Genomic DNA, 144,179 nt, shown 5'->3' with positions numbered 1-144,179 from the left:
TCAATTCTGTTACAGGGAGGAATGAACAGTTGACAATAATCATCCATCTCTTTTTATTTTAACTTCCTCTTCATACTTCACTCACATTAGGTTTGGAGTGGCTATAGGCAATTTTTGTATCTAACTAAAGGGAAGGAGAGTTTGGGGTACATTTAGTTTGCATTTAGTAGAAGATACAATTTATATTCATTTCTATGACTAGCTAAGATATTTTCCAGGTGTAGGAGTAGCTTCCAGGAATATTCGTATTGCCCACTGTACTAACTTACCTGGCATTATTACGTGAAAGTACAGGGACAGGGGTGAGTAAAGCTAAATATATAAGAAAAAAAGTGTTATCATGGTGTGTCAGACATACTTGAATTTTTATAATACTTGTGGTATTTGTCAGCTTTCATAAATTTGTAATTTATAGGTATTTGTGATCTCATTGTAAATATAAATTCTGTACTTAATTTCATATTGTAATTTTATATTCTTTTACTTAATGAGCACCTACAAAATTGAATAAGCTTCAGCCCTAAAACTTGCACCCACTCCTAGTAGAGACAGATAATAGGCCATAAGAATATGTTGTCACATTTTTTTTATAAATGAATGACAGTTTTTAAAAAGTATTTATTTATTTATTTGTTGCGCCAGGACTTAGTTGCGGCAGGCAGGCTCCTTAGTTCTGGCTTGCCAGCTCCTTAGTTGTGGCAGTGTGCTCCTTAGTTGTGGCATGTGAACTCTTAGTTGCAGCATGCATGTGGGATCTTGTTCCCTGACCAGGGATCGAACCTGGGCCCCCTGTATTGGGAGCGTGGAGTCTTAACCACTGTGCCACCAGGGAAGTTCCTGTTGTCACATTTTTTAAGAAAAAAATGAATGTGAAAATCTGTTTAGTTACTTCAGTGATTAGTAACATATCCTCCATTCCATTGTCAATTGGCTTTTATCCAAAGGGTTAGTTTTCCAAAGTGACTTATTAAAAGCCAGTCTAGGTATCAACATAGTGTGGTTAGGGAAGGGCAGGCAGGCAAACTTTCAGTTGAATTTGGATTTTAGTTGTGAATTTTTGACCCCGTGCAAACTACTTAACCTTTTGAAGCTTTAGTTGCTTCATTTATAAAAATGTACATAATGGTACTTACTCCAAAGTGTAATAGAGAAATTTTAAATTGGCTCTACATTTAAAACTTAACACAAAACCACCTCGAGGCACTGCTAACTAGGTGGAAAAAAATAGTGATCTGGAAAACATAAGACAAAGAGATTTCCAGTAAGATATTAAAATGGTGTTGTCAATACCCATTTTTGTCTTCTTCAGTGCTGGGAAAATGGACATTCTTGCTCTCTGCTTTCTATTTCTCCCTTATTAAGATGGGAAGATTTTTTTGGCTGCAGTTCCCACACATGCTCAGGAGAGATACTGGGAGGACGAGGGGCAAAGAGAAGCATTTTGCATGAGCAGGAACCAGTAGTCAGGGAGTGCGGCAGGCAAGCCAGCCCCAGATCCAAGATCCCTCCTCTTGCTCGCCTCCTTGGCTGCTTCTGCTTTCAGAAGTCATCACTGGGAAGCAGACACTGGCAGCAGGAGAGTATATCCTGAGGCCTGGCCTGCAGTCTGACAGTATCTTTTTGGCACACTTGTAGTACAAAACATTCCTATTAGTACTCCGCATTCATCCTGGCTGCTGAGCACAGCCAAGGGAAGGAGCCAAGAGGAAACTCCCTGTTGAGGAAATACTGCGGGATACAGAGGAACGGGTGAGCAGATCAAGAATCGGGGCCATTGGTTGACCCCTCGAAGAAGGATAGTTTGCAGAAAACTCTTTATCTACCTTGGCCTCTCCTAAGGGAAAGTAAAGTTTTTTAAATGAGAATTTCCGTAAGAATAAGAGCACAAAATGAGAAGGATCACATGGACACATGTCACAAAAGTTCTCCAGCTAGTAACAAGGAAAAAAAGATAATTCCTAAAATCTTAGCATTTATATAAACCTTACAGTTCTTGATGAAAATTTACTTCCCAAATTGATTTTAGTATAGAAATGATTCTAGCATTTCCCAAGGTATTTTGTTTAGGATGTTATTTGGTTTTGTGGAGGGAAAAAGTCTTGGGAATGCTGAATTAAGCAGAGGCGGACACGTTCCCTTTATTGGTATAAATGTCTTTTTAAAATGTGCTGATGTGGAATAAATATAGTACAGTATTTTACACTTACTTGACCACTTATTTCCTCCAACACACTTTTTAAAAGAAAAGTTTGCAGGACTATAATAATGCAGGCCACACTTAGGAGAAGCATGATCTATTCCAGTAATGGGTCCTGGACAATTTGAGATGAGAAAAAAAGAATTCTAAGTTTATGTAAACTAACTATACTATTTCTTCTATAATATTCTAGAACTCCAATGAGTTACATACCAATTAATATTACCCTCAGTGTAACTCAACTAAGTATCTTGGAATAACTTCAACTTAATGTTCCAGGTTTTCTGTTATTTCTCTCTTCCTATTTTAGTTCACATTTTTATAAATGTTCTCTAGGTCTAAAAGCATTGACTAAACACTTACTATGCCGCTGAGATATCTGTGTAGTGTGTTACATTTATAATCCACATGAACTACACCTCCCAGTATTTGTGCCAGGTAGTAGTTTGCCCATCTTGAATTTCTACTGGCCTCCTGAGATGCTTTTACCAATAAAATGTACAAGAAATGATGCTGGAACTGAGTTCCAGCTCAGTTCCTTCTCAGTTAAGAAGGTCCAGCAGTTCTTGCTTTTTTTATTTTAGAAACTTAGGTTGTAATACCAGGCAACATGCTGTGTAAGAAACTATCGAAACTATCCTAATGGAGGGAGGATGTGTGGACAGTCCCTGATGGATGAAAAAACAGTTGGAAAGAGACCATGTGCAAGAGAATATGCATATTCTCAATTATATATGTGCATATGCCTATATATCTATAACTATATAGGATATGCATATAAAATATACATATAAAACCAACTACAAAGAATATGTATATAAATATATGTATATATGCATTTATACATACCAACTATAGGATATGTATATAGACTTTATGTATACATATATATCTAAAATATATGTAAATGTTATATATACATATTTAAAATACAGTTGTATATATTTGCATTAGAGATATATGATATATGTATCTCTAATGCAAATACGTACAGCTGTATAGGATACACACACACCAGGAAACCTAAATATGTTTCTGGATTTATATCAAGAAATTTCTATAATTTATCTAATTTAGTCTTCACATAATCCTACAAAATAGGCATTATATTTCCCAAATTATAGAAGCGGAAGTTGAAATTCAAAGTGTTTATATACCTTACTCAAACCGTGAAGGATTTAACTCAGAGCTATATAATTCAAGTGCCCACGTTGTCATTATCCCAATCTGCCTCTCTTTTCAGTCAGAATGATTGGAAAAATTATCTAATTGATGTTAATCAGCACAAATTGCAAGCGGCAGCAAATCTGTAAATTCCTGTGTGTGTTGCTCATGGCACTGCTTATGAGCTGTGGCCAAACAACCCATCAAAATCATTTCACTCTACTGGACTTTGCACACCGTGAAAAGTCAAAACTCATTATTCAAATCTTATACAGCTAGGCTAGTTCTAGATCAACTTGACATGTAGATCAGCACTTCTCAGACATTAATGTTCCTATGAATTTGGGAACTTGATAAGTACAGATTAGAATTCAGTAAATCTTATAGGAGGCCTGTGATTCTGCATTCCTAACAAATCCCTAGATGATACTAGCCATGGACCACTCTCTGTGTATCAAGGATCTAGATAAGGTTGTTCTTACAATGCATCTCTCTACATCTTCTTCCCCACCACTGTCTGCCAATAGATTACCACCCTGACAATCATGACAAATACCCTGGCTCAATTGAAATTCAGACATTTTTCCCTGTTGTCTCATCTCTATTAAATTTTACTAGTCCTGTGCTTTAGTGACTCTAATTTTTGTAATTGAAAAATTACCTATTAAAGTAATTCCAATCGATAAAAATACTTTTAAGTTCAACCACTCCAGGAAAAGTAATCTGCTGTAAAACAGACCTTCTATATCTTTATCTAAAAAATATGAATAATTATGAAATATTTGTGCCTGAGATAGCCTGTCAGGAAATAGGGTTTGTTGCTATGTTGTTATTGCTGTTTGGCAGGGGAATATTTTGGTAAATATCCATTTACAGCTTTTAGATGTTAAAGGATTGGCTTCTTTGGTTAAATGTGGAATTAGCCCTGGACCCACTTATAAAATGAGAGGCAGAAGAGATAATGCAGGCTATATTTATTTTTTTCTTCTCAATCCCTTCCTTGGCTCATAGTGTCTTAAGCGTGAGGGTTGTTGTGATATTATAGAAAATATATATTTAGATCTTCCTCAATTTATGATGGGTTACATCCTAATAAACCTATCGTAAGTTGAAGGTATGAACATCATACCTTAGTCTAGCCTATCTTAAATGTACTCAGAATACTAACATTAGCCTACAGTTGGGCAAAATCATCTAACACAAAGCCTATTTTATAATAAAATGTTGAGTATCTCATGTAGGTTATTGAATACTGCACTGGAAATGAAAAACAGAATGGTTGTCTGGGCACAGAATGGTTGCATCAGCTGCTTTTCCTCATGCTCGCGTGGCTCACTGGGAGCTGCCGCTGCCTAGCGTCACAAGAGAGGATCATATCACATATCATTAGCCTGGGGAAAGATCAAAGTTCAAAGTACAGTTTCTACTGGATGTGGATTGCTCTCACAACATCATAAAGTTTAAAATCTTAGTTTGAACCATCGTAAGTCAGAGACCATCTGTATTGGTCTCTGCCCCTGGAACAGGGCTCCTAAATTTCCTAAGACATAAGAGCACTCGGAGCATCTTTGGATCAGATGAGGAGACTCTGGGTGGGACCCTGGGTGGCTCCTGGATGGGGGTTGGTCTTCACAAAGACCAAGCCATGATCAGAAACTTGACATTTTCAGCCTCAGACCCTACTTACCTAGAGAGGGGAGAGAAGCTAGAAATGGAATTAATAATTGATGATACCTACATGAGAAAGCCTCCTTAAAATCCCAATAGTAGCAAGTTTGGATAGCTTCCAGGTTGTAAACATAACCCCATGCTGGGAGGGTGACGCATCCCAACTCCCTGGGGAGAGAAGTTCCTGCATTTAGGACCCTCCTAGACCTTGCCCTGTGTATCTCTTCATCTGCCTGTATCCTTTATCATATCCTTTAATAAACTGGTAAATGTTAAGTGTCTCCCTGAGTTCTGCGAACCTCTCTAGCAAATTAATTGAACCTGAGGAGGGCGTCGTGGAAACCTCCGATCTGTAGCCAAACAGAACAGAAGTTGTGGGTCACCTAGGAACTTACTACTTGCAATTGGCATCTGAAGTGGGGTGAGAGCAGTCTTGTGGGACTATAGATAGTGTCAGAACTGAGATAAATTATAGCTCATCCAGCTGGTGTCACAGAATCTCTTGACGTGGGAGGAAGAAACCCCACACATTGATGACCAGAAGTGTCAGAAGTGAGCTGTGTGGGGGGTAAAAAAGGCACATAGGAAAGAAACACACAGGAAGGAAAGACATAGTGGGAACGAACTGGGTTTTTATAACTCAGTTGTAAAGGGTTTTCTATATATTATTATATCTTTCAATATGTCTTGCATGGTAGGATTAGGAGATTTAAATTGTGATTAGAGTTTTAATGTACTGTAGGTTTTGCTAAACTTAAATTGGTCTCATTCTATGATAAAACAGTTAGAATTCCATAACTCAAAATTGATTCAAAAAGAGATTATACTGAATCCTGTTTCCAAAACAATTTATACCTCTTTTACTTGGTAAACACTGACATACTAAATTGAATTTAGTATCATCTACTCAAAGAATATGCACTGTCTTAATTAGATTGCTTAGCAACAAAAAATGCCTGCAGCTCATGAAAAAAATAGACTGAACTTTTCAAACAGGTTTATTAGGAATGAAACTATGAGTATATAGGATTTTATAGGTTTTGAGAAAGGGATCCACATGTTCAGTTTAGTTCTGTGAAGACCCTAGTAAAACAAAACAAGATCCGTCCTTTGATACAGCTATGTGTGACTTAATTGCTTACTTAACACTTAGTTCCAGTTGCATACTCTTTAGAAGTAACATCTGTTTCAGTTCGTGCCTTGACTAATTGCAAAATGATTAGCAAGCATCTAAGCCCAGGTGTATACCCAACATGGCTGATAAGGCAAGTATCTTTCCTAGTCACTGGCTGAGGAAAAAAAGAGATAGCTGGTTGTCTGAAATTTAAGAAAAAATAAAAAAGAAATAAGATATTGACCACATGCTTACATTTTGGGTGGGGTGATGGGGCATTTAGTAATGAGGATACAAAAGAATTAGATGAGGAGAATTATGCTGGCATTTCTTCAAACATTTATTTCCTTAAATAAACTAATTTCTTACATGAAGTTAAAGCCAAACAGCAATATAATTCTGTTAATTCACTATCTGTTTTCATAGGGATTTTTAGACACCTGTGTATATTTTATGAAGACTATTGGATTGCTGTTAAGAATCATAGCACATCTCTTTTACAAACAGTAACCATACATTCATACCAAAAATTGATACCTATGGTCAATGTTCTAAAAAGCCTTGAATTAACCTCAGAGAATAGATGAAATGGCACTTGGGGGCATCAGTCAGTTCTGTTCACAAACTATTATGAGCATCAGAAACACATGAGCAGATTATAAACAGAAGATACATCTGAACCCATCAGACTTCCTAGGGCTTCCCTTCTTTTGCATGGGGGAAGGGAGATAAAACCAAGGTAGGGGGGTAAAGGTCAGGGGCCATGAGTGTTGAGGAATCCAACTGAACTGAAGGAAGTCTGAAACAAGGAGTTTCAGGATTTTTATGTTTCTGTCCCAGAAAGATTACATCAAAAACCATTTAATGTCAAATGTAATATAGTAATTCAGCTTTTCAGCATTATAAATTAACCCTATCTAAATTTGGGTTCTTTGTCACAAAAATATTCTTGTGTTCCAATTATGCCAGCTCTTACTCTTGCACCTGAGTCACTAGTTTTTGCTTCCTCCTATATCTGCTCATGGAAAATTTTTTTTTGTTTTTCACAAAGGGGCTAATATGAGCAGGCCTGACCATGTTTAACACAGTCTCAACCTGATGGTTAATTTTATATGTCAACTTGGCGTGACCACAGTGCCCAGAAATTTGGTCAAACATTATTCTGAATGTTTCTGTGAAGATGATCTTGGATGAGATTAATGTTGAAACCAGTAGACTTTTAGTAAAGCAGGTTACCCTCCAAAATGTGGGTGAGCCTCTTCCAATCAGTTAAAGGCATTAATAGACCAAAAACTGACCTCCCCTCAGCAAGAAGGAATTCTGCCAGCAGTCTTCCTTAGGACTCAAAATGCAGCTCTTCCTTAGGTGTCCAGCCTGCTCTCCTTCCCTGCAGATTTTGGATTTACCAAGCCTCCACAATTGTGTGACCAAATTTTTAAAAATAAATTTCTCTCTCTTTCTCTCTAAGCACAACCTGTTGGTTTTCTCTCGAGAACCTTGACTAATACAGTCACAACAGGTTTTTCTTTCTCAAATCCATATTTATTAGGCAAAAAAGGCTGCAAAGCTCAAAGAAAAGATCTTATTTAGTCATAATTGGGATCATCCTAGAAAATTGATTAAAATTCCAAGCTGCTCTAGTTTGTAAAAGCAGATGTATTCTTGGTGTGGATAATTCTTTTATTCTTTGATTCTAATTCATAAAGTTATGAAGTTCACCTTTGTTGACTGCTACTCTGACCCCAGCCACTTGCTCTCATGTGGCATGTATGTGTGCATCAAGAGAACTCAGAAAACCCTGCCTCTTTACATCTACTACTTCTCTTGATTGGGACTGACAATTCTACAAACTTCTGTGCAGATATGGATGCATTGTTTTCCAGAATTTTCTGGTGCTCAGATGAGAAACACAATTCCTTCCTTAGAGAAGAAAGAAAGAATGATAAAGCCATACAATGATATTTCATTAGAAATAAGCCTACCTTCTCCCCACTGCCATTCTCTAATATGTGACTCTAGTGCAAAGACATGATCTAAATGGCAACCTTTTTTCTTTGGAATGATTGTGCTTGCTGCAGAGGCATCATTCCGAGGCTTTGGCTATGTTTATTAAATTAGAACTGTCTCTGTAATATAATGGACTCAGTGACAAATGCTTATTCTAATTGTTTGATTTTAATTACCTGTAATTAATTGCTTATGTCTGTTTTTTTTTTGACACCATGTTGAAAGTTTTAATTTGGGCATGAAATGCCTTTCAAGGTGCAAAAAGTATTCCTATCCTATTCATAATTAAAGTTCCAAGCACTTATTCATAAATGTTATTATTTAAAGAATCTTCTGTTACTTCACCATTCCACTACCCCACTATTTAAAAATTAGAAAGTAAACCATTTTAGTTAAAGCAAAAATATTGGAAATATATATATATATATATATATATATATATATATATATATTTGCCCCTGTTAAAGTTACAGTAATAGTCCTAAAACATTCTAGTGGCTATTACTACCCAAATTATAACCTAAGCACTTAGTTGTAATAAATTCCTAATGGCAGCACTATATCTAAGCAAGAAGCTAATAATAACTAGAGACATATTTATACGAAGATATTGTTAATCAGCAATTAAAATTTTGTATATTTGCCTTTTATCATTCATTATGAGTGTTGTGATTCAAGATCAGAATTTGGGAGTCTTTTTATTTTTTATTATGTGGTTTAGCTCAGAAATAGTATACTGTCGCCGTGACCTTATTATCTAGGAAGGAGGGCTCCTGAAATGGTGGGAAATTGGAGACAATTTACTACAGTTTTCCATTCCTGTATTTGAAAATGTACATATAGTGGTATTAAAACACAAATGTTTTTTACTATTATAATTCTTTTACATGATTTCTTAAAAGACAAAATTATAAAATAAATAAAATACTTTGACAAAGCTAAATAGTTTATTCAATAATGTTTAAGTATCAATTCCTACTTATTTAACATGTGGTTTCCCTGTATTTGTCCTTATTTTATCAGACTAAAGAGCATAAGTGTAAAAGATCCCGGGATACCTGTAGTCCCTCATCAAAAATAGTCTTGTTTGCCAATAATCCTTTTAAACTATAACGTCAACAGAGGAACATAATTTCTCAGATGTGAACTTATAAGCACTATGATGAAGTCTCAATTTTCTATTATATTGGCTTACTTAAAATAACAAATAAAAATATATGCTTATTTTTCAAAAATATATACTTATACATCAACCTTGCTGATGACTTCATGATCAAATAAGACCATCCAAAAGCATACATTATAGCACCCTAGTTAAGACTCAGTTTTGAGCCAGACCCTTTGGAAATAAATCCCAGCTTGGTCAGTTCCTAGTTGGTGGCAATATCCAAGTTACTTAGCCTTTCTGAGTCATAACTTCCTTATCTATAAGGTGAGAGTGAAGATGATGATGATAATAATAATAATAATAAATAAATCTTAAGAGGGTTGTTAGGATTAAATTGATTGGTTGATTTATGTAAATTATTCAAGTTAACTCTTGGTACACAGTAAGTGCCTTAAACATGGTAGGGTTATGCAATTGTAAATGGGGTTGTTTTTTAATTTCTCTTTTTGATAGTTTGTTGTTAGTATATGGATATGCAACAGATTTCTCTATATTAGTTTTGTACCCTACAATTTTACTGAATTCATTTATTAGTTCTCATAGTTTTTGGTGGAATCTTTAAGGTTTTCTATATATAGGATCATGTGCAAATAGTGACAGTTTTACTTCCTTCTTTCCAATTTGGATGTCTTTTATTTCTTTGTCTTGTCTGATTGCTGTGGCTAGGATGTCCAATACTATGTTGAATAAAAATGGCAATAGTGAGCATCCTTGCCTTTTTCCTGATCTTAGAGGAAAAGCTTTCAGCTTTTCACCACTGAGTATATTAGCTGTAGGTTTGTCATATATGGCCTTATTATGTTGAGATACATTCCCTCTATATCCACTTTGTTGAATGTTTTTATTATAAATGTGTGGTGAATTTTGTCAAATTCTTTTTCTACATCTATTGAGATGATTCTTATTTTTATCCTTCATTTTTTTAATGTGATGTGTCATGTTGATGGATTTGTCCTTGAATCTCTGGAATAAATCCCATTTGATTGTGGTGTATGATCCTTTTAATGTATTGCTGGATTCAGTTTACTAATATTTTGTTGAGGATTTTTGCATGTTTATTCAAGGATATTGGCCTGTAGTTTTCTTTTGTTGTGATGTCCTTGTCTCATTTTGATATCAGGGTAATACTGGCTTTGTAAAATATACTTGAAAGGTTTCTCTCTTCTTCATTTTTTGGAAGAATTTGAGAAAAATAGGTATTAAATTTTCTTTACATGTTATGTAGAATTTACCAGTGAAGCAGTCTGGTCCTGGGCTTTTGTATGTTGGGGGATTTTTTAATTACTGTTTTTGTCTTCTTGCTAGTAATTAGTGCATTCAAATTTTCTCTTTCTTCTTGATTCAGTCTTGGAAGATTGTATGTTTCTAGGAATGTATCCATTTCCTTTAGGTCGTCTGTTTTGTTGGTGTGTAATTGTTTGTAGCAGTCTCTCTTATATTCCTTTGCATGTTTGTGATATCACTTGTAACTTCTTTTTTATCTATGACTTTATTTGGGTCTTCTTTTTATTTTTTGTTAATCTAGCTAAAGCTATGTCAATTTTGTTTATCTTTTCAAAGATCCAGCTTTTAGTTTCATTAATCTTTTCTATTTTTTTTTCTTTTTAGTCTACATTTCATTTACTTGCCCTCTGATATTTATTATTTCCTTCCTTTCACTAATTTTGGGATTTGCTTGTTCTTCTTTCTCTAGTTCCCTTAGGTGTAAAGTTATATTTTTTTGAGTTTTTGTATATTTGTTTTTAAGGTAGGCCTGAATTGCTATGAATTTCCCTCTTAGAACTACTTTTGCTACATCCCATAGGTTTTGGTAAGTTGTATTTGCATTTTCATTTGTCTCTATGTATTTTGTTTAATTTCTCCTTTGATTTCTTCATGACCCACTGGTTGTTCAGTAGAATGTTGATTAATCTTCATATTTGTGTGGTTTTCCCCATTTTTTCTTCTGGTTGATTTCTAGTTTCATACCATATGTTTGGAGAAGATGCTTGATATGGGTTCTATCTTCTTAAATTTATTGAGACTTCATTTGTGACCTAACATGTGATCTATTCTGGAGAATATTTCATGTGCACTTGAGAAGAATGTGTATTCTGATGCTTTGGGATGAAACCTTCTGTTTATATCTGTTAAGTGCATCTGGTCTAATGTGTCATTTAAGTCTGATGTTTCCCTGTTGATTTTCTGTCTGGATGATCTATCCATTGATGTAAGTGGGGTGTTAAAGTCCCCTAATATCATTGTATTGCTTTCAATTTCTCCCTTTAAGTCCATTAATATTTGCATTATATATCTTTGTGCTCCTCTGTTAGGTGCATATACATTTATAAATGTTACATCTTCTTGTTGGACTGACCCCTTTATCATTATACAATGCATTTCTTTGTCTCTTGTTACAGTCTTTTTTCTTTTAAAGTCAATTTTGTCCAATATGAGTATAGCTACTCCAGCTTTCTTTTGATTTCCATTTTCATGAAATATCTTTTCCATCCCTTCGCCTTTAATCTGTGTCATTTTCTGAAGTGAGTCTCGTGTAGGCAGCATATAGGTAAGTCTTTTTTTTAATCCATTTAGCTACTCTATGTATTTTGATTGGCAAATTTATTTACACTTAAAGTAATTATTGATAGGCATGTACTTATTGCCATTTTGTTCACTGTTTTATGACTGTTTTTGTACGTCCTCTCTGTTTCTCTTTCTCCCTTCCTTATTGTTTAACTGATTGCATTAGTTTTATGTTTAGATTCTTTTTCATTTTCTTTTGTGTATTTACTGTAAGTTTATTCCTTATGGTTACTGTGAGGTTCATATGTGACATTCTTTGTAAGTAGTACCTTTGTAACCTGTTAGCAAAACTTCTGCTCCAACCTGTTACTCACTGTTCCTTAACTTGTACTTTCACCTTATAAGCATGCAATGGTTTGCCCCGCTGCCTGAAACAGTTTCCCCAATATTTCTAGATCTCATTCCACCACATTCTCCTTGTTTTGTTCAAATATCCCGTTTTCAGCAAGACTGACCATAACCAGTGACTGCTAGACTGCCTATAGCATGATTTTTAAAGTGAGGCTGTGTATTCTTGACCTGATCTTTTCTCTGATGAGGAAAAGTGTTCATAATGACAGAATATATTATATTCAAAATTCTTGTGATGAATAGGCACATCATAAACTTTCTGCCTTGTTTCTATAAACTGAAAAATTGTCCCCTGATTCATATCAAGGACTTTTTCCAAGTAGCACTGGCTTCTGCTCCTTCTCAGAAGAAAGGGACCAAAAGGCTTAAGTATAAAGTAATATTATAAGATGAAATTTCTCAATAGAATTTATGGTCAAAGCCATTTCTATTAGCTTGAGTAGGTACATTTCCAGGCAAAGAAAAACATGCTCTAATGTTAGGTCTTTAGAAAACAGATTTCACAAATGATAATGATAGTCATGTTGATCCAGAAACTAGAAACAGAGATTTACTAGAAACTAATTTCCACACACAAAGGTAGAATTATAAACAATATAACTACATTAGTTTTGAGCAATGGCAGTTTTTTTGCTATTTTAAATACATCTATTCTATGAAAACCAATTGGAGAGTTTTGCTCCTGTGGGCTGAAATATTAGGGCTTTCTGTGTATGCTTTTATGATTATCAGAATGAAATATGATAGTGCCATTTTTAGCTTGCTATTATCTCTGATGGATGTCATCCTAATACAATTGCTTGTACAGCATATGTCAGAAATAAGTCACACTTGTCTAAAACAGCTATTTCGCTAGGCAAATCTGGCTCTTTTGGCTATATTCTGAATGTGAGTCTCAAAATGTATTTAAAAATAAAAAGTGAAGAACTAAAACAATGCAGATAAAAAACTTTGATTTGAAAAAGGTACAGGTAGACCTATGACTCAGCATCTTTAGCTCTGATTGTAGCAAAAGGAATCATCCATACTTCTGCATTATCAAAGGATCAGAAAAGTTTTTTATTTTACCTTTTGGTTTTTGGTGTCATTTTTTTTCTTCCTCCCAAGGGTTTTTATGTATCTTATAACCCAGTTTCTAAAATCTTTTATTTGTAATTCAGGAGACCCTTGCTCTGCCTAGCTGTAACTCTTCACTAGGGAACAAATACAATAGAAATTGTCCAAAATCAGTTTTGGAAATTTTCAACAAAAATACTTACTTAAGAACTTAAATATTAATTTGAATTTGTAAAACAATTAGTTTTCAATGATGTTTCTGATTTTCTTATTCTTTTCTTCCCTGTTCTGAAATTACTAGGAAGGAAAAAAGGGACGTAAAGTTTTGTATTTCCACAAAACCTTAACCTAGCACTTACTGCATCACAGAGGCTCTCTAACCATTGTGTAGTTGACTGAAGAAATAAGAAAATGCATTGTATTTGCTAGACTATTTTATATGCAGCAGTTAAGGTGATCTTAAAATCTTGTAAAAATGAAAATGACATTTTCTTAAGACCTTTCAATAGCTTCTTATTGCATATGCACTAAAATACAAATTCATCATTTTCAGACTTATGAGATCTACTCAAACTGACTCCCTTTCCTTTCTCCGCCTCATCTGGTTCATTAACTAAGCTCTAAAACCAGTGGTGGTCTTTCAATTATCTGCCCAACCGAACTCTTTCCCAACACAGAGGTTTTACAGATGTCATTCTCTCTGCTTAGAAAACCCTCTTTCTCTTAAAAAAGTGACTAAACAACTTCAAGTCTCAGCCTAACGTCCTCTGAGAATGCAGATCCCGTGCCACATGCCTGCCATGTTTCCTGCAGTACTCCTTGTTACTATTTTAGCATCTTCTTTATTTCCTTCATGGCACAAATAACTTGATTGACTTGATTTTGGTCTTTCTTGTAAAAATAAAAAGTACTATATTCCCATATAAAATAGAAGGTTTAAAAAAAGTAAGTTCCACGTCTGCAAAACCCATGTCTGAATGATCAGCATTGAAATCTCCACACCGGGCACAAAGAAGATGCCTAATAAATATTTGTTGAATAAGATAACTGGAATTTGTCTTTATATTTTTAATCTTTTAAATTATAAAATGTTCAAACATGTACAAGTTTAGGGAGACTAGTGCAATACACATCCTCCAGATTTAAAACCTATCACATTTTTGCCAACTTTGCTTATATTAATTTACACTTTTCTTCATTTTCCTTTGATAAAATAAAATTTTGAACATTTCTACATACGTTTGTAAAAGATACCTATAATTATTCAAATTCTCAGGATATGTTTTTACCAATAGGATTTTTTAAGTTGTGGAATTAGATTACAGTTGAGTTGTACCTGGATTGTGATCTGTTTGTGTTGTTTACTGATTACTGTATCAGTAATCAGGTATCAGATACTGTTTAGGTATCTCTAAGAAAATGTACATTTTCTTACATAATCACAATGATGATTACAACTAATAAAATTAATGGCAATCTTTTGGTGGCATCTAATACCCAGTCCAAACCACATTTCCTCTGTTGCCTCCTAAATATGTATTTTACGGTTTATTTGTTCAAATATATAATAAAGCAATGTCTAAAGTTTGCATTAGTTTATAAATAAATATATATATATGTCTAAATTTTCTTTAAATTTAAATCAATACCTCCTTTTTTTCCCCTGCTACTTACTTATGATGTCAACAGTATCAATAGTCCTGTATAATATCTCATTTCTGTAGGTGTTTTCTTTCTTGTGGAATCATTTAAATTGCTTTCCTACCCCTCATATATCACAAGAATGGATATTATCTCTAGAAGTTGGTTAGATTCTGGTTCCAGTTTTGACAAGATTGCTCCATGGAAGGTACCATGTGTTTCAAATGTCTTCATGTCAAAAGGCACAAAATGATTAGTTATCCTGACTCTGAGGCTAATGTAAGAGTTGAGCTCAGATGCTGGGAGCCTGAATACTCTATTTAGATTTTCCCATCAAACTTTTTGCTAATAGTTTAGTAACTGGTGACAGTTACCACAGTCAATTGCTTCTTAGGGTGTCAGAATAGAGAGTTTTCTGATTCTATCTGTGCCTGCACATTTGCTGTTGAGATTATTCTGGTTTTGCTCTTGGCGGTCATTTGCCCTATTTGCCCATATTGTGGGATTTGTGGGCCTTACTGTTATCTAGCTATGCCAAGGAGACTAGCAATGTGTTGTCATTTTTCTGTGTCCGATATTTTTTTCTCTTTCTCTGTCTAACGCTGTTCGGTTTTGGTTTTCAGGAGGGAATTTTGAGGAGATTAAAACAAAACAGAACAAAAAACTATGTTGCTGCAGTAATACCCTCTATGTCACCTTCATGTTTTAAAGTCTTTCACCAATCCTTTCTATGTGCACCCCCTGCCTCCCATTTCTGTTCTCATTTTCTCCTTCTAAACATTTCTGGTCCAATTAGCAGTTTAGTTTTCAGTATTAAAATGGAAGGGCAGAGCTGATTTTGCATATATAAACTGTAGCTAATTACACAGCTGTGTGCCAGAGTTACATAGGATCTTCTTTGTGAAAAACTAAAGCTTACTTTTCCAGTTTAAAAGCTGTCCCTAATATCATTTTCATTTATAAAGGGACTCAGAATAATTCTGGTATCAGACTGTCCCAAGGTATTTCTTGAAGCCAATTCTCTCTGTATTTTTACTGGAAGTATCCCTTTGCACTTCCCTTGACAGTCCTTGGTCATATTAGAAAGTCCTCTAAGATTCCTTGGAACTTATACAAATTCTCAGGAGATGCTTTTGCCAATAAGATTTTTAATTTGTGGTTTTAGATGTATAGTTCAGTTGTACCTGGATTGTGACCATTTGTATTGATCATATATCATCGTTTTATTTTATTAAAATATGTGTATCCCCATACCCACCCTGTGCTATTCACCTTGGAGGGGAACCTTAGTGACTTACAGCAGAGATTGTTGCCTCATTAATATTTCCTTCTCCTCCCAGGGATTGAGCACTGCCCTCTGGGACACTTGTCTCTAAACCAACCTAAGCAGCCAGTGTGTGAGGTCTTAAAGATATAGTGAGAACAGCGGGTAGTATTTTATATTTGCTTCTATAAGCTGCCTCGTTTCTAAAGGAATAACTAAAGGTTATTAAATAAGACCTTTGGAATGAGAAGAAATTCAGCCATTTACTTTGGGTTTTGGGAACTCATCATAATTACCAAAACCACATTCATAACCTTCCTTCCTATCAGATAAAAGTTATGGGCTGTGTATTTGGATTTGCAGGTATAGGTAAACTTCACCAAATTAAGCTAAATTGTTATACAAAGATCATCAGAGAATACACTGTAATTATAGGTGGCAGTGCCTGTTTTCACTGTAGAAAATGTTAACATTAAAAGATAGCCGAAAGCCAAATAAATTTTCACCAGCAATGTGTGATTTAAAGGAGGTACCAAAACCAAATTCACATCAAAATATCTCAACCTCAGCCAACCACTCATCCTTTCCTAAACTGAAATTCTTATCATCAGGCTTTAACAGCACCTGTCTTCCCCACACTGTTCATTTGTAGATATTGAGGCACTTCACCTCAAATTTGACCAAGCCATCTATGTTCCTAACTCACTTTGGGTCAGTGTTTAAAAACTATATTAGATGTTTGTAGCAACCAACTGACTGGTCATGGTGCTGCTTTATTTAGGTGAGTCCACTGATCACCATAGTGTGTGTGTGTGTGTGTGTGTGTGTGTGTGTGTGTGTGTGTGCATATGCATATGTGTTATGACTTTATATTTATGTATGTGACTTTAAGTATAATTATAACGATGTATATCAGTATCTTAACCACATAAAGGAGAATTATTTTAATAAACTTCAAAACAAGTAATTTGACTGTCCCTAATTATACTTTAAGGACAAAAAGAATTGCAGTGAAGTGTAAAACAGTATTCAGTGATGACAGTCATATCTTCAATAATAATATTGGTATCATTATTATGAACTATTAAATATGCATTGTAGGATGAGGGCAAATAAGTAATTATGTTAATGGTATGTGGAACTAAGATTTAACATGCAAGAAATAGATGCACACATAAAATATTTTTTAAAGGTAATCAAAATCCCTATATCCTTACACTTAAATTGACAGTATCAGTATAAACTCTTTATCTGCAGAAAAATCTTCATTGGTTTTGATCACTGAAAAGACCCAGTATCCCAACCCAGTAACAGTGATCACCTGTCACCCAGAAGTGGACTCAATTTCATTTTCCTCAGAAGGCAAGCATAGCTTCTCAGAGATCTGGCTGGGATAGAAAACATATTATATATTGTAATACAGAAAGCAAAATATTTATCAAATACTACTGGTGCTGTGCTGACAGGAAATGAGTCCATTTGAAAGTATATCTTGTTAAAAATGGGATAATTTGAGTATCACAAAGAGTAGCGGCTGTAAGGGATTGAAATCCATCAAATATGTTACAAATTCCATGATTTTAAACTGAAAATAGAACAACTAAGTTGGTACAACTGGAAATTTACTAGCACATCAATTTCTTATTATTCTGAAAACTGGTAAATACGGGGAGGGGGGGATCAAGAATGTATCCTGCATATCCTATACTAAGTACTCTTCAAGATAATCAAATAGTTGATGGACAGCTGCTCTTAGAAAATAATTCCAACCAAAGAACTCCAATTTCCCATAAAATAACTGAACAGTAGAGATGAGGAAGTGGGAGTGTAGGGTAGAAATAAAACAAATTTGACTATCATTAACAGCTGGGTTGAAATTGTGGGATGGGTATACATGAGTCTTTATTACACTATTGTCTTTTTTAAGGTATGCTTGAAGATTTACATAATGAAATGTTTAAAAATGCCAAAACAACTAATAAGAAAAACAAAGAGTGTGAGGGATTTGGCAAAGAGGTATTGGTTCTGCCTGTGTGGGTGGGCAGAGAGTGAAGCTACCACTGCATCCTCTAAACAGCAAGGACAGTATGAAAGTACCCAGTTCTTGGAGAGACAGTGAACAGGGACATTAAGAAGGTCACCAGTGTGCCTGCCCCATGGGAGTAGCTCAAGTTTATCTGAGAATTGAATGGATGAAAGAGTAAGGACAGAGATCTTTAGAGATTTTGAGTTTATACACTGGTTAGCCACAGAAAGTTTTTGAGAATTGGATTAAAATATTTCAATCTGTGTTTTAAAACTGTATTTCTATTGGTAAAGTGAAAGATCTGGATTAAGAGGTTGGACTTTGCTGACAGAGAAGTTAGTCGGTATATTAAGGTATTTTTCCAGATAACAGAATATGAGTGAATAAACTAGGCGAGTTAAAGCAGGATTGCAGAGGAGGCAATGTGTATGAAAGAAATTGGAGATTTAGAAGCATAAAAATGGCATGGCCAATTGAATATGGAAGGAGAATGGAGAAAAGTAAAATCCATCCATATATGTTTATTGAAACTCCTTAAGAGAAAAGGGATTATTACCAAATTACTAAGAGGAGACTTTTCTCTTTGATAGATTTAACCAGGAGTTTGTGTGTGTGTGTGTGTGTGCATTGTGTTGTGTATTTAATTAATATTCTTCTCATTTTTTATTATTTACCCTTCTCATCCACTGTTATGCTGAAAATAGCCAGAGAATGAGGTCAACTCAACATTTGCTTTTGCTCAAGCCTACATACGGCAAATTGATTCTTCCTCCAATTCAGAAGAGAAATAAATCATTTACCCTTGCTGAAGGGTGGCTATCTTGAGTGCTTTTAGGAAAAACTCAGGTCATTCTAAAGAAATGTCTGAAATACCACAAAAGTTAAGAGCAAGATAAGCACTAATTTACAATCTTCTTCATCCTTATAAAGATGTACTGAATAGAGGACAAATTGTGTCACCAGGTATTTTCAGAGGCAAACTAGGATTTCAGTATTTCTATGAAAAGTCCAATGCTACACTGTCTGAGATGAAGAGTGCTTTTGTAGGACAGGTCTAAGTAGCACTACAAGGACAATAGTATCTACTTTACCCCTGGGAAAGCTCTTTGTCCCCTAAACCTTCCTGACTCTCTTTTCTTCTCAAATTTCTTAAAATATATTTTCTTTCATAAATGAGAACCAAAGAGTCAGAGGGACACTGAGCTATGAGCTGACCGAGGATAGAAATATTTTTAAAAATTTATTTCAGTAGCCTAAGCATCTGCTAGTGATTAGCAATTATCCTAGGAAGAGCAAAGGAAGAAAGTTGTTGTTATTTTACACATAGGAAAATATAAATAGAGCAGAAAATACAGAAGTGAGAGAAGAGAAAATTAAATTTACATAGTATGCTTACATAGGAGAAAGAAGGGGTTTTAAACATGTACTTGAATGGAATATTGGATAGAGTTGATTTACAGCTGGTCAGGAAAAAAATCTAGCTCCGACTCTGGGAAAGCTTGGATGTCTATCTTTGTTGGCCAAGCTAAGAGCAGTGGGATTTATGATGTGCTGTTCTAAGTCTGACACTCCCCTGGTGACCACCACGGACACTTTGCCTACTGATATTGTTTTACCTGGCATAACTGGTTACATAGTCTCGCTTGATGAGGTGACCATAGAGGCATTAAAAACACCACTGGGAACTTCTGCCTTGAACTCTCCCAGAACCACAGTGCATTACACATCTCTTGGTGGTTGAACTAGGAGATTAAGCAGGTCTGCGTGAGAATCAGAACCTTCTTATAGACCTCCACTGCTTGCCTGAGCTCTCTCTCTCTTGCTGCCTCTTATCTTTTGCTTTTAAATAAAAGCTTTATGTGAGTATGTCTGTGAAGTCTCATGAGTGCTTTCAAATAACAAAACTTGTAAAATCTTTGCAAAGTGCATTCTTGGAAAAAGAACATGAAGCAAGGGAGAAAAGAGAAAACTGGGAGAAGTAGTAAATAAGTTGGGGATTTAAGAAAAGACTGCTTCAGGTTTAGCTATTGTAGCATCTGTTTTGAATGGTCCATCGATTCACATGTTTTAAGTTCAAACCTAAGAGCTATAACTGAAATCACTAGTAAGCTCTGGTCGGCATCTCCAATTTATTGGTTTCTTCTTAGGTTGTCCTACAAAGAGATAACAAACCAAGCTCTATGCATTGCTGAAGGCTGTGGCTGACATTTACTCCAGAAAAGGAGTGTGATAACAAAGACTTTTGGAAAAACAAGGATGGTGTAGTCCAGAGTCAATGAAGAGATGTTCAGTGTGTCACCTTTCATGTCCCTCATTGTTTTTCTTCTCCTCCATCTGAAGCATTGGTCACAAAATTTCTCTTTTTGTCTCTAAAAACTAGTAAGAATTAGACTTGCATGACTTGAACCAATGAGAAGATAGAATTCTGGTATGCAAAACTCTTGTATTGTAATTCTGTCATTTGAGTTTAGGTCTAAAATTATGAGTCTCTTACCTTTTTGTTTCCAGCAAAAAAGAAAAGGAATCTTTTCAAATCCTACATGATTTATGCAGACAGACTTGCCTTGAAAATTCAGATGTAATGCCAGGTTATTCATGTTTGAAATCAGGTTAATAGGTATTTCATTGTGAGCCCACATTTCAGAGCTATCGACTATTTTATCACATCCTGATCTGTACATGATCAGATGGTACTCATCACTGTTTGTATCTAAGAGATCACGTTTTTCCGAGTTTTTTTTTTTTTTTTTTGCGGTACGCGGGCCTCTCACTGTTGTGGCCTCTCCCGTTGCGGAGCACAGGCTCCGGACGCGCAGGCCCAGTGGCCATGGCTCACGGGCCCAGCTGCTCTGTGGCATGTGGGATCCTCCCAGACCGGGGCCCGAACCCGTGTCCCCTGCATCGGCAGGCAGACTCTCAACCACTGCACCACCAGGGAAGCCCCCGAGTTTTAATTAAATTAAAAATAAGTTCCATCATTTCCAAATGATCAACTGATAATCCACTAAAAAATAATCAGAATTCTCCTTTTGATTCTCTAGAGTTCTCCAGTCAGATCAACAGATAATGAAGAGAAAACAAATGACAACATTCCTAAGATTAAACTACATATAGGTGGAAAAAAAATAATTTTGAAAAAATACTTCACTCATTCACATTCCAATAAGTGAAATATTTTTAAGACTTTTTAAAATTTAGAGTGAGCAGAAGCATGCATGTTTTGAGTCCTAGGCTGGGAACTAGCACCCCATCACTCCCACTGCATTTTATTGGCCAAACCAAGTCATAGGAACAGTCCAGACTCAAGGAAGGGGATACTATACTCTGTCTCTTGATGTGAGAAACTGCAAAGTCATATTACAAAGGGAATGAGAAAGGAGTTGAGTGAAGGATTGTGGTCATTTTTCCCATCTACAGCACTAGGAAGAATTCAAATAAAAATACAGTGACGTGAGCATTACATTAAATTAATAGTTTAACATCCAGTCCAGTTTTCTGTTGTCTACATAGAGTAAAATTTCTTCTTTCCACTTTTTCTAAACAGGTAAAAAATGGTCACTTGGCAAAAAAAAAAATTATCTTCTGAAGGAAATTTGTTGGATATTGGTTAATGTTTTAATGGGAATGAACTCAACTCTTACAGATTTATAGAGAGCTCTAAGATACAGGTATACAAGTTAATTTGCCTGCTATTTATTATATAATGATATCTTTATGATAATCCTTTGTTCTGATTTTTCTATTATAATCCTATAGTGATTTAGATGTTTTATTATATTATATTCCATAAATTCCATTCCATGTCCTCCAAATCTACTCCCCTTTGACAGGTCTTGTGTCCTAACTTTTGCTCCAAAAAATGCCATTCTTGTATGAATAACTAATCTTGAAATGTGTATGGATGTTTATGAATGTTAATTGGACTTAGTTAACCAAATAATGAGGATGCAGAGGGGGCTGGAGTGAAGGTTAAGTTTGCTTTATAAGATGAGTTTCTGTGTTCAGACCATTAGAGAGTAGAGAAAATTGACAGGTTAATAAGTATCCACTAGACCAACCCATGGCTGTAGAGCAGATGTAAATGTTAGGGCATATTTAGGAGTGAATAGCAACATCTCTCTTCTCTCAGGAGAGCTCTGGCAGGCACAGAGCAGGCAGTACCTGGAGAGTCACTAGACTTGAGTCATCATAGGAGAACCTGTGACGTAGGACAGTATCTGGAAGACATAGGGATGTCAGAGATCACAAAGTAGATCAAGCAGGGGAGAGACAGATGCTCTGGGATATGAGTGTGGACCAAAGCATCCGTGACAGCACTCAGCTAACAGTCAGACTCCCTCCCTGCATCAATAACAGAACTGCAGTGTAAAATGAAGTCCTGGGGAAGGGTCTTCACAGAGCCTGCAAATGGAAATGTAGGTAGGTGATAGGTGAGAAGGTTACACTGAGTCATCATACCCGGGAAAAATGGTTCAAATCTATTCTCTGTCAACTGAAAAAAAAGCACAACCTAAAAGTTAAGAATTATGTTTTATTTGGTGAACTTGTGGAGGACTTAAGTCTGGAAGACAGCCTCCCAGATAGCCCTGAGGAACTGTTCTAAAGAGGTAAGGGAGGAACCAGGAGTTTTGCAAAAACAAACCAGGTTGTTCACCATCAAAAGATTTCTGGTAATAAAAGAAGAAACAAACATCTCAAGTTAATTAATTTAGCACTTTTCTATGTATGGGAAGATGCAAGAGTCTGGGCTCATTGAATTCGTTCCTTTGATATGTACCTTAACTATCTAGGGCCAGTATCCTCTTTTTCCTCCATCCTGAATCCCCTCAGGGTGCACAGTCAGGGGTGGCTGCAGTGACTGAGGGCTTTATGTCCACAACATCCTTTGTTTACTGATATGGCAGGTGACATTTTTCGTCTAGTTCTTTTTCGGAATGTCTTTAGTAATTATGGACCTATATGACTTTTCGGACACATATTTGCCATTTACTAAATCCTATATTAATATTATTAAGAAAATAGAAACTAAAGAAGGTACGTAACTTGCTATCTACCACTGGAATGTGTGTTTCAAGAAGAGAAGGACTATATTCGATGTGCCCATTTCCTGAACATCAGCACCCAGCACTTAGTAGCCAGCAGGCACTCCATAAATATCTATTGTTACTAATACCTCCCAGCTCACAAGCAGTAGACTTGGAAATAGAGTTCTGTAGATAGATGGATTTATGATGTTGATCCTCGTGCTAACTCAATATCAGAATCATCCAGATAAAAAGAATAGTCAGAGGATGGTTTAGTAAGTATGTCTTCAAGATGCCTGGGGTCTAGCATTGGTAAAATATAAAAGGATGCCTGAAAATTGGCCATAGTTGGGAGTTGTTAAGAAATTTATCTGCACTTCCAACTTGGATTATGTTGCAGCTTGATATATCTCTTGCTGAACAATAGAACACGATGCTTTGTTCTATTGTGAGGCTCAATTATGATCAAATCCAGTTCTGATCAAATCCTTATATCAAGCTTTTTCTACTGCCCCCCAGAAGATAATGAGTGGAATGTTTCCCTTCCTGTTTTTCTCCAGTCACTTCTAAATCTAGAGCTAAAAAACCTACTCATGATGCAGTATTTATCCTTTATTCCTCATAGGGAAGAGTTCAGGTAGGAAATAAAACAAAGTTTATAGCGGAATCTTGCCATAGGCTTAGAAATTTTAATTCCTTGATTGAGAAAAAATGTTTTCAATTTCAAAATTAACTAAAAATCTACCACTTATTCCTATTCCCCAACCTGGCTTTCTTAGCAGGATGAAAAATGTTTCTGACAACACTTACTCTTTGGGTGCTACATCTCTTATCTTCTGGCATTACTTCCACTCAAGTCATCCTCTTCTTCCTCAGCCATGGTCTTTATTCTCCCCTTTCACTGGTCAAAGTGTAATATTAATTGAATTAGTAAAATACCATTCACTGATTCTGTGCCTCTCTTTAAACTCATCAGTAGAGCTCAATTCTCAGAAAGAGTTTTGGGGAGTAAGGTTTGTTTTTGGAGGGGAGGTTAATTTTTGAATTTTATTTTATTTTTTTATATAGCAGGTTCTTATTAGTCATCAATTTTATACACATCAATGTATACATGTCAATCCCAATCACCCAATTCATCACACCACCATCCCCACCCACCCACGGCTTTCCCTCCTTGGTGTCCATACGTTTGTTCTCGTCATCTGTGTCTCAACTTCTGCCCTGCAAACTGGGTCATCTGTACCATTTTTCTAGGTTCCACATGCATGTGTTAATATACGATATTTGTTTTTCTCTTTCTGACTTACTTCACTCTGTATGACAGTCTCTAGATCCATCCACGTCTCAACAAGTGACCCAATTTCATTCCTTTTTATGGCTGAGTAATATTCCATTGTATATATGTACCACATCTTCTTTATCCATTCGTCTGTTGATGGGCATTTAGGTTGCTTCCATGACCTGGCTATTGTAAATAGTGCTGCAATGAACATTGTGGTACATGACTCTTTTTGAATTATGGTATTCTCAAGGGTACATGCCCAGTAGTGGAATTGCTAGGTCGTATGGTAGTTCTATTTTTAGTTTTTTAAGGAACCTCCATACTGTTCTCTATAGTGGCTGTATCAATTTACATTCACACCAAGAGTACAAGAGGGTTCCCTTTTCTCCACACCCTCTCCAGCATTTGTTTGTAGATTCTCTGACGATGCCCATTCTAACTGGTGTGAGGTGATAGCTCATTGTAGTTTTGATTTGCATTTCTCTAATAGTGATGTTGAGCAGCATTTCATGTGCTTCTTGGCCATCTGTATGTCTTCTTTGGAGAAATGTCTATTTAGGTCTTCTGCCCATTTTTGGATTTGGTTGTTTGTTTCTTTAATACTGAGCTGCATGAGCTGGTTATATATTTTGGAGATTAATCCTTTGTCTGTTGATTTGTTTGCAAATATTTTCTCCCATTCTGAGGGTTGTCTTTTCATCTTGTTTATGGTTTCCTTTGCTGTGCAAAAGCTTATAAGTTTCATTAGGTCTTATTTGTTTATTTTTGTTTTTATTTCCATTACTCTAGGCAGTGGATCAAAAAAGATCTTGCTGTGATTTATGTCAAAGAGTGTTGTTCTTCCTATGTTTTCCTCTAAGAGTTTTATAGTGTCTGGTCTTACATTTAGGTCTTTAATCCATTTTGAGTTTATTTTTGTGTTTTGTGTTAGGGAGTGTTCTAATTTCATTCTTTTACATGTAGCTGTCCAGTTTTCCCAGCACCACTTATTGAAGAGACTGTCTTTTCTCCATTCTATATCCTTGCTTTCTTTGTTGACCATAGGTGCGTGGGTTTATCTCTGGGTTTTGTATCTTGTTGCATTGATCTATGTTTCTGTTTTTGTGCCAGTACCATATTGTCTTGATTACTGTAGCTTTGTAGTATAGTCTGAAGTCAGGGAGTCTGATTCCTTCAGCTTCATTGTTTTCCCCAAGACTGCTTTGGTTATTCGGGGTTGTGTCTCCATACAAATTTTAAGATTTTTTTGCTCTAGTTCCGTAAAAAATGCCATTTGTAATTTGATAGGGATTGCATTGAATCTGTAGATTGCTTTGGGTAGTATAGTCCGTTTCACAGTATTGATTCTTCCAATCCAAGAACATGGTATAGCTCTCCATCTGTTTGTATCATCTTTAATTTCTTTCATCAGTGTCTTATAGTTCTCTGCATACAGGTCTTTTTTCTCCTTGGGTAGGTTTATTCCTAGGTATTTTATTCTTTTTGTTGCAATGGTAAATGGAAGTGTTTCCTTAATTTCTCTTTCAGATTTTTCACAAAAAAAAAGGAAAAGAAAAGAAAAATAGGATTTCTTGTAGTTCAACGCTTTTGCTCTAGATTCTGAACTCCAAGATAAAGATGAATAGTAATGTGAATTCTCCAACTTTGCTCTCTTTCTTCAAGTTTGTCTTGGCTATATACATAGCCATTTGCATTTGTTTATAAATTTCGGAATCTTGTCAATTTGGGGAATAAAGCATATACCAGGATTTTGATTGTGATTGCTTTGAATCCATTGTGATATTTTATTATTTTCATTGTAGAGATTTTACGCTTCTTACATTAAATTTTCCCCTAGATGTTGTTGGAGCTATTGTAAATGCTATCATTTTAAAATTTTGCTTTCCTGCAATCCCACTACTGAGCCTATACCCTAAGAAAACCATAATTCCAAAAGAGTCATGTACCACAATGCTCATTGCAGCTCTATTTACAATAGCCAGGACATGGAAGCAACCTAAGTGTCCATTGACAGAGGAATGGGTAAAGAGGATGTGGCACATGTATATAATGGAATATTACTCAGCCATAAAAAGAAATGAAATTGAGTTATTTGTAGTGAGCTGGATGGACCTAGAGTCTATCATACAGAGTGAAGTAAGTCAGAAAGAGAAAAACAAATACCGTATGCTAACACATATATATGGAATCTAAAAAAAAAACATGGTTCTGAAGAACCTACGAGCAGGACAGGAATAAAGACACAGACATAGAGAATGGACTTGAGGATATGGGGAGGGGCAAGGGTAAGCTGGGACGAAGTGAGAGAGTGCCATGGACTTATATATACTACCAAATGTAAAATAGATAGCTAATGGGAAGCAGCCATATAGCACAGGGAGATCAGCTCGGTGCTTTGTGACCACCTAGAGGGGTGGGATAGGGAGGGTGGGAGGGAGACGCCAGAGGGAAGAGATACGGGGATATATGTATACATATAGCTGATTCACTTTGTTATACAGCAGAAACTAACACACCATTGTAAAGCAATTTTACTCCAATAAAGATGTTAAAGAAATATTAATTAATTAAATAAAATAAAAATTTTGCTTTCCTGATGATTTTTTGCTTTTTTGGTTTCTATGAAAATACAATGTATTTGCATATTGATCCCATATCCAGGGATTTTTACTAAATTCACTTATTGTTTCTAATACCTTATGATTCTTTTGGGTATTCTACAAATAAAATAGCGCCAACTATGTATAATAACAGTTTTATTTTTTCTTTCCCAAACTATATAACTTTTATTTCTTTTTTCTTACCTTATTGTCCTAAGATTTTGAGTACAAAGTAGAAAGGAAATCATGATAGCAGGCATCCTTACTTCCCTTCTAGTATTTGTGGAAATGCTTTCAATATTTCTACATTAATTGTAATGTTTACTCTAGGTGTTTTGTAGATACTTTCTATTGAATTAAGCAAGTTCTCTTCCATTCATTGCTAGTTGAGAGTTTTGAGTATGAATCTGTTTTAAATTTTATCGAAAACTTTTTTGTATCTATGGAGATCATTCTATTATTTATCTCCTTCACTCTATGCGTATGGATAGAATACATCAATTTATTTTCAAATACTAAACCAAACTTACCTTTTTTGAACAAATCCAAATTTTATACCGTAAAATTGTAAATGTGTATATAATTTTTTAACATGACATTTGATTTGTTTGCAAACTTTCTGTTTAGACTTTTTGCATGTATGTCTGTGAAAGAGAATGACCTATAACTTAACTTCCCTTTTTTGGAATATCCATGACAGAACTGAGTTTGAAAAAAAAATGTTATTTTAGGTTAGACTCATAAAATATATTGAGAAGCATTCTTACTTTTTTATCTTCTGCAGACATTTGTGTACAATCAGCCTTATTTCTATTAAGTAATTAAAATAATTCAATGATGAAGGCATCTGGATCTGGAGTTATCCTTTATGGGAAAGTTTACATTTTATAAATTCAGTATTTTTAATAGACATTGGCTTTACAGATGTACTGTTTCTTCTTGGTAAGTTTTGTTTTTCAAGATTTATGCCCATTATGTAAAAAAAAAAATCTGTAGTATATTATCTTTTCTTCTCTTGTATTACTTCTCTTTTTCTTTGTCTCCCTCTCTCTTTCCCCCTTTCTGTCTCTCACAGTCTCTCTTTCTCTCTCTGTCTTTGACCAGTTTTGTCAGACTGGTTTCCTTAATCTCTTCAGATACTAATATTTGATATTGTTGATTCTATTTGATTTCTGACTCATTTATTCATGTTTTGGGCCTTATTACTTCTGTGCTTCTATTCATCATGTTTAATTTGCCATTGGTTTTCTAATTCTTAAAATGTACACTTAGAACATTGGTTTTCCCTTTTATTCTTTTATTTACATATATATTTAGGACTATACATTATTCTGTAAGTACCTCTTTGGTTATACACCAAATGTATTGAGATGTCATGTTTCCATTATATGTCAGTTCAAATAATATCTTATTTCCATTGTGACATCTTCTTTAGCCCATGAGCTATGAGTTATTTACAAGTAAATTGTTTAATATCTTCACATTTGAGGACTTTAAAAATACAAATAATTGTTATCACTTCATTAATTAAAATGTGGTCAAAGACTGTTCCCTAAAGAATGAATATTTAGGGTTTGGAATTTATCACTTATTTAGGGTTTGGAATTTATCACTTGAGATCAAAACCAGAGACTCCCCAATCATCTTTAAAAATATGAGTTGTTGTTCCCAAAGAAAAAAAAATCACAAACATTAATTTTCCAAAATTAATGTATTTAGTCTTGAGGACAACAAAACAATTCAGGATTTGCTGCATCAAACTGAGTTCAATTCTTTTTCTACTACTTTTCCTCCACTGGCTGTGGTCCTGATCTCAAGTGATAAATCCCTTGGGTAAGAATACACAAAAATCTTCCAAGAGCATGCAATAATTTTTGGCAACATGTAGACAATAAAATTTTCCTAGCTCCACAGAAGGAAAATTCTACCAGAATTATACTGGATTCACATTACTGAACAGAATGTGAATAGAATAATAAATAAATTTGTTAATTAATTTGCTTAACAAATTAACTCATTTCAGAACAAAAGGAAGGCCTGCCCTAAAGGTCTACCCGAGAAGACAGAAACTACTTGAAACTATCAAATGTTGCTTTTTTTAGCCTTAAATATTTTACCTTTCAATAATAGACACCTTGTCTGCTCAAAGTATGATTTTTTCAGTGACCTTCTCTGTCATATTCCTTCAAATAATCGGATTTGAAGATTTCCTAAAGGAGCTGAGATTACATTTCATGAGTTACCCTCTACCTGGTAGAAACATGCTAATAATTCTCATTAGTATTTTAAATTAATCTTTTATAAGCTACTAAGAAAAACAGAAAAGATATCTAAATAGAGATATGTTTTCTTTCTCCTGAACATAGAAATATGTACATTCTCTAGATGTGGATATTTACACTTCCCTCCAGCTTCATTATACTTTATGTACATTCTTTAAGAGTCTATCAGTCACCTGTATTTTTCCTTAATTTCAGAATTGAGTTTTAGACAATGAATATGAGAAAAGAAGCTGCATCCTATAAGGATGCAAACAAAAATATTCTAGGACAGAGTCCTGTCTAAAGGACTGTTTACCTGTCATGGTCAGATTCAATGAATAGGTATTGATTTTGGTGACATGAAACTAATTTAACAGGTCATTTTCACTTCAAATATCTGTTTAAAACAAATTTAGAGTTGGTCACAATTATCCTCAAAGTAACAGAAACATTTCATGAGCTTTTAAAATAAATGCTGTTGCAGATTTTATCTCCTATTATTGTCTGTTTTTCTCTTCAGTTCTGTTACTATTTGGTTTACTTACTTAGGTGCTCTGATGTTGGATACATAACCTATTTATAACTGTTATAACTTCCTAATGGATTGATCCTTTTATCATTATGTAATATCTTCCCTTGTCCCTGTGACAGTTTTTGACTTAAGGTCTATTTTGTCTGATATAAATATAGCCACACCTGCTCTCCATAGTTTACTATTTGTATGAAATATTGTTTTCCATCCCTTCACTTTCATCTTATGTGTGATCTTAAATCTAAACTGAGTCTTTTATAGACAGCAAATAGTTGGGTCTTGTTTTATTAACCACTCAGACATCCTGTGCCTTTTGACTGGGAAGTTTAATCCATTTAAGTTTAAAGTAATTATTTTTTTAATTAACTATAGTCACTGTGCTGAGCATTGTATTCCCAGGACTTATTTATTTCGTAAATGGAAGTTTGTAATTTTTGACCACCTTCACCCATTTCGCCCACCTCCACCACTGCCAATAAAAGTAATTACTGATAAGGAAGAACTTACTATTGCCATTAATTAACAGTTTTCTGTCTGTTTTGTAGTTCTTTTGATCCTCTTTTCCTCTCTTGTTGTCTTCCTTTGTGTTTCACTGATTTTTTTTTTTGTAGTGATGATACTCCTTGATTCCTTTCTCTTCTTCTTTTGTGTATCTTCTGTATATATATTTTGTGTGTGGTTACCATAGGTTTATTGTAAGGTACATTTTGAAAACTCCATATTTTCCCTGATGCCTCAATATCCCCACAAGCAGGCTGTGAGTACCCCACCCAGGTGACTAGGTGCACCAATGTGATAAGGCTGGTCCCTGGCACAAGTTGCCCTTCTTGCCCTCCCCTGACTGTGACCTTGTGACATTCAAAAGCACCAATTAAACCCCCCACCCTGACCTCCAATAAAGATACATACCCATGGGTCCTCATTCAACCTGAGTCAGATGAGTTCCCTCCTTTGGCACTCCTCCCATATGGTCCCTGTGTGGCATGCGTGCCACCCTCTTATAGGACCCGAGAGTATAACACATCTCTTTCCCTTGTGCCTCTCCATAGTGTTATTCCATGTCTGCACCTCCTAATCATCAAAAATTTTTAAAGTAACATCATTATTCCTTACAACACACATAAAACGTCTTATAGTTCTGATGGCATTTTGAGCCAACAACAGCTTGACTTCAGTCACATACAGAAATTCTACACTTTAACTTCCCCACCCCCACCTGAATTTCATGTTATTGATGTTACTAAATAAATAAATAAATAGCTCTTGCAGAATGTACAGGACTCAATTTCAACTGCTAGGACACCTTATGTCTTGGGTAGTGCTTTTATCTGAGGATTGTAGTTGGGGAGATTTCTCCTACCACTTCTGAACCAGCAAAGTAGTACTGGGCAGATTCAGGTGGTGAGGTTCTGAGAACCATTTGTTATTCAATCACTGAGGGAAAATTGGTAGTAAAATTGGACTTGCCATCAGGGCTGAGTATTTACTTATCTGAAAATATTTATTTAATGTCTCTACTGTGTTACCAAATTTTTGTTAACTAATAATAACGAATACCAGAAATACAAAAATAACTAGGGAAGTATCTTTGCTGTTATTGTTGAGTTTTGTTTTTTTATTTTATTTGTTTTTAAGCACATAGGAAAGTTCTGTCCTCCAGAGATTCTGGTTCTATTGACCTGGGATAGTTCCTTTGCCTACATATTTGAGGCAGTTCTACAAGTGACTCCAATGGCTACCCCTGGATAGACACCACTGATTTAGGAATATATGTATAATTAGGCATACTAGCAAACATAACAATAACAAAAACAACATATAAATCAGATTATTCTAAATCTTCAAAATGTGATCAGTCATACAAAATTTGTGTTAAACAAGTAAAAGTGTCAAGAATGTTCTTTAAATACTAATTTAGTCTGATGTTCAAATGAGAATGCTGTGTGAAAAGTTACATGATATGTGCTTCAGCAAACCAAGCCTATTGGAAGCACGTCTAATGGTCCAGCCACAACTACCCATTGGTGAATTTTTTCCCTTTACAAATTTTAAAGCCTAGGAAGAAAGGGTCTCAGGCCATTAGGGCTGAAATGTCAATAACTGCAAATGTCTAAGGTGGGCCAACTGAAATTTTCAGAAGTTATTAATTTCACAAATTTTTGTTGACAGTAGTCCCTAAAGAAAAAGCTACTATTTTTCTCTTTTGATCTATATTAATTTCCTTTCTTTTTTGAGCTTGCAAGTATCTACAAGCTTAATTAAAAGATAGTTAGAGGGCTTCCCTGGTGGCACAGTAGTTGAGAGTCTGCCGGCCGATGCAGGGGACACGGGTTCGAGCCCTGGTCTGGGAGGATCCCACATGCCGCGGAGCAACTGGGCCCGTGAGCCACAACTACTGAGCCTGCGCACCTGGAGCCATGCTCCACGGCGAGGGGCCACGACAGTGAGAGGCCCACACACCGCAATCAATAGTGGCCCCTGCTCGCCGCAACTGGAGAAAGCCCTCGCACAGAAACGAAGACCCAACACAGCCAAAAATAAATTAATTAATTAATTTTAAAAAAAGAAAGATAGTTAGAATTAAAAGGTACACATTTGGATAGAATTATTTATTTTCTACCACTTTCACGCTTCACAATATAGTACAAATCACTCAGACTACTAATGTTGGGTGTTTTTATTTACAAGATAAGGATAATATTTGCCTTACATAAATCACAGAGATTATATGAAAAAAATTACATGTGAAGGTTATTTTCAAATTGCAACATATTAATACAAATACACAGTTTTAAGAAAAACATGATACGTTGATGCTATTACATTATAAGACAAAAAGGAAATTTCCAAGTTCAGCTGGTGTACATGTTTTCTTCTCAGATAAGAGCAATTGTCCTTATATCAGAAGAAAATTTTCTCTAATAAAAGTAGATACTTTACTCCATATGGTCTAATCATTACTACAAATTTTCTCAATTTTCATCATTCACTTGTTTTTCAGCAGTAAGTCTGTTCATTCTCTATATTTTAGAACTGTAAGAAAAGGAAAGACAAAGATTGCCAAGTGACATTAGGGAAAAAAAAACTTAATTAGAAAGAGAGGCAAGGACTTGCAAAATTGTAACCTCACAATCCAGAGATTTGGATTTTCTTAAGCTTTGGGGGAAGAAAATATGCAAAAAGTTGCTCAGAGCTGACCAAATCCCAAACTTCCTCCTCTAGACAAAATATTTCCTGTATATTAACATATTTCAAATCCTCTTTTTTGAGGTTTTCCATTTCAATACAAGCTTTAAAAAAGGATCTCATTTTATCAGTCAAGATTAAGTCAGGAAAGAAGAACTACTTGGAGGGTTATGGGATTAAGGGATTTATTACAATAAGCAGATATTACATGATTCTAGGATGAGATGGTGATGTGTAAGTCCCCAGAATTCCAACAGAATTGGAAGATCAAAGCAAAGATAACACTAACTAACCTTACTGAAAGAGAACAATTGGAGTGAACAGTTGGAGCTTGCAGGGAAATTCTGAGAAGCCAAAGAATCTCAGCCTCCAAAGTGGGACCATGACCAGGAAATTGTGGAGAGGTCTATCGGAAGCTGTTACTTTGTGCAGCTACCGTTTCTGTGGGTTTGTTGCCAAGTATCTGAGGATGGGCTTGGGGCTGCCATTTGCCAAGCACATGCAAGGAAAGGCAAGGCCAAGGCCATGGCCAGTAAAGGTACAGTGAATCACTTTTAGATTAAGATAGTTTATTACTGGCATAGACTGTAAAAGGAAGACTAGCCAAAAGCACCAGCTCCCTTGTCCCCACACACCCACAAGGATAACGTGAAACAGAAGGACCCATATGACTGCAGTGCAGGTTGTGGGATATATCACTACCCAGGAACCAATAAAGAATGGCCTTCATCAAAAAATCTACAAATGATAGGGACTTCCCTGGTGGTCCAGTGGTTAAGAATCCACCTGCCAATGCAGGGGACGCAGGTTTAAGCCCTGGTCTGGGAAGATCCTACATGCCATGGAGCAACTAAACTAGTGCACCACAACTACTGAGCCTGTGCTCTAGAGCACTCGAGACACAACTACTGAGCCCGCATGCCACAACTACTGAAGCGCACGCACCTAGAGCCCATGCTCCGCAACAAGAGAAGTCACCACAATGAGAAGCCCACGCACTGCAACGAAGAGTAGCCCCCACTCGCCGCAACTAGAGAAAGCCCACATGCAGCAACAAAGACCCAATGCAGCCATAAATAAATAAATTTTAAAAAAAGAAATGAGAGGAAAAGGCAAACCTACTTTGCGAAGTTTTGGTAAAATAAAAAACGACAGTATTCCGTAAAGCCAGCATCAACAGTGGGGGAGAGAAGAAGATGAATGCTAGAAGCAGCCAGAGGGAATGTATTCAACTTAAAATTAGTTTCTGGAGACTTTCTGAACAAATGTGGAGTTTTCTTAGCAAGCTGACCACCCCCCTCTCCCAACTGTGATGACTGAGATCAGGAGAATGATAGAGGTGTTATTTTGTGACTTTTGTGTCCTCGGGCTAGGGTAATGTAGGAATTATCCAAGCTTTTCTTTTTCGAAAAGAATAAATTAGGCCTTAGAAATGTTAAACATTGAAAGTAGCACTTGAAAGCTTAAGTAGACATTTTTATTCAATGTTTACATTATCCATGTAAATTTATGATTATTAATGAGTGGATAAAAATAAGGGCATAGTTGGTGAACATGAGTACAACATGTAAATGTGTGTTTGTGGTGTAAGTAGGTGCCAACTTAGTTCTTTAATTTGAACAAAAAGCTGTGAAGATTAAATAAGCATAAAGTTTAGAGTTCAAACCAAATAATTGTCTCAAAGTTAATTAGCTTGAATTTTAACACAGAGCTCAACTTTAAAAGAATTTTAGGCATTAGCAAATGGATTTTGTAGTAACAGCTTTAGCACGTCCTGGCCAGATACTCAACCACTGCTTCTTAGGATTAGTCTTTATTTACTACAACCTTCCCTACTCCTTATGCTGAAAGACTGGATATACAACCAGACAGTGCCCACAACTCTGACCCGCAGCCTGCAACAACCAGCAGGGGAAGTCAACCTAAAATCTGTGGCGACCAGCTCAGGAAGTCAAACCACAACCTCTGTAGGACCTGATCCCAAATGGCCAGGACTTGATCAATAACTGACAGCTTCTCCTAATTTTTCCCTACTTCCAACTAAACCAACCAGAGAAAGCCAAATGCACATTAATGAATCACACAGGATGACTCACTTCTAGTCAGCTTGCCTCCAGCTTCTCCCTATCAACAGCCTCCAATCAGAAAATACCTGAATCTTTCCTTTTGACCACTCTACAGCTCAGATGTTTGCACACCCATGTTCACAGCAGCATCTTGACTACAGCCAGTGGAAGGTCCTGAAACAGAGGGTCTGGTTAGCTGTGTGCAGATTACTGTCCAACAGAAATGGCGAGATGATAATTGCGTTTTTTTTACTCCTCAATTTGTTAATATGGTGTATCACATTGATTGATTTGCATATATTGAAGAATCCTTGCATCCCTGGGATAAATCCCACTTGATCATGGTGTATGATCCTTTTAATGTGTTGTTGGATTCTGTTTGCTAGTATTTTGTTGAGGATTTTTACATCTATATTCATCAGTGATATTGGTCTGTAATTTTCTTTTTTTGTAGTATCTTTATCTGGTTTTGGTATCAGGGTGATGGTGGCCTCATAGAATGAGTTTGGGAGTGTTCCTTCCTCTGCAATTTTTTGGAAGAGTTTGAGAAGGATGGGTGTTAGCTCTTCTCTAAATATTTGATAGAATTCACCTGTGAAGCCATCTAGTCCTGGACTTTTGTTTCTTGGAAGAATTTTAATCACAGTTTCAATTTCATTACTTGTGATTGGTCTGTTCATATTTTCTGTTTCTTCCTTGTTCAGTCTTGGAAGGTTATACCTTTCTAAGAATTTGTCCACTTTTTCCACATTGTCCATTTTATTGGCATAGAGTTGCTTGTAGTAGTCTCTTAGGTTGCTTTGTATTTCTGCGGTGTCTGTTGTAACTTCTCCTTTTTCATTTCTAATTTTATTGATATGAGTCCTCTCCCTCTTTTTCTTGGTGAGTCTGGCCTATGGTTTATCAATTTTGTTTATCTTCTCAAAGAACCAGCTTTTAGTTTTATTGATCTTGGCTATTGTTTTCTTTGTTTCTCTTCCATTTATTTCTGCTCTGATCTTTATGATTCCTTTCCTTCTACTAACTTTGGGTTTTGTTTCTTCTTCTTTCTCTAGTTCCTTTATGTGTAAGGTTAGATTGTTTACTTGAGATTTTTCTTGTTTCTTGAGGTAGGCTTGTATTGCTATAAACTTCCCTCTTAGAACTGCTTTTGCTGCATCCCATAGGTTTTGGATCATCGTGTTTTCGTTGTAATTTGTCTCTAGGTATTTTTTGATTTCCTCTTTGATTTCTTCAGTGATCTCTTGGTTATTTAGGAATGTATTGTTTAGCCTCCATGTGTTTGTGTTTTTTATGTTTTCTTCCCTGTAATTGAGTTCTAATCTCATAGCATTATGGTCAGAAAAGATACTGGATATGATTTCAGTTTTCTTAAATTTACTGAAGCTTGGTTTGTGACCCAAAATGTGATCTATCCTGGAGAATGTTCTGTGTGCACTTGAGAAGAAAGTGTAATCTGCTGTCTTTGGATGGAATGTCCTATAAATATCAGTTAACTCTATCTGGTCTATTGTGTCATTTAAAGCTTGTGTTTCCTTATTAATTTTCTGTTTGGATGATCTGTCCATTGGTGTAAGTGAGGTGTTAAAATCCCCCACTATTATTATGTTACTGTCGATTTCCTCTTTCATAACTGTTAGCAGTTGCCTTATTTATTGAGGTACTCCTATGTTGGGTGCATATATATTTATAATTGCTATATCTTCTTGGATTGATCCCTTGATCATTATGTAGTGTCCTTCCTTGTCTTTTGTAACATTATTTATTTTAAAGTCTATTTTATCTGGTATGAGTATTGCTACTCCAGCTTTCTTTTGATTTCCATTTGCATGGAATATCTTTTTCCATCCCCTCACTTTCAGTCTGTATGTGTCCCTAGGTCTGAAGTGGGTCTCTTGTAGACAGCATATCTATGGGTCTTATTTTTGTACCCACTCAGCAAGACTGTGTCTTTTGGCTGGAGCATTTAATCCAGTCACGTTTAAGGTAATTATCGATATGTATGTTCCTATTACCATTTTCTTAATTGTTATGGGTTTGTTTTTGTAGGTCCTTTTCTTCTCTTGTGTTTCCCAGTTAGAGAACTTCCTTTAGCATTTGTTTTCTAGCTGGTTTGGTGATGCTGAATTCTCTTAACTTTGGCTTGTCTGTAAAGCTTTTGATTTCTCCATCAAATCTGAATGAGATCCTTGCTGGGTAGAGTAATCTTCTTTGTAGTTTCTTCCCTTTCATCACTTTAAGTATATCATGCCACTCCCTTCTGGCTTGTAGAGTTTCTGCTGAGAAATCAGCTGTTATCCTTATGGGAGTTCCTTTGTATGTTATTTGTTGTTTTTCCCTTGTTGCTTTCAATAATTTTTCTTTGTCTTTAATTTTTGTCAGTTTGATTACTATGTGTCTTGGCATGTTTCTCCTTGGGTTTGTCCTTCCTGGGACTCTCTGTGCTTCCTGGACCTGGGTGGCTATTTCCTTTCCCATGTTAGGGAAGGTTTTGACTCTAATCTCTTCAGATATTTTCTCGGGTCCTTTCTCTCGCCTTCTCCTTCTGGGACCCGTATAACGCGAATGTTGTTGCGATTAATGTTGTCCCAGAGGTCACTTAGGCTGTCTTCATTTCTTTGTATTCTTTTTTCTTTATTCTGTTCCACAGCAGTGAATTCCACCATTCTGTCTTCTAGGTCACTTATCCGTTCTTCTGCCTCAGTTATTCTACTATTGATTCCTTCTAGTGTATTTTTCATTTCAGTTATTGTATTGTTCATCTCTGTTTGTTTATTCTTTAATTCTTCCAGCTCTTTAACAAAAACATTTCTTGCATCTTCTCAATCTTGGCCTCCATTCTTTTTCCAATGTCCTGGATTATCTTCACTATCATTATTCTGAATTCTTTTTTCTTGAAGTTTTCCTATCTTCACCTCATTTAGTTGTTTTTCTGGGGTTTTATCTTTTTCCTTCATCTGGTACGTAGCTCTCTGCCTTTTCATCTTGTCTGTCTTTCTGTGAATGTGGTTTGTGTTCCACAGGCTGCAGGATTGTAGTTCTTCTTGCTTCTGCTGTCTCTGTATTGTTTAAGCCACTGAATTTTGGAGTTATTTGTTATGTAGTAGTAGGTAACTAACACAAGTCACCTACTCCTACACAGGGTTAAATCTCAACCTGGGATCCTGGGCAGGGAGTGAAGATGGTGTTAGTTTTAACAGGGATTGCTGAACAGGTCATCACTTTGGACAACTGAATAGTACTCTGATCCTCTAAATCGAATATTTAAAGCCAAAGTGAGAAGACACCTAATGTGTAGCAACAGATTCAATAATATTTTTGATCAGGAATATTTTATGTCTTTTCTCCCAACATAGAAATCTTAATAAATGATGTTGCCATTTCTTCATGTTGACGTTTTATGTACCGTTTCTTACCTTGTATGTCAGGTTAAGGAAGAAGAAAAGAGTCGAATGTATAGAATTTTACAAATTCTAAGCCTGTACAAGTTCCTGTTCATAAGCTTTGGAGGGCTGTTTAATAAATTCTACTACAAACACCAAGACCTGAAAGTAAGGGCTATTTTGTTCTCATTCTGTTTTATACAAGGATGATTCAAGGCCGATAACAGAAGACAAACTTTGGCAATTTGGTCGATTACTGATTGACCTTCAAAAAGTTACTTCCATTGGGTTTGTCCTAGGTCTGAAGCCCTACTATTGGATTCCACTCCTTTGATTTCTATGATGCTATGTCAGCACAGTGGAAAAAAGAAAGAAAACAAACTGCCAACCACATCAAAGGATTGTGCAGACGAACTGGGGGCCCATCATTGTAGTCTGTTCTTAAAGTGACAGAATAAGTGACTTCCCATGTGACATTGAGAAATCTCTTTGATGTGATTGGAGAAAGAGTCAGAAAAGTCCTTCTGACAAACTTGCATCTGATCTGATCTGATCATCCTCTGCTATTTTGGGTGCTTGTTTTTGAATCCTGAAGCCCTTTATGGCATCTCCTATTAAAATGTAGATGTACCTGGGAGGAATCTTATTATTATTTGTTATCAATAAAAAGTAGAAAGTAACCGGAATGAGTTATCAGAAAGTCTTCTAGGACATGTCATCAGAAGCAGCAGATACATAAACGTCTCCCTCTAAGTCATGGCCATAGGCAAAGGACTGTCTTCAACTCTAACAGCACACAAAGTGTAATGAAATCTACTAACACAATTCTGCTGATGGGGATTTTGCAACCACATATAAGGTGAAGCCTACATTCACATTAAATTCACATCTGAATGTGCATGAATGATTCTTTTTGTTGTCTCATTGCTGTGAATTCATTTACTGCCCCAACACAGAGCTGCAGAGTTCTTTAAAGGAATGGGGAAAATTGAAAATATGGCAGCATTGATTGTTGTACCCAGAATCAGGTTCTGAGAACTCAGTAAGGCATCTATGATAGGAAAAGGTGTGTTGCCCCACTTCCAGCTTCTCCATTCTCAAAACTATGGTAAGCAGAAAAACTTTGTTACTAATTACTCTTATGGCTGAGAAGTGATCTGTGGCTGTAAAATATAAAATACTAAGTTTGAAAGTGATTCAACTGAGTGGAAAGGAAGTCCACATCATCATTTTTCAACCCCTTAGAGTATCTACCTGTTAGATGAGTCAGGATTTCTATAACCCAAATGTTTATTACGGACTAGTACTCTACTAAAAATTTCCACTGAGTAAGATGACATGTTACAAAAAACAATCTCATAAATGGATTCCCTTGTTTTTTTACTGAAATATAATTGACATACAATATTAGGTTAGTTTCAGGTGTACTGCATGGTGATTTAACATTTGCATACATTATGAAATGATCACCACAATACGTCTAGTAACCATCTGTCCCCATAAAAAGTAATTACAGTATAATTGACCATATTCCTTATGCTGTATATTCCATCCCCGTGACTTATTATATAACTGAAGTTTTGTACCTCTTAATCCCCTTCACCTATTTCATTCACCTACTCCACCCCTTCCCCTCTGGCAACCACCAGTTTGTTGTCTGTTTCTGTGAGTCTGTTTTCATTTTGTTCTGTTCGTTTGTTTTTTTTAATATTCTACATATAAGTGAGATCATATAGTGTTTGTCTTTCTCTGACTTGTTTCACTTAGCATAATGCTTTCTAGATCCATCCATATTGCCGCAAATGGCAAGATTTCATTCTTTTTTATGGATGAGTACTATTCCATTGTGTATATATGTAGATCTATGTATACATACATACGTTCATACATACATACATACCACATCTTTATCCATTTTTCTGTCAGTGGGCACTTACATTGCTTTCATATCTTGGCTGTTGTAAATAATGTGACAGTGAACATAAGGGTAAAAAAGCTTTTCAAATTAGTGCTTTGTTTTTTTCAGGTCAATATCCAGAAGTGAAATTCCTGGATCATATGGCAGTTCTATTTTTAATTTTTTGAGCAGGCTCCATACTATTTTTCACAGTGGCTGCACCAATTTATAATCCCACCAACAGTGCACGAAAGTTCCTTTTCTCCATCCTTGCCAACATTTGATATTTGTTGTCATTTTGATTATAGCCATTCTGAAAGATGTGAAGTGATGTCTCAATGTGAATGTGATTTGCATTTCCCTGATGATCAGTGATGTTGAACATCTATTCACGTGTCTGTTGGCCATCTGTATGTCTTCTTTGGGAAAATGTCTGTTCAGGTTCTCTGCCCACTTTTTTTTTTTTTTAATTAATTAATTAATTTATTTGGCTGTGTTGTGTCTTCATTTCTGTGCGAGGGCTTTCTCTAGTTGCGGTGAGCGGGGGCCACTCTTCTTCGCGGTGCGTGGGCCTCTCACTGTCGCGGCCTCTCTTGTTGCGGATCACAGGCTCCAGACGCGCAGGCTCAGTAGCTGTGGCTCACGGGCCCAGTTGCTCCGCAGCATGTGGGAACTTCCCAGACCACAGCTTGAACCTGTGTCCCCTGCATTGGCAGGCAGATTCTCAACCACTGCACCACCAGGGAAGCCCTCTGCCCACTTTTTAATTGAGTTGTCTGGTTTTTTTTTTTAACACTGAGTTGTTTGAGTTCTTTGTATATTTTGGTTTTGAACTCCCTATTGGTGATATGATTTGCAAATACCTTCTCCCATTCAGTAGACTGCCTTTTTGTTTTTTTGATAGTTTCCTTCACTGTGCAAAAGCTTATTAGTGTCATGTAATCCCATTTGTTTATTTTTACTTTTGTTTCCCTCTCCTGAGGAGACAAATCCAATAAAAAAATTGCTAAGATGGATGTCAAAGAGCTTACTGCCTATGTTTTCTTCTAGGAGTTTTATGGTTTCAAGTCTTAAGTTAAAGTCTTTTATCCATATTGAACTTATTTTTGTATATGGTGTGAGAAAGTAGTCTAGTTTCATTCTTTTGCATATAGCTATCCAGTTGTCTCAACACTATTTATCGAAGAAGAGGCTGTCTTTTCCTCATTGTACATTCTTGCCTCCTTTGTCACAGATTAATTGGCCATAAGTGTGTGGGTTTATTTCTGGGCTCTCTATTCTGTTCCATTGATCTCTGTGTGCATTTTTGTGCCAGTACCATACTCTTTTGATTACTGTAGCTTTGTTATTGTTTGAAATCAGAAAGCATAATACCTCCAGCTTTGTTCTTTCTCAAGGTTGCTTGGATTATTCAGGGTCTTTTGTGTTTCCATACAAATTTTAGAATTATTGATATTTGTTCTAATTCTGTGAAAAATGCCATTGTTATTTTGATAGGGATTGCACTGACTCTGTAGATTGCCCTGGGAAGTATGGTCATTTTAACAATCTTAATTCTTCCAATCCATGAGCACAAGATATCTTTCCATTGTTTGTATCTTCAATTTCCTTCTTCAGTGTCTCTTCATTTTCAGAGTACAGGTCTTTCATCTCTTTGGTTAGATTTATTCCTAGGTATTTTATTCTTATTGGCACAATTGTAAATGGGATTGTTTTCTTAATTTCTCTTTTTGAGAGTTTGTTGTTAGTATATGGAAATGCAACAGATCTATATTAATTTTGTATCCTGAAATTTAACTGAATTCATTTATATAAGTTCTCATAGCTTTTGGTGGCGTCTTTAAGGTTTTCTATATATAGTATCATGTGCAAATAGTGACAATTTTACTTTCTTCTTTCCAATTTGGAGGTCTTTTATTTCTTTGCCTTGTCTAATTGCTGTGTCTAGGACGTCCAATACTATGTTGAATAAAAGTGGCAATAGTGGGCATCCTTGCCTTGTTCCTGATCTTAGAGGAAAAGCTTTCAGCTTTTCACCATTGAATGTGATGTTAGCTATGGGTTTGTCATATATGGGCTTTATTCTGTTGAAGTAGGTTCCCTCTCTACCCACTTTGTTGAGAGTTTTTATCATAAAGCAGTGTTGAATTTTGTCAAAAGCTTTCTCTGCATCTATTGAGATGATCATATGATGTTTGTTCCTCAGTTTGTTAATGAGGTATATCATGCTGGTTGATTTGTGTCATAATGGATTCTTATGGATCTGTTCTTAATTGGTTTGCTGAGTTAAATTGTGCAATACTTTCTCTGCATAATCAATGAGAAAGCTGTGATGTTTTTTTTCCAGCCTGGGGAAGGAGGTCTGGGTGAAGATTCAAAAATTCTGTCTTTACCTTGAGGCTCTTCTACTTTTTATATAGCCAGCCTTCCAGGAAATACTAATATAATCCATTTGGGAAGTCTTTATGAAGAGGTGATTCAGTAGGAAAGAAACATTTATCCTTTTATGGGAAAAAAATTTTTTTAAGTATAGGTAAATTAGGAAAACACTATACTGGGTAGTATAGGAGAAAAAATGTTTGATTTAAAATAATACAAATTATCATCACAGTGCTAGCAATAGATCAGCAACGGCAAAATGAAATTAAAGCTGCAAACTTGGGAGCTAAAATAATATCAGATTTATCTTTTTTCTGAGGCTTTCTACTGAACTCCAGAGTTTCTACTTTGATAACTGCTTGGGTTGCTAAGGACAGAAAATAAACCTATGACTCTCCTCAAATGGGCAAGTTATAGAAGAGCCCTGCATAATTCTGAGTTCCCAAAGGAGTATACCTCACACACAAAGGTCAGGATACATGTCTAAAAATAAACGATAAAATTAAAAAAAAAATTTTTAACTTTATTAAAAGAAGGCTAAAAAAGGCATTTTGCTTGCCTGTAACTTGTTGGGCAGAATAGAAAAAAAAAAAATCTCCCATGATAATCTGTCACCCCAAGCTAGCATGTGAGTTTCTGGTGTGAATTAATGTTACTCATGAGATCCAAAATAATCTCAAATGGAAAATTTAATTTAAAGTGGTCTCAGCTTATCGGGGTCCTCGGGTATCTAGGAGGCACAACCTGAATCTTCCCCAGAAGAACTCCCCTTTAACCCAGGTCTGGAAGCAAACCCAAAAATTCCAAGAAAAATTACCTCCCAGATTAAAAGCAAATTCTCAAAAAAGCAAACGAAGAAAAAGAAAAATACTCAAGGAAATAATGCAACGTGAGTGAGAGCTAGCTGAAAAATCAGAGCAGTAGAATCAGAAATTAAAAGCCTTAAGATATTGAAATTATCAGGCATAGAATATAAATAATCTTATGTAAGTTGTTTAAATAGAGAAAAAAGAAACTTGAAAATATGACCAAGAAACAGAAAGTATAAAGAATCAATATGCAGACATCAAAAAATAATAAAACCTGTAGAATTAAATAAAGCAATCTCCTTATAAAGAACCATACATATAAGTCACTGGATATGAGGCTGCAGTGCAACAGGAAAGGATGGGTTTTTCAATAAATGGGACAATTGGTTAATCGTTTGGAAAAAATACATATCCAGACTCCTTCCAGACATAATAACAAAACAATTTCAGATATTTAGTAAATCCAAATGTGAAAGGCAGAACGATAAAACTCCATGGCCCCAGTTCACAACTGTTTGGGCAGCTTGGCCTCCAGCAAGGCTCAGACTGCATGATCTCTATTGTCCTAACCCCTGGCAATTCTTAAGAGTAGGAGGTTGCCTATCATGATTAACACACCATTATAATTTCCTCCACCTCGTAACTTCTAAGTGCACACCTTTACAGCCAGCTTTTGTACAATGTGATTCTGTCCGTAAAATAATTTTCTGCAAGGATCTTTACAAACATGTATTCATTTAATCTCCATTCTGTAAACAAGACGATTGATGTTCAGCAAAAGGCTTCCTCAAGATCATTCAGTTGATACGTGTTAGACATTTTCCACTTAGTCAAGGACGTTTTGTAAAAATTCTTAAGTCATATCCACACATCCCCATCGTATTTCCTTAGTTGGACAGGAAAATTCTTAAAAGTGGAGTCCATATTTTTTCTTTAGTTTCTGTCCGCAGTGTGCCATAGAGCTGCCAGTGTGCAATATGTAATTAATAAGTGATGTGTGAGAGATGGAAATATTCTGCAGTCTTGTTAGTATTTGAGCACCTAAAAGCACATCATTCTGAGCAACGACCTGAATGACTCGCATGTCATCTCAACTCCAAAAGATGTCTCATGAGCATTCTGCTTTCTCTGTAAAATAAGCTTTTAACTTATTAAAAAGCCAGTCTTTTGAAGGAAGGACAGGTAACATGTAAGTAGACTCGAGTATAAGTAGACAAATGTTTCTTTGTATTAATGTCCCTGCTTAAAAAAATAGGAAAAGTTCCAGTGTCTGCTTCTTAGTGACTAGCTGTGATTTTAAAACATCTACACTATACAGCTTCAGTGCAATTAGTATACAAACAGGCACAACAGAAAATCAGATACAGCAATTCACCAAGAAAGTATGTTCTCCTTATCTAATCAGATTCATTATCTTTCAATATGATGCTATCAGTAAAAGATAGGAGCTGAGCAAGGGCAGAGGTGGTCATCATTGAAAGGAGATTTTTCCAAAGACAAATTCAAGGTCTCAAAAAACTGAAAAGAAATGCCAGTATTTTCATTACTGGATCTTTTTCCTCTTGACTATAAAGAGATTTATATGTGCCCTGAAAATTATTGTAGTTAAGAGGCTCTTTCTAAGGTGAAATTTAAAGGGAATAATCCAGACATTTTGGTCACTAAATTTCATGTGATGTCTTTCTGAAGGGTAAGAAATTAAAATCTCATTCTCATTAACATAAATATAGTTCATTTTACCCTAAGACCAAGCAGTTACAATTGTCACTGTAAAAAATTTTTAACATCCCTTTACAGTTCTGAGACAGCATCAAAGTAATTATCAGTACAGGCTATTCCAGATTCTCATCTTCAAAGTATCACAGTTCCAACATTCATACATCAGCCATTCTGAGAGTACATAATGTACCTCCATCATGATCATATAGGTTTTTTTTTCAGTGACAAAAACTGGAAAATCTAAAAAATTTCCCCACTATAAAATGTATTATAGAAATACTGTACCCCTGCTTCTTCCCTCTATCGTCTCCCTTGGGGAAAAAATCACTACTCCCAGCTAGAAGCACTTCCAAGTAACAAAGGAACTTAAGAGGATCTTCCAAGAAATATACATACACACACACACAAACGTACACAGACACACACATGTACTAGCACTTTCTGTGTAGTATCCTCTGAATTGGTGATCATAAAATGAAATACAAGTGTTTTCACCCATAGATCTCAATCCTAACTGTCCAAGTAAACTTTTTGCATTTGTTTCAGAGAAACCCAACTTGTATAAACAGCCTCAGTTCTCTCCTAAAATTTTATATTTGCAAATTTGTTTCCAGGAAATCAGTCTGTCTTCTTTATTTTTTCCCTCCCTTCCTTCTTTTTCTTTTTTATTTCTTTTCTTTCTTTCTCTCTCTCTCCCTTTAAATTATTTTTTCCACCAGGACTCTTTAGAAATAGCATTCATTATTTATGATTTAGTAGACATATCCAAAAAAGACAAGAAGCAGGACATTTTCAAACATTACCTTCTGATGAAGGCTGTTCACGAGAAAATCAGAAATATGATAAGAGCACATCTGGAAGGAATTGAAGAGAGCCCTCATAAAACAGAGAGCCTTCATCTAGTATGAAGTAATGTACAGAATGTAACAGAATGGTTCCCACATCTGAGCTAACTGAAAAGGGCTCTAAGAGGGTGCTGACTTTCTAAATGGATGGAAACTAATATCTCTCTTCCTATCAAAAGATTGCTGAGCTACAGAAACTTAGTCCTGCTCTATGCTGACAGTGGGCTTTGGGGCCTCCATAGGTAAAGGGAGGTACCTATTTAAAGCTCAGACAAGACTGACGTCAGGAAGTTGGAAAGACAAACAAGAGGAAAGGGGTGAGAAGAGAGGGATGTAGATTGTTTATCTCCATTTCATTAATATCTTTTTCTGAAGTTTTGCCTTGTTCTTTCAGTTGGCATATATTTCTCTGTCTCCTCATTTTGCATGACTCTCTATGTTTGTTTCTACGTATTAGGTGAAACACCAGTCTTAAAATGGTAGTCACTGAAAGACGGGGGGTAAGGTTTGGTTATTGTGCAGTGCCCTGTGGTTAGTAGCCTGCCAGATGCTGTCTCTCCGATTTTTTCAGTCCTGTGGGCCCCAGAAATGCAAGCCCCTCTGGCCACCAGTACCAGATATTCAAGGGTCCATGAACATCTGTGTGCTGGTGGCCAGAGGGGCTTGCATTCACCTTCTGCACTTTCTGGATCTGGCTGTACAAGAGCCATGGTAGAGGAGTGCTGGGCTGGAGTGAGGCTGTGTGCCAGGTCTGGCGAGGTGGGGCACAGGGGAACACTGAGGTGGGGGAATAGATTGAGGATGCAAAAAATTGTGCTTGCCCTCACCGGGTTAGTGAGGCAGAAGGAGAGTAAGAAAAATGGTGCCCACCAGTGCCTCTGTCGCTGGAGAGATCTCCAGTAAACCCCTGCCCCTTGGTATATGCTCTAAAATAGTCAACAAATCTCTCACATCTGGCCCCGTACTTCTCAAGCTAGCACCTCTGCACTGGGATTCAGAGCAAATGAGTATGTGTGAGCCCTTCCAGAGCAGAGTCTCGGTTTCCTACAGACTTTCAGCTCTCCAGATGGAAGTCCTGGTGGTCTTCAAAGCCAGTCATTTCAGGGGCTTGTCTTTCCACTGAAGGTCCCATAGTCTGGGGTGCCCAATGTGGGGCTGGAACCCCTTGCTTCCCAGGGAGAAGTTCCGTATTTCTGATGTTTTTCCCACTTGTGGGTTTCTGTACCAGGGGTAGGTGTCCCAGCAAATCCATGTCTCTTGCCCTCCTATCCATCCTGATGTGGCTTTTTATTTCTTATTTCTCCCTTGTTGTGGAAGAGCTGTTCTGCTAGTCTTCAGGTTTTTCCAGAGAGAATTGTTCTATATGTAGTTGTTGTTTTGATGGGTCTGTGGGAGAAGGTGAGCTCAGGATTTCCTATCCGAATAAACTTTTAATTTTACAATATATTTAGATTTCCAGAAAAGTTCCAAAGATAATACAGAGATTTTCATATACTCCACATCCAGTTTCCCCTACTAATATGGTATATTTGTCATTGTTAATGAATCAATTCTAATATAATATTAACTAAAGTCCATGTTTTATTCACATTTACTTAGTTTTACTAATGTCCCTTTTCTGTTCTAAGATTCCATCCAGGATACCATATTACATTTAGTTGTCGTGTCTCCTTAGGCTTTCTTGGGCTATGACATCTTCTAGAATTCCCTTTGATTTTTATGACCTTAACACTTTGGAGGAGAACTGATCAGGTATTTTGTAAAATCACCCTCAGTTGAAATTTGTCTGACATTTTCTAGTGATTACATTGTGATTATGGGTTTAGGGGGAAACACCCACACAGGTAGAGTGCCATTTTCATCACATACTGCCGAGGATATGTACTATCAACATGACTTACAACTGCCAACCTTGACCTTGATCATTCAGCTGAGACAGTGTTTGTCAAGCTTCTCCATGTCACATTATCCTTTGTCCTCTTTTATGTGCTCCATTCCTTCAGAATAAAGTCTCTATGTGCGCCCACACTAAAGGAGTGGGAAGTTACACTCCACTTCCTTGAGGGCAAGTGCTTACACAAATTATTCGGAATTCTTCTCCACAGGAATTATTATTATTTTAGATCAAACAACATTCATGACTCTCAAGCATAATCTGTGAGACATCATATCTACAATATAGAGTGATTGTGACGCTTCACTTTGGGCCATATTCTCCTCTATAGCAGAAGAATGACATATTTCAATTCCTTCTGTTTCTTTTCCAGGAGCTCCGACACTCGTTTATATGGGGAAGTGGAGAGACGGGCTCTTCTGAACATGACTACACACAAGGTAACGTGATTTATTCTCCTGACATTGAACTATCCCCTAAACCAACACACACAGAGTAGTATACTTTGCTTTGTTATTTTTTTAATCTGAGATTGTCTCAAAATCATTCCTTTTAATTCACCTAGAGACTGCTAACCAAGGTAAATTAGGTTTTTACTTAAGTCTAATCTAAAGCTCATGTGCTGTAACACAAGTTATTTTTCCCCTTTTTTACTTTCATGATCAAGTCTAGTTTATTGAATATTATTAGGTATAGTAGTCAAGGTGCTCCAGAGAAACAGAACTAATACAAATGTATATATATCAAATATTATACCTATACATATTTTATATATATTATATATATTATACGTATATCTAATGAATTGGATCACATGACTATGGAGTCTGACAGAGCCCAGGGTCTTCAGGGTGAGTTGGTAAGCTGGAGACCCAGGAAAGCCAATGGTGTAGTTCTGGTTCAAAGGCCAGCAAGCTTGAGGCCCAGGAAGAGACAGTGCTTCAGTTTGAGTTTGAAGGAGGGGAAAAAAAACAATGTCAGAGTTCAAAGACAGTCAGGTGGGGGAATTCTTTCTTATGGGGGAGAATCATACTTTTTGTTCTATTCAGATCTTCAACTGATAAGATGAGACCCATCCACACTAGGAAGGGCAACCTGGTTTACTCAGTCTACCACTTTAAATGTTAATCTCATCTAAGACCACCCTCACAGAAACAACCAGAATAATGTTTGACCAAATATCTGGACAAGTTTGACACATAAAATTAACAATCACGCTAGAGTATTAAATTACCAAGACGCCCAGAGAGTCTACATAAACTTAACAAGTATTCTGCAACTTTATAGATTTCAGATTTCAGCTTCTAAGACACATGGGTGATTTTTTTCATTGTAAAGGGCTGCAGTAATAGGTAATAGGACACCTAAAAGAGAGAAAGATGTGTTATTATTTTGATCCCAAATCTATGCCATGGATAACAGTGCTTTACAACAAAAACAAAAACAACAAACTAAAGACAAAACAAAACAAAAAACAAAAGGAAAAGACAGACAAGAAAAATACTATGAAATCAATGACAAGAAAACAAAGAAACTCAAAATACCTCTTATAAATGAAAGCATTTCGCATGTTTTATTTATTAATCTATTCGATAAATTCATGCCAGTCACTCTTCTTGGTGCTTGGGAGACAGCAGTAAATAAAGCAGAGGAACGACTCCTCAGAGAGCATACATTCTCGCAGGGAGAGACTGACAATAAATAATAGAAATGTACTTGCTAGCAGATGACAAGTATTACGGGAAGACAAAGTAGAGCAGAAGAGGAAGGATCACAAACACTGGTAGCTGAAGAGATGGAACTGTAAATAGAGAGTGAAGGTGAGCTTCATTGAGAAAGCAGTGTTTGGACAAAGTCTCAAAGGCAGTGAGTGAAGCAGCCATGTGCATATTTAGAAAGATCGTTCAGGCAGAAGACACTCTCAGAACAAAGGACGGGGCACAATGTACATTTTGATGAAAGAGGTCAGAACGGCTGCACTGGAATGACTATGACTGAGACAGTAGTAGGAGACAAAGCCACAGAGGTGGTGTGGTGATGGTGATAGATGTGCAGGAGAGAGAATAGATGGGGCTCTGTAGGCCACTAAAAGGACTGTGCCTTCTTTCAAATGTCATTCATGCTCAAATGTTTCTGTTTACTTAAGAACATGGAGCTTTGCTTCCCTGGGGTGGTCTTTGAGTATAGGCTGTAAAGATGTTATCACTGTGTTTGATTTGCGGCTAAACTTCCAAATATATTCTACAGATTAATTTATCATACGTAAACTAAGGTATGACAAAAGTCACCAGCAATTGGAGTAGGAAGAAAGAAAGAGGAATAATAGAATTCTAGAATTTATAGTGAAGTCATGCAAAGCCATAAGGTTGCTCACTTCCACCTGCATAATACAAAGCTTCTTCCTGTGACTTGCGTGTTTGTAAAGTCAGATGCTGAAATTTAATTTGAATTTTAGAGATTCATTCCACTGCTTTAAATAGCTAGTCTTTATCTTTAAGATTTAGGAGTTAAATTTGTGTGTGTGAGGAATCAACTAGGTGTTGAGGGGGAAAAAAAACTATCATAATCTAATTTGAAAGTCAGACTGTAAATCAAAAGTAACTACCGTATAGCCATGTAATTTCCAGATAATAATTACACTTTCATAAGATATTTTTCAAGATATGAAGCATTTTATATTCTCAACTTCATAGCAACTCTGATTAGCAAATATTATTGCACCATTTTATGGTTGAAAAAATAGAGATTAAACAAAGTAAAGTAAAAAAATCACTCTTACTGTGTCTCTATTTCAAATATAGATCTTGAGATTTTTCTACATCTACAATGAGTGTTAATCTTTCTCTCTCACTATGCAGGAGTGTTGTAGTTTAAAGTGTTTGAATACATTTCAAAGAAAACATGGATAAAAATGTGTATATTGCCTATTGTGTGTAAAATTTTTCAACATACTTTATACTCATTTTTCCTTAAAATGATATAAAATAAATATTAGAGGGTGTGGCCAAGATGGCAGAGTAGGAAGACCCTGACCTCACCTCCTTCCATGGGCACACCAAAATCACAACTACTTACAGAGCAACTGTTGATAAGAAAGACCTGAAGGTTAGCAGAAGAGATCTTCTAGAGCTATATATAAAGAAGAAATTGCAACAACATGGGTAGGAAGGAATGTGGTAGAGTTAAGACCCATACCTCCGGATGGGCAACCCACAGACAGGAGAATAATTACAATGGCAGAGGTTCTCCACGAGGAGCAATGGATCCAAGCACCACATCAGGCTCCCCAGCTCATGGACCTGAACCAGGAAGATGAGCCCCCAGAACGTTTAGCTTTGATGGCAAGTGGAGCTTACTTATGGGAGAGCTAGAGGGCTGTGGGAAGCAGAGACTCCACTCTTAAAGGGTGCACACAAAATCTCACACACTCTAGACCAGGGCAGAAGCAGCAATTTGAAAGGAGCCTGAGTCAGGCTTACCTACTAATGTTGGAGAGCTTCCTGGCGGGACAGGCGGCAACTGGAGCTCACCTAGGTGACATAGGTACTCTGGGGAAGCTCGTTCTACCATAAAGACAGTGGTGCAGGCAAGTGTCAGTTTGGAATCCTCCCTCTACCTTATTAGCGCTGGGACCTGGTCTCACCCACTAGCCTTTAGGCACCGGTACTGGGATGCTTCAGTCCAAGCAGCTAGTCAGGCAGGAATACAGCCCACCCACCAAGAGGCTGGCAGCATTAACACCCCCCTGAGAACCCATCTGACAGGGAACCATGCCCCAACCACCAGAGGACCCAGGATCCAGCCCTGCCCACCAGTGCCATGGCACTGGCTCCATACCACCAACCAGTTCAGAGACCAATACCAATACCAGTTGGTATTCAAATACCAATACCAATACCAGTTCAGAGACCTCAGGGACTGGCTCTGCTCACTAGTGGGCCAGCACTAGCCACAAGACCCAGCTTCACCCACCTGTGAGCAGGCACCAGCCCCTGGATCCTCTGGTTTCCAGCCCCGCCCACCAGCAGGTAGTTACCAGCCCCAGGACCACCATAGTCCTGCAGCCTTCCCTATTAGAACCCAGCCCACCTACCAGCAACACTGCACAGTCCTGGGAGCCACTGGCCCCAGCCCTGCCCACCAGCAGGCCAATACCAGCTATGGGACACCTTAGGCCCCTTGGCCAGCCACGCCAAGATTAGGTCCCTCACATCAGCAGGCTGACACCAGCTCTAAGAATTCCTAGACCCCAGAGCTAGCCATGTCAGGAACTGGCCCGGCCCACTAGCATACAGACGCTAGATCTAAGACACCAGACCACAAACACCAGAACCTGGTTCCATCCAACAGTGGGCCAGCACTAGTCCTGGAACCCCCTTCCCCCAGGGCTCCACAGCCAGAAGCCTTGTGACCTGACCGCATCCACCAGTGGCCGGCAGCCTCGGCACAAGGCAGAGCCCGGTAACCAACCAGATAGGGGGCCTCCCATGCCTACCAGACCACCCATAGTAGTCATCTTGCTACAATAAAATGGCCCATGCAACCCACATAGGGAGCACCACTAGAGCATATAGCCCTGGTCGCCAGAAAGGAGTGCACTGCTGGGACACATAGGACATCTCCTACAAAAGACTATTTCCCTCCAACGCTGGGAAATGTATCCTACTTACCAAATACATAGAAGTAAAAACAGTGAATCAAGCAGAAAGAGGCAACAGAGGAATATGTTTCCAATGAAGGAACAAGATAAAACCCCAGAAGAACTAAGTGAAGTGGAGATAAGGAATCTACCCATTAAAGAGTTCAAGGTAACGATCACAAATTGCTCAAAGAACTCGGTAGAACAGAGTGAACAGAATGAAAGGTTAGAAATTTTTGACAGAGTTAGTTAGAAAATACAAAGAAGAACCAAACAGAGATAAAGAATACAAAAACTGAAATAAAAATACAGTAGAGATAAATTAGGAGTTTGGGATTAGCATATACACGCTACTATATATAAAATAGGTAAACAACAAGGACCTACTGTAGAGCACAGGGAACTATATTCAATATCTTGTAATAACCTATAAGGGAAAAGAATCTGAAAAAGAATAGATATACATGTATAACTGAATCACTTTGCTGTACACTTGAGACTAACACAACATTGTAAATTAACTATACTTCAATAAAAAAAATAATAAAAATACACTGCAAGGAATTTTCACATTATTAGCCCTATATTACAAAAAGGTTATTCAGTTATTTTTATTATTTGAATACCATCAATAACATGTGGGTGGAAATTTGTTTTCTTACTTATTACATAAGATCTTATGTAATATCCTTGGCAAATCATAAAGCATAAAATAGTTACTATTTGTTCCTTCACAGGAAATGTTTTTAAACTGGTGAGTTACTGAATTGAAATCCTCACTGAAAACCGAGGACTCTAAGAAAAAGTGTTTATTGTCATAAAGATGACATCAAAGGCCCACTGAGTTTTCACACGGCCTTATTTTAAATCAGAGCACAGGTGCCATCAACTTTCATTAGTATGTAAAAGACAAAAAATAATAAAACTTTAGGTTATACATTTTTACAGTATTTTTCTTATGCTTGATTATATCACTGAAAAATGCTTTGTATTCAGTCTGGACTACATAAAATTTTTAAAAGATCCAGGTACGTAAACTTTCCTATTGACTAATTAAGAATCCCTAGCAGAGGATATTATGGTAGAGACCCATTCAGCCATCCAGGATTGGCACTAAAGTACCTGCTTTTCATGAACAGCTTTGTTGAAATGAATCCTCTCGCAGCAAACAGTTATCAAACATGATGCCTCTTGTTCAGCGTACATGACTACATACAGCAGGGCTGTTACATCATGGCCATTTGTACTTGGGAAGAAACCATAAGAACAAAATCTTCCTGAGCTCCTAATGTGCACCTGAAATTATTAAACAGAGTAATTTGTTTACCAGTGGTGCCACCACTTTACTCTAAACTGGCAAATTAACACAAAAAGGCTCAAAGACCAAGAGTTGAGGGGAAAGAATCATACTAAAACACTGGGCCTTCTGAATGAGTAGCTGTTCGCACGTATTGAAGTTATTTCCAAGTGAATAAAATGAAATTCATGTAATTTTAATTTTGTCAAGTGGAAAAATGCAATAATGGATACACTGTTGATTAATAGTAATTCTCAATGAAAAATTATCATAAATGGAGACTTTTCTAACAGCTGAGATCCCTTGGTAGCACTGGAATAGCATACAGGCACACGTTGTTTTATTGCACTTTGATTTATTGCAATTTGCAGTAAAATCACAGTATTTACTGTATTTTTTTTACAGTTTGAAGGCTTGTGGCAACCTTGCACTGAGCAAGTCTATGGGCACGATTTTGCCTATAGCATTTGCTCACTTTGTGTTTCTGTGTCACATTTTGATAATTCACACAACACTTCAAACTTTTTCATTATCATATTTGTTATGGTGATCTATGATCAGTGATCTTACACTGTTACTACGGTAATTGTTTTGACACTTTTTGGCAATATTTTTAAATTCAGGTATGTACATTGCCCTTTTAGAATAAATGCTATGGCACATTTAAGACTACAGTGTAGTGTAAACATAACTGTTATATGTACTGAAAAAACAAAAAGTCCATGTAATTCACTTTATTTCAATATTGGCTTTATTAGGGAAGTCTGGAAATGAACTGCAACATCTCTGAGGTATGCCTGTAATTGAAATTCTATTTGAAAGATGATTCAGGTTAATCAGATAATGTTTACTACTTTGGTCAAGCCACTGAAAAAGATATATTCTCATGTCCTGTATTTGTCAAGAAGAAGAGGCTGCATTTTTCCTAAAAGGCAAAAGTTACCATGAATAAAATGATCAGCATCGCTTTCATCTGCATATCACTATCCAATTGACAAGATGCTTTAGACACATTTTCTCCCCTGAGTCACACCACCTCCCAGGCAAGAAAGATATAATTTCTATTTTACAGATGAATTAACAGAGATTCTGTGATTTTCCCAAAGTTTTGTTCTTTGTAGGAGAATCAGCTCAAAAACAGATCTCAGACATTTAAGCTATTGGTCTTTTTTTCTTTCTAAACAATTATTCTAATAACCACCTGTTTTTGAAAAGGAGAATGTTCCATCTCCATCTGACTCAGACCCATTGATTCCTCTCACACCTCTTCCTGGCTCTTGCCTTGGCTAAAACATTTTACAGAGAGCTACTAACATTGTGAACTCATTGCTGAATGTGGTAATTTAGTATAATTTCTCTGATGTGGTTGGCTTTTTTTATATATGCTATGATAAGACATAGCCATCCACATGTTAATCCTGGACTATGGAATACACGGTATGTTTAGGTTGGTTGAGGGGTGTTTCTTTTTTTCTACAACTGGCATGCCTGTACATACAGAACATCTCCCTCAATTGTTAATGATACCATGTATAGGAAAGCAATTTAGACACAATAAAACACTTCTAGGAAAAACTATCTGCATCAAAATCATCTGTTGATTATAATAAAAATGCAGTTTCTTTGGCAATATCCCAGAACTGTTGAATTAAAATCTCTCTATGTTGCATCCAGCAATATGGATTTTAAACAAAGTTTCTAAGAAATTCTTACTGAAATTGAAGTTAAAGAATATTGGAAGAGGTAATCTGGCATGAGTATTGAGTATCCATGCCCATTTTTGTTGGATATGACAAGAATGCAAGTCCCTGATCGTTCTTTATTCAGGACATTTCTTAGGGCTGTGTCTCTACCAAGACACAGAGGCTCACTATGAAAGCTGTGATTCCCCAAGTTTACAGTGTTTGGACTCTGAACTTGCTGCAAGGATAACATCATCTAACTGGGCCTCACCCCCTCACCTCATGGAACTTCACTGCATGCTTGCTGTGCTGTAAATAATAAGTCATTGTCTCTGATCTTTGAGTTTCAGACCATCTGTCAGCATCCCTGCAGCTATAACAAGCTAAGTTATTAGCTCATAAGTAGGGTAAAATCCCAGACCCTGGTAGAAAACCACAGTATCATTCAAATGTGAGTAACAAGTTTCTAGTAGAATGCTTAACTGAAATACAGAGTAAATCCCCAAATGTTTTGTATCAGAAACACACATGAGCCTGTATGCAAAAGACATCCATCTTTTTGCCCCAACCTCCTACTACAAACTCATTTTATGATATTTAAAGAGAGAGGGCATCACTGAATTTAATTAGCTCTTCTCTATCCCTGTTGAGAACCACAGAAAAGCCAAAAGGCTTTAAAAAAACAGAGAAAAATAAATAGCGTAGAAAATGAATGAAAACTGAAAAGAATTCTTATAGATGGGTCAATAGTATTTTTATAATGTTTTTTGAAATTAACCCACTAAACAGTAGGAAGAAAACAGAACTCAGGTGGTCTCCTTGTCCATAGTGATAAACTAGCACCAGATCACCAGGGAACAGAAGAACCTCTGCCACAGTCAACAGCATAGCGATTTCAAGGTGTTCAATTATTCAAGTGGAATGTAGTTACACGGAGTCCCGGTGGCTATTATACTTTTTTCTAAATTTACTTTATTGAAGTGTAGCTGGTTTACAATGTTGTGTTAGTTTCTGCTGTACAGCCAAGTGATTCAGTTATACGTATATATACATTCTTTTTCATGTCCTTTTCCATTATGGTTTATTGCAGGATATTGAATATAGTTCCCTGTGCTATACAGTAGGACCTTGTTGTTTATCCTTTCTCTGTATAATAGTTTGCATCTGCTAATCCCAAACTCACTCCCAATCCATCCCTCTCCCACTCATCACCTTCCTCTTGGCAACCACAAGTCTGTTCTCTATGTTTGTGAGTCTATTTCTTAGATAAGTTTATTTGTGTTATATTTTAGATTCCACATATAAGTGATATCATATGGTATTTGTCTTTCTCTTTCTGACTTGCTTAATTTAGTATGCTAATCTCTAGGTTCATCCATGTTACTGCAAATGACATTATTTCATTTTTTATGACTGAGTAGTATTCCATTGTATACATTTACCATATCTTGTTTATTCATTCACCTGTCGATGGACATTTAGGTTGTTTCCATGTCTTGGCTATTGTGAAAAGTGCTGCTGTGAACATGTATCTTTTTGAGTTATAGTTTTATGTGGATATATGCCCAGGAGTGAGATGGCTGGATCATATAGCAACTGTAGTTTTTTGAGGAACCTCCATACTGTTTTCCATAGTGGCTGTACCAATTTAGATTCCCACCACCAGTGTAGGAGGGTTCCCTTTTCTCCACACCCTCTCCAGCATTTGTTGTTTGTAGATTCTCTGATGATGCCCATTCTAACTGGTGTGAGGTGATACCTCATTGTAGTTTTGAATTGCATTTCTCTAATGATTAGTGATGTTGAGCATCTTTGTATGTGCCTGTTGGCCATCTGTATGTCTTATTTGGAAAAATGTCTATTTAGGTCTTCTGTGGTGGCTACTATTCTTGATATTCCAGGTTCCTGTTATTACAGGGAGGAGAAGTAAGAGTAGTCCTTCAGAGCAGGCTCCAGTGATAAAGCAGAAAGAAAACACCAGTGCAAACTGAGGAGCAGAATATAAGGTAGCTTTGAAGAACATGGTGTGGGGGGGAATAAGGAATAAAAAGAGATTTCAGAAGGAAAAATATAGAGACACTCACACCCAGGGAGTACCAGGTTTTATCTGATGAGTCAGAAAGGAGCTCTGCGGTGGACTGGACCACCAGGCCCCAGCTCTTGTGGATGACTTGATGCTTCGACTTATCTGATGAGAGGACTGAGGTTAAAGTAATAGTCTCCCCCTGTCTGAAGCTGTAAGAGGGCAAGGTTCTCAAAGTTACCAGGGGTTGGGGAAGGCGAAGGAAAAGACGCTAATCAGAGGAAAACTGTCATGTCCAAGAGTCGGTGAAAGCCCTAAAGGAATATTACCGTCTTCTAAATGTTTTCTGTTTGTCGTCAAAATGAAATCAGTTCAGACATGTCTTCGTTAGGGTGTGAAGAGAACTTTATCTCTCTGACCAGATGAGCTTCCTTTGCCACCTCAATTTGTGCCCTGTAACTTACTGCTGAATCTAAGAGTAGAAGTTTTGGTTTGACAGATTATTCCTCCTCCTCCTTCTTCTTCTTTAGTAACATAAAAGAGAGTGAAGGCCTATGACATATTTCACGTTTTATTACCATTCACACTCAAATATAAGAAGTTTGTTTTTTAAGTTTTTCACTTAGAAAAAAAGCAATATAGAATATTCTGTTTTACTTTCTTAAGTTTTTGTATTTGCTAAAAAAAAGTATCCAATAAAGGCAAGTTAGAATATCATCTTTTATTTACAGTGTTATTTAAAGATAGATGGCAAACTTTGCTTTTGAACTGACTGTTTTCCTCAATATAACGCACCTTCAAGAAGGAAGCATTCCTGCAGTTTTATTTTTAAGTGGCAGTTCCTCACATTCAGCTACTGTATCTCACCTAATGAATGACCTGATGCAGAAGAAAATGTGGAGAACTGCTGTAGAGGGATAAAATGTGGAGATTAGAATTAAAGCAAAGACTGGATAATTTTCCCACTGCGTTTCACTAGCAAACGGGGCTCTTTTCTCGTGGAGGGAGTAAAAATCATATTAGGATATTCCAGTCATGGGACTTTTTTCATGGCACCAAAAGTTACAGGAATTTCAATTACCCAAGCTTGTGTCAAGGCTGCGATTTCACAAGGACACTTTAAAAAATTAAAGCAGTAATAAACCTGCCAGAAAGACTTTACATGGGCTAAGGCTAAAACACTTCATCATCGTTAAGAACAACATCTTTCTACCCATACTGGATGGCAAGCCTTGGTACACTGGAAATAGAACATCAAGAATAACCTACATTGAGAAGAAAAGATAAACTATGGTTACTTGCTTAGCTGCTGGATGAAATTAGACCATCTGTGTATAAAGAGAATCTCTGTGCAACTGACTATATAATATATAAAATGGGCAATGGAAAGAAATTAAGGATATAGTCTCTGTCTTTACATAACTTTTAATTCAGAAATCAAGATTGACAAACAGGAAATCATCATTACCGTCATCATGATTATATAAGGTAAGGTAGACCTGTAATAGCTTACAAAAAAATTGAATATTATAAGCTGCAGTAGTAGAGGCTGCTACTCACTGTTAGAGAGGCTGGTATAGGGCTTTGAGGTAGGTGTCTTGAATAGGCAGAAGGAAGATATTGGAGAACAGTGTAAAAAAGACATCTAGATTAGAATAAGTTTGCAGAAGCGTCGGATGTGCAGAACACATACTGTAATAGTATTTGTAAGGTAAGGCCTGTTTTATGATATGGGAAGAAATGAGGCTGAGTAGAAGTGAGAAAGGTAAAAATAAAAGGATTTTTTTAAAAATTTATGTTATTTTATTTATTTTCGGCTGCATTGGGTCTTTGTTGTTGCACATGGGCTTTCTCTAGTTGTGGCAAGCCCGGGCTACTCTTTGTTGTGGTGCACGCGCTTCTCATTGCAGTGGCTTCTCTTGTTGTGGAGCACGGGCTCTAGGCATGCGGGCTTCAGTAGTTGTGGCTCGCGGGCTCTAGAGCATAGGCTCAGTAGTTGTGGCGCACGTGCTTAGTTGCTCCACAGCATGTGGGATTTTCCCGGAGCAGGGCTAGAACCCGTGTCCCCTGAGTTGGCAGGTGGATTCTTAACCACTGCGCCACCACGGAAGCCCTAAAAGGATGTCTTTCCTGGACTCCAGACACATGGCTGTAAGTTTGATGTTAGTCAATGTAGAAATAGTATGACCTCTGAATTAATAGAAGACTGAAAACAGAATCCAGAGTCCTAAGGGATGAGAGTACACTCAGGAAAACAAACTGGCACTAGATATTTCAAGACAGTAGATTCATTCCAGGATATTAGGAACCTACTATCATGGGGTAGGAGGGTGAAGAAGGAAAAGTGAATGCTGAGGTAGCCAAGAGAAATATCTTTGGGGTAGAAAACATTTCATACTCTGCAGCTAGGAAAACAAAATGGAAAGGATTTGGTTTCAGAAATTTAGAGAGGTCATGTAAGGTGATTTCAAACCACAAAGGAGAGAGCATTAGCCAGCCGCTGCAACACCCTGTGGTGACATCTGATGGGCTTGGCTCCAGGAGTGGTAAAAGAAGCTGGAGTCTGTGACCAACTGCTGGTGTTGGGACAGAGACACAGTTGGTGTGATAATACTGGGAACAGCAAGAAAGTAGGAAGGTGGTATCTTCTCTCCTTTTGCCATCCACTCGCCTACTAAAGCCCACTCTTCCTAGAACTGAACAAAACTCTACCTGACAAAAAAAATCTGTGAAATGTAGCTCCAGCTTCAGAGAGAAGAATGTAAAATGTGGACCTTGCCTGAAAGACTATGCATGGATAAATAACAGGCATGCAGGATGTCTTTCTGGATAGGGAATTAAGAGATACAAACTATTATGTATAAAATAAGCTACAAGGATATATTGTACAAAGCTGAGAATACAGCCAATATTTTATAATAACTATAATTGGAGTGTAACCCTTAAAAATTGTGAATCACTATATAGTACTTATGTTGTACACCTGTAGCTTATATAATATTGTACATAAACTTTATTTCAAGAAAAAAATTCAAGAAAAAAAATAATGTCTTTCTGTACTTCCTTAATGATTAGATGTTGAGTGATAACCTATGAAAAGAAATAGAAGTGAAATGCATTATCTTCAATTGATATTCATCATACCCTTGAGAACTCAAAAGAAGTGGGCTGTTGCTTCCTGGCCTGGCTAACGTTTCTGATGTGTGTTCAAGTCTTATTTGAGAACAGCAAGGCAACTGTGAGGGAGGTCAATTTTTAAAACTCCCTGACTTAAGGATTTTCACTTGCTTCTGCCATGGATTTTCTCTTCTTGCCTTCCTCAGTTTGGGACTATTTCTCTATCTCTCTGACCCCCTTCCCTGCTCATCGATATAAATGATTGAAGGCATTCTGTTGATTCCCATTTAATAAGCAGCAGCATGGATTGATGGCCACATTAAGGCTGTGTGCCTGGGAGGAAAGGAGTGGACATAGTGCTGGGCAATGAGAGCCAAGAAGAAATAGCTTATTACTTTCTCTGTTAGTTTTGTTTCTATAGTAGAAACACATTAGAAAAACAAAGTATTAATATATGAGAATGGTAAACCCATATGTCTAGGTATTAGTCTCTAGACATGTATAACAAACTTCCTTCCTTTTTTCCTTCTTTCTTTCTTTCCTTCCTTCCTATTTTTTCCTTAATACCTGCCTTCCTATTTTACCTTAGCAACTGTATTTAAAGTCCGCTGCTAGGGAACATGGAAATATAAAAAATAAGAAATGGCCCCTGATCAAAAGAACTTTATAGTATTATTGGGTTAAAAAGGCTTGTAATCAGTAAATGGAGAAAAGTAGTTGCTCATGCTAATTTCTGCAAAGACAGACAATGAGAGAAAATGTCTGGAAGGCAGGCATGAGATGTGGAGGGAAGCAGGGGGAACTGAGGCTGAACGAGTAACAGAATACCGGTTGTGTTGAATTAGCTATTATCCTGAAAGCAACAGGGACTCACTGAGGGATCTTAAGCCAAAGAATGATATGAGATTTGAATTAGAGAAAGACAACTCTAACTGAGGAAGGAATAAACCAGAAGGAATGAGACAGGAAGCAGAGATGTTAGCAAAAAGACCACTGTAAAAATTCAGACGAAAATGTCATTGCGGTGTCTGCAACGGGCCTCAAACAGGACAGTATATAAGCAGCCAGTCACCACTAAGATGTATTTGCTGCCTGATATGTATGGGGGAAAAAGGGAGAAGAGAGTTAAGTTTCCTGCAAGAATATGGGTGATGAGTCAACAGGCAGGGGATTGATAAGGCCGCAGTGCATTCCCTGTTCTGTGCAGAGCATTGTAACACTGGACTCCATTGCAGAGGGAACCACAGAGAAGGCAGGAGTGTTCTAAAATCTCAGGGATGTTGGTACTTGGCTTTTTATTGGCCCTTGGGAAACAGTGTTCTGTCAGAGAAGCATCTTCTGAGAGAAGAAATAGAGTCCAGGTGTAGCCAGGATACCCAGCGACAGAGTGGACTCCCGGGGGCACATCAGATGCCTGGTGGTCTCAGCAGGAGAGCACCAGCAGTCAGCAGAGGGGATTTCTCTGAGAGCACATATAAGGTATCCTCTAAAAACTTCCCCAAATATGTGGAGATCGAGGCTCTGTAGTTCTAATAAACAACCAGATGATTCTAATGTGCATTACAATTTGAGAACCATTAACGTAGATCTTGTCTTGCTGTTGAAATATTTACTGTTCTTTAGCTGGTACCTCTCTTGCCTGTTTGTGTTAAAATAGCAGCAACAATAGCCAGACTTTTCTTGATGCTTCATGTTTTAATGTTCTTCTGTCTCTTAATCACCTGTTCCTAATGGGAGAGGCAATTATACCTGACTTCCAATAAAAAAGTCACCAGGGACCATATTAAAGATCCTTACCTCACCTACAGATTCCCAGCCATGCTGCATTTTTTGGGCTTACTTCTTAAGGCCAAAGTCCATATCCAAAGTATCTGGACCCCAGTGACATATGATAAAGCACTAAGGGAGCATAGATAATCTATCAAACTACAGCTAGGACCTACAACCATATGCTTGTTGTTACAAGCATAGCTTTTCATTCAAATAATGTCTCGGTTTTGACGGGTAATCACATCTCATCCTTTTAAGGAGCAAATATATAAATTTGCTGCCTTTACCTTTGGAAAACTCATACTGGAAAAGTCAACTCACGTAGTCTGGAAAGAAGGGCATAGGTGTTAATGGCATGTAGGGCACAGAGCACGGGGCACATCCTTAAAACAGCAGAGTTCCTTAGTAGCTAGGCAGGAAGAGAGAACGCTCACACTTTGAGATTCCTCTGTGTTCTCTAACCAGTTGAGAAGGCAAAATAGGAAAGAGTATCGAGACAGAAGCACCGGTGAAGTGTCAAAAGCTTCAGTGAGTGGAGGATCAGGTCTAAAAAACGCTCAGTTATTCAGCAAATGGCAAGTCGTTACTGAACTGGAATAAAGCAGTTTTCATGAAATGAAAAGAGCCGTAGGAAGAAAGAGATTTGACAGTGTATTAAGGAGTGTGAAAGTAGAAACAGTAATTATTTTAATCTATTATGAAAGTATAGACCTGAATTAATGACAATAATAGATAATAATAGCTAATCCCTGTGTTATGCCATCTCTTCTTTAATCCTCACCACAACCCTAGGACAAGTGTACTAGTATTATCTCCATCTTAAAATGAGGAACAGGAAAATTACAGCTAACTATCTTGCTCATGATCACAAAGCAATTACATGGACTGTTAGGAATTTAAACCAGGGATATTTGAGGGTTTTTTACCACTATGCTATTAACACCATAAAATCTGGAATTACTCTTGATTTTGAAACACATTTGGAAATTTATTTGTACTTTCTTATTGTGAAGGAACATGTTTGTAATGATTTCTTTCCCTGCAGAATAGCAGTATGACATATAGAAAGATTCCCTAAGTCTTATACATAAACGCACTTGGGATAATAAGAGTACTGCATAAACTCAAAAAAGAAATACATTTTCCCCCTGCAAGTCCAATTTTATCTGATAAGAACTTTAATTTGAATGGTGCTTATACATTTATATCCCATCATTGTGTGCCATGTCCATGTTAAAAGCTGCTGCCCACTCGCTAGAAAGCCTTATCTGAAGAGGCTACCCCAAGAGTCGTGTTAACAACAGAAAAGTTTCTGCCAAGGCAGACATTTATAATTGTATGATGAAATATTAATTCCCCCATATCAGAAAGGCTCTGGGGAAGAAAAAGTCTCTTACAGCGGAAAAAATGTATAATATTCAGAAGCAGAGGTGAAGGGAGGCTTCAAGTGGAAAGAAAAATTTTGAATTTCTCATTAATTTATACTAAAAGATGGGGAAATTCTTTTGATATTTCCCCCTCTGATGTGAAAGCATTTCAGTCTTTCTGAAAGCACTGATCTTCAGAAAGCACAGAGTCTTGAGATAAGTCTTTCTCAGAGAAAGACAAGTACTGTATGGTATCACTTACATGTAGAATCTGAGAAGGTCACATCTGTAAATGCAGAGTAAAATGGTGGTCACCAGAGGATGGGGTGAGGGAAAAGGACAGATGTTTAAGGGTACGAATTTGTAAGGAGGAGTAAATAAGCCCTAGAGGTCTAATGCACAGTATAGTGAATATAGACAACAATATTATACTATAATTATCAACTAGAACTTAATTATTCAACCACTAAAAAGAAAGTAATTATGTAACATGATAGAGGAGTTAATTATTACACAATGGCAATGATATTACAATATATAAATATATCAAATTAACATGTTGTATACCTTAAATTTAAATCTTGTATGTCAAATATTTTTTAATTAAAAAAATTGAAAGATGGGCTTCCCTGGTGGCACAGTGGTTGAGAGTCCGCCTGCCAATGCAGGGGACATGGGTTCGTGCCCTGGTCCGGGAAGATCCCACATACCGCGGAGCAGCTGGGCCTGTGAGCCATGGCCGCTGAGCCTGCGCGTCTGGAGCCTGTGCTCCACAACGGGAGACGCCACAACAATGAGAGGCCCGTGTACCGCAAAAAAAAAAAAAAATTGAAAGAGTGAAAGCACAGAGTCTTTTTTGTTCTTTCCCAAATGGAAGTCATTGGAAAAGCCAAAGATACGTATAGCATGATTTCTCAAAACTGCCTATTCTCCATGATGGAGTGTGGGCACACAAACCATTATAAACATTCTCCCTTAAGAGAACACAGAAGCAAAATCTTTCAAATCAAAGAGGAACTAAAGGTGACCTAAAATAACAGGAAACACGAGCCAGGGGGTGAGGGTGCCTTAAAAACCACACTAGACAAGCAAAAACAGCAGACAAAACATTGTGAGTTCCAACTTGTGATATAAATTTGGATCTTGGAAACACTGTAAATAGATGTATGAAGTCATCAACTTGTTTAGTCAGACCATCAAATTATATCAAGATTTAGAGGAGAAAAATTAGATTGTAAAAATATCCCAAAAATGTTATTTCATACTCGTTAATTCTTAGGTTTAATACATCAATGCAGAACTAATCAAAAAAGCAGATTAAAAAATCCCCCCAAAATGCCTTAAGATTTGATTCTGTTTCAAACCATCTGAAGAAAGAACTTTGATTTTTGCTGTGCTTTAGTAAAATATCAAAGAAGGGCTTAAAATATAATAGTGACTTTCCCAAGAAAATCAGAGACAATGGTACTGTTTCTTCTGTCAACTACAAGCTGAGAAGATTGTGTCTCTAATAACTACAGTATATTGTTTAAAATTCACCCAATCTTCAGTGTATTAATTTTAATTGTATCTAATACTGATGGCTTATTTGAAACAAAAAATTTGCCAGATAATTTATTATTTCAGAGTTCTAAAATAGTATATAATATTCATTTCTGAAGATTATTTTATCAGCGGATATTAACTCACTTGTAAATAAATGTAGTTAACCCTTTTGGAATACCTTAAAGGTTCCAATCTACTAAACCACGAAAGAGGGCAAAGAAAAAACAGCCTTTAAAAACATTTTGATGTCCGCGCCTGGGTCCTCCGCCACCCTCGGCGCGGGGGTGGGCCAGGGGTCTCAGCCGGTCGCGGCCCTCGTGCTCTTCAAAAAAAAAAAATTTTTTTTTTTGATGAATAAAGTCTACCTTTTATTGAATCTTGAGCTACATTAAATTGCTAGCATTGCCGAGTGCTAGTAAAACGCCTTTGGATCAATGTGAATTCGTTTAACTATGGATGGTGCCTCATAAAATCACCAATGGTGAGGTAAATTGCATCTTTGCTTTCTTTGATCATGTTCATATTGTTATTTAGCAATTTTGAAATTACTTATCTTTTCCATGACCGTCAGTTGCCAATCTCAAAAGATCGTATAACTTGATAACATCACAATGACTGGCCATCCCACGTATCACTAAAACTGATTTACACAAAACATAAGTTGGAGATACATATGAGGATTCTAATTTTTTTTTTTTTCCTTCTTTTTGCTGCACGCGGGCCTCTCACTGCTGTGGCCTCTCCCATTGCGGAGCACAGGCTCCGGACGCGCAGGCTCAGCGGCCATGGCTCACGGGCCCAGCCGCTCCACGGCACGTGGGAACCTCCCGGACCTGGGCACGAACCCATGTCCCCTGCATTGGCAGGCAACCACTGTGCCACCAGGGAAGCCCTCTTATTTTTCTTTTAATACATGGCAGAGGAGAATGAAGAAATCTGAGTATGTAGGTTACCACAAGAATCTATTTTTTTATATGAGCTGGTCCTACTTCTTTTATTTTAGGAATAGTAACAGAGTTGAGAGATTTGATTTTTTTTTTCAATTTCACCTTGGTTCCCCAGATAACACCTTTAAAATGATCGTTTAATGTATTATAACTGTTTTGTGGGAGTAGAATAGGAGGATTTCAACTCATCATAGCAGAAATAGAACATTTTAGAAATCTAAAACAGAGAACTCATGTACTATTCTCTGCACTGTTAAGTCACATTAATGATTTAAGTCAGAATCTAACACGTGTGCCTTTCTTGTTCTTATTTTAATCTGTGATATATGAATAAACCTGTACTTACCTGCCCTTTTTTTCTTCCTACAGTCTATCCGTCTGCACATCTCAATCATCATGTAGATTCTGACAGACAAAAATACATCATTATTTTTTATATACAAAGATGAGACATTTTCCCCCCAATCAACTTTTAAATACTATACACTGGGTATTTACATATAGTCTAATTATCCTCTTACTCAGTCCCTATGTAATTCTACAGATGTCCATACTTGGGCACAGAGTACTTCTGTGATCTCTCAAAACATAAAACCAATAATACTGAAAATTTGAACACATGTACAGCTTCTGTCTACCTTCCCCCATCTGCTTTCAGCATGAAGTGTGCTCGGAGCTGTTTCTCCTTATGATGAAGATTGCTCATGCGTTCATTCATCCTCTCTTTCTTCCCACCTTATAATCTCCTTGGTGAGCAGCACTTCAAAGGACTAATGGAATAGAAGAGATCTTGTACAAATCAGAAAGCAAATACAGTGCTGAAGAAGATAATTCATTACTTCTTTTGACATGGATGTGGTTAACAATGGCTGAATGACCTTCTCTTTTGTACACATACTCAACACATATACATATACCAACGCATGTCTGCTCACATAGCTTTTTTTCTTTCTTTAGCATTGCTTTCTTGACCTACATCTGTTAAACATATCAAGTTAATTCTTGGAAAAGAGTAATAAAGAAACTATCTCTACATCCACAGCTCAGCTCTTGCAAACATGTATTGAAAACATTTTATACTTATAAAAAGGATATAAGCTTGAATGCACAGCAACCCTAGTTCAAATCCTAGCTCTGCGCCTTACCTAACTCCCTAACTATGTGCTTGGTAGATGGATGGATAGATGAATGGATAGATGGATGGATGGATGGATGAATATAACATATATGTTGTTCCTCATTACATTCTCTCTCTCTCTTCCTTCCCTCTTCTAATCAAGCAGGTCTACTAAATGTTTACCACAAAGAGAGAATTATTGTGTACTTTTATTGTATCAGTATTTCTTATTTGGATTCCCTCTACTGCCCCTCCACTTACATTAACCACAGTAATCCTTCAGGACTGAGTTTAAGCCCTGACTCTTCCATGAAGCCTTGCTAGACCATCCTAATCTACAGGACATTTTCCATTTCCTTCTAAATTCTTTTTTTTTTTAATTATGTATTTACTTATTTGGCTGCGCCGGGTCTTAGTTGCGGCATGCAGGATCTAGTTCCCTGACCAGGGATTGAACTCTGGCCCCCTGAATTGGGAGTGTGGAGTCTTAACCACTGGACCACCAGGGAAGTCCCCTTGTAAATTCTTTACACTTATTTTACCTCTCATTTGACATTAACTACCTCCTACTTTCTATATGAGTTTTTGTTTTTAGATATATGTTTGTTTCCCACCCCCCCAATTGTAAACTCTTTCGGAGCAACAGTTGTGATTTCTATTTTTTGTTATCGCCAACATCACTGTGTAGCACAGGCTTCTGTATATGTTGAGTTAAAAATAAATATTTCCTGGTCATTATAGCCTATACCTTATTAGGGTTTTAAGACACATCAAGTATGAATAGAATATAGGCTTAATTTGAAATGGTGAAGACACAAAATCTGTATCTATATATTTCTATATCTGTATGTACAATATATCTCTATCTATCTGTAGTTCTAGTTGGTTATATATATGCATATATAAAATTTTTATGAATATAAACTGTATATTTGCAAAATTTTAATGAATGTAGACTATATATTCTCAGAGGAAAGAACTGGAAATATACAAAATAATACTTAGTGATACAGTTGGGTTTGGAAATATGGATGAATTTATTTTCTAATATATATATTTTTAATACCTCAATTTTTTCCATTTTTAAATTTTCCTTTTTTTATGGGAGCTGGTACTACTTCCAAGATTGTAATCATTTCATCTTTAGAATTGAACTCCTTCTAAATTTTAAGTTTCCTCAGTTCATACCAATTGTCTACTAAAATACAAAACGTATTAGGAGAATAACATCAAAGATAGTGATGAAATCTTGTCATAGTTAATCTTTAATTGAATCAACAATTTGCTGTGAGTTTGATGCTGTGGGAACCCAGGATATGTTTCACTGGGACTTGTTACAGGCCTTTTCCTTGCAACTAGCTTTCTCTTTCTCTCACAAGGAATCTAACTCTGCTTCTTGTTTCTGTGTCAAGAGATCTTAACCAGTTATGATTCTGTCCTGTCCCAGGTCACTCACTTCCTTCTTTCTGGTGAATTCCAGTGGTGTCTTTGGGAATAGAAATTAGCACCTGCAGATCAGACCCCTTCCTCTTTCCTTATTTCTAGAAACCAGCTGCCCAGACAGAGCAAGCAGTTTTCATCTGACCAGCTCTGTCCCCTCATGGCTCTCAGTATCCCAACACTGTGAGGCCCAAGGTTCTCTATTGTTACCTGCATCTGGTTCATTTATTCTGAAAAATTCTTGGATTTCGAAACAAGAACATATCGGGACCACGCGCTTAAGATGCAATTAGTAATTAAGTATGAGCTTTATCATTAATACAGGCCATTGTTTCATCTCCATCAATTAAAAGTTCTACCTTTTAAATGACTCAGAGTTGGGAAAAACACAAGAGCTTTACATATGACAACCTCTAATCCAGGGGTCCCCAGCCCTCCGTGCCACGGACCAGTGCCAGTCCTTGGCCTGTTAGGAACCTGGCTGCACAACAGGAGGTGAGCAAGCGAAGCTTCATCTGCCTCTCCCCATCGCTCCCCAAGGCTCCCGTTACCACCTGAACCATCCCCCCCCCACCCCCGCCTCCCCATCGCTCCCCAAGGCTCCCGTTACCACCTGAACCATCCCCCCCCACCCCCGCCTCCCCATCGCTCCCCAAGGCTCCCGTTACCACCTGAACCATCCCCACCCCCCACCCCCGCCATCCATGGAAAAATTGTCGTCCACAAAACCCATCCCTGGTGCCTAAAAGGTTGTGGACTGCTGATCTAATTTAATACCCTTCACTCACCTATAACTTTTATGTATCTTGTTCATTTATTCACACTTGTTTTGCATATTCATTTGTTCTTTTTCTTCCCCTCACCAAACGTGTGGAAAACAATTCCATATCCTTTTGTTCTGGCAGAAAAGAGAATTAGGATTGAATTTTCAGGTGATTTAGTGTGTGTGGGGGGGTATTTCTTGAGTTATAGAGCAGAACAAATACCCTCTTAATCCAATTGCAGAGGATAAATGAGCTATTAAAATATACCACAGAATAGAATTACTAGCAATTTTTTTTTTTTTTTTTTTTTTGTGGTATGCGGGCCTCTCACCCCTGTGACCTCTCCGGTTGCGGAGCACAGGCTCCGGACGCGCAGGCTCAGCGGCCATGGCTCAGGGGCACAGCCGCTCCACGGCATGTGGGATCTTCCCGGACCGGGGCACGAACCCGTGTCCCCTGCATTGGCAGGCGGACTCTCAACCACTGCGCCACCAGGGAAGCCCACTAGCAATGTTTTTGCATCCTGATTTTGAGTTTATCTGTATGGTTTCACATAGGAGGAATTGTAAATCCATTTTACTGCATGGAAACTACATCAAAGACACAGGCCAAAAATAAATGGACAAAGCAGTCCTTAATATCTTTTGAGAGATTAGAGTTACAAATGATTTTTTTAAACAACAGTCTAAAAGAGGAGTAATTAAGAAATTGTTAAATTAATATTTTACATATACTTTTTATCTGAACTACATTGAACCACATATTCACAGCCTCCAATAATATCTTGATAGTTTTAATCCAAATGAAATAAATTTTTTTTCTATTAGCTGGAGGCATTTTTTTTAAGTGAAAGAAGAGTACCTATAAAAACTCACAATTTGCAGTTTCCTACAATAAAAGTCTCAAAGTCTCTTAATTGAATAAGCCATCAATCTCTCTAGGCCTCAGTTTTCTCATCTGTTAAAGTAGCAAATTGGTTTATCAATCTCTTCTAGTAATAACATTCTCTGATTGCAACTGGAGTTATGATTTTATATTTAAAACCCAATTGTCCTTGGGATTTACATTCTATTGAGCTGAGTGGTAGTATCTCCTTGAAATTTCCTCTTAGTGAAATCTCCCCAACACCTCTATTTTATAGTATGTCTTTTCTTTAATAGCCAAGGTAATTGTATGATTTTAAGTCGTGAATCATAAAGCCTCTGTAGTGGGAAAGCCTGATGACCAAATAAGGCTACAGAGCTAGGTTTTTAAAAAAGGTTGTTATTTCTTTGTCCTTCAATTGTTATTTCATTTAAATAAAAGCGCTCAAGTATCAGAAACTAAAATAGTAAACACAGGAGCAGTCTTTCATCAGGGATACAAAAAGAAAGGTAAATTAAGATTTAGAGCAAAAATGAAGCAGGACAGCTCTATTTTCTAGGCACTCATAATTTTCTGGAGTATTGAAAAAATCAGACAGAATAGGATAAATATGGCAGACCTATCCTGCCCTTAATGTATCGAGGAATAATAACTCAGAAAGGTAGGCAGTGTTGTATTTCAAGGAAAATCTTCGATATCAGCATTGCCTTTCAGAATTTTGAAGTCAGTCTAACAAAGTGTGAAACGGCTGCTCATGTATTCATGCTTTAGAACTTTAATTCCTGTAGACTTCCACAAAGCTGACTAGTGGTAATCAGGAATTTGTTGTCCTAATGATCACTAGCTCCCTTATTGTGTGTTTTTTGTTAAATGAAGTATTATACCACTGTTTAAGCATTCAAATCCCAAGAGAAATTTTAAACATACATTTAAAGAAATATTTTTGGAGCACCACATCATTTATCTTATTATTCATTCACTTAGATTGTCCTTGCTCTCTTCACTATGAATTTATTGAACAAGTGTTCTTTTGAAATCAAGCAACTAGGCAGCTGCTTTCATCTGAATTGAATATTCAGTGGAAAAGAAGAAACCATTTATTTATGTGACATTGAATTGATAGGATTCTACATCTGTGTCCACATTGCTACCACCAAATCTCTTGATGCAGTTGTAAATTTAGCAGCCAGTCTGGGTACCAGGGTAGAATAAATATATCCTATATCCATATGTGTTATTATTTGATTAATATGGAAAATACCTGAGAATTCCTAACATTGCCCCCCAGAGCATTAAATCCACTTCTGTTTTACCCCATCTCTAAGTCCAGAATACTTGGGCTCAAAAACTCAGAAGTTACATCAAATAGACCGACATCACAATCACTTGAACTCATAACATCAGAGGCCAGGCCCAAAGTAGCTGTGTAAGTAGCTGTGTAATTTCTAAATTCATTTAGAAAACTAAATCCCTTGGGATTTGTTGTGGATGGAATTCTGCGCCCCCCCCCCGCCATTCATATATTGAAGTCCTCATCCCCATTACCTCAGAATGTGACTGTATTTGGACATAGTGCCTTTGAAGAGTTAATTAAGGTAAAATGAGGCCATATATGTGGGCCCTAATTGGATATGACTCATATCCTTTTAGGAAGAGGAGATTAGAAGACAGAAGCACATAGGGAAGACCATGTGACGGCAGAGAGAAAAGGCGACCATCTCTAAACCAAAGAATCCCTAAAAATGATCCAACCCAGCTGACACTTTGATCTTGGACTTCTAGCCTTCAGAATCATGAGAAAATTAATTTCTGTAGTTTAAATCACCCAATCTGTGTCACTTTGTTATGGCAGCCCTAGAAAACGGATACAGGCATCAAAGTCTGGAAAGTTCTGGTATTTATCTGCCCTCTTTAAGGGACATACCTTCTGGAGCTTTTCTTAATTAAAACCTGTCCCTCATAACAATCTCTGTGAACCTTTAAGTACACTTTGTCACAGCCTCATTTGCCTACTACATGAAAATCTGGATTTAGTGGAAATTTTTCACTCATACAAATGTTCAGGTCTCAAGGGTCACTAAAATTTTGTGAATGCCTGAAATCTCTATCTACCTTCCACTTAGTGTAGGGACATATAGGAGCTGTGAAAATGCTGAGCTGAGATCATGTAGATCTCACGAGCATTTATCCCCCTCAGAAAGGCACAGTATACCTTCTCATAGCTTTGTGAAGAGTAGTCTACGTGAAGCATGTGTAAGTTGATAATAGCTTTCTCCTTCATTTACCATCAGATTATATCCTTGGGACCTAGAGTTTCATTAAAAATTGAGAGGACAGGCATTTTTTAGTGAAAAAAAAAGTGTTTCACTTAATATTTTCTAATTACTAAAGCAAGAGGAATGAGTGTTTGCATTATGCCTGGAAGATAATAGAATGGGCTGCATCAGACATAAACAGAAAAGCAAGACCACCTTTTGTGTGTGCCCTGAAATATCCAAGTTAATATCCATGGCCTGGTAATTTAGTAACTCATACAATATTTTATAATTCACATACTTCCACATTTTATCATCTCTAAAATCAGGAAGCATTTTACAATTATAAATGGCAACATTTTTTTCTTAGAAATCTCTTAAAGTCAATAGCATCTAGATTCCATGAAATATAAAAATATTTCTAAATAGTAAAACTATTAACTTGGTTTAAAAGTAAACAAACATGTCTGCCTTTTACTTGGTGAAATTATCATACATCTTTTAATTGTAAATCACTTACTCCTTCTCTTTAAGAAATCATGCATTTCCAACACCACCATCTTCAAATACTTCCTGCTGATAGTGGAAGGTGCTTTTTCAATCACTGCCCACTCTGGGTAGCAAAAGAAAAACTAGGATTCAATTCAGCAATGACCAAAGAGAATTATATTTCTAGCCTTACTAATGAAGAACAATTGCTGTATTAAAGATAGAATGTCTCTCCATATCCCTCCTTCCATCTAAGTTCATTTAGAAGACTAAACCCCTTAGGGTTTGGTATGGGCTGAATTGTGTACCTTATCTGAAGCTGGTCATCTGTTAATAATACTTATCTCTCAGTTTCACTTCCCAGCTTCTGAGCACCTTCCAAACTAATAGATGAGCAATCAATCAGCCCGTTCTGAATTTTTGTATAAAAGTGCCTTATAATTAGAAATGGCTCCATACAAAGAGGCATTACATGTTCCACAAATATGAAGGGAATTCATAATGACGTAATTAGCTGAAAACTCTCACCAGCCAACACTGTTCTTTGGGCAATCATTTTATCAATACCCCATAAGAACAGGATTTTTTTTTTAAACATAAAAGCTCTATCTGATAATTTTCAGAGGATGGTTAACTCTTAAAGAATGAATTTTTTTAAATTTTCTATTAGAAACTTAAAACCCTGTTAAACATAATCTTAAATAAATTGCAATTTAATAATTACTTACATTGTATATATTTAGAATATATATATTCTAAAAATGTGCTCTAACATCTTCACTCACTTCAAATATATTTACTGAGTATTGACCATATATTGGGACTCAGGAACACAATATTCAAATCTCTTACCATACCACAATCAAAGTGTTTTCCAGGGCTGGGGTCCCATCTGAAGACTCAGCTGGGGAAGATTCACTCCCAAGCTCACATGGTTGCTGGCAGAGTTCAGTTCCTCATGCATTGGACTGAGGCTCTCAGTTCTTAGCTCACCTTTGGATGGCAGCTGCCCTAAATTTCTTGCTTCTTCAACATGGCAGCTTATTTTATCAAACCATGCAAGCTGACAAAGCCATATGGAGAGTCTCCTAAGAAGATGGAGGCTATAATCTCTTGTACTATAATCACAGAAGTGATATCCCTCATTGTTGCCATCTTTTTGTTAGAAGCAAGTTACTCAAGAGTAGGGGTTATACCAGGCCATGAATACCAGGAGGCTGGGATCATTGGGAGTCATCTTAGAAGTCTACTAGATGGATTAAATAAGTATATTTATTTATAAATATATTTAAATAAATAAGCATACTATAAAATATTGTTACATGTAAAATATCTGAATTTTTTATATAAAATTTATTTTTGAAAACCTCATAAATTTACGCTACCAATTAAAATTCAGGACTACAGGGTTTTTTACTTCTTGCATATTACATCTGTATATGTACATTCTTCTACAAAGCTAATCCTGATTTTCAAGGACACAAAGGAATGAAAGGATAAAGGTTATCCTGCTTACTTTATCACACATTAAGCACACAGTAGCATCAGAATAATAATATCATTATTATCAATAATGATAATTATCAATGTCAAAATAGTGAAAAAAGTTAAATTTTTTTCACATGCTTTTCTCATTTTCCCTGTATTTTAATAGTTGTACTTTATCTACATTGTCTGAACACGGAACCATTACAAACTAGACTCTTTTTCAACTCTCACGTAGTTTTACTCTACAAGTCCCTTTTATTGAATCTTCACTTCCATGCCTAGAATTTTAAACTGATATTTCTCAAGTTATGTTCGTTGTGTGCTGCTTATTCTGTTGTTGATTTCTCAAGAGGTGCTTATGGGAGTTATATTCCTTGAGTTCTTGGAAGAGTATTCTTAATACTTGAGTGTCAGTGTTACTGGTGTAAAATTCTTCGCTCACATTTTCTTTCATTTGTATTTTCATTTCATTTTGGCATAAAGTGTTACTGCAAAAATAACTGATGACAGTCTAATTTTCTTTCCCACATAAGTTATTTTCTCTTTTTGCCTACATGACCAAGTGATTTTTTATTTTGTTTAAAGTTCAGGAATTTTGCAAGAATATGTTTGGCTGTTGATCTTTCTGGGTTTATAGTCTCAGTTATGAAGTGCCTTCTTTCAATTTATTGTTTAAATTTTTAAATTTTCCAATAGCTTTTTGAAATAACGGCTTTTAGTATTTATTGTTTTACCTTGCTTTGATTTTCTTCTTCAGGGTTTCTTATAATCCATAAGTTGTTTATTGACTGTTCCCCACATTTTTCACTTTTAGAAAAAATCTTTTTTAACTGTACAGTTTTTTTTATTAAAAAATTTTCCCCTCCTCACCTTCTATTTCTTTTAATGGGTTATCTATTTTAGATGCTCTTGTGTTTCTTCTAATTCAGAATTCAACTGGGAATTATTTGTCTTTTATTTTAAATTCATACCTTAGTCATTTTACATCATTTGTGAGGGTTTTAAAATCTTTTGAAAAATATTTTCATTTTGTGATCTTGGAGAGGACGCTGGCTGAGGTCCTTCATGCAGGAAAGGCAAAACCATAACTGGAATATAAGTTAATGCAGTCAGAAAGAATTACTGACCGCTCCAGGATATAAAGGATCTAATATTGTCAACTTGTCATCAAGCACCTGATGGTCTCCTAGAGATAATATTATATTGGGGACTTAGCTTGGATACCCTTTTACCTTTTGTGAAGAAGAGTCTTTGCAGATGCAGTTAAGGATCTTGAGATGAGGACATTATCCTGGATTATCTGGGTGGGCCCTAAATCTAATGACAAGTATCCCTGTAAGAGGTACACAAAGGAGAAGACAGACAGAAGATAAGATATAGGGAGGAAGTGATGTGACCAGAAAGGCAGAGATTGGAGTAGTACAACCACAGCTTGAGGAATTTTGACAGGGACTGGAAGCTGAAAAAGGTAAAGAAGTGGGTTCTCCCCTAGAGCCTCCAGAGAGAATGTGGTCATTCTGTGAACACTTTGATTTTGGGCTTCTAGCTTTGTTACTGAAAGCTCGGCCTCTCTGCACCGGTGCCGAATCAAATCTCGGAGAAAGAGTTTTGGGTGAAGTAGAGAAGGATAGCTTTATTGCTTTGCCAGGCAGAGGAGGGCACACCAGGCTTCTGCCTTGAAAAATGACGGGTGGGGATATGTCCCCACCCAGGAGGATTTGATTAGGGTTCTATAACATGGTTCAAAGGTGGGATCTCTGACAAGATTAGGGTGTGATCAGGGCTTGCTCTCCCTAATCTCATCTCAGGTCTCCTGATCTTGATGAGCTTCTCTGGTCCCTTTAATCTGGCCTCAAGTGGTTTTCTGGCTGCTCCTCCCTTAATTAGCAACTGTGGGAATCCGCCCTTTGGAACTCAGGGAAGGTCCTGGAGGCTGGAGTCTTGCCCACAAGAAATGGGGGACAGAAAGGCGTCCATGCCTGGGAGCCCCACAGGGCCCCACTCGGTTTCACCTTCATTATTTTGAAGGAATAAATGCCCACTGTTTTAAGTACCAAGTTTGTGGTAATTTGTTACGGAAATCCTAGGAATCTAATGTACCCCTTTCCCCCAATCTTCCAATATTTTCTAGGCCCCCGGCCAATCAGTTAAACCATTTGTTTGTTCCATCTTTAGGAGAATTCCTTTTCACTACCTTTTTCAGTCTCATTCCTGAATGGAATGGTAACACAACTGTAATTCAGTGTCCACGTCACATGGTTCAAGCAGCAGGGCCACTTGCATGGTAGCCTAGTCTTGCAGACCCCTTTCCTATTTAAGGCCTCACTCAAACTGGGTGGTCTTTTTCATAATCTAATTAATGGGCTGCAGCAAATATGATTTGTCTTTTAGTACCCAAGGAAGCTTGTGTTTCTTTCTTAGTGGTAAAGGTGTGGGATTCAACGGTGTGTTCCTTATTTGGAGGAGATTCCTTAGTGTTTCACAGATCACTGTCTCCTAAAAACTTCACTGACATTGCAAGCCCTTGAATCTTCATGGGTTTTATCTCCTGCTCTCTGGAGTATGTGCGTCTTATTAAAACCTCCAACAGACTTGTCACTGTGGACTCATCTTGTAATAACCTTGTCTCTTCGTTATACTGTTCCAATTCAGATAATCCAGATCTAGATGTTTCTAGTCCCCTCTGCTAATACGACAGAGGACAAAAAAGTTCACATAGCTCTGGGACAAAAACTGTAAATGTATTTGGTTATCCATCCACTGAGAATGTAAACTGTCCTTTCTGATAAGTATGGAAAGAACGCATGCATCAGCTCAGTGGTCAAATACAGTACTCCCGAAGTCATGCCAGTTTACTTTAGCAAAGATAACACATCTGGATTAGTGGCTGCAATGGTAGATACCAGTTGGATGACTTCGTGGTAGTCTGTTATCATTTTACAGCTTCTGCCTCAATTTTGTAATGGCCAGACTAGTGAATTAAATGGAAATGTGATGGAACGTTACCGTCACAAGGCTTGGTCTTAAAGGTTAGCTCTAATCTCTATTATAACCCCCAGGATGTGGTACAATTTTTTATTTAATATGGTTTATTAATACCTTGCTGAGAAGGATGAAGTTTTAGAATTCTTCATTTGTCTTCCTCTAATATAATAGTCCTTACCCCACACACCAGACAACCAAGGTGAGGTTTCTGCCAATTACCAAGTTATGTTCACTCTAATTATACATGTGCAGATGAGATGTGACCAGTGGGTGGGGTCACTGACCCAATGTACCCACTGAGTCTAGGAGTCCATTGATAACGGCTCCTCTTATGCTTCCACTCTAAAAGTGGAGCCTTGATTGTGTTTCTGTTCCCTGGTCATCAACATCAGCTCTGGCTGCATTCCAAACAGTCCTCAGAATGTTTGGGAATTAGCCTTTATCCAGTGTACCCAAGTAAATGGTCATATGTGTCTTTGGGGGAGGGCTGCAGAAATCATTACTCTATCTAAACACTATACACACAGAATCATTACGGGAACTATGTACGATACACAGAAATATTACCCTATCTACACAGGTGCTGTGATATTGTCCAGACATGCCTCCCAGGGAGCCTGCTTATACTGCAGTCAGTGGTTCCTGGGTCTGAAAGCTGGGCAAGGAATTGTTGTCTTTTTGTTGGGGTGGCTGCATTCAGCCTCTTGATTAATCACACATCATTTGTTAGGGATTTGGAGATTAAGCAACGTCCTTGTGGCCCACCTAACTTGCCTCTACAGATACCATGCTCTCGTAACTACTTCCACAGTTTTCTGTGGGTGAGATCCCTGACTGACTCTTTGGTCTCACTCGTCATCACAATAACTGCACCTAACTTGCTAAACTAAATGCCACCATCTACCTTCATTATTATTTTTTTAAATTTATTTTTGCTGTGTTGGGTCTTCGTTTCTGTGCAAGGGCTTTCTCCAGTGTGGCAAGCGGGGGCCACTCTTCATCGCGGTGTGTGGGCCTCTCACTATTGCGGCCTCTGTTGTTGCGGAGTACAGGCTCCAGACGTGCAGGCTCAGTAGTTGCGGCTCACGGGCCTAGTTGCTCCGTGGCATGTGGGATCCTCCCAGACCAGGGCTCGAACCCGTGTCCCCTGGATTAGCAGGCAGATTCTTAACCACTGCGCCACCAGGGAAGCCCCTACCTTCATTATTTTTAGCATGGTGTAATAGCTGTTGCAATCAGAGAGCACTTTTATGTAACAACATCGCTTTCCATCAGCCCTGTCCTACAGAGACAGCTGCCACTACACTCAGTGATGCCAGTTCCTCTCTCACTGGAGCTTTGCTAAATGAATGTCTCCTAGGAAATCTCAGAAAACATATCATTTTGTGGTTTTTCTGGCCTTAACTCTAAATATTGGTCTGGGGGCCAGGAGGGAAGGTGTCGTAGATCTGAAGGAGACAGCTGTCTTGCATAACAGAAACCTCAGCTTTGACTTCAAACGGTGAAGAATTCAAGCGTTTACTATGAATGAACGGGACAACTTCTGCAAGACCAAAGGGTCACACTGTAGTTGGTGTCACTGTTCCATGTCTCAGGTTGCCACATTTTCTTAATCAGGGACCCTACCTTGGTCTGGCAGAACTCTGAAAGTTGAGAATTTAAATAGTTCAAGATCCCTGTTACTTTTTTTTTTCTTTTTACATCTTTATTGGACTATAATTGCTTTACAATGGTGTGTTAGTTTCTGCTTTATAACAAAGTGAATCAGCTATACATATACATATATCCCTATATTTCCTCCCTCTTGCATCTCCCTCCCAACCTCCCTATCCCACCCCTCTAGGTGGTCACAAAGCATGAGCTGATCTCCCTGTGCTATGTGGCTGCTTCCCATGAGCTGTTTTACATCTGGTAGTGTATATATGTCCATGCCACTCTCACTTCATCCCAGCTTACCCTTCCCCCCACCCCGTGTCCTGCCCCTAAGTTCATGAGAACCTTTTTTTTTTTTTTTTTAGATTCCATATATATATGTTAGCATACGGTATTTGCTTTTCCCTTTCTGACTTACTTCACTCTGTATGACAGACTCTAGGTCCATCCACCTCACTCCAAATAACTCAATTTCGTTTCTTTTTATGGCTGACTAATATTCCTTTGTATACATGTGCCACATCTTCTTTACCAATTCATCTGATGATGGACACTTAGGTTGCTTCCATGTCCTGGCTATTGTAAATAGAGCTGCAATGAACATTTTGGTATATGACTCTTTTTGAATTATGGTTTTCTCAGGGTATATGCCCAGTAGTGGGATTGCTGGGTCATATGGTAGTTCTATTTTTAGTTTTTTAAGGATCCTGCATACTGTTCTCCATAGTGGCTGTATCAATTTACATTCCCACCAACAGTGCAAGAGGGTTCCCTTTTCTCCACACCCTCTCCAGTATTTATTGTTTGTAGATTTTTTGATGATGGCCATTCTGACCTGTGTGAGGAGGTACCTCACTGTTGCTTTGATTTGCATTTCTCTAATGATTAGTGATGTTGAGTATGGGGCTACATCCCAAACCTTTTCAGTTTTCTGATTGCAGCAGCCTGTTTATATGCTGTGCAGAAGACCCTTAGCCTTTCATTTGTTATGTATCCTGGGACTTTTATTGTAGGTCTCTAATATATACAATGCTCAAGATCCGCATGCTTTATCATTACAGTTTATCGCATGTTTCTCAAATATCTGATACATTTCATGTACCAGTTCATTCTTGCCAGTGGATATATCATCCCAGTAAACTTCTGTGTGAGGAGATAGGATAGCAGCACTACCAACTGCTATGGAATATTCCTGTTCCCCCTGTCACCAGAGGTGGGGTTCTCATTGCTGATGTGTTGTTGGTTGATCAACTTCAATATCCTATCTTCAGGGCTGCTTTCCTGGACTATTTCTGGTGCCATTTGTCCGCTAAGAGTTGTCCTAGGTTTCCTAGGAGGCAGACTCTTAGCTAAACATTTGTAAATAGGACGTTTATTAGTGAGCACTCTTGAGATCAACACATTTGAGGGAGTGAAAGAAGCAGGACCCTGAAGAGGTGAACGTTGGACTGTGATAAAGTTGAAACAAAATCCTCAGTGGATTCTATGGGGATGACTGGAGCTGAGATGGCTCTTTGGAATTGTACAAAATTGGAGAAATGGGACTGAGACTTTATTCCTCTGCAGCTACCAATTATAACCTTGATTGAAACAACTCTGTTCAACCAAGTTCAAGTACCAGAGAAAGACTCAGCTGACAGATATCAGCTACCGTCACTCTTGCAGCTGTGGCAATGAATATTTCAATGTTGGGGAGGGAGTGTAGAGGAGCAAAACATCCACTGCACCCACAGTTTACAATCATAATCATTCCATTTTCTTTGTATTCTCTCTCTCTCTCTCTTACACGCACACACGCACACACACACGTGCTTGCTCACCTGCTATAATCCCTGAATACAACCTGAAGTTTAGAGTCACACATCATCTATTATCCACATGTGGTATTTTACCATCATTTTAAAAATATATGACAGTTTTAAGTCATGATATAAGCAGTGTGGATTATGGAAGTCAGATTGTGAGACAAGAAAGGAAGTTGGACCACGGGTGTAATACACACCCCCACTGACCCAGCAACAAATGGCACAAATTTCACTCCCAGACTTACACTCCTCACTGCTGTGCTTAATAGTATAATTGGGCGGCATCTCTGAGGAAAAACTGAATGGTCTATTATGTTTAAAATATTATCTCTGTCTGGGAAAGAGGAAGAAGCCTGCCTGTTTTATGTGAGTTACCTTTGGAAGGCTAGCCATCGGATCAACGTATAACAATTATTTTCTCAAATAACTGGGAGAAACCAGAGTCCTTTATTTCTCTCTTTTGATGACGTTGTTACTTCTGAGTGTAGTTTATTTATTCTCCTTCTATCATTCCTCACACTGAAATGTCAGAGATCTCAATGTCAAACCAAACAAAAATATAAAAAAATAATCTGATTGCATTTATTACATGCATCTGTAATGTGATTTATCTTCAGATGCCTTTTCCATGACATTTTTTTTTTCTCGTTCCTTTGGTAAAATTCTAAACTCCGTCCTCTTTGCTATTTATGCACCTACCTTTACCTTGACCTTATTTTATCCTGTAACTTGCTTATGTTTCCTGCTTTCTCATTTTTTTCCCTTCCATGCCTCCTACTTATTAATTTCTGTTAAAAAAAAATTGTCTCCATACTGCTGTGGCTCATATATTGACTTAAAAAATGTTGATGATACAGTCTGTATGATTGATAGAAACATACATAATATAAGAACACAAATTTGTAGGTTTCCCTAAGTATTATTGATTCCTTGGACTGGATAATTTTTTCAGAGTCCTTTAGCTCTTCTGAAAGGGCAGTGTCTCAGACTGGATCATTTTCAAAACAGAATCTTAGGTGTACCTGCTAAAACTAAAACAACAGTAACATTGAAAACAACAAAATCCTTCCACTGCCTTTCGAATGAGTTCATATCTTTCCAAGGGGCCAACTGTGAAAAAATAATTTTTCCTTCTTTCCTCTGTTTTTTTTAAACTGTGAAATATTTCATAAATTTTAATAAGCACATATAAACTCTCTATATATACTTTATTTGTAACTTCTTTAGGCAATATTTTCCTTTTTTTAGTGTTAAAAAACCCACAATTTGTTTTATATTCTCTATTGTAGTTTTACTCTTGAATAAATTAACATTTGCATTAAGTTTCCTTTCTTATACTTTCTTCAGATATATATTTTTTTCTAATTTCTTTATTTAGAAGCCTGTTCATTTACTTTCAGATTTTCTTTCCTTCTTTCTTTTTTTCTTCTTTTTTTTTTTGCATAGGAATATCTATCCCATTACCATTTGTTAAAAAGACAATTCTATTATGCATATTGAATTAATATGGTTCTGTTGTTGAAAAATCATTTGACCTTAAATGTGAGGGCTTATTTCTAGACTCTCATTTCTGTTCCCCAATCATGTCTGTTCTTATCACAATACCTTGATCACTGTTACTTTATAGTAAATTTTTAAATCAGGGAGTTTAAGACCTTAACCTTTGTTCTTCTTTTTCAAAATTGAGCTTGTTATTCTAGGTCTTTTTCATTTTCATATATTATTTATGTCAATTTATAGGAGGGGAAAAAGCCTTCTGTGATATTGATAGAAATTGCATTGACTCTCTGTATTTTTGGTGAAAATTGGCATCTTAACAGTTCTGAATCATGAATGTATTTTCTCTGTCCATTTATTTTAATCTTCAGTTTCTTTTAACATGATTCTGTAGTTATCTTTTGTTAAATTTATCACCAGTTTATCCTTCTCCATGCTTATTCTGCTTTGCAAATTTCATATTACGTTTTTACTTGGTAGGTCATAAAAGTATAATTGATTTTTGTAGATTGCTCTTTAATTCTGAGACCTTGCTAAACAGACTTTTTAGCTCAAAGAATTATTTTTGTCAAAACATAGATTGCTTAGGATTTTCTTCATGCAAGATTAGGTCATCTGTGAATAAAAATAGCTTTACATCTTCAGTTCTAATGCATGTCTTTCACTTATTTTCCTTCCTTTCTGCAACTAAAATTACAGGTTCAAAGCCCTAGGTTTTCCCCACTAGTAATGAATTCACAATTTTAGCTGACAAGACTTTGAGTTCTCGCTCTTCCCTCTCCTGATTATGCTGCTACCTCCAGCTAAAGAACAAAATATGTAGAGAATATTCACCAAACTCTTCAGAAATCTCTTCCACTTGGGAAATCATTCTTCTAACCAAATATAAAATCTTAAGACAACCTTGAATTTCTAGGATAAACTCCTTTTATTCATAATATATTAATTATCTGTTATACATATACTGTGGAATTTGGCTTGTTAACATTTTGCTGAGGAATCTTGCCTGGAGCTACCATGGATGCTCCCATGCGCTGAACAAATCAGGCCACAGTGGGAATTGTGGGTGGGTATCGTGGTTTGCTGTTCTTCACGTCCAGGTGTAGGACTGTGAGTGGATGAGTCTTCAGATGAGAACATTGCCATGCCATTGAATCGCCCCTGCCTTTAAGCCCTGTGAGCTGGAATCTTAGACATTCTGGAGCAGAGACAAGAGACCCTGTGTGCTGTTTCTGATTGTCTGAATAATAGAATTCATGACATAATAAAATGATTATTTTACACTACCACAATAACTGGTTCAAAGGAAAGCAATGATAACAAAACAAGAAAAGCAAGGACAACAAGGTGTAAACCATCAAGTTTCTCAATGTATGTGGTTCCAAATAACCTATTTGATAGTTTGGGACATTTTTTTTCCAATGAGTTTGTGGATTTGGCCGATTACAAAGAAAATGATACAATCTGAATGAAATCAAGTCAGCTAAGTCAGCGGTCCCCAACCTTTTTGGCACCAGGGCCTGGTTTTGTGGAAGAGGATTCTTCCACGGACTGGGGAAGGGGGCGGGAGGGATGGTTCAGGCGGTAATGCGAGCAATGGGGAGCGCAGATGAAGCTTCGCTGGCTCGCCCGCCGCTCACCTCCTGCTGTGCGGCCCGGTTCCTAACAGGCCACAGAAGGACGGTACCAGGGGTTGGGGACCCCTGAGCTAAGTAATATCCCACCTCAAGCGCCAGGCACTAAAGAAATATTCAGGAATCAGTTAAGACTTCACAATCAGTGTTTTGATTCTGTACGTCCAGACATACGCAGAAGCTGTGTAACTGGAGATACTTTTTAATAAGAAGGGTGTGCTTACTTTTCCAGGTAGGATATAAAAAGTGGATGCCCTTTTAACAACAACAGTAATTTAGGCAATCCTTTAATACCCCTGAGCTTCCTTCCCTTTCCATAAGTTATTGTGATAAAAAAAAAAATCAGATGGTGTATGAAAAACACCTTAATGGGGTTTGGTACACAATAGTGCGTATTTGTCATTCCCTTATAAATGTTATTTTCAGACACCTAGAAAATAAAAAAAATACCAAAATGATCAGCTGAATGATTTCAGAAGCAGAGGGTCAAACCTCCCTATAACTAAAAAATAAGAAGATAATGTATTAAAAAATACATAAGCATACCAAAGGAGCATACCCAAAAAAAGTTATTTCAATTAATGCCTTTTTTATCACCTTCTTTGGGAAATCATAACCACATCTGACATTCAAGCATAAATAAGCCTCTTCTTTCCTAGAATTGGCTTAGCCTTTCTAGATCCAGTACAAAGCACAGTATAATAACCAGTATGCATTTAAATGTTTTCAGATAATTTCCTATTAAATATGAAAGAGAAAATATAGTTTACCTTAGAACGGTTTGAAGGAGATGGCAAAATTGCTCTCTATCAACAGCATCTAACTTTGTGATGAATCAATATCTTACTTGATGACACTAAAGAAATAGCTTCTGCTATTCTTTAGGGAGAAATTATTCTAGATGCCTGTCATTTCCTTTTACAAGTGTGCTGGAGATCTTCCAGAGGCATAGGACTGAACTTCTGCAAAGTCTTTTTAAAAGAGAAAACTAAACAAAATAGGGACAGCATTCACAATGCATTTGTTTCTTTGGTGTATGTGAAAAAAAATAAAATTTTTACTTTCCATTGCCTTTTGGGCAGGGGGTTTTATATGTCCAGAAGACAAATTATCAACTCAGAGAAAGGTGTTCAAAGTTGGTTAGCTACCCTGACTTTGATCATTGGTAGGAAGCAATGCCAGGCCAAGGTTCAATGAAGAACTAGAGTTTTGTGTTGATGACATTATGGAATTTAGTCTCCAGTGCTCCAAATTGTGTTTAGACTAACTCCTTAATGAATTTAGGAGTGTTAGCTAATCTGTCTAAGTCAAGTGGCTGTCTTACAGTGTGGCCCACAATCCCATATACAGACTTGTAAGACTCCCCTGGGAAAATCCATTTCAGAAATTCTCAGTTCACTTAACACCACTAACCAATGAATCTCTCTTGACTGTGATTTATTTTTACTTTTTTTGGTAGTGGGAATAATACTTTTCTTAATATCTGAGTAACCCTGACAGCCTTTTCAATTAAAAAAAAAAAAAAAGGCAGGCAAAATGTAAAAGCTGGTATCATGGCACTTTTTCTAAAACAAAACTCGAACTACATCTGAACAAAAATATCATCTTGGAAAGGCCCATGAAGCCTACAGGGTTTAAATAGGAGAGCTAACCACAAAACTGGTGGAAAAACAGAAGTTTATATGACTGCAGTCAATACTTTATCTCCTACATAACTCCTACAAAATGTATGGATTTCTACACACACCTCATGGTGAATTCTATTTAAATCTCCATTTGTAAACTTTGATAAAATTTGAGTGTTTTAAAGTTTTTGGGGGGTTAACTTAGATGATAACAAGGGACTCTCTGGTGGAATCAGCTTGAGGCATAAGAAAACTTGTGCATACGATCACTTCTGTAGAGATCAGCCTATGTGCTGTTCTTGCATCCATTAACCTACACAGTTGGAGCCTCCAAGGTGTGCCATGCCCTTTGTCAAGCTGTGGAATCATTCTTTCCCTTTGTCAGAGAGAATATAAGGAGCTTTAGTCCTACGATCCGGTGACTCATTTATCATCATCTTTGCCGTAGTTCCCTTTTTGACCTTCAACATAGTTCCTGCACCTGGATCCTTACCTTAATCCTCATGGCAGTAGACTCAGCCACTGGCTAATGTTTGTGCTTCTGTCTTGGTTCCCAGAGGCTATTTTAAGCCCTTGCCTCTAGGTCTTTTCACTAGTCCTTCCTGATGTTGGCTGACAGCTTGAGTGGGTTTGTTCCTTCTTCCTGTGAATAAGATGTTCACAAATTCACGACACTCCAATGTGTTCTAATGTCTCAAGCAGAAGTTACCTTTAATTATGTATAAGCCACTATAAACCTCACTCCACATACAAAATTTTTTAATAATGGTTATAATTTACTGATAATCATTAAACCTAAATCCAAAATTCAAAGACAGAGGTAAATCAAATTGAAATTAGTCTCATTACTGTGTTTCATATCATTTGTATTCATATTTTGAATACATACTGTACCTCTCTCTCTTCCTCTCAATCTTTCTTCTTCTCCTTATTCCTTTGTCCTCCTCAACCCGCTCCTATTCTTCCTCCGTCAATGCCTTTTTCTTGCAAAGGCAAAGGAAAATATGTAGAAATTCGTAGGACTCAAGATAACTACATAGTCTTCCCACAAAACATGCTGTCATGGAAAAAGCAGGGGATCTGGATTCAGAAGGACCTAGGTTTAAATTTCAGATGAGTCTCTAACACACTTTCAGCAAATTACATAATATTTCATAGTTATTTTTCTTACCTGTGAAGTAGAGACAGGCATATCCATCACTTAGGAATTTTGCAAAGATCAAGTGACACAAAAGACATAATCTGTATTACACAGTATTTGGCATAGAGTAGGCGCTCGGCCAACTTTTATTTTCTCCTTTTGTAAATTTCCTTCTCTTTGATAACTAGGTATAGTAATAAACCATGATATGCATACCTCATTTATTAATGCTAACCACTTGGCATTTATATTTTTCTGATAGACCCAAACACACACATAAGGGAAAAAATCCATTACTGTATGCATATTGTTAAGTATATTTTATGGTGGTAAAAGGGGGCTATCATGAGCTTTCAGCCAATAAGAATGTGTAAAGCAGGTGGTGTTCTCCACTCTCTATTGATGAGCATTACCAGAGCACCATAGGGTCAATATTTTCAGCCAAAATTTTGGCTACTCTACTTATCCAAGATAAGTATGGTCAGCAATGTATAGTGTTCATTCAATACAGGGTCCTCTCTTTCTTACATTTATTTGGTTTTCTACTAGTATTATTGATCCATAATGGTCGATTCATAATTTATGAATAATAATGCTAAAGAAGTAATGCCAAAAATGATACTAAGACTAATATGTTTAATGTTAAAAACACACGGAACAATATTTAGAGATTCTCAAGGTGCATTCAATAGACTGTCCTAGGAAATAGAGGACAAAAATCAGCAGGTGCATTGAGATTGTTGAAGATTGTTTGATGCTGTGAAGGTTAGGATGAACATCACTGAGATGTCTTAGGACAGGTCGACTATTCAATGAATGTTAGTTGGAAGAAACTACAGCCCAAGTACGTCAAAAATCCACAGAATTAAAGATGAGGGACTTCTAATTTTCAGTACTGGAAATACATCTAAAAAATGAGAATTGAACAACAACCCCATGTAGTTCTGATTCACTTAATGCTCTGTTCCCTGGAATGCATCCAATTTATGTGCACAGTCTTAAAACTGGAAAAATAAGCAGGGAAGGTTACATATGAAGTTTGTCTTGGGCCATCACGACGAGTAGATCCCGACACCTGTCCACCAGAATCCTGAAAGTTTACGTAGAGGCCTTGCCTGGGTTTAGTCACATACACCATCCAGATGGTCTCAACAACACAGTGCTCTCTCAAAACTTCGTCTTTGAAAAGGGCTCCCACTGTGGGGACCGTGGGCAGAATGTGCATCCCAAGGACAGGGGTGGGGGTGGGGGTGGGTGGGTGAGGAGCCTCTCATTTCCCGGGTCTAGCTCTCGGGTCAACCACTGGTCACATCCTCTCGATGACCTTCTCCAACAGCACCTTAGGATTCAGTCTTAATCCTTTCTTCTCCTCTGTGTAAACTCACTATCTTTGCACTCACATCCACTTTTATACCTCTAAATGCTCTCTAAATAGTGATAAGTCCCATATTTGTATTTTTAGTTCTCTCTTCTGAAATGTAGGTACTTACATCCACTGCATCCCTAAAGCCACCACTCTGAAATTAACAGATATCGCAAACCTCAGTAACTCCAGGACTGAATTCTTTATTTATTCCCATCAAATGCATTGAATTTGCTGCTTTATCCTTCCAGGTGTGAAACACAGAAACATGGAGTCATATTTTTCTCTTTTCTTTCTCTCACACGCCACATTCATTTTTTCATGAAATACTGTGGATTCTATACTCAAAATGCAAAAATATAATCCAACAATTTCTCAGCATCTCCACTGCAATCATCTCTTGCCTGCAAATAGCTGCATAAATGATCTGCCTGCTTCCAACTTTGCCCTTCCAGTGTTTCCTCTTGACACAACAGCCAGAGTGATCTTTTCAAAATTTAAGACAGAGTGTCACTCCTCTGCTTAAAGCATTTTAATGGGCCTCAATATCATTAACCTTGACAATATCATTAAATGTCAAGTTCTTACAATAGATCCAAAGACCTTATGGGATCTGCTTCCTGTTTCTCTAATTAAGTCCTTACAAACTACTGCCCTCCTTGCTTAGTCCACACCAGACACACCAACCATCCTAGCATTCCTTTTCTATAGGCACAATCTTTCCTTAAGGCGTCTGCCCCACTGCTCCCTCTCCCTGGAATACTCTTTCCCATATACCCACATACCTCCCTCCCTTGCCTTTTTCAAAGCTTTGTTTAAATGTCACTTTCTCAGTGAGGCTTAGTCTTACCATGCCATTTACAATTTCATCGTGTCCCAGCATACACACATTCTTCAGCCTCCTTACCTTACTCTCCATTTCCTTTTTTCCACAGCACTTACATAACATAATATAAAGTTTACTTATTTAGTATGCTTTGCTCATTGTCTCTCTCTCCTTCTTGAAAGAAATATCCATGGGGACAGAAATTGTAATGTTCTATTTACTGATGTAACCCAGATAACTAGAGGAGCCTGCACACAGTAGGGACTCAATATTGTTGAATGACTAAATGACTCTTAGAATACCTGTGAGTAGATGACTATAAAAGCATCTCCTAACTTTTATGGCTCAGTGAGAAAGATAATGAGGAGAGGACTGACTTGCCTTTGGGGGAAGCAGAGAGGCAATTGCTTACAGAGTTTGAAGAAGGAGACCTTATATAGACCATATAGCTATCAGATCTTGAAAACCTGACCTAAGGGATCCCTGCATATGTAAATGTTTCCAGAGATTACAGTTTGATAAAATTGGAGGTTCCTAAGAAATACTATTTACCTATTCAAGCAAAGTGTCTGAGTCGGGACCCAGGAATCTGTACCTTAACAATGCTCTTTAGTGATGCTTATGTACAATAACCTTTTAGAAATACTGCCTTCGGTCCTTATAAATAATACCTCACTGTCAAATATTATCTTAAAAGTTTGAGGACTGGTACAGAGGAGGCATCTGCTTGGGCATGGGATAATGAGCGAGAGGAAAACAATGCCTGGTCACAAAGGGCAATCAAACAGTAAGAGCAGCAAAGGCAAACTATTGACATTTTACAGGTTTGTCCTTCCCCACCAGGGGGCACTAGTGAGTGCAGTGGAGAGAGGAATTTGGGGAGAATCAGTATCTTAGGAAACAGTCATATTACTATAGTATATTTTATCCATTTGCACACACAGTAACGAAACATGCTAACATTCCACATTTTGCAGGAGGTGTAATTCATAATTTTCAGGAGATGACTGGGAAAACGTAATCATCTCCAATGTTTCTATACCTATCAGAAACGTAGTTACACTGGAACTCACAGTTGAGAAATCGATAAAAGATCAGATAGTTATTTTTCCTATTCCTCTGGCTACATATCACATAGACATGCTTACATGCACAGCAGTATCCCTGGGGATTTCTACTAAAAATGAGCATTATGTCATTGTCTCGAGTCACTCTTCCAAAGCCACACAAATCCCAAACATCTTCCATACTAAAGATCATAAAACTGTCCTATTTCAACTGATCACCATTCAACAGAGAGGGCTCTAAATAAGGTTGCCATCTGACAGTTTGGCAAGTTAGGGAAGGGATTTTCCACTGAAGACAGAGAACTCACATGGGGTTAATCAGGAAGTTTTTAACAAATTTCATTCTGTATCCTTTAGTCAAAATCCATAGTTCCATATCTGAAAAGAAATAATTCACATGGCCTCTGAAAATACATCACCAATGATATTCTGAATGTCTAACGTAAGGTTATGAAAGTGCTTTTAAGCTGCCATCCTGGGGAATTCAAGGTGATACTGACATTGTGACATTCTTTTTTATTTTTTCCCCAAATCTAGTGGGAAAAATAGACAAAAGGTAAAAAAAAAAAAAGCAGAAGATAAAAATTGTTGTATCTAAACCAAGGGCTCCCCAAAATGTTCAACTCAAAGTGCTTAAATCACTATATATTTTGCACCCAAGTTGGAAAATAATGTTCCATATTCTGTTGTATTATTTCTGAATGTATCTTAAAAGACAATTCTTCTGTCACAAAAGGCATGATTCTTTTAAACAGTTTTTGTCAATTTATTGTTAATCCAAAGGGGAGAAAGCAGAGGGGTCCCATGAAGCCTCTTTTCAGTAAGTGCTAATTAATCAGCAAGTCAAGAATCTCCTAGGAGAAACTGATGAGGTTAAGAAAGTTTATGAAAAAAATAAAATATACTCTTTAAGTGTGAAAGTAAGGATAGTTAACAGGGAATGTTTATCTCCTGGGTATAGATTGGGAGGAAAAGTTTAAAATTGGGGTCCTTGGCATACTGTGAAGGAATGACTCCTGCATTTAATGTTTCTGGGTTTCAGTGTTCTTATTAGTACAGCAAAAGGATTTAACCCAAATCAGGGTACTCTTCTATTGACAGAGCCATAGGAAACCAGAGGAGCACTTGAGGCCAGTGATGGGAAGGACTGAGGAAAAGAGAAGCCAAGATTTTTGTTTTTCTTCTCTCTCTCAAGTTGTTCTGTTATTTTTTACTTCAAACAATATTTAAATTTTTCTTAAAATTTAGTATTAAAAAATATACAATTAAGCGTACAGAGTTTAAGCATCAGAGTAGTAAATTTCACAAAATCGACGCACCCAACTGATGTCTACTTAGATCCTGAATCTCTCATGATGTAACCCTATCCTTAACTTCCCTCCAAAATCACATTGTTCTGACTTCTGTCATCATGGTTTTTCCTATTTTTGAACTTTATAAAAGTGGACAAATATAATAATAATTGCATTATTCAGTCAATGATATGACTATGAGATCCATCCATGTTTTTCATTAGTCATAATTGAATTTTTTACTGTTATAGACTGCTTATCCCACTGCATAAATATATCAAGATATATCTTTTTTCTTTGCTAAAATATTGAGGTGCATTTGGGTTGTTTTCAATTTTTATGAATAATGTTGCTAGACACCTTGTTTATAAGTCTAGTGGTGCCCATGGTTACGCCTTACTGTTGAGGTTATGACTAAGAGTGGAATTACTGGTATATACTTAAGAGAGTGCTAAACAGTTTTCCAAAGTGTTTGCAAAAATGTATATACCCTCCAGCAGTGTATGAGAATTCCACTTATTCTACTTTCTTGCAAATAATGTGGTACTGTCATTTAAAATTTTTTTAGATATTCTGATGAAAGTTTATTGGTATTTTATTGTGATTTTAAGGTTAATTTCCTTAATGACTAATGCCAATGACATTGAGGTTTTTTTGTTTTGTTTTTAGTTTTTCATAAGCCTCATGGCAATTCAGTTTTCCTCTTTTATGAAGTTATTGTTCAGGTCTTTGGACAATATAATTGGATGCCCTTATTAATCATTTGTAGGAGTTCTTGTATATTCTTTGCATGAGTTTTTAATTAGATATATGTTTTGCAAGTATCTTCTCTAATTGTCTCCCATTTGCCCTATTATTCCTTTTGATAAACAAAAGATTTACTTTTAATGTAGTTCTGTTTGTCGATGTTTACCTATGTGACTAATGCTTTTGTATCTCTCAAGAAATATTAACTCTCCCGGGGCTGTGAAGATAATCTCTTAGTATTCTTCTAAATTTTTAGTTATTTTTTTCACATTTAGGTGTATGATTCACTTGACATTGACTTAGTTTGACACAGGGAATCAAGTTGCGTTTTTTTAAACGTATTGATAGCCAATTATTAAACACCATTTTTGAAAGGCTCACCTTTCCCCCCACTGGACTTCAATGGCACCTTTACCAGACTAGGTGACCATATATGTGTAGTTCTGTTTCTGCCTTCTCTATACTTCTTCACTGAACTATCTGTAGTTTCATAAAAGTCTTTATATATCAAACCTTGATATATTTTTCCTCAAGAGTGTCCTAGCTGTTCCTGGACCTTTGCATTTCTATGTAAAATTTAAAAGTGATTTTACCAACCAAAAAATGTTAGAATATAATTAGTTTTTCATTTACAGTAATGATCAGTTGGGGAAAACTGACGTCTTTATAACATTGAGTCTTTGTTATAATGACCATGGCATATTGGAACCATTCACTGAGATTTTACTTAATTATTTTAGGGTTATGTTTAGTTTATAAACATAGAGGCCTTAAAGTCTTTGTATTTATTCCTAGACATGTAATATTATACCACCATTTCACTGTAGAGATTTTAATTTTATTTTTCTAATTTGTTTTTTTACTAGATCTAAAAACACAGTGTTTTGTGGTGGTGTTTCTTTGTTTTTGTTGTGATATATTTACCTTGTATTTGAGATCTTTTGAAATCCATCTATCAATTGTAGTTTAGATCGAGCCACATGAAATTGTTTTTGTTGTTTTTAATTTTTTTTTATATCGGGGTATAGTTGATTAACACATGGCATTATTAGCAAAGGTGCCGCCAACGCCCATGGGACTTCAGCTCACTGTCTGGCACACCTGGCCTAGAGGGTTCCCGTCTCCACGCTCTGGTGCCTGCGATCTTCAGCTGCCCTGGGTACAGCTTCAGCGGGCCCCAGCGCAACGCAGGCCACGGGACCCACCCTGTGAGGGACACAGGCAGGAAACACTGGCGGTGTCCACACAGTCCACCTCTGCCAGTGTGCAGAGCGCACAAGCTGTGGGTGTGTGGCTGCCTCCACCTAAACTTAAAAGGACACCTAAGCCCCTGTGTTGCTGCCCAGCAAAGCAGCAGGAGCAGGACCACGCATCAAGCTGAAGAGGATTATTCTCAAGCCTTAAGGTCTAATAGCATTTGCCCTGCTGAGTTTTAGACTTCCTCAGGACCTGTTCCTCCTTTCTTCTTTCCTATTTCTCCCGTTTGGAAAGAGAATGTCTATCTTATACTTATGCTACCATTACATTTTGGAAGCATGTGACATGTTTAATCTCACAAGTTCACAGCTGGAGAGGATTTTGTTTCAGGATGAATCATCCCTGGAGTCTCAGCCATATCTGCCTTTGATGATATTTAAGTGAGACTTTGGACTTAGACTTTAATGCTGGAATGAGTTAATACTTCTGGAGCTATTAGGATGGAATGAATGTATTTTGCATGCAAGGAAGACATGAATTTTCAGGGGCTGGGACACAATACTATACACTGGATGTTTGCATCCCCTCAAAATTCGTATCTAATCCTCAGTGTGATGTTATTTGGAGATGGGGCCTTTAGGAGATGATTAGGTCATGAGTGTGGCAGCCTCACAAATGTGGTTAGTGTCCATATAAAAGAAGCCCCGGGGAGCTCTCTGCTGCTTCCGTCCTGTGAGGACACAGGGAGAAGATGGCCGCCTACATCACCCTCAAGTATCAGTAGCAGCCCCTTAGACTGCTTCCCACTGAGATCTGGTAGTGTGTTTTGTAGTCTGAAACTGTGGTAATTTCAAGTGAATTTCCAGTGAAGCTTCTAAGTGTGCCAGTGGTTGATTCCCAGCTTCATATTGCCCGAAATCTAAAAGCACCCTTCCTGTTTGTCAGTACTTGCAATGGTTTTCTTCTCCTGCATCCTGAAGGGGTTTTTCCTGCTTGCTCAACAACTGTGGACATGCTCTAAAGTGAGTTATCCCATTCACCTTTTCTGCCATCACAGGTCTGCAATCATACCTTCTCCAATGAGGTCCAAATCCAAGCCTTGAGATTTATCTCTCCCTTGGGTACTCTCCCTCAGTCCCAGTGTAGGTGTTCCTTAGAGCACTCTTTACTCCTTTAGAGAAAATACTCTGTTATAGTTAACTATTCTTTATATTAAACATTCCCTTTTCAAATTGCTTTGTGATTTCTATCCCCTGATTGGATCCTGATTGATAGAGAAAGGAAAAAATATCAAAACACTTCCCAAGTCCTCTGTATTACTAAGTGGACTTTCTGCGAGTGGATTATATCAATCTGGAAAGTTTGTCTCTTAATATATTCTTCCCAAAGGAATTCATCAAGCAATGAAAGTTAAAGGATGAACATGTAATTGTATAGTTAATGTCCAGAGCAATTATATTGACAATTGAACTAAAAGGGGGTTAAAATCGGACTTTTCCCTTTAGATTTAGAATACAAGACAAAGTACACACCAGCTGAAATTTTAAATGGTTATAAATGATAGAAATGATTTTTCAGCCAAGGAAAAATAGCTTTGATGAGCATTGATCATATAGCAAATTGTGAATTTTGGTTAATGGTATTTAATGTAATTTTCTTGGTTGTACAATTTTATCACATATGTTTGGCAGTGCCATTAAGTACATTATCTATCATACTTTTCATGGAAAATGATTCTTTTTCCGGAAATGGGTCCCTAAAGAGATTTTCTATGTGTTATGTTTTATTTATTAGATGAGACGTGTTTCTCCAACAGGAACACTGCTGATTTCTTGAGGTGTAGGAAAAGAATGTTTTAAGCCACCCAAGAATATCAAAATGGTATGCATACTTTGGGGATGCAAGGTAGCAATAGTACTGGTGTTAATAAAAATAGAAAAAGAATGTACCTTTCAGAGTTTCTCAGCTTCTTTCATGGCTGAAGTTCTGGACACTAAGTCAGTTGGGAGTCTCTGGAAAAAATACTTTTTATCATATGCAACCTCTTCTACCTGCTTGGTAATTCTTCTAATTCTTTCCTGAAAAAAACAGCAGGGGATGAACGAAAAACCCAGTCTATTGTTTGAAAAAAAAAAAAAAAAAAGTTAAAGGAAACTATGGCATTTGATTAGCTTGGGCAGTGGCTAATTTAGTCCTTGACCTTTGGAGTTCTTGTTAGCCGAGGATATTTGCTTCATTTCTGTTGCATGAAACTTGGAGCAATTCCAAATCAATACAGTTATCAAATGCCATACCAAAAATCACTGTAAACTATAGTTCAGGGGGAAATTACTAATGCTGAACAGTATACATTAGTGTTTTTCAAACTTCCTTGCACATTAAACCATCTGGGGAGTTTAAAAAACAGAAACAGCAGCAACCACTAATGTGTGCATCTAAACCACAATTTTTTTTTCACAATTTTTTTTTAATTGGTTTGTGGCAGAGTTCATTAATAGATATTTTTTAAAAGCTCTCCAGGGAGTCTAATATCTAGTCAATATATGGCCCCACTTGTGTTATATTCTGAATGAATCGTTGTGGATTTATTGATTATTATTGCTTCTGAATATTAGCTTGAGATTCAGAGATTAAGGTGCATTAGTAAATTATTTTAGAAAAATTTCTTTTCAACACAACTTTAAAACTTTAGTATTATATATGTGTTTAATCAAGAAACAAGAATATGTATTGAGTGGAGAACAAATAATCATATATCTATCATCTCAACTTTTTAAATTTATCTGGCATATTCTTTTTTTCATAATGGTGTAGAGTCAAGCTTCTGGTTGGTTTATTTTAGGTCCTAAATCCATGGTAGTGGAAAAACAAAACAAAACTATTCCTGTAATGGAAATGCCAGCCCAGACCCTGAATTGCTGTTTCCCTGTGGTTTCTGGATTTGGAATCATATAATGGTATAGAATCCATTATTGGATGATGACTAATACTGAGTTTTCTAACATACAATGAGTAGGTACCTCCTGATAGATATCTGAACATATTTACTACAGAGACAAAGAGATGAAAAGGTACTTTCTTTGGTCATAGCTGACTTTCTTTACATCCTTCTCAATGAATAGCAACTTCAGTTAAATTTTCGCCCCATCTCAGTACACACCTGAGCACATATTTAGATTTCAGCTGCTTTTTTAATCTTTCTTGTCATTAGCAATGCAAATGCTTCTTAGAAATCCTAGAAGAGTTGGTTGTAGGCAATGACAGCTAAAAGGTGGGGAGCCAGGTGGATTGATAGTCAGATGGTCTTGACATGGTCTATTTATCAGCCAGACGGAGATCGACAAGGTTTAATTATAAAGGCAATGTCTCCTAAGTTATTAAGAATATTGTGCTTTTTACATAGTAAACGTAAGAGTTCTGCACCCAGTTCCACTGGGGATGGGGGCTATTTCCCCACACCACCAAGCAATTCTCCAGATACCAGTAGGGAGTCCTACAGTTCAACTCAATTCTGATACTGTCTACCTGGAGATAGCATCAGATCTCACAGGTTAAGGGCTCAGTCCCACAAGACTGCTCTGGGTTATCACCTGTGCTTCTGATCCATCAACTATAGATCAGAGGTTCCAGTGACCCCCCTCCTTGGGTTCAACATTTTACTTACTAGATTACCAGTTTATTATAAAATGATATAATTCAGAAACAGCCAGATGGAAGACATGCATAGGACCAGGTATGTGGAAAGGGTCACAGAGTTTCCATGCCCTCTAAGTGTACAGCTCTCCCCAGATCTCTGTGTGTTCACCCCTCTCTTTTTGGATTTTTATAGGGGCTTTATTACATAGGCATGGTTGATTAAATCTTTAGCCACTGGTGATTGAATCAACCTCCAGCCCCTCTCCCCTCTCCAGAAATCAGGGGGTGGGAATGAGGGTTCCAACCCTCTATTCATGCTTGTTTCCCCTGGCAACCAGCCCTCACCAGTAGGTGCTTTCCAAAGGTCACTTCATTATAAACCCAGTTACGGTAGAAAGGTGCTTGTTATGAATAACAAGACACCCATTTCACCTTTAAGGCTCTGAATTGATTTCAGGAACTGAGGACAAGAGACCAAGTATTATGACCAAAAAAAAAAAAAAAAGCTTCCAATGCTCTTATCCCTCAGGAAATTCCAATGATTTTGGGATCTGTGAGCCAGGAACTGTGGATAAAGACCACATATGTATTTCTTATTATAAATCACAATATCACAATTATGTACCATACTGATGCTCAAAGGTAATGTTATTTTACAATAACTAAACATTTAGAGAAAGGGATGCCTACCTTTGAATTATCACAAGAGCCTTACAGAAATTCTGGGTAACATATAGGGTTATCCAAAGTCAACCAAAGTATCAATACATATGGGAAGAGTGTCATCATTCATGTAATATCAAATTATGTTGACACTGTATTCACAAGCTAATTAATAAAATAATGAGCCTCATATATTTGACAGACATTCAGTCTATGGGGATCTTGCTTTGAATATCATAGAGGCAGACTTTCTACTTTTTATTTAAGCACAAGCTTTAATGCATCAAATTATAGTCATACTGTATAAAAGATTTAAAACATACTACTATATACATAGTCAGATTAACAGGGATTTTTTCAACTGATTTATTACAAAACCATCACTATAGCCTCCTGAAACATAGAATATTTTTCAGAACTGGTGTTTCAAATGAATTAATTTAAGGGTTGGGTAAAAAAATCTCTTTCTCTCTCTCTCTCTGACACACACACACACACACACACGTGCATACACACACATGCAAATCAAAACCTGAACCAAAATGATACCCTTTAAAAAGAATAGTCATGAAAAACAGGAAAGGGATTAAAGGAAAAAAGATTTCTAGGTCCAGGCAGAGGATGAGAGGCAGTAAGTTTCCTGAGCAGGGAGAGTAACGTAAGCATTCACTGTTGGGTGGAAAGAACTGAAATAAACCAATCTAGAAGGTGCAGTTAAGAGGAGCAAGATGGTGAGATGATGAATCGGGGGAGGAGACTGAAGATGAATTTGTGAAAAATGAAAGATGCAGAATGACAGGAACGGGGCTCAGAGATGTGGAGTGAGGTTTGCAGAGGAAGGAGAGCGCAAGGTTGAAAATACTCTTCTAATTTACTGAAAAACATGAAGTAATAGGAAATGAAGGTATTTCATCTAGAGCCCCAGGTTCTGAGGTGGAGGAAGAGAGCATCTGCTGGATAAGGGCTGTGAGGTAAGGCACCTCAGCACGAAGGTGCCAAGGACACTCTTCCTCATAGTGAAAGCTCAGGGTTGGGGTGTGGCAGCTCTTCTGCCCTTTTGATAGATACAAGTTTTCTATACTGGGACAGGCCATCTCTTTGAGCTGGTCATCGTGCATCATCAGAAGTCCAGGGAGAAAAGAGGCACCTGCCTAATGGGTCAGAACAACTGAACCAACCCTAGTGGTCTGTGAGGACAGTAGAATGAAGGAAACAATTAACACATGACTCTCTCAGTGGATGACATTCACTGGGAGACTAGAGCTGGCATAGTGCTCTATATTTTATGTCCCTCACCTTGGCAACACACACAACCTATGGGGTAGGTGTTAGTGGCACCCCTTTACCTATGTGAGATAATAGAAAATATCTATTGGTCTCTTCCCCAATACCTGGCACAGAGCTCCTAAAACCCCGGTAATTTCCTAAGTGGTAAGAGTATCTCTTATTCCAATATTTAGTCTTTGACCCCTTCCCTAGCACAGAGGTGCTAAAAGCCTTGTAATTTTCTGAGTCATAAGAGCAGTAGGAGTGTCTTTTGTTCTGAGGTGACTCTGGCTGGGCTCCTGGCTGCGGGCTGGTCACCAGGAAGACAAAGTCATGATTAGAAGCTGGGGACTTGCAGCCCTATCCTCCCATCCTCCAGAGAGGTGAGAAGGTTGTAAATGCAGTTAATAATTGATCATGCCTACATAAGAAAGCCCCCATAAAATCCCAATAGTAGGGGATACAGAGCCCTTCTAGACTGGAGAACACTTCCATGGACGGGGAGGGTGACATACCCCAACTCTACGAGGATGGAGGCTCTTGGACTAGGGGTTTGCCCAGACCTTGCCCTGTGTATCTACCTCTTCATCTGGGTATTAACCTGATTCCTTTATCAGATCCTTTAAGAAACTGATAAACATAAGTGTTTTTTTGAGTTCTGCAAGCCACTCAAGCAAATAATTAAATCCAAGGGGGGGAGAGGTCATAGGAACCTCTGATTTGTAGGCAAGCCAGATGGAAGTTGTGGGTAAACTGGGGACCTACTACTTACGACTGGCATCTGAAGTGGAGGCAGTCTCATGGGACTGAGCCCTTAACCCTTGGGATCTGATGCTACCTCCAGGTAGATAGGGTGAGAACTGAGTTAAATTGTAAAACACCCAGCTGGTGTCAGAGAATCGCTTGGTGTGGGGAAAAACTCCCACAAATCTGGTAACTAGAAGTGTCAAAAGTGGAGAGTTCTGTTTGAAAGTAAGGGAGACACACAGGAGGAGAAATGTAGTTTTTTCCAGTACAACCTATTAGGGAACAAAAGTTTTTGCATGTTATGGTAATTACCCAGTGAATTCATATCATGAAAGTGTCACATTTGGGGTCCAAACTAGGTACTTCTGATTCTGGCATTCATACAGATTTTCCAGACAGCTGTCTTCATCCAGGTTGGCTTACCTTACCACTCGGTCAGAGGCTGCCTTTGGCTACAGTCATAAAATCCATTCCGTGAGAAGTTTTTTTCACATTCACATGTTTGCAGGCCCAGGGAAAACTAAAACAGTGAGAAGTCAAAGGAGATATTTTAAAACACAGCTAAGCTAGATTTGGAAAAGTAACTGTTCTACTTTGCCCACTAAAACTATGACAGTTTTCAAAGCCTCATGAACCCAGTACTTCATGAATATTACAGTTGGCCTTCCAGTGTAAGCCAGAAATACCTTTAAAGAAAATTAGAAATAAGCTTTAAGCTCACGGCCAACAGATATGTCACTACTTATAGCCTTGCTGGATATTGTAAGAACAAAGGGGGAATTTTGCCACTCTAAAAAATGTGTTTATATGTATATTTAGAGAGAGAGATTTTCTTTTTAAATAACAAAACACCCTGCTTTATCATTCAGTTTAATGACAATCCAATTAATATAACAAAGACTTGCCACTGAAAAATATATGAAGTTAAATGTCTACAAAAAAAATATGTTTTTTAGATAAAACATTTCAGTTATACAAGTTTTAGCAATATTTCATATGAAAGGAACAGATAGGTAGTAGGAGATAGAGTGAAAGCCTAAAATTCATGGTTTCGCTGGAGAGGTAAAGTACTTTTTAAAAGCTGGGATGCTGCAATAAACCACATATTTTACGTGAAAACAGCAAAAGAAAAAAATAGTCAAATTTCTTACAAATGCTTTACCTTTTATCATTCTGACTCTGACTGTGATAAATGACTTTTCCACAGAGTGTGAAATAACTCACCCCATGCTAAGGTAACAGAGTGATTCTCTTACACCTTAGTCCTTAAAATAGGATCCTCACATGTGGTTCTCTGAGTCTGTGAGCTGACAAGGGCCGACCTTGACAATACATGCAAGAGACAGACTCTGCTACTGGGGGGACTGTGAAGCCTGCACCTGACTGTCTTCTCCCTGGTGGTTTCTTCATTAGAGCAAGATCTTTAACAGATGGTCCTCAAGACACAATTTTCCTTTATTTGGTAAACGGAGTATTTTCAAAAAAGTATAAATTTCAATATCTAATGTAGCAAGGCATGTCCTTTCCAATTTGCCAAGCTCCATGCCACTCTATTCTTTTTTTTAGTCTGATTCAAAAATACATTTATTTGCTTGATTCTGAAAGATCTTTGAATTTGAGCCCTTATATTTATCTAATGGAAGAAAAGATCTCAAGATTTATGGAATCATCTGTCAACAATGTAAAATCGGAAAATGTCTACTGCCAGTAAGGGTGTGAGAAACTAGCCAGTAGTGTAACTGCTGGGAATACGACACATTTGTAGAACATTTGCTCGAGGGGAATTTGATGGGCAGTACATATCAAAATAAAATGTACATGTATTTGATACAATGCTTCTAATTCCACCTTAAAGAAATACTCGTATTAGAATGCAAAGGTTTATTTTTAAGGACATTCATTGCAACTTTGTTCATAATAGAAAAATTTGAAATTGATATAAATAACCATCTCTGAAAGTGTTAGTGGAAGAATAATAAAGCTATACTATGGAAAATTATGCAGGTATTAAAGGCTTATATGTACTTTCTTGGAAAATGCTCCAAGATACACAGTTAGGTAAAAAAATCACCAGACTAAGTGTATAACATGAGCCCATTTATTTAAAATACATATATGTGTGTATTTATATGTATTTGAATGTGCTTACATAGAACATTAACTAGAGAAATGAAATGACACATACCAAACTTTTAAGTCTTACCTATAAACTGGGGAGTAAAGTAAGTGAACATTTTCCATATTTCTATCCTAGTACTTATTTTTCTTGAAACTTTTACAATGATAATTTACTTATATATTGATATGTAATGATTTTAAAATAAAAAATAATGGTAATAATAATTTAAAAAGGTAAGAAATAGCAATATACATAACTATTAATTCCTATTTTAACGTATCCCCTTTTCTTAGAATACTCTCCCCAAATCCCACCCCCCGACACTGCCTCCCCCAACAAGTTAATGCTTTTCATCCATCTTTCAGACTTGAACACAGTTCAGGCACTTTCTGCTAACACCCCTGAAATAACAGCATCCTGTATTTTTTACTATAACCATTTTCTATATTAGACTGAAAGTTCAGTAAGATCTGGAGTTATGTCTTTATGCTTTTCCCATTATTTGCCTGAAGAAACAAAATCCTCAAGTGACCATATCCCATTGGCAGGAAGAGCTGGCACACACAGTGGATGCACGGGTGGGCTCCATTAGCAAAGCAGGAAGGGTCCAGGCGGACGCTGACTTCACATGGTGAGAACAGGCCCTGATACATTTCAGCTGGTAGGAACCACAAAGTGTTTGTTGAATGAACAACTGAATCAGTGAATTCATGAATCAAATGACTTTTACCTCCCTTTTATGGAAATGAAGACAACCTCATCCTGGAAAAGAATATATTAGAAAGCGGGAGCAAGTGTGAATGTGGAAAAGGAATGGAAAAGCAACAATCTTACCAACATAAGCCTGCATGGAACACCCTTGGACCTTATTTAGAATTATCAGAATTACTGACTTCAAATAATTTATAATCCATTCTTGGTTGTTTTCAGGTGGATTAAATAATCATTTATTCATACATTCACTAATACTCATTTTAAAGTTTCTCAGATGGTGTAAGCCTGTAGATAGAAAAAATATTTTAGACAGTCTGAGAGTCAATGTAGTTTATTCCTTTAAGACCACACATCTGCTTCGTAAGCAGAAAACAGAAAGACAAGAGCCTCTTGTTGCAACCTGAGACTTACATCTTTCATTCACATTCCAGTGATTATATTGCTTTTGTTCATATGTCAGTTTAACTGAATAATTTTATTTACTACTCCATTTCATTCTAAAATGTGTTGTACTCAGCAAAACACTTGTTATTTTTGGAAATATCATATGTCAGCAATACGCTGTTTAATTCAAAACTCTCTTAGCAGTTTTTTAAATTGCAATTTCCTGGCCCTCAGATACCCATTCAGGGTTTTCCTATGGTTTGACCAACAGATTATACCTAATTTTTACCTGTAATTTATTTTTATATACCACTTTTCCAAATGTGGCTATTTATTACAATTACTACATCACATGCCAGCCAGAGCATATCAGGACCCGGTTAATAAGCCTTTTCACCTGATGCTATGAAGGCAGGATGCCCAGCGATCATCTGCTGCATCCCTAATAAAGCTTACCCAAGTCTCCAGCACACACACCAGCTTTCCTTATTAAACACAGCACAGTCACCCAAGGACATTACATGACATTACAAAAACATCAGGAAACATACAGTTTTTGCAGCTGACCACAACTTGTGTGAGGTACATTTTGGTTAACAAATAAATGCTTTTTTTTCTATTATTTTATAGACAAAGCCTTACCTATGACTATCTTTCTTTTTTGAGTTGATGGTGGTAATAATCCAGAACAAGATGATTTAATATACAGCCATCTCTCAGGTAACATTATCGTATTTAGTTAAGTTCAAAATTAGGAACTAAATTTAAAGGTGATACCACAAAACCAATGTGAAAGTTCCTTCGAGACAGTATAACAGTTTTTCAAGGATGAATTATTATCACCTCATAAAGACTAAAAACATAAATTCTCTAACAGTGAAGGCACAACACACTGGCCAATGCTGTCAATACATCAAAAGGAAACTTAATTAATAGTTTATAAGATTCAAAAGTTGACATGGTCCCTGTTCTTTGAGAAATAAAATAGACACTTAACAATCCTGGAGAAATAAAATGCATTAGAATGGTCTTTCGATGTTGATTTAAGTAGTGTAACATTTAAAGAGTTTCTTTCATGACTTTAAGTAATGATAGATACATGAATTTGAATCATCAAACTAAACCTAAAAATATATTCTTTATTATCTCAAGGTCAGAGTTCAATAAACAGGGAATTGAGGGAAAATACTAGACTTGGTGAATTTACCGTTGGTCTATTCTCTTCTGGATATTATAATGTTTGGGGGGGTTATGAAAACAAGTGGACATTTTTCTGGACTGAAGTCATGTCATAGAGTGTACCTTATAACCAAATACAATAGTGTGAAGAGTATTAGTCTCTGCACAAACCTCCTGGTGTAAGACATAATTAAAGTTAAGACAAATAGAATAAAGTATTGTGTGATATTCAGGCCTATCTGCTACCCTTGGAAATAAAACTGTCGTGTAGTCTAGGATGACTCAAGATTCACTAATCATGCATTTCCAGGATGTTTGTTTTTCTGTAAGAAAAAATGTCCCTTGAAGTGATTTTAGGGCTAAAAACAGGGATCAAGGGCACATAAAATACTGTGAAACCTCCTATCACTGAACATATAGCCAAAGCTAAGAAGTACCGCTGATGCAACCAGCTGCATTATAGGACTTCTAGGACAATACAGATGTTTTATAATAGTCAGCTGTGTAAAACCCAAAGAACTTCTATACAAGTATTATCTAGGACACAATTTTACAAAGATTATTCTGTTGGGTTTTTTAAATAGTTTTTTTTAAACATATTTTTAATATGTATTATTTGAGGAGGAAGGTTTTTAAGGTCAGATACATTTGGGAAAAACTGGGTTAAAGAAAGATAAATGGAGTTTTAACTGCAGGACTTACCAGAACCCTTACAGTGCTAACAGTGGTATTATCTCCTACTTAGAGAGGAATAAATTCAACAATGTTTCCCAAAAGTATTTAATAACAGAACCCTTTTTCCCATAGAATATTTGACAACACTGGTGCTTGAAGAAGTATATTTTGATAAACACTGATCCACACAAATAAAGAGAATCATTTTATTCTCTTTCTGCATAATAGCTGCTTCTAGATTTGAAATCAGTCCTTAAGGGCAATTGATTGTTTAATTAGGAGTTTGGCACCATGTAGGATTCTACAAGTCAATAAGTTTCTCATTTGTGTCTGCGAAATGGACACAGTGAGTAATAAAGTGAGTTACTGAAGGTTATGAGGGTAAAATATGTATTCCTACATTCTAAAATGAGTAAACACTTTTTCATATATTCAGTTTTTTTTTCTAAAAAGGAGCATACCAAGAGTAACTATGAAGAGTTAGTAAATATTATTTTAGTTTTTACTTGATTTTAGCATTTTCTACACACAGTCTTCTGTGCTACATTGAATAAAGAACAGTATATAATGTCACAGAGTCTTTGGCTAAATACAAAAATTTTGTAGGAAAATATTTTGTAAGAACGTATTTTGAGGGACTAAAACTATGTGATCCTAAGAGTAAGCTGCTTTAATATTTAATCTGTACAAATAAACTACTTTCCATTAAAATGTGGTTTTATAACTTTTCACTGCACTCTTGTTAAAAAACTTATTTGACAGTTGATTCATGGAAAAAATTGGTCTGTGGAGAAGAGAAAAAAAATATCAGTGATAAGATCCAACAAGTGCAGAAATTTTCTGATAACTGCGCACATACCACCTGGGCCAGGGCAGCATCTAAATCTAATTTAATAAATGGATCTACAATACAGGAGCCAGCTGCACTAGAAGGCATCTGTCTTTTTCAGTTGGAAAATTATACATTTTTAGTCTAAAAGAAGAAAACGTCCATCAAAGCAGTAGGATTTCCACAGGACCTGCTGATTAGGACTTATGCAAAAATCACATCTTGCGCAGTTGACTAGATGTATTTTTTCTGCTTTGCCACATCAGCATCTCTAGCAAAGATACTTCTCAAGATTTGAATCATATGGAATATTAGATAAGCTGCTGCCTGAAGTTTGTTACTTATTATTAATGGGAAAAAACTCAGAAAATATGGTGTCCAAGCTTCTAATTTTAAAAATTAATAAATTGAAACCAGAGAAACTAAAATTCAGATTCAGGCATAAAATTTAGGTTACCTGACTGCCAAGCTTTTGCATTTCCCCCTACTGCAGTTGGCAATAATAAAATTCAAATCACTTGATACACTTAATATTTGCATCTTTCAAAGGTCTTACAACTGAGGTGTAGTCTCTTACCAACTAGGGACTGAAATCCCTGGACTTGGGTGAAGGGCAACCAAAGAGGATGTCTCGAGCCCCTTGAGTGATTATATCCCAAACCCCTTCATCAGCTGGTGAATATGTGCCCTCACCATTAGATTAATTATAAAACCTGCCCTTTCTGGGATTTCTTTTCTAAACACTGTCAAGGACCCAGAGAGGCTTACAAGTAATGCATGTACAGGAATGGCTGTGTGCTTGGAATCAGCCCCAGCCAGAAGCATGTTTTCCTTTGTTACTGTTGGGGAAACTCAGATCTTTAAGCCCTAGTTGGAACACTTTTTGTCATGTATAATTTTGTACCAAGGTTAACAAAAAAAGAAAAAAAAATGAATTGTTTCATTCACCTGCAGCCCACAAATGCTACACTGTTTATAGTCCCTAACCAATGGTAATTTTTCTTTAGAGCCTTCACTGTGGGCATCTCTCAGAGTCAATGCTAGTCTACATGTCTGCTGTCTGTCTGTGCCTACTCTTGCTCTGTTGGTCTTAGCCATCGGCTATACTTCTTGTCATCCTACCATGGTCCGTGGATTTCCAAACCACCGACAGGATCCTGTTAATTCCACCACGAGGCTGTTTCCACATCTCTGGTATTTCCCTCCTTGGCCAGTTATGAATAGACTCATTTTTGTGTGTCTAGCTCTTCCTGTGTGGTGCTTCAGACAGAGTCCTCTCATTTTTACCATGTTCATCTTCTTTCAGGAGTGCACAGGCACAGGAAGTGTGAACAGTGATCTCACCAACCTCTGTCACACATTCATTCCAACACCCGAGCTCTGAAGCGAAGCCTGCCTGACCCTGATGGAAGTATTCATCACTCACGGTGAGTTTTCTCTGAAGAGGCCTATTTTCAATCCCTATAGTCTGGGTTTTTATGGGACCAGCATTGGGCAAAGACTTCTTAGGTCCAAACAGCAGAGGACTCAAAACAAACTACATTCATCAGGAAACTTCAGGTTATTGTATTGAAATACTTTCCTTACCTAGGGGAGAAGATAAACAGATTTATTTACTAGGAAATTAAATTTCATTATGATATTCAATAAAAAGGAACTCACAAATAAAATAACTTAATCATGCATTTTTTTAACTACACATTTTTGTAGACTTCACAAGACATAATTGTGCTGGAAACCCAATATCGAGTTGTCATTTTTCCACTCAGAGTTATTGCAAAGAGCACTTGATTTTTTTAAAAAAAGGAGGGAAATGAAATTTTTGCTGTCAGAACCATGTTATTTTGTATCTTTCTTTAAGAAAATTATACATAGATAAATGGAGAGCCAATGAGAGGGTCTCGCCCCTTGCATCTTCCTTGGGAATGCATTAGAATAAAAGGCTAGCAATAGTTTTCCTTGGATCAGTTACTATGCTGGAAATTACTAGTGTCTTATCCTTTCACCCAAAGAAAATGATAATTTGATCATTCGGTTTTCTTTCTGCCTAATTACTTACCTCTCTTTATTAATAGAATTGGCATCTATATCTTGTAGATGTTATCTTTTTTAGAATAGAGTTAATAACAGTTCAAGAACAAAAATAAAATTTTAAAGAGGAAGCAGTATTTAACTAACTTGCTTTCCTTAGGGAGCTGGCAATGTCCATAAAAATATGAAGGAGGTGTGACTTAAGTGCTTTGCTAGCACTTCAGAAGTCATTATACTTTTCTCCCTTAATTCATTACTTCCCGTCCCTCTACTCTTTCTTGACTTTCTTGGCATAGTCGAGGAGTCCACCTCCTGACTGAAAACCCATGTGTGATTTTTCAGGCCTGACCACAGGCAATGACAAAGGCTTTCCCTCGCGGCCTCCCACCCCAGACTTGGAGCAAAGCCAGTGCACTACAGTCTCTGAAGGGCATCACAGTGAGAGATTCAGGCCCCTCTGGCCCTTCACGTTCTCCACAAATAGCACAGCCCTCGAGCCTTTATTCCTGGGTCTCTGTCTGAGGCAGAGGTCTCAGGAGAGGATGGGGAAAACTTGAAGATGCCTTTCTCCGCTTTGACTCATACTTAGTCAGATCTCTGAAGTTGAGTCTTAGACCTCTGCACGCTAAGGAGTTTTTCAAATTACATTTATACTTAGAGTAAGAGAACCACTGCACTAATGAGATTCAAGAGAATCTGTAAAACCCAGAACGATCACAAAATACAAATAAATAATAATAAGTCTCTGTCTGGGTTATGAGACTACCAAAACAGCTATGAGATAAGAAATAAACAATTTCCCACAGGCATAGTGTCTTGTTTCCCAGTTGTCTTTTTTTCAAGTTTGGCCAGTTTTTTGCATGCAGTCATTTTTTTTTTAATTTGAGGTTTATTGAATGGTTTTCACCAGTTTTATTGAGAAACAATTGACATATATCACTGTGTAACTTTAAGGCTTACAGTATGATAGTCTGATTTACATATACTGTGAAATGATTAACCCAATAAGTTCAGCTAACATCCATCTTCTCGTATAGATACAATAAAAAGAAAAGAAAGAGGAAAAGGATAAAGGGGAAATCTGTCTCCTTGTGATGAGAATTCATAATTGACTCTCTTAACAGCCTTCCTGTGTACCATAAGTCAGAGCACACAGGATGCGTGTTTCTCTCTCACATCATTTTGACTGGAACTGTTAAAAGTCTGGAAGAAGCTCTGTCGTGACATCTGGAAGTTGCTTTCAAAGGTTTCCAGCTGTGTTTCCAAATTGGAACTTCAGTTTGGTCAGATAATGTAAGACAACTTCTATGCTCCTAAGCAGTTTTGTGGTTGCAAAATTATTTTAGCCACAGAATCAGCTTTTCTGCCAGCAACTTAACCAAATTTAGTGCAATCACGTATGAGAAGGTCTTTTATCAAATAGTCAACAACAACAACAATTTCATACTTTGCTGAGAGCTAAAAAGCAGGCCTTTAAAATTTGAAAAGCAATGATTTCCTACCTGGTGAAATATATTTGATGCCATTTCTGCTAGGGTCATGGACTGTTAAACATTTTCAGAGGCTGATAGAGTAGTTTTCTTTTGATGACCCAAGTTTATAATAACAGGCCCTACATTTTCTAAGCGCTGTTCTTTAGCATCATTATGGGTTATTCACTAATGTGTTTTAGTATTTCTAAAATGTTCCAGATGATTGTTTCTGAATTTAATTTATAATATAGTGAAACTCCAGCAGGAGGGAAAATAAGTAGAAAAAAATTCAAACAGTATTAATAAGAAGACAATGAGGAGATACTAAGCATAAAGCTATGGAATTTTACTTTGTTTTGTTTCGTATCACAGTTGGGAAGCATGGTACTTCTTCATAATTTTAGGTTTTACTGAAGTTCTTCATTGCCTATAGCATTAATGCTGTCATTTTAAGTCTTGTTTATTCAAGCCTTAACCCTGTGGAGTTCAGCTAATGTGCATGGTTATGTTAATTTGTTAATGCTTTTTCACTTTATGCGACTCTTCTTTTTGGCCTGTTCAAGGAGAATACCAGATGTTCCATTATTTCACAAAGAAACATCTTAAAGAATAATATAATTACTAAAGCAACTATAATTTATTAAATTCATAAAACAGTGGTAGGCATTATTAAGAATGCAGTAAAAATATATACCAGATAGGAAGTTTTCAACTGAATATTTAGGTAACAGAATGTTTAAGTAAGTGTTAAAAACTGCGCAGACATACATTTTCCTATGTTAAAAGAAGTCTCGATGCAGGGCAGTAGGAGGGTTGATAGTAGCTAATAAATATCCTCAGAGACCAAGTTTCATTCTTTGTTCCAGTTTACCATCTTCACTCGCATTTGCAAGATGGGTACCACAGTTCTGGGTACCACACCCTCACACATCATCTTAAGACAGAAAAAAAAGGGGGTCATATTATCTTTGCTCATTTCTTTTTTGTTGAGAAAGAAAAGCTTTTCAGACATCCCTTCCTTTTACAGATTTTCTTATCAGTTCCAGTTGGCCAACACTGTATCACATGCGCATGCCCAGGCTGCAAGGGAAGCTGGGAAAGAATGGACCAGGGATTTTCAGACTCTAGAGAGAGATAGGCTCTGACACATGGGATGAATTGTGCAGTTAGCTGGGGAGGGGGAAGAGTGGATACCTAAGGTATTAATTAAGCAGTAATATCTATCTTAAAGGATTAACTTTTTAAAAACCCTCAATAATAACGGTGTTTTTTGCTGATGTATTATTAATGAAGTATTTTCAAGCAAATCATCTCAATCCTTAAAATAAACATGTCTAATGTAAACATTCTATTTACTTCCACTTTTATGCGTGAGAAATCTCATTATCACAATAGATAATGATGAACCACGGAACACGATTTAAGCCATAAGAATCTATAGTAGTACTAGTATATAACAGTTCAGGGTCAAAGGATATTAATTTAGACATCTATGTTCAGTGTGTTGATGTAAATATATATAGTGTTGGAGTAACTGACTGCTAAGAAAGATGATTCTGGCAAAAAGATACAGGATGAACTCAGAAGGAAAGGACTGAGGCAGACGGGCTTACTAACACGAGGCTGAGTCAGAAGCCAGCTTCTCTTGATCCCTGCCTTAAGGGAAGTGGTAAGGAAATATATGAGTCTACAGTAACTAAAACTGAAGGAGTATTTCATCAGAAGGAAAAAGAAAGACATTATATGATGATTAGATAGAAGAGATTGAAGGATTGTTAAAAAAAAAAAAAACAGTTATCTCCTATTCTGTAATAGAAAAATAAGGACATCACAGGAAAGGGGCTGTTGAAACAACCTGAAAGGAAAGTCAAATAATGTCAAGATTGAGATAAGTGAATTGAAGGAGATGAGCAAAATTTCAGTTATAAACATTCAATGAAAATCCTCTAGAAGTGAAAACAAGAGTGAAGTTCCTTAGGACTTATCTATAAAGACAGTAGTTTGGGAGGGATGCAAGGTAAAGCAGCGTAAGTGTGTGTTAATATGGCAGAGGACACACTCTTGTTCGAAAAACCCGTGGGTTATGTACTGTGCCTTCCTAGGTGCTCATTTTAAAATGTCCAAATCTGTTGCTGATCAGTTTAACTTCTTCAAATGTAGGGGTCTAAAAGCAAAAAGGAGTAAATATGAAGGTACGTGAAGTTTTTTAAAAAACGAGTACTGTCTGGGCACCTAGTACTCTGCCTGCCTGCGCTTGGCTCCCACCACAGTGACCTTCCTCCTGTTTCCTGAGACTCCAAGCTTGTTACACCTGCTTTTGCGCTCGCTGTTCTCCTGCCTGAATTCTCTGCTTGAATACCAGCTCTACTGCTTTCCAGCTGCGTGAATTTCGTGACTTTATTTAACATTTCTGTGCCTCGTTTTCCAAACTTAAAGGATAACATATACATATAGTATATAGATAATATATAATATTATATAGGTAACATTATATAGATACTATATAATTAATATTATTACAATCTACCTTAGAGGGTTATTAGCATGACATGAATAAATACTCAGCAGTTTTCAGAGACCCATCTGCACATACATGAGCTCAAAGAATTCTCTGGCATTAGCCTAAGGATATCTGCTTTTGAGTTGTGCAGCTGTTCAGACCTGGATCAATATAAGTAAGAAAAGTTTAGAAACATTCACCTCTGTGAGAGCCGCAAATTGGTCTTTTCTTGTCAATATTTTATGATCTGTTTGATGTCAAACCCTGCCTGCTTCCGCCCACCTCCACACAACCCCAAACAGTTCTTCCCAATTCTTGTCTCCTCCAAGAGTCACCAGGCTAGAACTGATTCCTCCCAAGACAGACACCAAAGTCCAGAGCCCAAGGCAACGTTCTTGCTTGTTACCGGTGACTTATGTCTGTTTCTCTGCTTCATTTGCCCTGCTCATTCGTTGTCTGCACACTGCCTGGTTCCTGTTCGCCCAGGTCTTACAAAGCCATCCTGCATTTTGCTGTCGAGGACAGCCTGGGCACTAATTGGTTTGCACAGCTGATGCTAACTTTGAACATCATCCCTTTTGTGTGACCTGATTCTGACATCAGTACTTGGATGAACCCCTTCCTTTGGATTACTTCAAGAATATCAGACATCAGTCTCTGCTTTGATGACTGGTTTCTAGTCTGATCTGCCTAAATCACAACCCTATGTATTTCTTATCACAATGTGTTTACTTCTTGGGAGTTGTTGTGGTTTTTGATTTTTTATTCTTGTCCTCATTAGGAATCTGTGTATGTTTAGCAACTGACTCTCTCCTCTTTTTGAAATCTAGGTGAAACCTAGTATACAGAAGGCAAATGTACTGCTCTATCTGAATCTGGAGGAGAAGACTGGGAGTTTTGTGCTTTTGTATCACTCTTCTCCGCAGTGAATTCTTCTGATTTTCCTAATTATTAAGGGAAAAGTGGGCAAAACCCGCTGTCTCACAAGTATTTTAAATATGGTAATTTGTTCATGTAATGTGCATATCACAGCAAAAGTATTCGTTTTTTTCAAAGTGATTTCAAGTACTGTGTCTCATAATTTCTGCAAATGCCCTACTCATTTATTCATTCATTATTTCAGCGAATATTTGCTGAAGCCCAGCCACATGTCAGACATTTTTCTAGAAGCAGGATGTATAGAATTAAGGCCTTTATTTTTTTAGATTTTTTTTCATCTTTATTGGAGTATAATTGCTTTACAATGGTGTGTTAGTTTCTGCTTTATAACAAAGTGAATCAGTTATACATATACATATGTTCCCATATCTCTTCCCTCTTGCGTCTCCCTCCCTCCCACCCTCCCTATCGCACCCCTCCAGGCGGTCACAAAGCACCAAGCTGATCTCCCTGTGCTATGCGGCTGCTTCCCACTAGCTATCTACCTTACGTTTGGAAGTGTATATATGACCATGCCTCTCTCTCGCTTTGTCACAGCTTACCCTTCCCCCTCCGCATCCTGAAGTCCGTTCTCTAGTAGGTCTGTGTCTTTATTCCTGTCTTACCCCTAGGTTCTTCATGACATTTTTTTTTCTTAAATTCCATATATATGTGTTAGCATATGGTATTTGTCTTTCTCTTTCTGACTTCACTCTATATGACAGACTCTAGGTCTATCCACCTCATTACAAATAGCTCAATTTCGTTTCTTTTTATGGCTGAGTAATATTCCATTGTATATATGTGCCACATCTTCTTTACCAATTCATCCGATGATGGACACTTAGGTTGTTTCCATCTCCGGGCTATTGTAAATAGAGCTGCAATGAACATTGTGGTACATGACTCTTTTTGAATTATGGTTTTCTCAGGGTATATGCCCAGTAGTGGGATTGCTGGGTCATATGGTAGTTCTATTTGTAGTGTTTTAAGGAACCTCCATACTGTTCTCCATAGTGGCTGTACCAACGATTAACATTCCCACCAGCAGTGCAAGAGTGTTCCCTTTTCTCCACACCCTCTCCAGCATTTATTGTTTCTAGATTTTTTGATGATGGCCATTCTGACTGGTGTGAGATGATATCTCATTGTAGTTTTGATTTGCATTTCTCTAATGATTAATGATGTTGAGCATTCTTTCATGTGTTTGTTGGCAGTCTGTATATCTTCTTTGGAGAAATGTCTATTTAGGTCTTCTGCCCATTTTTGGATTGGGTTGTTTGTTTTTTTGTTATTGAGCTGCATGAGCTGCTTGTAAATTTTGGAGATTAATCCTTTGTCAGTTGCTTCATTTGCAAATATTTTCTCCCATTCTGAGGGTTGTCTTTTGGTCTTGTTTATGGTTTCCTTTGCTGTGCAAAAGCTTTGAAGTTTCATTAGGTCCCATTTGTTTATTTTTGTTTTTATTTCCATTACTCTAGGAGGTGGGACAGAAAGGATCTTGCTGTGATTTATGTCAGAGTGTTCTGCCTATGTTTTCCTCTAAGAGTTTGATAGTTTCTGGCCTTATATTTAGGTCTTTAATCCATTTTGAGCTTATTTTTGTGTATGGTGTTAGGGAGTGATCTAATCTCATACTTTCACATGTACCTGTCCAGTTTTCCCAGCACCATTTATTGAAGAGGCTGTCCTTTCTCCACTGTACATTCCTGCCACCTTTATCAAAGATAAGGTGTCCATATGTGCGTGGGTTTATCTCTGGGCTTTCTATCCTGTTCCATTGATCTATCTTTCTGTTTTTGTGCCAGTACCATATCGTCTTGATAACTGTAGCTTTGTAGTATAGTCTGAAGTCAGGGAGCCTGATTCCTCCAGTTCCTTTTTTCATTCTCAAGATTGCTTTGGCTATTCGGGGTCTTTTGTGTTTCCATACAGAATTGCAAAATTTTTTGTTCTAGTTCTGTGAAAAATGCCAGTGGTAGTTTGATAGGGATTGCATTGAATCTATAGATTGCTTTGGGTAGTAGAGTCATTTTCACAATGTTGATTCTTCCAATCCAAGAACATGGTATATCTCTCCATCTATTTGTATCATCTTTAATTTCTTTCATCAGTGTCTTATAATTTTCTGCATACAGGTCTTTTGTCTCCTTAGGTAGGTTTATTCCTAGATATTTTATTCTTTTTGTTGCAATGGTAAATGGGAGTGTTTTCTAGATTTCACTTTCAGATTTTTCATCATTAGTATATAGGAATGCCAGAGATTTCTGTGCATTAATTTTGTATCCTGCCACTTTACCAAATTCATTGATTAGCTCTAGTAGTTTTCTGGTAGCATCTTTAGGATTCTCTATGTATAGGATCATGTCATCTGCAAACAGTGACAGCGTTACTTCTTCTTTTCCGATTTGGATTCCTTTTATTTCCTTTTCTTCTCTGATTGCTGTGGCTAAAACTTCCAAAACTATGTTGAATAAGAGTGGTGAGAGTGGGCAACCTTGTCTTGTTCCTGATCTTAGTGGAAATGCTTTCAGTTTTTCACCATTGAGGATGATGTTTGCTGTGGGCTTGTCATACATGGCCTTTATTATGTTGAGAGGAAAGTTCCCTCTATGCCTACTTTCTGCAGGGTTTTTATCATAAATGGGTGTTGAATTTTGTCAAAAGCTTTCTCTGCATCTATTGAGATGATCATATGGTTTTTCTCCTTCAATTTGTTAATATGGTTTATCACATTGATAGATTTGCATATATTGAAAAATCCTTGCATTCCTGGAATAAACCCCACTTGATCATGGTGTATGATCCTTTTAATGTGCTGTTGGATTCTGTTTGCTAGTATTTTGTTGAGGATTTTTGCATCTATGTTCATCAGTGATATTGGCCTGTAGTTTTCTTTCTTTGTGATATCCTTGTCTGGTTTTGGTATCAAGGTGATGGTGGCCTCGTAGAAGGAGTTTGGGAGTGTTCCTCCCTCTGCTATATTTTGTAAGAGTTTGAGAAGGATAGGTGTTAGCTCTTCTCTAAATGTTTGATAGAATTCACCTGTGAAGCCATCTGGTCCTGGGCTTTTGTTTGTTGGAAGATTTTTAATCACAGTTTCAATTTCAGTGCTTGTGATTGGTCTGTTCATATTTTCTATTTCTTCCTGATTCAGTCTTGGCAGGTTGTGCCTTTCTAAGAATTTGTCCATTTCTTCCAGGTTGTCCATTTTATTGGCATAGAGTTGCTTGTAGTAATAATCTCATGATCTCTTTTATTTCTGCAGTGTCAGTTGTTACCTCTCCTTTTTCATTTCTAATTCTATTGATTTGAGTCTTCTCCCTTTTTTTCTTGATGAGTCTGGCTAGTGGTTTATCTATTTTGTTTATCTTCTCAAAGAACCAGCTTTTAGTTTTATTGATCGTTGCTGTTGTTTCCTTCATTTCTTTTTCATTTATTTCTGATCTGATTTTTATGATTTCTTTCCTTCTGCTAGCTTTGGGGTTTTTTTGTTCTTCTTTCTCTAATTGCTTGAGGTGCAAGGTTAGGTTGTTTATTCTAGATGTTTCCTGCTTCTTAAGGTGGGCTTGTATTGCTATAAACTTCCCTCTTAGAACTGCTTTTGCTGCATCCCACAAGTTTTGGGTCGTTGTGTCTCCATTGTCATTTGTTTCTAGGTATTTTTTGATTTCCTCTTTGATTTCTTCAGTGATCACTTCATTATTAAGTAGTGTATTGTTTAGCCTCCATGTGTTTGTATTTTTTACAGATCTTTTCCTGTAATTGATATCTAGTCTCATGGCACTGTGGTCAGAAAAGATACTTGATACAATTTCAATTTTCTTAAATTTACCAAGGCTTGATTTGTGACCCAAGATATGATCTATCCTGGAGAATGTTCCATGAGCACTTGAGAAAAATGTGTATTCTGTTGTTTTTGGATGGAGTGTCCTATAAATATCAATTCAGTCCATCTTGTTTAATGTATCATTTAAAGCTTGTGTTTCCTTATTTATTTTCATTTTGGATGATCTGTCCATGGGTGAAAGTGGGGTGTTTAAGTCCCCTACTATGAATGTGTTACTGTCGATTTCCCCTTTTATGGCTGTTAGTATTTGCCTTATGTATTGAGGTGCTCCTGTGTTGGGTGCATAAATATTTACAATTGTTATATCTTCTTCTTGGATCGATCCCTTGATCATTATGTAGTGTCCTTCTTTGTCTCTTTTAATAGTCCTTATTTTAAAGTCTATTTTGTCTGATATGAGAATTGCTACTCCAGCTTTCTTTTGGTTTCCATTTGCATGGCATATCTTTTTCCATCCCCTTACTTTCAGTCTGTATGTGTCTCTAGGTCTAAAGTGGGTCTCTTGTAGACAGCATATATAAGGGTCTTGTTTTTGTATCCATTCAGCTAATCTGTGTCTTTTGGTGGGAGCATTTAGTCCATTTACATTTAAGGTAATTATCGATATGTATGTTCCTATTCCCATTTTCTAAATTGTTTTGGGTTCGTTATTATACGTCTTTTCCTTCTCTTGTGTTTTTTGCCTAGAGAAGATCCTTTAGCATTTGTTGTAAAGCTGGTTTGGTGGTGCTGAAGTCTCTCAGCTTTTGCTTGTCTGTAAAGGTTTTAATTTCTCCATCAAATCTGAATGAGATCCTTGCTGGGTAGAGTAGTCTTGGCTGCAGGTTTTTCTCCTTCATCACTTTCAATATGTCCTGCCACTCCCTTCTGGCTTGTAGGGTTTCTGCTGAGAGATCAGCTGTTAACCTTATGGGGATTCCCTTATGTGTTATTTGTTGTTTTTCCCTTGCTGCTTTTAATATGCTTTCTTTGTATTTAATTTTTGACAGTTTGATTAATATGTGTCTTGGCATATTTCTCCTTGTATTTATCCTGTATGGGACTCTCTGTGCTTCCTGGACTTGATTAACTATTTCCTTTCCCATATTAGGGAAGTTTTCAACTATAATGTCTTCAAATATTTTCTCAGTCCCTTTCTTTTTCTCTTCTTCTTCCGGGACCCCGATAATTCGAATGTTGGTGCGTTTAATGTTGTCCCAGAGGTCTCTGAGACTGTCCTCAGTTCTTTTCATTCTTTTTTCTTTATTCTGCTCTGCAGTACTTATTTCCACTATTTTATCTTATCTGTTCTTCTGCCTCAGTTATTCTGCTATTGATCCCATCTAGAGTACTTTCAATTTCATTTATTGTGTTGTTCATCGTTGCTTGTTTCATCTTTAGTTCTTCTAGGTCCTTGTTAACTGATTGTTGCATTTTGTCCATTCTATCTCCAAGATTTCGGATCATCCTTACTATCATTATTCTGAATTCTTTTTCAGGTAGACTGCCTATTTCCTCTTCATTTGTTAGGTCTGGTGCATTTTTATCTTGCTCCTTTATCTGCTGTGTGTTTTTCTGTCTTCTCATTCTGCTTATCTTACTGTGTTTGGGGTCTCCTTTTTGCAGACTGCAGGTTCGTAGTTCCCGCTGTTTTTGATGTCTGGCTCCAGTGGCTAAAGTTGGTTCAGTGGGTTGTGTAGGCTTCCTGGTGGAGGGGACTAGTGCCTGTGTTGTGGTGGATGAGGCTGGATCTTGTCTCTCTAGTGGGCAGGTTCACGTCTGGTGGTGTGTTTTGGGGTGTCTGTGGCCTTATTATGATTTTAGGCAGCCTCTCTGCTAATGGGTGGGGTTGTGTTCCTGTTTTGCTAGTTGTTTGGCATAGGTTGTCCAGCACTGTGGCTTGCTGGTCGTTGAGTGAAGCTGGGTGCTGGTGTTAAGATGGAGGTCTCTGGGAGATTTTTGCCGTTTGATATTATGTGGAGCTGGGAGGTCTCTTGTTGACCAGTGTCCTGAAGTTGGCTCTCCTACCTCAGAGGCAGAGCCCTGCCTCCTGGCTGGAGCACCAAGAGCTTTTCATCCACACGGCTCAGAATAAAAGGGAGAAAAAGTAGAGGGAATTAGTAGAAGTATGAGGAAAGAAAGAAGGAAAGGAGGGTAGGAAGGAAGGAAGAAAGAAAGAAAGAAGCAAAGAAGGAAAGAAGGCAAGAAGGAAAGAAAGGAGGGAGGGAGGGAGGAAGGAAGGAAGGAGGGAAAGAAGGAAAAAAGACAGAAAGAAAGAAGATACAGTAAAAATAAAATAAAGTATAATAAAGTTATTGAATTTAAAAATTCTTATTTAGAAAAAAAAAAAAGGGACGGATAGAACCTTAGGACAAATGTTGGAAGCAAAGCTATACAGACAAAATCTTACACGGAAGCATGCACATACACCCTCACTAAAAGAGGTAAATGGGGAAAAATCATAAATCTTGCTGTCAGAGACCACCTCCTCAATTTGGGATGATTCGTTGTCTAAAGGAGGGAAGGAAGGAAGGAAGGAAAGAAAGAAAGAAGGTAAAGTATAATAACGTTATTAAAATTAAAATTGATTATTAAGAAAAACTTAAAAAAAAAACCATGGACGGATAGAACCCTAGGACAAATTGGTGGAAGCAAGACTATACAGACAAGATCTCACACAGAAGCATACACATACACATTCACAAAAAGAGGAAAAGGGAAAAAAATCATAGATCTTGCTCCTAAAGTCCACTTCCTTAATTTGGGATGATTGGTTGTCTATTCAGGTATTCCACAGATGCAGGTATATCAAGTTGATTGTGGAGCTTTAATCCGCTGCTTCTGAGGCTGCTGGGAGAGATTTCCCTTTCTCTTCTTTGTTCTCACAGCTCCCAGGGGCTCAGCTTTGGATTTGGCCCTGCCACTGCGTGTAGGTCGCTGGAGGGCGTCTGTTTTTTGCTCAGACAGGACGGGGTTGAAAGAGCTGCTGATTCGGGGGCTCTGGCGCACTCAGGCCGGCGGGGAGGGAGGGGCACGGAGTGCGGGGTGGGCCTGCGGCGGCAAAGGCCGGCGTGACTTTGCACCAGCCTGAGGTGCGTTGTGCGTTCTCCCAGGGAAGTTGTCCCTGGATCCCGGGAACCTGGCAGTGGCGGGCTGCACAGGCTCTGCGGAAGAGGGGTGTGGAGAGTGACCTGTGCTCGCACACAGGCCCCTCGGTGGCGGCAGCAGCAGCCTTAGCGTCTCCCGCCCGTCTCTGGGGTCCGCGCTTTTAGCCGCAGCTCGCGCCCGTCTCTGGGGTTCGCGCTTTTAGCCGCAGCTCGCGCCCGTCTCCGGAGTTCCCTCAAGCAGCGTTCTTAAACCCCTCTCCTCATGCACCAGGAAACAAAGAGGGAAGAAAAAGTCTCTTGCCTCTTCGGCAGGTGCAGACTTTTCCCCGGACTCCCTCCCGGCTAGTCGTGGTGCACTAACTCCTTCAGGCTATGTTTAAGCCGCCAGCTCCGTCCGAAACCCAAGCCTCAGAGCCTCAGCTCGCAGCCCCGCCCGCCCCGGCGGGTGAGCAGACAAGCCTCTCGGGCTGGTGAGTGCCAGTCGGCACCGGCACCGATCCTCTGTGCGGAAATCTCCCCGCTTTGCCCTCCGCCCCCGTTGCTGTGCTCTCCTCCGCGGCTCCGAAGCTCCCCGCTCCGCCCCCTGCAGTCTCCGCCCGCGAAGGGGCTTCCTAGTGTGTGGAAACTTTTCCTCCTTCACAGCTTGCTTCCACTGGTGCAGGTGCCGTCCCTATTCTTTTGTCTCTGTTTATTCTTCTTTTTTTTTCTTTTGCCCTACCCAGGTACGTGGGGAGTTTCTTGACTTTTGGGAGGTCTCAGTCTTCTGCCAGCGTTCAGTAGGTGTTCTGTAGGAGTTGTTCCATGTGTAGATGTATTTCTGGTGTACCTGTGGGGAGGAAGGTGATCTCCGCGTCTTACTCTTCCGCCATCTTCAAGGTCCCCTGTCTGCTGTCTAATTCTTTTAATCAAGTTTTCTAATTCCTCTTCTTTCAGGGAAAGTCCCTCTATTATAGACTCTATATAATTGATTGCCCCACCTCTTTTACAGTAGCAGTTATGCTCTTCATTTTCTGTATTGTTTAATTCTTTGGTTAGGCTCTTAGATGACTCAGGTTCTTTATCTTTCTCTTCCAAGTTTCTTTTTTTTAAATTTATTTCCCTCTCAATCATATTTTTATGTTGTATTTTAATTTTATAATGTACATAATTTTTCAACTTTATAGAATTAACATGAAATAAAGTTAAATCAACTGAAGCTTCAGTCTGTTTCCTACTATAGATGTTTTTAAAATGTGTTCTGTTTTACGAATGTTTTGTTTTAATTATTTGTATGTTGCAGAATCTTTTTAAGGATCCAATACTCTTTTATTCCCTGTTGTTTTTTTTTAACCTTTGAGATTACAATGTTCAGGCTTGATACGTGCTCTTTAGATTTTCTTCGGTTCCCTTAATATCTACTTAAATAAGCTTAGGACTATTCTGGTAAGAATTAATCCTGTCTGTTGATCATTGTAAGTTTACTAGTCCAGTGATTCAACATCCTGAAATATTTACAGGGGACCTGGTACCATGATAACTAGAGATGTATTTGGGTCTATGTATTTTATTCTTCAGGGTTTGTAAAAGTATGAGCCTGAGGCCAGTATTTCATATTCACTTTACCTTTTGGCCTGGTCTCCATCCCAGTGTGCGATGGGGCCAGCTCAATGATGAAGCTATGGGGTTATGATAGAGCTCTGCTACTCCACAAGGGAGAAAAAGCTCAACATCCAACTCCTACTTCTGCATTTGGGGTACTCATAATTTCTCCTTAGGATCCTAATACAGCTCCTTTCAAATGCTATTGATTTATAGTGGCAAAGCTGTTATGTGTTTCCTATCAATTGGGTGTGTCTCCCCAACAGATGATGAGTTTCTAGAGAGCACGAATCAAGTGCTTTTCTTCCGTTGAATACTTACCTGCTAGCGTATTGCCTGACACAGAGAAAAAAAAACTTGGTAAGTCTCTATTAAATGTTGAATGCTGAAAGAAATACATTTTTATGATAGAATCCAGAATATAATTTAATGAAACATTTCTTAGTAGCACTAAAACTAAGTAAGACCAAGTAATACAAGCAGGCCAGTTGATGATGATGATTTTTTTCCTTTTTCTTTTGTTTTATTCCTTCTTTGTTTTGTTTAGTTTTTTTTAGTTTTGTTTCTCCTAGGTGGTCTAGTCTACTGCACTATTGCTGATATCAATAGAACAGAAACTAACTGAATATGTTAAATTGTATCAAGTGAAGTTTTTTAAAAGGTAGCTTATAGATTCTTAACCTTTAATACTCATAACTAGCCAGAGTTCGATATAAATTCTTTATTTATTGATCCATAATATTCATTGTTTCCTGAGTCCACCAAAGATGAATCACTGAATACGTAGATGTTAACACTCAATAAAAACGTGTTACTTGGGCTTCCCTGGTGGCGCAGTGGTTAAGAGTCCACCTGCCGATGCAGGGGACATGAGTTCGTGCCGCGGTCCGGGAAGATCCCACATGCCGCGGAGCGGCTGGGCCCGTGAGCCTGCGCGTCCGGAGCCTGTGCTCCGCAATGGGAGAGGCCACAACAGTGAGAGGCCCGCGTACCGCAAAAAAAAAAAAAAAGAAAAGAAAACATGTTACTGCCTTTAAAATATCATTGTATTGCCATATAACTTGAGAGCCAAAACTGGAACATTTCAGTTAATCCCATGTCAATTCAGGATAATTTGCTATAATACATCTGGCATACAAAAGGGAATGAAGAGAAGATATTCATGACATACCTGCACAGAAAGGAGAGGTTATGAATAAACTGATTGACTAATGACTGCCTGTAGTTTTCTCAAAAGCAACTTAGATGATATTATACATGTATATTATTCTTAACTTTATACGCCAAATAGCAACATTTTCAGAGTATAGATGGAGAGATTCACCATTTAAATACTACCGAATGCATAAAATTTTTACTTGTAATTTTGCTACTACAAAATAGAAAACTATTTTAATGCCAATATAAAAGGGAGCATTTTCAAACTATCCCCCTTATAGTCCTCTTTAATGATAGTTTGTTTCTATGAGTTTTATTAGACTGTATGAAATTGCTATTTTGTAAATAAAATAGTCAAATATTGGTAATTCTATATGATTTAAAATAAATATATATTTATAGTCTAAACCTTTATAACTAGCTAAATGTAACTGCTCGCCATAAAAATTGAGTAACCATCCTAGTTGTATTTTGTTCATGTCCTTTTGAAGTACAACCTGACCAACTTGATTAATATTAGAAGGATTAAAGATACCCTGACCTTGATTTAGAGATTTAGAAAACACTCTACACTACTTACAAACTATTTTTAAGAGTAAGTTACTAATGTTTCAGGGACTAATCTTGTATTTATCGTTTTTAAAATAATTTTCTCACTGAAAAGGTAACATTTGTCTTTTTTTCTCTAAGATCTGGAAATGCATCTGATTTTACCCTATTTTTCTATATATCACAGCAAAGTATCATGTCCTTTAACTACACAGTGCTATGAAATGATGGTACAGCTCTAATCTGGGGCTGTTTCTTAGAAACCTATCACCATTACCACCACACATACCCAAGTTTCTCTTCGCTGAGTTGGGAAATGGCAGTGGTACCCATGGAATGTGTTTTAAGCATGTGATAACTGGTAGAAGATAGACTTTAATTACATCTGAGTCATAGAAATAGCCACAGAAAATGTTAGGAACCTACAAGTATAAGTCACCAAATAGAAGTTTGTATTTAACATTAGACCAGTTGAATGGACTGTGAAGGTCTAGGGATGCATGACGTCTAATGAAAAGAACGAGAACAGAGAAATAGCAGAAAGGAGAGGCTTTCCCCAAATTAATAAGCGTTTGTAACAAAGTTGAGCAAGGCGGCTGGTAAAGAACACACATTTTTGCAGGAGTAGAGAGCAGCTCTTTAGTGGAAAGTCATGTATAATGTACAATGGAGGAATGCTAAATTTCCAGTTGATATTCTGATGTAGGGGGAGAATTCAACACAGATGTTGATATTGTGAGATATACTTCTTCACTTTTAGATAATTAGAGGCACAGATAATCTAGATGATTACCCAAATATCACATAGTTAACCAAAATCTGTTAGATGGAAATGAACCTCTGGAATATTCCAGTCTGGAACTCTTTCTAAAAAAGAAAAAAATCACTTTTCCCCTAAAGCATTTTGGCAGAAGTTCAGATGTTGATAGAGTTTAAGACTCCGCGTATGACCCGTGACACCAGATTGCCTCCTGGGATGAGGTTTTTTGATTTTGATCAAAGCCTACAGAAAGCTGAATTTCATGGCCTATTTGTAACATGCCTGCAGATACTTGAGAGTCACTACAGTTCACTGTGCCTGTAGTTTTGAGACCCCATCTATTACTGCCACAACTTCTATTCAAGTCTACTCTTCTCTGATCTCATCTGTAGACAGTAAAGTCCTGGACTACAGTCTGATCAAAGCAGTATCTGAAGAAAGCAGGTGATGCCTGACCTGAGTGACTGTGACAGTCAGATGACAGACCATCTCAGGTATGCTTTTCAGATTCACTAATCCTAGGTGACGTAGGGTCATATCAATTTTATGACAACTCGGGGAACCATAATTATGTTTTAAAAACTAGGATCTAAAAAAGAATTTGCATACAGACAACTGAATTGATACACAGTTGTCTAACTTCAGTGAAGTGGAATGCCTTCAGATGATTTTCTGCTTGTCTCTAAATTTTGGCTTCTCCTCTGAATAAAACCGGGATGTACGGAGGTATGAATTGGGTTAGTGTGTCATTCTTGATAAATAAAGATGAAAACACTTGGACAGGGAATGAGGAACCCCCTGTTCCAGACTCAGTTTGGTATGCAGAACTGAAGATGAATCCCAAGATTTTCACCCATGATGTACAACACCTTGTATAATCCTCTCCCCTTGAGAGGGGTGGACCTGGCCTAATCAGGTAAACCTTTTTAAAAGAGGGTGTAGAGGTCAGAGGTGGCAGAAGTCAACAAACTGCCTTGTGGAGAGAGCCACATATTCGGGAATGTCAGGTGATCTCTAGGAGCTGATAAAGGCCCCTGGTTGACAGTCAGCAAGAAAATACTGACCAAGCCCTATAGATATAAGAGATTTAATTCTACCAATAATCACTGGGTTTGGAAGAAGTCCCAAGCCTCAGATGAGATTGCATCCTGTCCAACCCCTTGATTTAAGCCTGAGCAGAAAACTCAGTCATGTTGTGCCCAGACTTCTGATCTATAAAAACTGTCAGATAATAAATGAGAGTGTTGTAATCACTAAATATTTGGTAATTTGTTACACAGCCATAGAGAACTAATACACCTGGTATCACTATTAAATAATTGGATGACCTTGAGCAAGGTCTTTTCCTCTCTCTGTGTCTCAATTTTCTCACTTATATCTTAAGATAATGTTTAAGACTGTATCTGCTGTAGATTTTTAAAATTCTATAAAATGATGCTACTCCTTCATTAAAAGACAGCAGCCCTGGAAGAGAATAAAGAACTCTGTAATATACCAGGAGTAAATTCACTACCTTGTTCTCATTGGCATTACATTATACCCAAATGGGCTAACAAAAGGTGAAGTAAACACTGGCTCTAGTCCCTCATTTGAATATTTAGTTGCACCACAAGAGGCTAATAACAAGACAGGAATGAACACATGCTTCAGTATATTCGACTCCTGTGAGCAGCCTATTTGCTTCATAATAATTAGTTATCAAGGGAATTTTGCATTGAAATTCCAGGAGACCTTTCCATCAAGAAGAGGCAAGGAAAGTGTTTACATTTTGATCCATTAAAATTTCATTTTATCATCAGGTGTGCTTTGAGATGTATTTCTTCATAGGACACACATTAATTTTTATTCTTCATTTGGTCATTGGGTTATTTTTTTTAGAAAGTAGACATGTGCATCCACAGTGTATTTTCAGTATAAAATGTAATGACTGTTATGCACAAATTAGGATTTTCAGTCAACTTTTTCAAGTAAAAACTCCACTAAGTGTGTAAGTTGGGTTATTTTCTATACAATAAAATATCAACCACGCAGGAAAATTTGTATCATCTCATAATAGGTCCAAATTCATTCCTATGATATCAGAGAATCGAATTGGGCCACTGAATCAGAACAGATAAAGTAGTGGAGGAAGCCTTTCTGGGATCAAGAAAGATTAGCAATAGAGTGAATATGAAATTCTGTAACTGCTATTTTCCCTTGAAATACCTTGTAACCTAGACCTGTTGTGACACATCAAACAAAAATGTTGTTCACTCTACCAGTGTGGAATTAATTACATGTTACTTGTAAGAACATACCACTGGGCTTATAGCAGTTACTTCATAATTTAATAAAGTTTTCTCCAAAAATAACGACACACAAACAGCTATAATGCAAATAGCTTGAAGAAGAGATAAGCAATTCATTACCCAACCCACCATGTACAGCTATTTGACTTTGTATAGTGTAATACTTATTTTGCCTTCATTCCCTAGGATGTACTCTGAGTCCTAGTTGCATTAACAATGCCCCAACAGAGACTTCTGGGAAGATGGCAGAAGAGTAAGACGAGGAGATCACCTTCCTCCCCACAGATACACCAGAAGTACATCTACACGTGGAACAACTCCTACAGAACACCTACTGAACGGTGACAGAAGACCTCAGACCTCCCAAAAGGCAAGAAACTCCCCACGTACATGGGTAGGACAAAAGAATAGGGACGGGACCTGCACCAGTGGGAGGGAGCTGTGAAGGAGGAAAGGTTTCCACACACTGGAAGACCCTTTGCGGGCGGAGACTGCGGGTGGCAGAGGGGGAAGCTTCGGGGCCGCGGAGGAGAGCGCAGCAACAGGGGTGCGGAGGGCAAAGCAGAGAGATTCCCGCACAGAGGATTGGTGCCGACCGGCACTCACCAGCCCGAGAGGCTTGTCTGCTCACCTGCCGGGGCGGGCGGGCCTGGGAGCTGAGGCTCGGGCTTTGGTCGTAGCGCAAGGAGAGGACTGGGGTTGGCAGCGTGAACACAGCCTGCAGGGGGTTAGTGCGCCACGTTTGGCCGGGAGCGAGTCCGGGGAAAAGTCTGGACCTGGACCTGCCAAAGAGGCAAGAAACTTTTTCTTCCCTCTTTGTTTCCTGGTGCGCGAGGAGAGGGGATTAAGAGCGCTGCTTAAAGGAGCTCCAGAGACAGGCGCGAGCCGCAGCTAAAAGCGCAGACCCCAGAGACAGGCATGAGACGCTAAGGCTGCTGCTGCCGCCACCAAGAAGCCTGTGTGCGACCACAGGTCACTATCCACACCCCCCTTCAGGGGAGCCTGTGCAGCCCGCCACTGCCAGGGTCCCGTGATCCAGGGACAACTTCCCCGGGAGAACGCACAACGCACCTCAGGCTGGTGCAAAGTCACGCCGGCCTCTGCTGCCGCAGGCTCGCCCCGAACTCCGTGCCCCTCCCTCCCCCCGGCCAGAAAGAGCCAGAGACCCCGAATCAGCGGCTCCTTTAAGCTCGTCCTGTTTAAGTGGAAAAACAGACGCCTTCCAGCGACCTACACGCAGAGGCGGGGCCAAATACAAAGCTCAGACCTTGGGAGCTGTGAGAACAAAGAAAAGAAAGGGAAATCTCTCCCAGCAGCCTCAGAAGCAGCGGATTAAAGCTCCACAATCAACTTGATACACCCTGCATCTGTGGAATACATGAATAGACAACGAATCATCCCAAATTAAGGAGGTGGACTTTGAGAGCAAAATTTCTGATCTTTTCCCCTTTTCCTCTTTTTGTGAGATTTTGTCTGTATAGCTTTGCTTCCACCATTTGTCCCAGGGTTCTATCCATCCATTTTTGTTTGTTTTTTTGGGTTTTTTTTTCCTCTTAATAGTTATTTTTTTATTTTAATTACTAACTTTATATTTTATCTTAATTTATTTCATTTTACTTTATCTTCTTTCTTTTTTTCCTTCCTTCCCTCCTTCCTTCCTTCCTTCCTCCCTCCCTCCTTTCTTTTATTCTACTTCTACTAATGCTTTCTTTCTACTTTTTCTCCCTTTTATTCTGAACCCTGTGGATAAAAGGCTCGGTGCTGCAGCCAGGAGTTAGTGCTGTGCCTCTGAGGTCGGAGAGCCAACTTCAGGACACTGGTCCACAAGAGACCTCCCAACTCCACATAAGATCAAACGGCGAAAATCTCCCAGAGATCTCCATCTCAACACCAGCACCCAGCTTCACTCAACGACCAGCAAGCTACAGTGCTGGACATCCTATGCCAAACAACCAGCAAGACAGGAACACAACCCCACCCATTACCAGAGAGGCTGCCCAAAATCATAATAAGTCCACAGACATCCCAAAACACACCACCAGACGTGGACCTCCCCACCAGAAAGACAAGATCCAGCCTCATCCACCAGAACACAGCACTAGTCTCCTCCACCAGAAAGCCTATACAACCCACTGAACCAACCTTAGCCACTGGGGACAGACACAAAAAACAACAGGAACTACGAACCTTCAGCCTGCAAAAAGGAGACCCCAAAAACAGTAAGATAAGCAAAATGAGAAGACAGAAAAACACACAGCAGATGAAGGAGCAAGATAAAAACCCACCAGACCTAACAAATGAAGAGGAAATAGGCAGTCTACCTGAAAAAGAATTCAGAATAATGATAGTAAAGATGATCCAAAATCTTGGAAATAGAATAGACAAAATTCAAGAAACATTTAACAAGGACCTAGAAGAGCTAAAGATGAAACAAACAATGATGAACAACACAATAAATGAAATTAAAAATACTCTAGATGGGATCAATAGCAGAATATCTGAGGCAGAAGAACGGATAAGTGACCTGGAAGATAAAATAGTGGAAATAACTACTGCAGAGCAGAATAAAGAGAAAAGAATGAAAAGAACTGAGGACAGTCTCAGAGACCTCTGGGACAACATTAAATGCACCAACATTCGAATTATAGGGGTTCCAGAAGAAGAAGAGAAAAAGAAAGGGACTGAGAAAATATTTGAAGACATTATAGTTGAAAACTTCCCTAATATGGGAAATAGTTAATCAAGTCCAGGAAGCACAGAGAGTCCCATACAGGATAAATCCAAGGAGAAATACGCCAAAACACATATTAATCAAACTGTCAAAAATTAAATACGAAGAAAACATATTAAAAGCAGCAAGGGAAAAACAACAAATAACACATAAGGGAATCCCCATAAGGTTAACAGCTGACATTTCAGCAGAAACTCTGCAAGCCAGAAGGGACTGGCAGGACATATTTAAAGTGATGAAGGAGAAAGACCTGCAACCAAGATTACTCTACCCAGACAAGCAAAAGCTGAGAGACTTCAGCACCACCAAACCAGCTTTACAACAAATGCTAAAGGATCTTCTCTAGGCAAGAAACACAAGAGAAAGAAAAGACCTATAATAATGAACCCAAAACAATTTAGAAAATGGGAACAGGAACATGCATATCGATAATTACCTTAAATGTAAATGGACTAAATGCTCCCACCAAAAGACACAGATTGGCTGAATGGATACAAAAACAAGACCCATATATTTGCTGTCTACAAGAGACCCACTTCAGACCTAGAGACACATACAGACTGAAAGTAAGGGGATGGAAAAAGATATTTCATGCAAATGGAAACCAAAAGAAAGCTGGAGTAGCAATTCTCATATTAGACAAAATAGACTTTAAAATAAAGACTATTAAAAGAGACAAAGAAGGACACTACGTAATGATCAAGGGATCAATCCAAGAAGACGTTATAACAATTGTAAATATTTATGCATCCAACATAGGAGCACCTAAATACATAAGGCAAATACTGACAGCCATAAAAAGGGAAATGGGACAGTAACACATTCATAGTAGGGGACTTTAACACCCCACTTTCACCAATTGACAGATCATCCAAAATGAAAATAAAGGAAACACAAGCTTTAAATGATACATTAAACAAGATGGACTTAATTGATATTTATAGGACATTCGATCCAAAAACAACAGAATACACATTTTTCTCTAGTGCTCATGGAACATTCTCCAGGATAGATCATATCTTGGGTCACAAATCAAGCCTTGGTAAATTTAAGAAAACTGAAATTCTTTCAAGTATCTTTTCTGACCACAACGCTATCAGACTAGATATCAATTACAGGAAAAGATCTGTAAAAAATACAACACATGGAGGCTAAACAATACACTACTTAATAACGAAGTGATCACTGAAGAAATCAAAGAGGAAATCAAAAAATACCTAGAAACAAATGACAATGGAGACACGACGGCCCAAAATCTATGGGATGCAGCAAAACAGTTCTAAGAGGGAAGTTTGTAGCAATACAATCCTACCTTAAGAAACAGGAAACATCTCGAATAAACAACCTAACCTTGCACCTAAAGCAATTAGAGAAAGAACAACAACAACAACAAAAAACCCCAAAGTTAGCAGAAGGAAAGAAATCATAAAAATCAGATCAGAAATAAATGAAAAAGAAATGAAGGAAATGATAGCAAAGATCAATAAAACTAAAAGCTAGTTCTTTGAGAAGATAAACAAAATTAATAAACAATTAGCCAAACTCATCAAGAAAAAAAGGGAGAAGACTCAAATCAATAGAATTAGAAATGAAAAAGGAGAAGTAACAACTGACACTGCAGAAATACAAAAGATCATGAGAGATTACTACAAGCAACTCTATGCCAATAAAATGGACAACCTGGAAGAAATGGACAAATTCTTAGAAAGGCACAACCTGCCAAGACTGAATCAGGAAGAAATAGAAAATATGAACAGACCAATCACAAGCACTGAAATTGAAACTGTGATTAAAAATCTTCCAACAAACAAAAACCCAGGACAAGGTGGCTTCACAGGCGAATTCTATCAAACATTTAGAGAAGAGCTAACACCTATCCTTCTCAAACTCTTCCAAAATATAGCAGAAGGAGGAACACTCCCCAACTCATTCTACGAGGCCACCATTACCCTGATACCAAAACCAGATAAGCATGTCACAAAAAAGAAAACTACAGGCCAATATCACTGATGAACATAGATGCAGAAGTCCTCAACAAAATACTAGCAAACAGAATCCAACAGCACATTAAACGGATCATACACCATGATCAAGTGGGGTTTATTCCAGGAATGCAAGGATTCTTCAATAAATGCAAATCAATCAACGTGATACACCATATTAACAAATTGAAGGAGAAAAACCATATGATCATCTCAATAGATGATGCAGAGACAGCTTTCGACAAAATTCAACACCATTTATGATAAAAACCCTGCAGAAAGTAGGCATAGAGGGAACTTTCCTCTCAACATAATAAAGGCCATATATGACAAACCCACAGCCAACATCGTCCTCAATGGTGAAAAACTGAAAGCATTTCCACTAAGATCAGGAACAAGACAAGGTTGCCCACTCTCACCACTCTTATTCAACATAGTTTTGGAAGTTTTAGCCACAGCAATCAGAGAAGAAAAGGAAATAAAAGGAATCCAAATCGGAAAAGAAGAAGTAAAGCTGTCACTCTTTGCAGATGACATGATACTATACATAGAGAATCCTAAAGATGCTATCAGAAAAATACTAGAGCTAATCAATGAATTTGGTAAAGTAGCAGGATACAAAATTAATGCACAGAAATCTCCTACATTCCTATACACTAACAATGAAAAATCTGCAAGTGAAATCAAGAAAACACTCCCATTTACCACTGCAACAAAAAGAATAAAATATCTAGGAATAAACCTACCTAATAAGACAAAAGACCTGTATGCAGAAAATTATAAGACACTGATGAAAGAAATTAAAGATGATACAAATAGATGGAGAGATATACCATGTTCTTGGATCGGAAGAATCAACACTGTGACAATGACTCTACTACCCAAAGCAATCTACAGATTCAATGCAATCCCTATCAAACTACTACTGGCATTTTTCACAGAACTAGAATAAAAAATTTCACAATTTGTATGGAAACACAAAAGACCCCGAATAGCCAAAGGAATCTTGAGAATGAAAAATGGAGCTGGAGGAATCAGGCTTCCTGACTTCAGACTATACTACAAAGCTACAGTAATCAAGACAGTATGGTACTGGCACAAAAACAGAAAGATTGCTCAATGGAACAGGATAGAAAGCCCAGAGATAAACCCACGCACATATGGTCACCTTATCTTTGATAAAGGTGGCAGGAATGTACAGTGGAGAAAGGACAGCCTCTTCAATAAGTGGTGCTGGGAAAACTGGAAAGGTACATGTAAAAGTATGAGATTAGATCACTCCCTAACACCACACATAAAAATAAGCTCAAAATGGATTAAAGACCTAAATGTAAGGCCAGAAACCATCAAACTCTTACAGGAAAACATAGGCACGACACTCTATGACATAAATCACAGCAAGATCCTTTTAGACCCAGCTTCTAGAGAAATGGAAATAAAAACAAAAATAAACAAATGGGACCTAATGAAACTTCAAAGCTTTTGCACAGCAAAGGAGACCATAAACAAGACCAAAAGACAACCCTCAGAATGGGAGAAAATATTTGCAAATGAAGCAACTGACAAAGGATTAATCTCCAAAATTTATAAGCAGCTCATGCAGCTTAATAACAAAAAAACAAACAACCCAATCCAAAAATGGGCAGAAGACCTAAATAGACATTTCTCCAAAGAAGATAGAGTGCCAACAAACACATGAAAGAATGCTCAATATCACTAATCATTAGAGAAATGCAAATCAAAATTACAATGAGATATCTCACACCAGTCAGAATGGCCATCATCAAAAAATCTAGAAACAATAAATGCTGGAGAGGGTGTGGAGAAAAGGGAACCCTCTTACACTGTTGGTGGGAATGTAAATTGATACAGCCACTGTGGAGAACAGTATGGAGGTTCCTTAAAAAACTACAAATAGAACTACCATATGACCCAGCAATCCCACTACTGGGCATATACCCTGAGAAAACCATAATTCAAAAAGAGTCATGTACCACAATGTTCACTGCAGCTCTATTTACAATAGCCCGGAGATGGAAACAACCTAAGTGTCCATCATCGGCTGAATTGGTAAAGAAGATGTGGCACATATATACAATGGAATATTACTCAGCCATAAAAAGAAACGAAATTGAGCTATTTGTAATGAGGTGGATAGACCTAGAGTCTGTCATACAGAGTGAAGTAAGCCAGAAAGAGAGAGACAAATACCGTATGCTAACACATATATATGGAATTTAAGAAAAAAAAAATGTCATGAAAAACCTAGGGGTGAAACTGAAATAAAGACACAGACTTACTAGAGAATGGACTTGAGGCTATGGGGAGGGGGAAGGGTAAGGTGTGACAAAGCGAGAGAGAGGCATGGACATATATACACTACCAAACGTAAGGTAGATAGCTAGTGGGAAGCAGCCGCATAGCACAGGGAGATCAGCTCGGTGCTTTGTGACCGCCTGGAGGGGTGGGATAGGGAGGGTGGCAGGGAGGGAGACGCAAGCGGGAAGAGATATGGGAACATATGTATATATATAACTGATTCATTTTGTTGTGAATGTGAAACTAACATACCATTGTAAAGCAATTATACTCCAATAAAGATGTTAAAATAAAAAAAAAGAAAATACTCTGTAATGGCCTACATGGGAAAGGAATCTAAAAAAGAGTGGATATATGTATACGTATAACAGATTCACTTTGCTGTATACCTGAAATTAACATAACATTGTAAATCAACTAGACTCCAATAAAAATGAAAAAAAAAACCCTGGGTTACTGAAGTCTAAAAACTGATAAAACAAAATTAAAAAAAGAAAGTAAACTTCTCAGTTTAAAGAATGCTCAGAAGTGATGGACCTTTGATTTATTTTTTCAGTCTCCTGAAACCTGACTGCTCGTCTGTGAGGATATTTTCCTCACATTGCACAGAATTCTGAAACGTATACTTTTATGTACGTCATCTCCAAGTCATAAAAAACATCTCTGATTAACGTTGTAGGCAGAGCTAACCTATAATCAAAATCACAACTGGTAATCATTTCAACACTAGTATACATCCAGCTGATTATTTTGACATGGATTTCCTGATGAATGACTACATGTCCAAAGCTGAATTCATCCCTTCTGTAAAAACACGAGCTTTTCGTATTTATTTATAATTCTTCTAGTCAGCCAGTTCTAAATTGGGATCATTTTAATTATTTCTTTTTGCTCCCTACATCCAACCAGTTGCCAAACCTGATTATTCCACATTCACAGTATCTCTCTGTTGACTTTACTTTTTCTCATTTCTACTGACATAATCCTAGTTTGAGTCTCTGATGTCTTTTGCTAAAGTTGTTCAATGAACTTCTATATAACATTGGAATTACAACTATAAAAGTGAACTCTTGGGCTTCCCTGGTGGCGCAGTGGTTGATGGTCCACCTGCCGATGCAGGGGACACGGGTTCGTGCCCCAGTCCGGGAGGATCCCGCGTGCCGCGGAGCGGCTGGGCCCGTGAGCCATGGCCGCTGAGCCTGGGCGTATGGAGCCTGTGCTCCGCAACGGGAGGGGCCACAACAGTGAGAGGCCGGAGTACCGCAAAACAAACAAACAAACAAACAAAACAAATGGTCAGGTGTCCAGGCAAGCTGAGTCTTAGAGGGCACAGTAAAAGGGATTAGAAAATGAAGAGGAAACACATTTTCACACTAAAGTCATAGAATAGTTAAAAAGGGAAGATAAACCCCTCTGATTATATACAAACTTCTATTTCAGAGATTAGCAAACTATGGTCTGGGGTCCAGATCTGACCCCTGGCATGATTTTGTTTGGCCTGCGAGTTGATTTTTTTTTTTTTTCACTTTTAAAGTATTGTTAAAAACAATAAAGAGAAAAAGGAAAAGAGAAGGAAAAAACAAACAAGACTATATGACAAAGATAGTGTGTGGTCTGCAAAGCCTAAAATATTTGCTTATGGTCAAGTTCACCAACCCTAGCATGTAGCATATGATTATTTCCATTTAGACCTAGGGAGCAGCTAGTTTTGCATGCAAACACAAATATACGTGATTGGTGGGATTCCTACTACGGTCACACATAAATTCATGGAATCCCAATTATAGTCAAAGCTTATTATTGACCGTCACACAGGCATACATCAGTACGGACACTCAGTACCAAATTCTGGCCAGGCTGCTGGTAGCTACGTGTTTATGTCTCTTGGCAAGGGAAATAAAGTCCCTGGCAACGCTGAAGGCTCACGATCCACCTTCCAGTAACTAACCAACCTCTAATAAGTATATAATTGTGCCTTTGATATTGTTTTACTTTAGTTTTTCCTTCCAAATTTATCCACACCTTCTCCTCCAATGAAAGAAGCAATTGTCTTCTGTGTCTTAAAGATGAAACCTCTGCATTTTCTCTGCTTGTTTAGGGCAAGAAATGAAGTGCTGCCTCTTTAACTGGCAGAAGCGCATGGCTCGGTGGGTCTGCAGGATCCCCTCAGCCTGGAGCAAAATATTGTCCCCGGGTGGGGAGAGGAGGATCACCCTGCCATACCTCCCGGGGGTGTGTAAGTCCGAATAGAGCTGGCTTTTGGACTGGTCCAGGGGGAAAAGGCTGCTGGCCAGGCTGCGCTCGATCTTGGCCAGGCTGTGGCTGGGAGCGACCAGGCGCTCCAGGTCGCCCTCGGGCTGGAAGCGGTTGAGCGCGCCGAGGCCGAAGGTGATGGTCAGACTGCGGGTACGGTGAGGAAAAAGACCGGGTGCCGGCTCACGCACGAGCCCAGCCTGTGGCAGAACGACTGGAGCCCTCTGCGAAGCACCTGCCGCAGCATCCTCCACCAGGTCTAGCACAGTGACAGGTGCAGCACCAGACCCTCTCACTCGTCACGGTCACCTGGCTTCACGATCGCCCACCTCGCGGTCTCATCGCCGCCATGCCAGCAGTCCACACCAAGCCCTCCACCTTCGCCGTCCCTTCATCTCGCGCCAGCGCTTTTCCAGGTGCTTCTCTGGCACACTCTCTTTGCACTTTTTCACACACAGCAGCAGGTGCTACGAGACAGCAAATTCTTTTCTTTTTTTTTTTTTGGCCGGCGGCGGGGCATGTGGGATCTTAGTTCCCTAACCAAGGATGCACCCTGCGCCCCCTGCAGTTGAAGCGCGGAGTCTTAACCATGGGACCTCTAGGGAAGTCCCAAAGGGTTAGCAAATTCTTAAAACTGCTGGTTTCCTGCGGCCTCAGACCCCGGTTGCCGCTGCGCTCCCCGCCTGAGCCCCCGGATCTTTAAGTCTCCATCTCGAGGCAACCCTCCTACCCCCACCCATTCCGGCAGGTTCGCCCACCCTCCTCGGGGGAGGTGGCCAGTGTGGACCGGTCCACCTGAGTGGATTTCCTCTCCTCCCGGATGAACTGCGTTTCCTAACTAGAACTCTGTAAAATGGGACTCCGTAAACATGTTAATACCTGTCCCACTAGAGGGGGTCAGAGAGGAGTGGGTGGTGAAAAAAGCGAAATACTCTTTAAAGAATAGTCATTTTTTGGTAAGAATTTTTGTTGTTGTTGTTGCCACCTCCTCCCTTGGCAAGGAAATGGAAGAATCAATGAAATGAGGATGATGGCCCAATAAATTATGGGCTTTTTAGAGCCAGAGAGGCTGGTGGAAGGCGGACTTGAGAAGACAACTTTGAACACGTTCCAATATCCTCTACACACTAATTTTGTTTTGATTGGATGACAAGCAGCAGACAGGGCTATGCTGCATTTTTAATAAGTCAGTGTGTGCAGGTTCTTTGCAATACACCGCTCAAAACCCGCAGCTGCGGACTGCACAGAAGTGGAATCTCTGCCGGGGCGCATGGGCTCTCCCCAGAGGAGAGGGCCCTGGAGCAGCGGCCTTGGCAGTTGGTGCCAGCACCTAGCGATCAAATGTATGCCCTGCAGGTACGCAATTCTTTATGCTCATCAGGACTAAAAAGAAAGAGTCCTTAAAGCTGAACCGTCATCCCCTGGGCGCCCTCCGCCACCTCAGTTGGTTCTCCCCTGAGCCAAGCCTTAACTCCGCCTCTGCACTCTGTTTGGCTCCCTGAAGGTGGGTAGTTGGGATGCTGAGCTACTTTCCTGCTCTGAGCTGAAATCCAGCAGCAAACTGGCTACATTGTTAGTTACAAACCAACAAGAGGAAAGTTACAAACATTGAGACAAGAGGAAAAGGGGAAGTGGCAAAGAGGCTCACAATTGCGTTTGACTGATGGGGAAACATGAGACATTTATTTTTTGTGAAAGGAAAAATCAGACTTCTGGAGGGTTCAATCACTTCAACCTTGGCAGGACTACCTCTAAAGCATTAGAAGAGTGTGCTCTGGGCATTTGCAGATTCATATTTTAACAGTTTTAACTATCTTGAGGCACATAGTAGTTCACTTTAATATTCCGTTTATATATTTGAAACTTTTATAGTAAAAGTTAAAAGCAAGAATATGTGTCTTTCTATATATATACAAAAAGGTACATATAGATTCAAAAGATATATAGATATAAGCAAATATATAAAATATATATACAGGGCTTCCCTGATGGCGCAGTGGTTGAGAGTCCGCCTGCTGATGCAGGGGACACGGGTTCGTGCCCTGGTCTGGGAAGATCCCACATGCCGCGGACTGGCTGGGCCTGTGAGCCATGGCTGCTGAGCCTGCGCGTCCGGAGCCTGTGCTCCGCAACGGGAGAGGCCACAACAGTGAGAGACCCGCGTACCGCAAAAAAAAAAAAAAAAAAGGAAGTATACAGGAGGACTGCATAGTTTATATGCAAATACTGTGCCATTTTATATAAAGGATTGAGCATCCACAGATTTTGGTATCAGTGGGAGTCCTGGAACCAAGTCCATGCAGATACAAGGGATGACTGTATAAGAACAAAACAGATAGGACTTGGTGATGATGAAATCTGAGTGTGTACACTAGAAGCGAAGCATGGTAATTCTTGAATGTACAACTTGCATATGTGAGAATAAAAGCAGTATCCAGCTCTGATTTCAGTCATAGTAATAAAGGGATATATAAGAGTAGTGAACTCCACGAGCAAACACATCTAGGTTAAAAAATACTAACTCTTGGGAAAGTTGGACAGCCGCATGTAAATCAATGAAGTTAGAACACACCTTCACGCCAGGCACAAAAATAAACTCAAAATGATTTAAAGACTTAAATATAAGACACAACACCATAAAACTCCTAGAAGAGAACATAGGCAAAATATTCTCTGACATAAATCTTACCAATGTTTTCTTAGGTCAGTCTACAAAGGCAACAGACAATAAAAAAGCAAAAATAAATGAATGGGACCTAATCAAACTTACAAGCTTTTGCACAGCAAAGGAACCATAAACAAAATGAAAAGAAAACCTGTGGACTAGGAGAAAATATTTGCAAATGATGTGACCAACAAGGGCTTAATTTCCAAAATGTACAAATAGCTCATACGACTCAATAACAAAAAAACAACCCAATCAAAAAATGGTCAAAAGACTTAGACAGACAGTTCTCCAATGAACATACACAGATTGCCAACAAACACATGAAAGGATGCTCAACAACACTAATCATTAGAGAAATGCAAATCAAAACTACAATGAGGTATCACCTCACGCCAATCAGAATGGCCATTATCAAAAATCTGCCAACAATAAATGCTGGAGAGAGTGTGGAGAAAAGGGAACCCTCTTGCACTGTTGGTGGGAATGTAAATTGATACAGCCACTATGGATGGAGAACAGTATGGAGGTTCTTTAAAAAACTAAACATAGAACTACCATATGACCCAGCAATCCCACTACTGGACATATACCCTGAGAAAACCATAATTCAAAAAGAGTCATGTACCACAATGTTCACTGCAGCTCTGTTTACAATAGCCAGGACATGGAAGCAAACTAAATGTCCATCGACAGATGAATGGATAAAGAAGATGTGGCACACATATACAATGGAATATTACTCAGCCATAAAAAGAAATGAAATTGAGTTATTTGTAGTGAGGTGGATGGACCTAGAGACTGTCATACAGAGTGAGTAAGTCAGAAAAAGGAAAACAAATACCATATGCTAACACATATATACGGAATCCAAAAAAAAAAAAATTCTGAAGAACCTAGAGGCAGGACAGGAATAAAGATGTAGACGTAGAGAATGGACTTGAGGACACGGGGAGGGGGAAGGGTAAGGTGGGACGATGTGAGAGAGTGGCATGGACATATATACACTACCAAATGTAAAACAGATAGCTAGTGGGAAGCAGCCGCATAGCACAGAGAGATCAGCTCGGTGCTTTGTGACCACCTAGAGGGGTGGGATAGGGAGGGTGAGAGGGAGACGCAAGAGGGAGGAGATATGGGGATATATGTACACATATAGCTGATTCACTTTGTTTTACAGCAGCAACTAATACAACATTGTAAAGCAATTATACTCCAATAAAGATGTTAAAAAGAAAAAGTGCATGGGATTTCAGGTCAGACGACAGGGGTTTGGTGGACATTTGGTCAAGGATCTCTCAATAAAGTTGTAAAAAACATTACTAATTTGGCTGAAATTCCTCCAAATTTTGCTGTTCAACCATGGTTTTCCCAAAATTGTCTGCAAATCAGCCTTTTTTTCTTCCTTTCCAAGTCGTAGATACAGGGCACCAATTTCTGGCGCCTTTTACCTGTGGCAACAGAAACGTGCCATTTATATGAGGTACAAGTTAGAGGAGTGGGAAGAAAATAGGACTGGAGACGTGCAAAATGAAACGCTAGCCCCATCGACACCATTTGCTCAGAATCTTGGTGCAGAGAAGTTCTCTTCATTGTGATGCAGAATTATGCCGCTGGATACAGAGCTTAGAGAATAAAGTGAAATAGAAACAACATCGATTTTAAGTCTCCACTAAGGATTGGGAGTCAGGACTGATTTAAGGTGTCATCACAAAAGAGATCTGAAGCTGTGTGCAAATCCCTTTGCCTCTGTAGAATTCATTCTCCTTAATGTAAAATGAAGACAAAAAGAATTTCAAGGTAATGTCCACTTATAAAATGATAGCTGTCTATTCTTGAGGATATTTAAGCATCTGAATTAAAATTTTATACATTTTGTAATTTAAAATTCTTAATGGATTGTGTACATTTGTTGTAACAGAAAAAAAACACATATGATTAATTTTGCTAATATTTCACCATTATGGTTATTACAGTTAAAGTATTTTTTAAAATCTATGATTATGGTAATCCATGACTTCCACAAATTCTAATAAGGCAAGAATATTTCCTAGATATAACCACGTTGAGGGAAGTCATCAAAAAGGCATGACCACCAGTTGAACCCTGGAGCTTGACCTGGGCAATTGGAGGCTCCTCACCCGCTCCCCTGTCCTCAGAATGTGCATTCCCTTTGCCTTCTCCACTCCCAGAAGCTGCCCCAAGGATACAGCCCTGAGTTAATAACTTGATGATGGGACTATCTCAACTGTACGTGACTGCACATATTTAAAGCCTCTATATAAATTTTCAGATTCTGGCAAGCTAATGTAGAGATCTACTCGTCTTTTGGTGCTCAAGACAAGCCTTGTAAGTAAGTTCCCTTGTTTATTAAAGCTGCCACCTGCCAATCTAGAGACTTCTGCCTCTTTCTTTGGTCTCTCCATGCCCTTCACCTACAGGGGCTGGTTTCAGATTACGCCTGGGAAGCGCCTGAGGCGATTTGGAACCAACATTCCAAAAATGGGCTTCCTAATGCAAATGAGAAACCAAAACGGAGGCCACAATTTGAATAGTCCCCTAGACCAATAACTCATAGTCACAAAACTGTCCTGATTCCCTTGAAATGATAACTCTGACCTTAAACAAAACTTAAGTTTTCTTCATAGCAGCACAACCTTATAGCTTCCTAGCCAACTGGCTACAAACAAGTAAGCATACACAGTGCTATTATCTTATAAAGGAACAAAGTTTCTAGTAACCAATCACAATAGAAAACAATGTTCAAAAAGAGAGCACAGAAATAAGCCCACACACTTATGGTCAATTAATCTATGACAAAGGAGGCAAGAATATACAATGGAGAAAAGGCAGTCTCTTCAATAAGAGGTGCTGGGAAAATTAGACAGCCACATGTAAAGGAATGACATTAGAACATTCTCTAACACCATATACAAAAATAAACACAAACCTAAATGTAAAGCCAGAAACCATAAAACTCCTAGAGGAAAACACAGAACACTCTTTGACATAAATCATAGCAATATTTTTCTATATGTCTCCTAAAGCAAAGGAAATAAAAGCAAAAATAAACAAATGGGACCTAATTAAACTTAAAAGCTTTTGCACAGTGAAGGAAACCACTGACAAAATGAAAAGACAATCTACTGAATGGGAGGAAATATTTGCAAATGATAACCAATAAGGAGTAAATAGCCGAAATATATAAATAGCTCATACAACTCAACATCAAAAAAACAAACAACCCGATTAAAAAATGGGCAGAAAACCTGAACAGACATTTTTTCCAAAGAGGAAATGCAGTTGACCAATAGGAACATGAAAAGATGTTCAACATTGTTAACCATCAGGGAAATGCAAATCAAAACCACAATGAGATAGCACCTCACACCTAAAAGTTTTGATTCTATATTTTATATAATAAACCTGCTTCTCATTTTAATAGTTCTCTGATAAAATTTTAAAAGATTAATAATGGCATCTAGTTCCACCTACAGCGTGGTCATTACTCTCAAACTGTAAACCTTATGGACTTTTAGCTGATACCAGAGGTACTCAGCACAGTGTCTCTACTGGAGTTTGGTTGACACCACAAAGTTTCCCTGCATTGCATATCTTCTTACATCATAGGCATGCAGCAAATAATCTCTGCTAGAGTTTCCAAAGTCTTGCCCTGCACATCTAAAACTTAGCCCTTGCCAAATCATGTATGGGGAATCCACATGCAGATTTCTAAGCCCTCACTTGGTTTCTTTCACTCTTTACTTTTGCCCTGCAAAGTCTAGCTTTTCAGCATCCCTAAACCATTAAATACTCTCTTACTGTCCATTATAGATATATGGGAAAATGAAAAAAATAAAACTAGTATTTATTCAGTACTTTTTTTTTGTGGTACGCGGGCCTCTCACTGTTGTGGCCTCTCCCGTTGCGCAGCACAGGCTCTGGACACGCAGGCTCAGCGGCCATGGCTCACGGGCCCAGCCACTCCGCGGCATGTGGGATCTTCCCGGACCGGGACACGAACTCGTGTCCCCTGCATCAGCAGGTGGACTCTCAACCACTGCGCCACCAGGGAAGCCCAGTATATTGTTATTTAAAACGCTATTGTACTTTTAAATATTAACAATTAAATTTTCTTTTTTAAAAACCTTAGAGTAAGTATTGAGCATCTTCTCCATGCCTTGGTGAATTGTCATTGTCATACTTCTAAGTTGGTACAATGGACTGAATGTTTGTGTCCCCCCAAAATTCATGTGAAACGCTAATCCCAATATTACTGAATTTGGAGGTGGGGCCTCTGGGAGGTAATCAGGTCATGAAGGTGGAGCCCTCATGAATAGGATTAATACCCTCATAAGAAGAGGCCAGAGAGCTAGCTATCTCTCTTCCTGCTATGTGAGGGTACAAGAAGTCAGCCATCTGCAACCCAGAAGAGGGTTCTCACCAGAATCCGACCATGCTGTCACCCTGATCTTGAACTTCAGCCTCCAGATCTATGAGAAATAAATTCCTGTTGTTCACAAGCTGCTTAGTCTACAGTACTTTGCTATGAAAGCCCAAGCTGACTAAGACAGCTGGGATCAGCTTCCAATATTTCATCCTTTGCACTTCTAATGTTGTGAAATATCTCTCAGACTTCCTTTAATTATGAAGATTTTTGCCAGTGCCATTTCCTTTAGGAAAACTTTAGCCTTTTATCACAACCACTTTCTTCATTCATCTCCATAAGTTCACCTTTACTAAATTCCTCTGACTGCATATCTCATGTCTACAGAAGGGAAACGGCATCAACACTCCCGCATCCGTTATCTCTTCTATAGAAAACTCCATTTATGTGCCATCTGAGTTGCACTTCCAGCATCATCGCTTTTATTTCTTAGTGGCACTTTTTCTTTGTTGGCCAACTCTCTTTTCCAATTATGCATTTTTGCAAAATGTCATGTGGGTTTGTCACTGGGAGGCAAAGGCAATGTAATTACATGCTGTGCTGTCTGTACCTGAACTGAATAAGAGATACGCAATGACCACTCAATGACAGACGTTGGAAAAAACAGGCACATCCGTTATTCACAGAGTGATTCGTGGATTAAAGAGTTAGCAATGGGGCTTCCCTGGTGGCGCACTGGTTGGGAGTCCGCCTGCCGATGCAGGGGACACGGGTTCGTGCCCCGGCCCGGGAAGATCCCACATGCCGCAGAGCGGCTGGGCCCGTGAGCCATGGCCGCTGAGCCTGCACGTCCGGAGCCTGTGCTCCGCAACGGGAGAGGCCACAACAGTGAGAGGCCCACGTACCGCAAAAAAAAAAAAAAAAAGAGTTAGCAATGATGTTTGCACTTTATGTAATTCTTCCCAGTTAATACATGGTAGTAACTAAAACTGGAACCATGTTGTCTGTGGACTGGTGTTATCTACTGATTTCAGTGGTAACTAAAATATTTGTATATCAGAGCTGTGAGAAGTAAGGACTGCCTGGACTAGATTCTGTGCGTGCAAAACACATATAGTCCCTGCCTCCAGAAGGGAAAAAGCAGATATTAAGTAAAACAAAAGCAAAAGCAAACAAACAAAAACAACTAACTACAAAGTGTAGTAAGTACTCTGAAGGAAAAAAGTAAGGGAGTATGGAGGCCTGTTAACAGTGGGAAATGATGTATTCAAAGAAGGGGTCATGAAAGGATATTTGATACGTTCTCGGAAAGATGAATTTTAATTAACATGCCAAAGAGGGTGTGGGGAAAGCATTTCAAGTAAATGGAACACAAGACACACACAAAAGTCATCATGAGTACGGGATCAACTCACCCCAGTAAGTGAAATAAGCCCTTCTGACTGAGCATGGTGTGTATAATGTGTGTGTGTTGGGAAGACGTAAAATAAAGGAAGTAAAGGAAGCAAGCAGGGGTCAGACAATACTGGATATATCAGGTGCGCTGTGAAGAAAAATGGAAGGCAACATAGGAGTTTTGAGCTGATAAATGATACATTTGCATTTGAAAAGAAAAATAGTATTTCTGTTCTTGCCTTGACAAATTAGCTTATCTTCTGACTATAAACAACTATAAAAGCTGGACAAAATATACAAAATACCTTTCA

The 144,179-nt window shown here is 37.8% G+C and overlaps 2 long non-coding RNA genes across 3 annotated transcripts; one reads left to right on the top strand and one right to left on the bottom strand.

Moving 5' to 3' along the window:
- Positions 1-32,671: 32,671 nt before the first annotated feature.
- On the bottom strand, positions 32,672-95,804 carry LOC137233018 (uncharacterized). Its single transcript, XR_010947265.1, has 7 exons — positions 95,684-95,804; positions 94,806-94,905; positions 86,996-87,158; positions 86,595-86,744; positions 69,831-69,940; positions 66,832-66,890; positions 32,672-32,953 (listed from the first exon to the last, which is right to left on the bottom strand). It is a non-coding gene; the product is annotated as an uncharacterized lncRNA (long non-coding RNA).
- Positions 95,805-107,000: 11,196 nt separating this feature from the next.
- Positions 107,001-126,544, top strand: LOC137231902 (uncharacterized). Of its 2 annotated transcripts, XR_010946788.1 has the most exons (4): positions 107,001-107,140; positions 107,253-107,373; positions 124,241-124,342; positions 126,323-126,544. It is a non-coding gene; the product is annotated as an uncharacterized lncRNA (long non-coding RNA). The 2 variants fall into 2 exon arrangements; XR_010946787.1 differs by lacking the exon at positions 107,001-107,140 and having other exon boundaries at positions 107,153-107,373.
- Positions 126,545-144,179: the final 17,635 nt, after the last annotated feature.

Source organism: Pseudorca crassidens, chromosome 10 (genome assembly GCF_039906515.1).
Source record: "Pseudorca crassidens isolate mPseCra1 chromosome 10, mPseCra1.hap1, whole genome shotgun sequence".
Classification (NCBI taxonomy): domain Eukaryota; kingdom Metazoa; phylum Chordata; class Mammalia; order Artiodactyla; family Delphinidae; genus Pseudorca; species Pseudorca crassidens.
The sequence above is the reverse complement of the archived record's forward strand: the minus strand, read 5'-3'. Positions and strand labels throughout refer to the sequence as shown.